The following is a 144,179-nucleotide window of genomic DNA, read 5'->3' on the forward strand; positions in this document are numbered from 1 at the left end:
GTTCCCCCTGCCATGGAGCAGATGAATATGAAAATACTTTTGTAGATCCAGATTACAAGATGGTCCCATCTTATGGTTCTCTTTGTTCTCTAGCTCTATAACCCAAATGAATATTAATACAAACGGATATTGTCATACATAATAGCTGTGATCTGGCTGCGTGTCAGAATAATAATAATTTCCTTCAAATTGTGAAATTACAAAGAAAAAGATCGACAGGTAAGTAAGTCCTGCTAATGTGCAACTATGTCACCAGTTGGAACAAACAGAACTGTAGCATTTAACATACTACACAAGCATTGGTGATGATATATTGTTAACAAAAATGTTAATTCTTCTCCATCTTTTCCATACAAACTCTTGTTCCTGTTGCACCTGCCTCTCACTGTTATAATTTTTGCATCTGGAGTTTACATAGATAGATTTGATTCATTTTCTTTTTTAATATTTATAGTCCTTTTTACTGCAAAACATGGGCATATTATGGTTATGATTCAGCATTATCAAAATCCACTACATCAATTTGGATAATTCATATAGCTTGAAAATTCCACTTTGATTTTATGAGCCAGCACTCTTATCCTTTTCTATAATAAATACAGACAGGAAGTAATTTTTCTGCCTTCTGAGGATTTTCAAGTTTTCCAACATTTTCTTGCTTGTTTCAGAATTAATTTTTTAAAACTTTTCCATTAAAAAAAAAGTGATTGAAAACAGTTTTACATCTCCTGGCTGAAAGTGAGATTCAAAACCTTGTTTAGAACAGGGACTTGTGTTTGACTGTCTCACAGATTCTTTCCTATTTTTCTCCTTTTTGTTTTCTTTAATTCTCAACAAGTTCTATTTCCAAATCAAAAAAGCTAATTTCCTTGCAATGGGTAAACCTCTCAGTTTTTCACAAAAAATTCCCAGCCAGTTGCACAACCACTTTTTAGCATTGTCTTTTATGGTCTTGTCTTTGGAGATAGCAAGGAAATGGTTGGGGTGCGGTAAGCACGGCTGGGGTAGTGAGCAGCCGGTTCAAACCTACTGCAAATTGAATAGAGCTATCTGGAAACACAGCATATTTCTACATCAATATTGAGAATGTCAAAAGGTACATAAGGAACATGATCATTTGTTGAATCACCTAGACAGGATTTTAATCCCCTTACAAGCCTGATAACTTAAAATGAAAAAATCTCAGCTGGCTTTCTGTGGGATGCAGTACTGTTTGCTAGACAGGACTGGTTGCTGGTTGCAAGACAAATAACAGCAAATACTCAAGCTACATATATTTGTAGAAAAATCCAGGTAGAGGTAAGAGATCTGAACATCCAACTAAATCCCAAAGAAGTTACTCCAGAGAAGACAAGGTGCTGGGGGAGGCTGTGCAGCCAGGCAGCTCTAACTTGAGAGCATTGATGGGGGTGGCCACTGTTAACTGTGGAGGCTGCTGCTTCCTCAGATCCCCTAGAAACCAGTTATGGACTGTATTATTACAATTCTGTTTTAATCAGGAGGAAAGTCAAGACAGTAGGAAAAAAATATTTACTAGTAGTGCCAAAAGCAGAATTTGGAATGCATGAATTCTGGACTGCCCAGCTGTCGGAGGCATAAAGCATCCCAAACATGGTATTACATTCCGTGTTGTTCTTATATTCCTTATCCATCGTATGCAATGTAGGAATATCTCTATTTTCAGAAATTTATACTTCTGTCCTTGAGCAGCCACTGCCCATTGTCAGCAGGATTGCATTGCATGTTGCTTAACATACAATTTAAAAAATAAGTGCATATTTGTATTTACTACTGATAAACTGTATAGATTTTCTAAATCTGTTACGACTGTTCGTCAAAGACCAAGTTTAAAACTTCTCAGTTCCACAAACAGAGATCCAGGTCTTCTGATTTTAATCCTGAAACCTGTCAAAAGACAATTTCAGCTTTTCTCAGTTGCAAGATACAGCTTTGAAGAAGTATTCTCACTTTGCACACAACACTTCATAAATAAGTGGAATTTAGTGCTAATTTTAACCTATGTGAAAAAAAGAGCTGCTTCTGGAATACTGTTGAAAGGGCTCAGAAAGGCTCTTTCATTGCTGCATCAGTGGGTGGGGATGGAGGACACACACAAGGAACTTCCCAGAGCTGTTGTTTCCAAACTAGAAGTTTACTTACATTCCACCTGCATTTATTTTCCCTTTAAAATGGGAATCAGCTCCTGCTCTGCTGGAACTCAAAATTAATTTTAATATTAAAAAATGAAAATTAATTTTAACACCAATCCCAAAAGGAATATGAAGTGAGTTCTTATTGTCAAGTCTGCCTTTGCAACCCAGAGGAGCAGAAGCTTTTTTCAGTGAGAACTCTCATGCAAGTAACACTATCCCAAGAGATGGTGAGTGAAGAAGACAAGCAGATTCTTTAAGACTCGCGTTTCTAAATAGCAATTTCCAAAATGTAACACTTTACTCAGAGACAAATAACAGCAGTCTTGTGGTTCCGATGGCAGTACCATGGGAGTTTAATTCAATAATTTATTTAACAAAACAGTTAGGCCACCACAATTTACTGTCTCCAGAGAAAAGTAACTTCTGAAGCAAACTATTGCCTGAAAAATCCTCTCTAGAATGCTATTGTGGTCTTGGCAACATCAGCTCTTAGAAATTTTAGAAATGGAAAGGGTCAGAACCCATGGATTCATTTTTGCAGAGATTTCCTATTCACAGCCCTATTGCTTTCCAATGGAGTAACGCAGATTCTCAGAGAACCATCACAGCTGAAGTGAATTAAAACATTTATCTACTGTATGTACTTGAGTACAGAAAATTGATACAACCCATTATTAAATATGGGATTTGGAGAGCAATTCCAAAGACTTTCAGTCCTGCAGGATCATGTATTTAGCTCTATGCACGTACATAGTGTCACCACAGTGAACACGGTTGCCTACACAAACCTAGAAAAAACCTGCAGGATTTCTGGTATAACCAGGTATAAAATACCACGCTAGAGCAACCCATTCGGCCCTTTGAAGGCAACTGCGAGGCTGATGTGCCCCCTGGTGAAAATTAGTTTGATGCCCCTGCATTAGGTCCTCCAGAATTTGTTGACTTTATAACATGATTTCATTTATAACTGATGATTCTGAAAGCATTCATTGGACATTCATGATATTACAGAATAAAATACTGCAAGCACAAATACCTTCATTCATGTAATGATATTTTTCAAAGTAATTTTCAACAATTCCCAGTAAGCCAGGCCAAAACAACACAGTGGAAGTCTACTGGACCGGCTCCTATTCGTGGGAGAGTTTTTGGTATTATTATGAACTATTAATAACACAAAGATGCTGATATAGTTCATCCAGACAGCTGAGATTTGCTTAAAGCTTTTGTCCCAGTCCTGCTGATACCGAAGTTCCTGGTTCTGTTGTAGTCCATTGATGGTACAATTTCTCTGAATTCCAGTGGGATCAGAATTTCATACCAAATAATTAGTTTTCTGGTGGACTGTCTATGGAGAGTGCCAACCATTAATTTGTATTTTTATTTGTTATTCAAACAGATCAAACTAACTGTCACTGACCGAAAAATACAATTTTTCCAGTACTTCATTGCTGAAAACAAACCAAACCTGCCCAAAAACCTCAAAACCAAAACACGTTTAATTAGCTCTTTCAAGTATTTCACTCAGAAAGGGTTTAAATTACTTCATTCTGATCTCAAATTTTCAAATGTAATTATGAAAAGTGAAAATCAAGCGGATATTTTTTAAAGTGATCAATAATGGCCAGTTTTCAGTCGGGGATTTGATACCTTTCCAAGATAAAACACCACCACTACAACTATCAAGTAGAAACTGAACATTTTGGAGACACTTGTTCTGCTGAAAACTGACAGGGGAGAGTTCTGTGTGATACATTTCATTAGCTTTAGTTGGGGTATAGTTAACATTAAGCAGGTTAACTCATGTTTCTTGGATAAGAATCAGCATTAATATATTTTTTAATTCTTCAATATAGTTTCTGACTTTTTCTTAGAATTGTTTGCTAGGGACACAAATTGCTTTGGTAGAATAAAAGTAGCCCTTTTGTATGAGTTTATTGTGATTAATTGATATTATGAAGTAAAAAAACCCGAACGTTGTCTACTTTATGCAGTACAGATAGTTTTGTGGGTATTATTTTTTTCAGGTAAGTTTTTGTTTTGTCCTTGTTATACACATTTTTGTCAGCTAAGATAGATGTACCAATATTTTGTTAGTCACGTTTTCAAAGACACTATGTAGAGTTAAAAATATGATGGTTCATCTGTTTGTAACAATGAGCAGTATTTGTCTAATCCAAAGAGGAGGATAATCCACAGTGTAGTTTGGAGGAGCCAGGGAGGTTTAAAAATATATTGTACGACTGTGGCTCCATGTAGGTGGCGTATGATTTAATGTAGTCTGTGCAGGACAGTTGTGGAGGTTTTATTGCATATGTACTCCCATTGGATCTCCCTAAAATCTAATTCAGTAAAAAATCATCTCAGAATCGAGGTGAACTGTACAGAACAAACTGTTCCACATAGCTGATATGTGTGTGGCTGTGTGCAGTAGGTCACTGCTGTAGTTTGCATTCAACTAATGTATTTTTTTGCTGTCTCTTTTCTTACGCATGGAGGAAACAGCAGATGGGTGAGGAACTCAGAACTGCAAAGTTTGGGACAAGATGTTCTGTAACAGCAACTTGTCTTGCAACTTCAGCTTGGTGAAGAAAACACAGAGACCTGCTGTCCAATCAATCAAAAATCTTTCAAACTTTACCAGGAAATACTGAGTGAATAACTTCAGCTTGTCTCTCAGTAGGCCTGGTTTATTCAAAATCATTGCTTAAAGCTTTTATTTTTTTGTTTTTACCCAGGGAAATTTTATCTGAGAGAATTTCTTCATTGTATTGAACATCAGTACTCTTCTAAACATTGATCATATCCATAATACTTAACTTTCGATCAATCTCACTTTCTACATGCATATTTATCCATTCCTCATTAATCCTACTTGTCAGGAATGAACTGAATACCCCAGATTCCTTTTGTGGTGTTTGTGCACATTGATACTTTGCAGAATCTCATTGCATGTGGTACATCTGGTCTCAGGGGATAAAAGAAAATCCCTGCATATTTATTGAAAAGGAAACAAGCATAAGAATTCAGTGCATTCATTTTCACATTTTATTTCTTTGCTAGTTTTATTTACAAATACATCAACCATGAGGACATTTTGCAAAGCCTGAACAAAAAGTATCCAATCAGATTTTAATACTCCTGTTTTATTAATTATTGTTACCAAATGTAAGAGGTCAGTATTTTGGAGAGGTTTCTTACTGCATATCAGTTGTCATGAGAAAATGGAAAAAAAAACCCTCTAAAGATGTTGATTTTTCTCCAAATCTTAATGAATATTTTAAATCAGAAGAGGAAAATAGTATTAGAATTGCTGTGTCTGTCCCTCTGCCCTGACATCATCCCACTCCTTTAGTGGCCTAATTTTAGGTTAAAAAGAGTCTTTACCAAATCCTATAATTGCTTTTTTTCCTTTTTTTAATTTTTCTTTTGAGGGTTAAACAGCCATGGCATGAAATACAGATCACAGAATCACAGAATCACAGAATCACAGAATCACAGAATCACAGAATCGACTGGGTTGGAAAAGACCTCAGACATCATCGAGTCCAACCCTTGGTCCAACTCTAGTCTGTTTACTAGATCATGGCACTAAGTGCCATGTCCAACCTCACTTTAAAAACCTCCAGGGACGGCGAGTCCACCACCTCCCTGGGCAGCCATTCCAATACCTGACCACTCTCTCTGTAAAGAATTTCTTTCTAATATCCAGCCTAAATTTCCCCTGGCAGAGTTGAAGCCCATGCCCCCTTGTCCTATTGCTGACTGTCTGGGAGAAGAGACCAATCTCCACCTGGCTATAACTTCCCTTTAGGTAGTTCTAGAGAGTGATGAGGTCACCTCTGAGCCTCCTCTTCTCCAGACTAAACAAGCCCAGCTCCCTCAGCCTCTCCCCATAGGGCTTGTGCTCAAGTCCCTTTACCAGTCGTGTTGCTCTTCTCTGGACCCGCTCCAGCACTTCAATGTCTTTCCTGAACTGAGGGGCCCAGAACTGAACACAATACTCCAGGTGTGGCCTCACCAATGCAGAGTACAGGGGAAGGATCACTTCCCTTGTCCTGCCGACCACGCTATTTTTGATACAGGACAGGATACCATTGGCCTTCTTGGCCACCTGGGCACACTGTTGGCTCATGTTGAGCTTCCCGTCAATTAGTACCCCCAGATCCCTTTCTGCCTGACTGCTCTCCAGCCACTCTGCGCCCAGCCTGGAGCGCTGCAGGGGGTTGTTGTGACCAAAGTGCAGCACCCGGCACTTGGCCTTATTGAACTTCATCCCATTGGAATCAGCCCATTTTTCCAGTCTATCCAGATCCCTCTGCAGAGCCCTCCTGCCTTCCAGCAGGTCGACACTCCCTCCCAACTTGGTGTCATCAGCAAATTTGCTGATGATGGTCTCAATCCCCTCATCTAAATCGTCAATAAAGATGTTAAACAGGACTGGACCCAACACTGACCCCTGGGGAACACCACTAGTGACTGGCCGCCAGCTGGATGCAGCCCCATTCACCAGCACTCTCTGGGCCCGGCCCTCCAGCCAGTTCTTAACCCAGCGTAGAGTACACTCGTCCAAGCCATGGGCTACCAGCTTTTGCAGGAGTATATTATGGGAGACAGTGTCAAAGGCCTTGCTGAAGTCCAGATAGACCACATCCACGGCTTTCCCCTCATCCACCAGGTGGTGGGCCACCAGGTTGCTGGGCGCAGTGGCGTGCACCTGTTGTCCCAGCTGTGCAGGGAGGCAGAGTCTGTCGGATCGCTTGAGCCCAGAGTTCGAGTCTCGCAGAGAGGCGCTGAGACTGCCGGAGCTGTGTTCCGTGTTGAAACCCCGGAGGGGTGGGGCTGGGGGCACCAGTGTAGTAATTGAGATAATAACTCATCTTTGCTATTTGCAAAAGAGGAGTCTGGAAGCAAATATTCCTGTTTAACACATTTCCCAGTTTTGTATATCACCACTTCACAGGACATGGATGCATCTATTACCACAGATTCGTCGAAGTTTTATATGATAACTATTGTATGGGGGCCTAAAAAGTAAGAGATGAATGCTGAACTGCGGAGCAGAATTTATTTTGCTTAACTTTTACACATTTGCACTGTTAAAACTTCTGTGGTAATTATTTAGGCTTCCCTGATGATTGGTGGGGGAAAACTTCTGCCTGCAGTGTCTAATTAGTCTTACCCTAAATGGACAGACAATTACCCATAGAAGAAGTCTAAATAGCTATATGTTCATGTCATAAACATCTAAATGTAAGTGAAAATTACTTCCCACCCACACATTACTCTTAAAAGCCCAAAGATGATGTGTCTCTGCCTCTAAACATACCTTCCTTCTTCTATACCCAGTCAGTATCACGTCATCGATACTCCAGATAGTTTGATAAAGGATCAGGCAGATTAACACTGAAATTAATTTTGTACAGACCATCAGAGGGAAGTTTTCTTTGGAAAATCTGCAGATGTGCCATGATCTGTTTCATATTTTAACTTTACTAGATTGAAACTGATTTTACTTGCTTGATGCTGTGTTGAAGGAATACAGTTTTTGCAGCTTTCCATCAACAACAATAATTTTATATGTGCCCTAAATTTTTTAGTTCTATGCTATAGTGTTATATAAATTCTTCCATACTATCAGAATTTTCACAGAACAAATAATAGCAAATTTTTCAAAGCAAACATCCTCACTACAAACCAGTAGTGATCCAGTCGAAAAGATGTGTCTTGTATCCTGAAGTAGAAATGAAAAGTCTGGGATCTGCCTCATTGGAAATATTGTAGAAGAAAATCCTCAGACCATTGGACTTTACCATTGCTTATAAGATCATAGTTATAACAAAGTTAGAAGTAGCAAGCTTAAATCTATCCATCAGTTGAGCTCATATTAATAATACCAGTGTAGGATACATAACACACTTCAACAGCACAAGGGGCTTCATTGTATCTAATAAATGAGTACGAGTTATTGTAATTTTTTTAACTTAGTGGTCTGGATCAAAGAAATTTCATGAGCTATATAGTCATCATTGTTCCTGCAGTGCCATGGTGTAAAAGCAGTAGGCAAATGTTGCGCATTGTGGTGTAGTCAAACTAGAGGCCTGTATATTTTATGGTACTGTGGTGGCATAGGCAGACACAACAAATAAGCATCTTGCATAAGTATGTCAGTGACGTAAACTTTGCAGGGGATAATAATTTAATATTTCAAGAATGATCATGTTTGACAAGACCAAGTAATCTGTCAAATCCAGGGTTCTGCATTTGACAGTAACAGATGCCTGAAGGCAGTGCAGAAGAAGGCAAACATAAAATATCTCCCTATTTTTTTTTTTTTTTTCATAAGGTTCCAATGGATTTTGTCCCAGAAGCATTTCTGGAGTCAGAGTTAATATCTTTTTGCTTAGTGAAAACTGGTATTAATGCATTTAACTGAAAACTCAGCTGTCAGGATAGCAATGTTCCCTGATCATAAAGGCTGAGCTTTCACCATCTGGTCACCCTGCAGTGCCCATCACCAGCATTTGCGCTGTCTCAGGGATGCCCAGAACAGCAAGGCTGGCGTTGATGGAACAAGGCATTTGAGTTTCCTTCCCAGAGGTGCACTGATTGCTAGATCTGTCATCCCAGGAGCAGAGAAATATTCCAAACAGCCATCATGACTCTAAGCAAACAAAATCTACAGAAACACTGTGTGTTTTCTACCCTGAAGTCAGGGCATTTTTTCCAAAAATCAGTATTGTAACAGTCTGACACTTATGTAGAGACCAGCAGCATTTAGTACATTTTAACATCTCATATTCCAGAGTTAGTATTTATCTGAATTTTAGAAAGCAAGCCTAACACTGGGGCCAGTTCTGTTTAATATCTTTCTCAATGATCTGGATTAGGGGATTGAGTGTAGTGCACACTTAGTAAGTTTGCAATTGACACCAAGTTGTGTTGGAGTGTTGATCTGCTGGAGGGTAGGAAGGCCGTACAGAGGGATCTGGACTGGCTGGATTGTTGGGCTGAGGCCAACTGTATGAGGTTCAACAAGGCCAAGAGCTGGGTCCTGCACTTGTGTCAACAACCCCAGGCAGCGCTACAGGCTCAGGGAAGAGTGGCTGGAAAGTGCCTGGTGGAAAAGGACCAGGGGATGTCGATCAACAGCAGCTGAACATGAGCCAGCAGAGTGCCCAGGTGGCCAAAAAGGCAAATAGCATCTTGGCTTGTACCAAAAATAGTGTGGCCAGCAGGACCAGGACAGTGATTGTCTCACTGTACTCGGCACTGGTGAAGAACCCACCTTGAATCCTGTGTTCAGTTTTGGGCCCCTCACTACAGGAAAGACATTGAGGTGCTGGGGAGAGTTCAGAGGAGGATGATGAAGCTGGTGGGGAACACATGTCTGATGTGGAGCAGCTGAGGGAACTGGGGCTGTTCAGCCTGGAGAAAAGGAGGCTGAGGGAAGACCTTATCTCTACCTACAACTACCTGAAAGAAGGTTGCAGCATGGAGGGTGTTGGTCTCTTCTCCCAAGCAACAAGTGACAGGACAAGAAGAAATGGCCTCAAGTTGTGCCAGGGAATGTTCAGATTGGATATTAGGAAATGTTCATTCACTGATAGGGTTGTCAGGCATTGGAACAGGCTGCCCAGGGATGTGGTTGAGTCACGATCCCTGGAGGTGTTTAAAAGACATATAGATGAGGTTCTTAGGGACACAGTTTAGTGTTAGATTTAGATAATGCTTGGACTTGATGATCTTAAGAGTCTTTTCCAACCAAAATGATTTTATGATCCTATGATTCTAGGAATAAATGAGGGGAATAGGACACTGCCTTCTTTGGCTAATTACTACAGCAACCATGCTATTTCCCAAAAGGGATCATGAGCAGAAATGTTACAGCATAAAACTGAAGGGAAGGAATAATATGAAAATCTTCTGTGCTTCATATCACAGTTGCTAGTTCATACACTGATGCCACATGCAACTTATGTTTCATAAACTAGGGTTAAAATGGAATTAAACACCCAAGTGTCCTGTCCAGTGGCAGGACACAGAGGGACTACTCATTGAGGACTAAAGTAATGATGAGTAGAAGTGATTGTCAAAGTATGTCCTGGCAGATGCCACCACAGCTCAAACTGTTGGATGGAAGATGTATGTAAACAGAATATATTTATACAAGTCTTGATTTTATCCAGAATGGTGGGTAGAGTTTGTGAAATTGTTTGTGACAAACACACTATGGAGCAGTGTCTTACATTTTCTATGTCACTCCTGTATTCTTCTGCAAAACATATATATGGCTATATTATATATACTACATACTATATTTTATACTTTATTTCTCAGAATTCAACAATTAAAGTATGTAAACAAACTCCATCCTGGAAATCTGTTTTTGCGGGATTTTTTCTAAAGTTACGATAAGCAAATAATTATCCAAGTTTTACAATGTTATTTCTTCTTTATGAGTGCATGGTGGAACTTCGAAAAAGGGGAAAATAGTAATAGCAAATAAGGCATAGAAACTGTATTTTCTTGAATGATCTCAGCCACATGCAATCGCTGATGTGTGATTACAGACATGAATTTTGTCTCAAAACAGTTATTCAAACAAACCTTTACTAATCTAGAAATATGTGAATGCCAAATAAAGGAAGTCAGGAATGTAGAGAAACCAGAGAATCACTCAGATGGGGAGGCTGATGGTGCCCCACAACGGAGGAAAGCCCATGGTCCTCTGGTGGAGCTGTTTTGGGTGACATATCGCTTCATGCAACACAACATTCTTTTCCCAGTTCACTTTTCCCTGATTTCCAAACAAAACAGATCAGGCCAATCATGTGCAGCAAGAACACACAGAAGACAGAGTGACAGAACTACACTGCAAACATAAAATAAAGGGCTGACTGCAGGAGCCAGCAGGGAAAGTCTCTCTGATAGCTCGTGGATGTGTAGCATCAAACACATAAAAGCACATGTCTGAGTTCAAAGATGTTCTCACCTTGATGCCAGTTGAGTATCAACTGCATCCTTGTTTTCTCTGGAACACTGATGCTCTCAGAGCTTAGAATTACAGTGAAGCACTGTAGCCTTCTACTCTACTACTGAAGTCACTGAATAAGATGGTGCAGTATCTACTCGTAGGAAAAGAAACAGAAATGCAAAACGAAATGTAATTTCAGACTGGATTATTTTACTTCTTAGAGCATTGCTAACAGGAAGCTTACAGTAGAACACAATGCACATATGTAATCCAGAGAAAACACAAATAAGAGATCATTTGTGGATAACTTAGAAAAGATGTCTTTGACAGGTAAAGTGTTCGGAGTTATTATTTTTAATACAGAAGGATGAAATCATTAGGATATCAACGATTATAAATTCCATCTTGAAGGCAACATTGCAACACTAATATCCATCATGTCAGAATCTCTAAGTGATGAAGTTGACATAGCAGTGAGACATTTTTCAGGAGGTGCTCACTGCAGTTAGTTTGGTTTTAAATCTAAAAAATCTCTTCTGCTGGTCTCCTGTCAACATATTTTTCACATTTTGTGGTTTATCTGTTTCTCAAAGGAGGCAGAAAATTGCCAGCGGTATGCTGGCCAGTTAACTGATAACCACGATACAAGTATCATCAATAAGCATGGGGAAACCCCCTCCCAAAATCATAAAATAATATCCCTGTGCATTATATTTAGCTTGAGAACTAGAGTAACTGCTGGTGTCATCTTTTAACATAACACAGAGACAAACCTCCATGTTAAATCAACAGGGCTTACTCAAGGTTTCTAGTACTCACCAGAAAAAAAAAGACAATTCCTTTCTCATTAGTAGAAGCTTCACACCTTCAGCTTATAAAGATCACTTAAATTAGCATGCGAAGAAAACTAAACGTTGCAACTGTTATGAACCACATCATTCCTATGGCTGCATGTGATCGTGTCAAGCTGAACAACTCATTTCTACAAATACATCTCTTTGCCAGTAAAGGTTAAATGTCAGCAATAGTTATTTAGATTTTTAAGAACCTCTTTTTGCTGAAGATCTACTTTATTTGTCACTATTTATGGTACTTGTTTATCCCTGATACATCGTTAAGTCAAAATATCTTCAAGATCTCATACCACATACTGATCCTGTAAAGTATGTAGCTGAAAGGCTTCAATGTAGCACTTTATTTACTACTTGGATGGAATTAGGGGACAAGTGGAGATGCTTTGAACCACTTGGGCAGGACACAGATGTTACCAGAGTATCCTGAGTGAACACACAACCCCCATTGAAAAGCTGTTGTGTTAGTCATTGGAAGGACAAAGGGTTATTGAAAAAAACAAATCCTTTATGTAATGACAGAGGGTAGACAAAAGAAAAAATGTAATTTTGATTTCACTTATTCTGATTTAATGATGCTATAATTCTATTGATTTCTATCAGGTTACAGTCAGTTTACTTTTCACAATATACATGATTTCTGGTCTAACATCCCTTCACATATACACTCTTTTTGGAAGGTTAATACTTTTCCACTTCCTTGGAAACCAGCAAGATATTTTTCGCTTAATTCTATCTAGTTTTTACTTCAAATATCCTCCTACTCACTTATAATACAGGAGGAGTATCTTACTATCTGTAATGGGAATAGGGGCTTGATGACTAGAAGTGTTCTTTACCTTTGAGCAGCATGCCTCAGACTACTGGGTTAGAAACATATTTATCCAAAAGCCACAAAACTATGTGTAATGAAACTGCAATGGATTTAATGGCAATATTTCAGTTACACTGACTTTCGCAGTGTAGATACAGAATAGGTGGGTGTTACTGCATTTCAAATTTTTAAAACTAATTGACAATAATTAATTATACTATGTAAGCCAAGGCAAATGTAGCATGACATATCTTGTGTGAGAGTGCATAGAGAAGAACTGTGTTTCTGACAGCAAAAAATAGGATAATGGCTGAGTTGGATCGTGTAAGTTGTGTGTGTGTACGCATGTGTATATGATGGAGGTAGGAGCATCCTGGCAGTCCAGCAATAATGATGCTCCTAGAAATCCATCTGCCCAAAATCTAGAGTCCTCAGTAAGACAGGAAGTCATCCTTAAATTCATTCCTTCTCATCCCTGATTCTATTTCTCCTCTCCTCTCCTCTCCTCTCCACTCTTCTCCCCTCCTCTCCTCCAGTGCAAAAGTCCTTCAGTATCTCCTGCCCTGCACACCCTGGGGTCTTCATAGCCAAGACATTGTGGACAGCTTTTGAAAACGTTTCTACTATTTCTGTGATCCAGTCCTCATACTCTCATTTGGGTGTCAATATCCACCAGCCATGTGAGCCCACCTCCTCATTGAGCTCTCCTTGCAGAAAAAAAGCCCAGCTGTAATTTTGGACAGAGATTAAAATTTGCATTTCAGTTTCATAAGTGTATCCAGGCAGAATTCTGTAGGAAGAAAAGGAATACAGGTATGAGAGAAGAATTTGAAGCAATGGGCTGGATCACAGCCAGGCAAGACTAAACTAGGGAACATTTTTAGACACAGGGAAGGTTTCTTTGTGGCACAAGATTCTGTCCTCATTGACATTTAGACAGAGATGAGCTGTGGTTAGAATTACTAGTTGACAATGGTGGTTTTTTTCATTTTTTTTATGGTGTGAACTAACAAAACTACTGAGTAGTAATAGTTTTCCCACTTTCTAAATGCAAGTCTTGAGTCTTGAGTCCTATTATGCAGTAGGAAGAAATTTCACCAGGCAGGTTACACATCTTTCACACCTCCAAGAAATGAGCATTTCTTTGCTGTATTACATAATTCTTTGCTTTCCAAGTGATGCTGACACCCACAGCAGTGACACTGCTGAGCCATGGCACAATTACACTGGCTTGTCCCATTCCTGCTTTACACAGGTGTATCTTTGACAGTATTCCCAGCGCAAAACAGAGAGCTGGGAAGCTGCCTGTGGTGTGTGCTGGAGCACCTTTGTCAACGCCATCAAATCAGCTCACGTAACAAGATTTTGGTTAAACATGAGCAAGTAATATCACTCTATGAATACTTGAAAGTTTCCTGGCTACAAGTACAGGCTGATGTTGCCACTTTCTTTTGTTCCTGAGCATGTTTGGACTAGTCTGCAAGTGAGCAATACAATTGCACCTATATTTTGCCATATATAGATAACCTTTCTGTAAGTTATTCAGTGAGGTTGAATCATGGCACTATGCTGTTCTGCATGGCTTCTTTTGCAGCTTTCATTGCCATGGTACCCAAGTGACTTCTAGTAGGGCATTAAGCAATGTGCCTGTCACCTGTCATGTGAATTCACTTTGTTTCTTATCCTTTCCCCTGTGCAGGGAATGGGAGCTTTCAGTTTCTGTTTTTCATCTTTCTGAGTGAAGTATCTCAGTCGCTATACTTGATTGAGTGAATGATGATGGAAGAGTTTGTAATTCGTTGTCTATAATAAAACCAATTAAGCCATCTCTAAACTAACACTTCAATTTCACACTAAAATACATCAGTGCTTTTTATCTGAGAAGACAGATGTATTTTCAGATTAGGTAATAAGACAGGTGCACATAAGAAAATATTAAGCAGGGAAATATTGCAAGTTTTGTATCATCACTCAGGGTAATGGATTTTTTTTTTTATATTACAGGAACAAAAGGTTAATACGTGCACAAGTCAGATAAAGACTTAGAAGAAAAAAGCTCTTTAGTTCTGTATTCACTCTGATTTAAAATATATATCTATATGGGAAAGACTGCAGTGAAGAACTGATAACTTCTTCTAGAACATGTACAGCGATTTGTCTAATAAAACACTGCATAAATATCAATAATGGGGTAATTAATTAAAAAATAGCGTATGTTGTTTATCTTTGCAAAAGAAACACCAGGCTATTAGCAAAGCCAGAATAATATATAAATTTCATTTCGTTGTTGAAAAGACCTGCAAGAAGTGTAATGAACAGTTAAAGTCATACTCTTTGATCACTTTTTGTCTCTCTCACAACAGCAAAGGACCAATCCTTGCTTTTTCATCCCAGCATCTTGCCAGGCAAAATAATCCTCTGGAACCTCACTAGCTTTCAGTTGGTTACAGAACAGATCATCATCCCTAGATTGTTACTCAAAGAAGGAAACAAATGCAAGTTCACTCCTTCTATATCCTGAACCATCCAGCCATAAATGTTTAAGAGCAACAGGACACATAGGTTGGTCGGGTTTTCCATCATCTTGTGACTCCTGGAACATTCACTGACCTCCAAAGATGTGTACTTATCCAACCTGCAGTGACATTGTGGCCCACTCCCATGGTGCTGCATAATTCCACTCTGTAACCAGTCAACAGAGACTTAGACAATTGTTACAGTACATTGAAAGACAGTCTTCTTATTTTATTATTTTTTTTTAATTTTTAAAAATTTTTATTTTTTTTACAATCAAGTTGTAAAGATCTCTGTCCCTGTACGTTTCCCTCTGAGCTTCCTAATCTCGGCTGAACCTCATGGTCAGCTGAACCCCGCTGGCTCCGGCTCTCGCTGGGCTGGCTCCGATCAGCTGACTGGACATCCATAAATCCGTGGGTGCTGAGGGAGCTGTCTGATGTCATTGCTGGACCGCTCTCCATCATCTTTGCCAAGTCTTGGGAAACGGGAGAGGTGCCCGAGGATTGGAGGAAAGCAAATGTCACTCCAGTCTTCAAAAAGGGCAAGAAGGAGGACCCGGGTAATTATAGACAAGTCAGCCTCACCTCTGTCCCTGGGAAAGTAATGGAACAGCTTATCCTTGGTGCCATCTCAAGGCATATCAAGGATAAGAGGGTTATTAGGGGCAGTCAGCATGGCTTTACCAAGGGTAGGTCATGCTTGACCAACCTCATAGCCTTTTATGAGAATGTAACAAGGTGGATGGATGATGGCAGAGCGGTGGATGTGGTCTACCTTGACTTCAGTAAAGCCTTTGACACAGTCTCCCACAGCATCCTAGTTCCTAAGTTGAGAAGGTGTGGTCTAGACAATAGAGTAGTGAGGTGGGTTACAAACTGGCTTAAGGAGAGAAGCCAGAGAGTGGTAGTCAATGGTGCGGAGTCTAGTTGGAGGCCAGTATCTAGTGGAGTGCCTCAGGGGTCAGTACTGGGGCCAGTATTATTGAATATATTCATTAACGATTTAGACGAGGGAATAGAGTGCACTATCAGCAAGTTTGCTGATGACACCAAGCTGGGAGGAGTGGCTGACACACCAGAAGGCTGTGCTGCCATCCAGAGACCTGGACAGACTGGAGAGCTGGACGGGGAATAACCTAATGAAATTTAACAAGGAAAAGTGTAGAGTCCTCCATCTGGGCAGGAACAACCCCAGGTTCCAGTATAGGTTGGGAAATTACATATTAGAGAGCAGTGTAGGGGAAAGGGACCTGGGGGTCCTGGTGGACAACAGGATGACCATGAGCCAGCACTGTGCTCTTGTGGCCAGGAAGACCAATGGCATCCTGGGGTGTATTACAAGGGGGGTGGTCAGTCGATCGAGAGAGGTTCTCCTTCTCCTCTACTCTGCCCTGGTGAGACCACACTTGGAATATTGTGTCCAGTTCTGGGCTCCTCAGTTCAAGGACAGGGAACTGCTGGAGAGGGTCCAGCGTCGGGCAACAAAGATGATTAAGGGAGTGGAGCATCTCCCTTATGAGGAAAGGCTGAGGGAGCTGGGTCTCTTTAGTTTGGAGAAGAGGAGACTGAGGGGGGACCTTATTAATGTTTATAAATATATAAAGGGTGAGTGCCACGAGGATGGATCCAGGCTCTTCTCAGTGGCAAACAATGATAGGACAAAGGGTAATGGGATCAAGCTGGAACACAAGAGGTTCCACTTAAATTTGAGAAAAAACTTCTTCTCAGTAAGGGTGACAGACACTGGAACAGGCTGCCCAGGGATGTTGTGGAGTCTCCTTCTCTGGAGACATTCAAGACCCACCTGGACATGTTCCTGTGTGATCTCACCTAGGCGTTCCTGCTCCAGCAGGGGGATTGGATTAGATGATCTTTTGAGGTCCCTTCCAATCCCAAACATACTGTGATACTGTGATACTGTGATCCAGAATTTCAGCTCAGCACCTTTTTCTTTTTCAAGGATGATGAATATTTTTTGTTTCTCTGGTTGATCTGATCAATGCTTCCAAAATTGTGATCTATCATAGAATTGTTTAATTTAGCAAGTCCTACCCATTCTTGATGAAGTGAAAGAAAACTGTGCCATACTGAGGTGGTCTGATAGAGGTAATTCATACTTGAAAAGCATGTAGGGATGAAAAATCATAGATATTTATTACTGGAGTGAATATAAAAAGCCAATATAAGTACAAATTTTTCACTCTTCCCAAGATAATAGGTACTTTGTTCTAGAGAACACATATTGTTCACTGCCTATTGCATTGTCTCTGTAAAGATTCCTTTTTATAGTTCATTTTGACAGCAGTGCTATGAAACACAAAGAGCCAAAACAATGAACCTGTATCACAGAACAACCATGACCATCACATGCTGTTAACCTGAAACCATCAAAAAGCTTGTACTGAGATGGCCAAGAACTGGAAGAGTTTGCAATGTTACCATGTTTCTGAGCTATCAAAGACTCAGAAGCAGCTGTTTGTGGTTAACGTTCAGTAAGCAGTCACTAAAAATACTGAATCAGTTTTCCCTGCTGAAGTTGATTGATATTCTCATGGTATATCAGTCCTGCAGTGTGCACAAGTGAAAATACCATAACATTTTATTTCACTTTTCATTAGTGCCATTGGTGCAATGTCATCTGAAAGAAACCACGAGCATCACCACTGCAGCCTTCAGAATTTGTGGAAGATTTGGCATAAGTGAGAAAGTGAGAGTGCCTGGGATGATACCAGAGCTTACAGGGCTATAATGAGAATGAAGGCCAAGGAAGGCTTGGGATCTAGGAAGCAAAGCACTTCAGAAAATGAGAAATGTCACTCGGAAGCTGAGAGAGATGCACAGGTATCGGGGGAAGAATGGAAATAATCCTAGGGGCACTCACAGTAAATAGTGAATTGAAGGAATAAGCAGAAGAAAACAAAGTGGCTGAGCAGGCTCTGAAATCAAAGGATCTGATAACCTATCAGCAAAGCTGGATGGTATTAGTTTTTTAAAAGAAGTAAATATACCAGAGGCTGAGCAAGAACAGAGGGAGAAAAAAAAAATCTAGAAGAGAGGATTTGAGACACCAGTCTAGTATCAAACAGAGCAGTTGAAAAACAATGGAGAAATAAAATATCAGCAAATATATCTTCATAACAGAGTGGGGCAAGTGACATGAAACTGTTACGCAGAAGATCAGTGGAACACATTGAAATTTCCCCGATCACAAAGTTCTCTCTTAATGGCAAACAATTTTCTTACAATAAAAATGTGATGTATTATCAATAGCATATTTCTCAAATGCAAAGTCTGCACATAACTTTATAATATCTGTTTTTATAGTAATATGAAATAATAATTAGCATTATAACTATAAAATACATACGGTAACATTGTTACTAAACCTCCTATTTTCAACAGAAAAAAATGTTTTGCAAAGAAAGGAAGATTTCTAAAACCCATTAGAATCTAATTTTAAGTAATTTGAGAAACTTTGAGGACCTGTGGAATTACCTTTGCCTGTAGGTATTTCTGAACCTCGCCTAAAGACCATGGAAATACTGTTATAACTCCAGTGAGCTGTGTGTTTCTTTCTGTACCATCTTCTCTTGCAAATTGGTGGGTGACACGAGTCCCACTGGCTCAGGCAGTCGTTGACCCCACGGTCTGGCAGATCTGGAGAGAGCAAAGGCAAAACCTCCTGTTCAAACACAAACCGTGGCAATAGTTTCAATATGTGAACATGGCTGGGGATGAGGGAGAAATTCTATTTGGATGCACTTGTTTTGACTGTACATTTACAACATTTAGTTATAAACATTCCCTTGTGAGATAATAAGCCTATTATGTTAAATAATGTTGAAGGTGCCTATACATCAGATGCTATTTCCTCAATACCTTATTTTTTTTTTCCAGAAAAGTTTGGAATTAGTTTAGTATATTTAAGCTATTACAGTCTACATAAGCAAAATATGAATATTATCAGTGCTATCAGTGAAGCACAACAGAGCAATAAAATTGGACTGAGTTTTGTCAGTTATTACCGCAAAACTATTTTTTTTCTAAAAAAGGCTTTATATTGCGCCTGCTCTTCTCTGAAATTGTTAGAGGTGATCAAAACAAGCTCTGCTGTGAAACAGATGTGCAGCGTTTGTCAGAGCGCAGCACACGCTGTATTTCCAAGCTAAAACACAGCAAGAGCTGCTCCCGGCTCCCAGCCGCGGCGTTACCCGCCAGCTGCACACTCTGCACACTCGCGGTCCCGCCGGGTGCCTGGCGGAGTGTCCGGTGCTTGATTGATCTGAGCCCCCCGCGGGCCGGGTTTGTACAAAGCGGTTGCAGGTGAGCCCTGTCCCTGCCGACGCTGTGTTTAGAACATCACCCCTCTCCCCGGGGTGTTTCAGGGCACAGGTGCGCACACGTCTGCTCAGAAGGCTGCGCCGTTGGAGCGGTCGGAGCCGGGGCGGGATCGCCGTGGGGCCAGCGGGACCGGGGGGGCGGGACCGCGAGGGCGGTGCGGCGGGGGCACCGCAGCCCCTCCCGCCGGCCGGGGGCAGCCGCTCCAGCTGACGCGCCGCAAACTTTCCCGCTCCGGTGCCGAGCTGCGCCTGCCCTCCGGCGCGGCGGCCCCGGTTGACATAGTAACCCCTCTCCGGGCCTGCCCTCCCTCCAACGGGGCCCGCGGCGCCGCGCGGAAACAGATCTGCGCGGAGATAGATAGATCTGCAGTGCCGCGCTCCGGGCGGATCCGCGCTGCTTCCGTGGCGCCCCGAGGGAGCCCCTGCGCGTCCGGGCACCTCAGCCGCGGGACAAGATGAGCCAGGCGCAGCCCTACGCCCCGCGGAAGAGCAGCTCCCCGGCGGCCGGCGCCCGGCGGAACGACAGCCAGGACTACCTGCTGCTCGACGCGGAGCCATGCGAGGAGAGCGCCCTGCCGCCCTACGCCTTCTACCCCGTGTGAGTCCCGCCGGCCCGGGGCTCTCCCTGCGCGGAGCGGAAGGGGGGCGCCGGGCTGTGCGCGAACTCTCGCGGGGCGGGGAGGCGGCGGCGGGACAGGGGCTGGCGGGTTTGGGGCGGCCGTGCGGAGCCGCGGCCGGCGGGAGGTGCCGCTGCCGCTCGCTGCGCTCCGGCGGGGCGGGACCCGCAGCGGTACCCGCTCGGGGCAGCCTCGAGGGGGACTCGTCCGTCTTTGCTCGTCGTCCCCGGTGGAGGAGCGGGGTGCTTGCGGCAGGCGGAGGAACAGCAGGAGCACCCCAGTGCGCAGCTGGCAGAGCTGTCCTCCTGGGGCGCGGACTGTGGTACCTGCCCCGCTGTGAGGGAGGCGAAGGGAGGCTCCGGTTTGCTGCGGGTGCGAGAGGCGTCGGGTGTACTTAAAAGTAGCGATATCTAGTGGGTTTAATACAGTCACAGGAATTTTAAGTCCTGCCGTCAGCTGCTCCCACAGAGAGTGCACATTACGGGCGTGTTCACAAAACCATAGTCCTTTCATTACCGCATTTTATCAAAATCGTGTAGCCCTGTGTAATTTGATTTTGCCAAGTTTTGCTAAGTAATTATCCTTTAAAGTAGGGTGTAAGAACATATGCAATAAAAACTAAATGAAACATCAAATATAAAGGTTGCAGGAATCACAGTTGTTAATATCCAGGTCAATTGACATTCAGTGTTGACTGTGTCCCTCTGGTAATGTGTTGTCAGCATGACTTCTATAATTACCACTTGTTAACGCTTCTGAGGAGAAGCTATCCCACAGAGGGGGAAAATGAGTATTAAGCAATACAGGATGAGTCCTACAGTCTCAGGTGATTACCAGAATATGTGTACTTTCTTTTGTACGAATTGTATTTTGTTGCTTAACTGGTAAATTCCAGTTATCAACCTCTCATAGTTTTTGCTGGTTTATCTATGGAGTGCTTACCAGCCACTTGCCAACTGCCTGGATATAGGAGAGGAATAATAGTAAGGAAGCTGGCAACACTCACAGCATTTGATTGTTTATAAACTCAATCAGGAACAACCAGAGTTGTGAGAATTCACTACTGTATTGCAATTCCCAAGTGTCTTTGTAGAGTGCTAATTCAGTATGCTCATTGGCTACCAAAGCGTGCTTTCTTGCACATTGGACCTAAACCCCATCTCAAAACATATAGGAGTGCATCTGTCTAATGAATCTTTTCTGAAGAAAAACTTCATGATGGTTTGTTCAGAGAATGGTTTTGGCTAGTGGACGTCAGCTTTGAACTAATATGGCAAATCTGAAGTTCCTTTGCTGTGTACTCACTCACTTGCATAAGTGATTCAAAGCATCTCTTAAAATCTGCAAGGTCTGTGTGGTCCTGATGTTTTTACTTCAGGAATATAAGCCTGTGCTAGTGGCTCCTTTTCCAGCACACAAGTGTGGAGGTTGCCTGTCATCATCTCACAGTGGCTACAAGGAAAGCCTACATCCTAGTCAAGTTGCTTTATAGAACTAGGGTAGCACTAAATGCAGGAGTTTATCTCCAATTATGTCACATCAAGGCCTTAGATGACTGATTCTGTGATGCAGATAGGTGTAGGACCCTGGAGTCCCTCCCTGATGGCAAGTGTTTTTATCCATCTTTGAGTTTTTAGATGCACATAAGGCATGGAGAAACTGTTGTTTGGGGCTTCTCTGGATGTGGAAAAGAGCCACGTAACAGGCAACCGCTGCAAGGACTTTGTCGGCTGGCAGGGGTGAATGCAGTGAGTATAGGCACCTCCAGGGTATGGTTATTCCTAAGCTCAGGTTTTGAATTTTCTTGCTTAAATTCCACCTACATCATGCTTTAGGTACATTTTGGTGATCTATCTTTTCAGCCAGAAGTCGTTAGTTTTTCTAGTGGTCTTCACACGATAAAGAGCATAGACAAATAGCCCATGTTTGGGATATACTGTTTCTAATATTTGTCATCTACATGCAGTAAGAATGCTTTTCTCTATTTTATTTGAAAATCGTCAAATGGCCATTATTTCCTGATGTTGTTGTGGCAGAGAGTATTATATGAATTTTACCTTTTATCTATATAGTCATAAGGTGTCTGGAGATCCCAAAGATACTGCTGATGAAGGGCATGTATTACCCTGACAGATAAACTACGTGAAATCAGTATTTCATGTGCTATGAATCTACCTAGCCAAAGTGTGCATGCCTTATCAAGTCTATCCGTGGTTTGTCAGTGTTTATTCTTTTGCTAATTCACCAGAAATGTGGTAGCTCAGGGAGCTGGTTGTGCTGCCAGGTGCCATATTTTTCATTGGAATCCTTCTGTGAATCTTTGGTGACCATTTGATTATAAGACTAAACCTTGGGGTCTGTGGGTCTGTCCATTGAGATAGAGCTCCATGTCCCTTGAGATCGAATGGTGTGTCAGCGCTTAAATGTGAACACTAGAAAATAACCCTGCAGATTACAACAGCTGATGTATTAAAATGTTTTAACTAAAGCTACTTATATTTCACTTAAAGTATTATATACAATTGCTAAGGTGTTTTTGTTTGCTTGGTAGCTTTTGTTTGTTTTTTTCCAAACTGACTGGAAAATGATTGGCATCATGTGCACATGCAGAAATGCTCCAGGAACATCTTGTGTGATGGTGATTAATGCAGGACAGTAATGCAGCTGATGTCCAAAAAAACCTGAAGTGTACCGCCTTTTAAACATTACTGGAGAGTAACACACTTACTGGTGTGATATGGCATGTGGCTGTTTCTTGAGAAGCAGTGTGATACCAAGGCATAGTTTTCCTCAAGTCTGATTTAGTGCTAATGGTGATGTTATTGTATGTGTTGTTTGTAGGTCATGATTTCATGTGTTGCTTTCTGACTGCCTTTAAGTGTTGTAGTGGCTGGATAATAATAAGAAAACGAAACACCCCCCTCCCCAGCATTTTAAGATAACTATTTATTTTATTTGTAGCTAAAACCGTAATCTATTAAACTACTACTTTAGTTCAGTAGTGTTACTCCTCAGCCTTGATATATCGTCTCCTTATAATAGCAAATAATTACCTGTTCTCCTCCCCACCCCGAAGATTTTTCAGCTAATTCATTGATTGTAAAATAACATGGTCACATGAAAAATCAGAATAACTGTCAGTGATCAACCCACCTGCCTTGATGTTGTGTCAATGAGTTCAGCAGTGCCAATTGGGTCATTCTGTTATGTTTAGGCTGAGACAGTATAGTGTGCTCCTATATTGAATTACCTATAAATTGGAAAAAGCATTTGTAATACTGACCTGTCAATATTAACCAACTCTGTGAGCAAGCAGCAAGAGACCTGACACTTACTGATAAATTCGAGGCTTTGAGTTTCAGTGCTCTTGCTTAACCATGTGCATCATCTCAGGTGGGTATGAATTCAGCACCCGGCTTTCTGAAGAACAGATTCACTGTGTCCGAGGCAGTGGCTGCATTGGTTGAAAAAGGGACTTCAGCAAAGTACCCTGGGCTCAGCAGCCATGCCGAATGGGGTCACACAGTCTTTTGGCTGTAAGTGAATAGAAGACTCTTGCCTTTTTTTAATGGTGTGGTGCAAACCAAAATTCTAATGGGATTTTGTGCTGAAAAAATCTTGCTTTTCTTTTGAATTTAGAACCTTTGGTAGGAAAAACACACTTCATGCTATCCACAGAATTTGTAATTAAATGATTTCCAAAGGTGAGGCTACTTTTAAAAAATGTAATAATTGTATGTTATAAATTATATTCAAGCATATACTTTCTTTTTAGTAGTCTTCTTCAATCTAGTCATGAAGTCTCACCCATGATGCATCAAAAAGTATATTGCGGCACACATCAGAAGATTGCCTCCTGAAATCATAAAACGGGGATATGTGTGATGTTTGTGGTTTTTGTTTTGTTTTTCCTCTTGTTCAAGTAATTCATCGGCAAAGAGCTAGTTAAAAACAGGATGGAAAGTGCGTTTTACGCTCTAACCCCAAATCTGAGTGCTGGTGTGCAGTGGGATTTGAAAGTGATAGTAGTTGTATGTAAACTTCCATGCTGAAAAAAATGCTATTGAAGAACAGATTGTCAGTGTATGAAGCTATTGAGAATATACTAATTCAGTCAGGCATTTGGTTATATTACTTATTTATACTTTGAAATATTTTGCACTGTGAAAAAAAAAGTATTTTCTTGTACATGTAAGGAAGGATAATTATGCATTAAGATATCAGTTAAAAAGTGAGGCACACAGATTATCAGATGAAAACAGGGGAAAGAAGTGTTGTGATGTGCATAACTGCCTTGAGGCGTAGATTATTCCTCTGTGTTTGTGGTTTCGGATCAAGTGCTTGTCAACATTTTCAACCCCAATACATACATTAATACCCTTTCTTTGTTAAATAATATGTTTAGTAGTTTCTTTTCTGCCTGCAATATAACAGTTTCTGCTATTGACATAACATTTTTATCTCCACCTTCAACTATCTTGCTTGAAATGACCTGTAAAATTATCTTCCAGACTCTTCATTAGACACAATCTCTTCAGGGAGTACCGCGCAGTGTGGCAGCTGTTTCAGATTGCGAGTCTCTTTGCTGTGTCCTCTGAAAATATGTTGCTGTAGTTTTGTTGATAGTAAAAGGTAGAACAGTTAGTAAGGAGGAGGTTCATTTCATTTTATAGCCTAGTAGATGGAACATTTTCCTATGAATTGGGACTGGTGGATCTACTTCCTGCTGGGCACAGGGATAAAAAATCATGTCTGGATCTCTCATGTTTTGGGTGACTGGATTCAATCCACAAAGCCTTGGGTAAAAGAACATCACCATTATTACCAAGCTCCAGAAAATCCAGCTTTTAGTTCCCTCTGCATTTACTACATGTATCTAAAAGACAATGCTGCACTTTGAACTAAAGATTTGCTTAACCTTGAGTTCTTTTTTTTCCCCTATTTTTTTTTTTTTTTTTTTTAACCCAAATGAAGAATAACAAATATTTTGGTTGTAATCAAAAGGAAATAGGTTTATTTTGGTATTTTAGCCTGACAGGTTACTGCCTCGTCAGAAATGAGTGCAAAAGAAACCATAACTGTATTGGTTATTTTTGTTTTTGTTTTTTGGATGAGACATTCAATAAAGGTTCCTTTTAAAAGAGCAGCAGGGCACCGGCTGGGGACAGAGGCTGGTTTGGGGTCTTGCCCGCACTCCACTCTGGCAGGTCCCTGGAGCAGACTCAGCATTCTGCAGATGGAGTTTTCTACCAGGTCATTTTATGCTTTGAAGCCATTTGAAAAAACAGTGAGTTTATGCAGAACCTGGTACACAGCCTGAAAATTGCCTCTCAAAGGTTTTGAACCCTGTTTGTTCATTTTTGGTAAAGACTTGTGGGTTTTGTTGGTTTTAATTGTTGTGCACTCTTGTGTTCACTGCATATGGTCACTAATTTAACAGTGGACTTCCTTTGGTCAGTTTAATTACCTGAGTGGTTTCCTGTGATAATAGTTCATAATCTATTTTGCTTGGCCTATTGCAGGATTTCTATAGGTTTATTTATACCCATTCTTAAGAAAAGGTTATATTTGTGGGTCGCTTTTATGTGCTTACCAAACGAATGAAAGTCACCTCCCAGTGGGACCTAATTTTCTAAAACTGGAAGCTTTCCATGTAAATATGTCACTAAATTTGCAGCAGGGAGGTGGAATAGTGATTAAGAAATGCGTGGGATACGTATGGCACACCTTTCACTGTAAATGTTAATAACAAATGAGTTCTTTGTCAAACACCCCCCCCCAGCAGCGTTTTCCACTGTGGAAGCTGAAGGTTGTGACAAGTGGCTTCTTGGAGGCTTCCAGCCAACCATCAGTGTCCCAAAGGAAGGTGGCTTGGCATGGCGGGTCTGCCTCAGCAAGCTGTGTTTAGGCTTTCCAGCTCTGCAAGCATGAGCAAAAGAAAATTTTGGCAGTTAAACTGTATTCATCAAATTCTTTATGACTTGATTTCATACCTCAAACTGTGATGCAGTCCCAGGCAATGACTTAGCAAAGGGCTTCAATCTTAAAGTGCATAAAATGAGACTTACATTATGTTTGTGCACACATCTGTAAATGTAGACACTCACAGAGTCTGCTCGATGGGAGGCTTAAAGGATTTGGTTGATAAGCAGTATTTAAATGTAAGTTTTGATAATTAATCGTGGACAAAAAGCTTAGCGATAATTAAATTACATGCAGTTTTTCTCTGGAATGGATTAAAATATTTATCTTGTGGTAGAATGGTTATTATTTGTCAAGCAGTGACAAATTAAATGCATAATCAGGTATACAGTTTTTAGCAAAATAGAAGTTATGGAATATAATGTGAAGATGACTAATTAAAGTCTGGGTTTGTTTTCTATATTAATTTCCATACAACTACATTTTTCATACCATTAGTACAATCAATGGACAGCATAGTTTTGTTGTCCTCCTCCAAGCTAATATATCTAAATAAATGTTTGTCAATATTAAAAAAAAAAAAGGCAAGCTTTGGCACTGGGAATTAAACATGAGATTTAGTACAAGAGACCCAAGGAAGTGGAGTGGCAGGGGAACTGCATATCCAGAATTGTCATTTCGGGTGTTCTCAAAGCTATGTGTGAAGTGTGGATAGCTTGTTTTCTGCAAGAGTTGAATGTAATTTCCTTTTTTTTAAAAAAAAAATAAGTTACTGATTTGAACAAAATGGCAGTATTGTGGATGTGGATTTACTGGGTGAAACCTTTGTTGTGGATAGCCACTTTCTTTTAATGTCAAATAGCAGTGATGAAGTAAGAATGACAAATAGTAACAATAGTAGTAATCACCAAGAAGTAGCTGTGACACCCACCTCTTTGCCCAAACATTCCTTCAGTAGTGCCCTTAGTCATACCAGTGTTAATTTGCTCCCTTATACATCATTAATTAAAACCAAAACCGACCTTGGCCACTGCCAGCTCAGGAGAACATATCTAGAGTTCTTTTCTGCCCATAGAAATTGCTTAAATCTCTTAATGAAGAGATTAAAGAATTGAGGGTTTTAAAAAATTATTTAGTATCTGTGAGGCTTTCCCATGCAGGTAGAAAGAAGGACCATGAACCAAAAGGTCACAGCTGATGCAAATTGCATTTAATAATACCCCAGAAAACAGAGTACAGATCACAAGGTCTATATGATGTAGTGCCAGCAATTTTGCAGAACATTCAGAATGGAGAATTTATGTGAAACTTTGCTGCTTTGTTCCATATCTTGAATGAAACAATGCATCTCTTTACAAATGGCTCCTCATATTCTTTTGAGTTAAACTCCTTTCAATAGACCAGGACTTTGCTGGAGAGCCCGGATGTTTAGCAGGTTCATATGACAAATTGACCTGAGTTGTAAGTGACCCACAGCAGCAGCCCTTCCTGACCATGTGTACAAACAGCTGTTCCAACAGACTTACACTTGGCTCAGTTGTGGTACGCACAGGAGACCTCATAGATTTCTGGTGTTGGTTAATTGCTGCTAATAAGGGCAAATGACTATGGAGCCAGTTGAATTGTTGCTTTGAAAAGAGAGGACCTTGATTTCACCATTACACGTAGCGACCCACTGTGTGCAAGCAGGCACTGTCTGAATTGGAGCTGGACAGTAGCCTGAGACCAAGGAGGTCTTGAAAAGACTTTTCAGCCACAGCCATCCTGGTTACTCCTGGAATGTTATTTTTGTGTATCCTGATCAGCTTGATTAGCAAATAGGTATGTGCCCAGCAGACTGAAAGGGTGGACTACAGTGCTGGTTTGTTGCCTCCTGTTTTCTTCTGTCGACAGTGGTGGTAGTTCCAGTGGACACTTCACAGAATCACAGAATGGTCGGGGCTGGAAGGGACCTCTGGAGATCATCTGGTCCAACACACCTGCTAAAGTAGGTTCACCTACAGCAGATTGCACAGGAATGTGTCCAGACGCTCACTTGGTTGTGCTGATTTTCCTCCTGGCCCAGTCCGGGTTTCTCCTGTTGCGCACGTTGACTGAATTTAGGAACAATGACTGATTGCTGTTTAGAAGCCTTTCAAGAGCAAAGATTCCCTCATCTTTGAGGAGTGATTTATGTTTTGTCTTCTGTAAGATTTTTTTCCTGTGGTGTACATTTTAGCTGTTCTAGACACTATTTTTCTCCCCTTTTTTAGAACAAGTAGCCAGGTCAGCCTGCTAAACTTTGTTACTCTTACTCTGTGTATACGTCTTGGGCTGGCCAAGTGGTAATAACCCGATACTCGGCACTTTGTGGGAGGCTTTCGAAGTGCTTTGCAAAGAGGCACGTTGCACGCAGTCCAGCTGTCAGCCTTCCAGACGCTTGGCAGTGGTGTTTTACATCCCGGATTCCATCAGTTAAACACCTCTACAGCACCTGGCACGTCACAGGAGGATGTAACTGCGGTACCACCAGCCTGAAGCCGGGAAATGCTTTTAACTCAGGTGCAGCTTGTGGGAGGATGCTTTGGAAACCAGCATCGCAAAGCTCAGAAGCTCTGTGCCATTGAGACTCGTGCCACCAATGTCACGATTACCATTTCTCTGCTAATCACAGCGGGGGAAAGTGCCCTCCCTTCCTTCCCCACGTGCCCACGCACACACCGAGTCACATGTAGCAGGAGCACGGTCACTAGTGGGGGCTGTGATGGGGACAGGGGCTGGTACATCTGATCACTTAGCAGTAGCTCCCGCATCCGTCCCACATGAGACAACTGAGCTGGAGGGAGATGTGGGTGACTCGCAAGCCCCACCACACAGGGAGCTTAGTGCCTCCAAAGATCCAGATATCAGTAAAAGTGTGGGTTGTAGCTTTTTTTTCATAAGCATTTGCAGTATGTTACAATGTTTATGGCCACATTCTGCAAGTTTCTAAATATGTTCAGTTACTTATGTGAGTTCAGAACCATTATATTGATTTTTTTTGTTTGTTTGTTTAGTTTTGGTGGGTTTTTTTTTTTGGTAATCCTTTCAGAAAACACAGGGAGCCTCTTAGACAATTGTTCCTAAACAAGTATTTTTCATGACTGAAGGCTATAAAACAATTTTCCCTTCTCTTTTGCAATGCAATAGTTGTTTTTCTGTATTAGTTTAGTTCCACTCTGCTAATCTTTATTTTTATGCATTATTTCCTTCAGCTACTTTAAAATTACTTTCAATTTTCAAGGAGTTGTTTTTTTTTTTTTTTTAATTTATTAATGAAGTATCGCATGTACTAGAATTTTCTAGTCTATTATCTGCATTTTCTAAGTTGGTTGGATTATGTATAAGTTGAAGATATATATATATATTTTTTTTTTTCTTGCTGAATTTATTAATTTATAGTTAACTCCAGAAACCTACTATGACTCAAATATATTAAGTAGATAAAGATTTTGAAATAGTAATTTAAAGGCTATGGAAGTCTTATTTGGGGCACATGTGGAAGAGGAGCTCTTTTAGATGCTAATATAGATGTATGTAGTACTAGCGGTGCTTACTCAAAGGGACATCCAGTGCTCTGCGAATGCTCAAGCTTCTCTCGGCTCTGACACAGAGGGCGAATCCATATGCTCATGGATCTTCCTGCACCACATCCGCTACCTGGGTTTTGCTTCCTCTGTCCTGGTGAGAACACATGGACTAGGATGGTTGCTCAGAGGGTTCAAGCTCTATATGAGATCAACATAACCTACTGTACCAGGGAGGTGAAATTAACTGGGGTGCAGTGGGATACTTGAGGCTATTTGCAGTAGAACTTCTAAAATTTCCACTGAGACATTTAAGTCCTGTTCTGACTAAATTATCTTGAAAAAACAGATGCAAGGAGCAGGCTGCTGGATGGCAGCAGTGTCTCTTCCTCTCTTCTACCTCTTCTTCTCCCCTCCCTTTAACAACAAGTTTCCTATTAACTTCTCAAGACAGTTTCTGAAGACAGCTGCTTTTATAGCTTTCTCAAGTGAGTCTTAGAATTTTACTTCTCCCCTTACAATGTACCATTTCATTCTACTGTCCCTCTGTAAGTGCAGAAATCTGAACTCAAAAATGCAACAACCGTTAACAAATTTGGATCAATGTGCAGTAACGCTAAAAACAGTTAATTAACTTCATTGCCGTGTGGTGGGGATGGGATGGAATTTTCCAAGGATACTAGATATTCTGTGTGACCTCACTTCAGTATTCTTTAGGATCTTAAAACCACAAAACATGAAAATCACTGGAAATCTTTGGCTGCATTCAGTGTCGCTGAGTCCTTTGGAGGCTGCGGGTCTGCAGCAGCCCCTTGCTGGCCAGGAAAGGCCGAGGTGTTACAGCAACGTGGCAGATACGGAAAACAAGCAAAAATTAGTGGGAGAGGAACGTAAGTTTCTGAAGGTATGGAGTATATTATTTAAAACACTTTGTAGAGCACTGCTAAGAAAAAAGTCGGTGATAGCAGTATCTCCAAAGGCATGCAGAATGAGCACTGCCTGTGGTACAACGTGGTGGAAGTTAATGTTATCCACTTTTCTTCAAAAAATAATTGTAATGGATTAAGTCAGAAAGCTATTGAATAATTCAGCAATATCTGATGTGAACACTTTGGTAGGTAAACAGCAACTGAAGTGATAGTGAAATTTCAGCACTGCTTTGTATGATAAAATAATAATGATCTTACCTAACAAGCTGATATATAAAATATACTCTGGGATTTCTCACCCCACAGCCACTTCCAGGCTAAAATCAGTATCAGCATTTAATACATATCAAGAAGGGAAACTTAAAAAAGAATCTAGTCAGGGATTCACAGAGACAGCGAGGCTAATGCCTCTAGTCTTACAAAGCTGTCCAAGGATCTTTAGTGACCTGAGGTTTATGTGTTATTGATTTTTACATCAAATCTGAAAACCAGCAGAAATTTCCCTAGTTATCAGTGAGAGCATTGAGAGTGCCTTAAAGGGAAAGAATATTCTTTGTGGATGAACCAGCTTCATTTGCAGGATTTGTGACGTATCCCAATGGATGAAGGAGGAAGGTGCTGGTATGGGGCAGCGGCACCGCTGGGTACCCGTGCACCCTTTCTGACCTCTGGCTGTGACAAGACTGGCTTGCTCCCAGGATGCAAGTGTTGATATCTGCAGAGAGGGATATATATTTAAAAAAATCCTCATTTTCATTAAAAACTTCACTTACAATCTGCAAAAGTATTAAATCTGATTATTTTAAAAATCATAGTGATATATTCCATAAGCATCATCATTTTGCAGGGTTTCAGTTCCTCTCTGCTGATTTTTCAGTTAGTTGATATGGATTAACTAGTGTTGTTGGTGGTGAAGTAACTTTGTCTCAGAATTTCTTACAATTAAGGCTGTTTACAAACATTCTGTGATGTCAGATCACATTCTCCTGTCTTGAGTTACACACATAGCTCACTGACATAACCTTTAACCGTAACCATAAATTTAAGGCTTCTGTGGCTGCATGAAGGCTGGTACAGACTGAAGTTAAGAATGTGCCTCAGTTGTAAACAAGATTTTTCTCTGCAGTTATTTAAAGTTGTAAAACATTAATTGTATGAAATTTGCGTAAAGTCTACCTGGAAAACAGGAACATTTTCTGTTCAAGAATTAATGGAGGTCTTAGTTTTCAATATCTTGATGACTTGAATGGTCATCCAAAATTGTTTTCCTCTATTCACAAATTATTTACATGTAGACGGGTTTTTGGCTGGCAACTGTCTCTGGAGTTTAAGGAGGGATCTTGCCCACTACTAATCATAGGGCAACATGCCATTTTCTCCTCAAGCCTGAAAGACACCAAAGATAAGTCTCATTTAGAGATACGAGAACCATTTTGGAGAACTGAAATTGCAGGAGAGATGCAGCAGCAAAATGTGTCTTCTGAGTGAGAGGTAAATTCTGAACATTTATCACTTTTTCTGGAATAGTTTTAAAAAATATATCAGTATTATATTGGGAGAGGGGTAAATATATCAGCATTGTGGTAGCAGGAAGCAGTCAAGAGTGTTGCAACTTTATCAGCATAATATCCCACCTGTTTATACTAGGTAAGCATATTTTTCTGTGATGCTTCTTGGGCACTTTGCTTTACTTATGGTGTTTGTCTGGAACGTCAGCAAAGGGTTGTTAGTGGAATGTGTTCAGTGATGCCCATGGCAGTATTTGCAGTAATGGGATGATACAGTTCAGCAGCACAGCCAACCAGACTTTGCCCATAAGAATGACTTGAGACCTTCAGTTGTGAACTGTTAGCATCAGTGTAGTGAGCTGTTATCTCATCACTTAACTGTCCAATGGGAGACTGAAAATCAGATCCCATTGAAGTTCTGAACGAGTTAGCATGATCCCATTTGGCACAACCTGGGAATCTCTTTATAGTCTTGGCTGAAGAGTGGGATCAGCTTACCTCTTGTTCTGTTTAGTAACCCCTGAGCTCAAGACTGAGATATAAGGTAGAAGAGAAAAAGAAAGCATCTATTGCTGCTGTATGTACCTGAAATTATCAGTTCTGAGAATGTAAGAGGCAGTAAATACCAAATTATGACTGCTGAATACCTTACAAAAAAAAAAAAAGCGGGGGGGGGGGGGGCAAGGTGCTAAAAATTATGTAACTGGAAGAGATGTTTCAAAGGAACATAGAAAATTAGGGATGTATAAAGTAAGAATGACTGTTTTGCTACCCGTCTCCAATCATCAGTCAATCTTTCTAAAAATTCAAGGTCAGTTCCAGAAAATTGCAAAGCCAACAGAAGCTTCTGTATATTTTCATGCCCTGGAACTGGATGTCCCAGAGTGGGAGAGGACTGTGAAACTATTTTCATGACACTTTTCTTATGGAGCATATAGAGAAATGATAGACTAGTTTTATATCCCAGAGGTTATTTCTGTATGAGAGCATGACTCTCGGTTCCTCACTCTTCTTACTTACTGCTGCTCTAGAGAGTACATAGTATAACACTTACAAGGGGATCATGAGGAAAAAAAGCCTTGTAAGTTAACAAAAATTGTAAGTAAAACTCTGCAAGTGTGTGTTTTTCATTCCTCCCCCCACCTTGTTCTGAGATGTCACCTTGTAGACTTGGCAAAACAGAACAATATCATTTTTCTGATAGAGAATATATATGAACACTGTGTTCCCATTTTCCCAAAGCCATGTAAAAGTGAAAGCTGAGTAAGTTTGGAATTCCTGTTCATGTGAAACATTACTGGGTTTATATCTGTGTTTGTGGTTAAAAAAGTTACTTTTTTTTTTTTTCCCAAAGAAGTCTTGACAACACTCTTCTCAGAAATATTCACCATTCACTTTTTGATCCAAAGTGTTTCAATATGTCTGAAATAAGATTGTTTAACTTTACAGTATCACAGTATGTTTGGGATTGGAAGGGACCTCAAAAGATCATCTAGTCCAATCCCCCTGCTGGAGCAGGGACGCCTAGGTGAGGTCACACAGGAACACGTCCAGGCGGGTTTTGAATGTCTCCAGAGAAGGAGACTCCACAACCCCCCTGGGCAGCCTGTTGCAGTGTCTGTCACCCTCACTGAGAAGAAGTTTTTTCTCAAATTTAAGTGGAACCTCTTGTGTTCCAGCTTGATCCCATTACCCCTTGTCCTATCATTGTTTGCCACCGAGAAGAGCCTGGCTTCATCCTCATGGCACTTACCCTTTATATATTTGTCAACATTAATAAGGTCCCCCCTTAGTCTCCTCTTCTCCAAACTAAAGAGACCCAGCTCCCTCAGCCTTTCTTCATAAGGGAGGTGCTCCACTCCCTTAATCATCTTTGTTGCCGTACGCTGGACCCTCTCCAGCAGTTTCCTGTCCTTCCTGAACTGAGGGACCCAGAACTGGACACAATATTCCAGATGTGGTCTCACCAGGGCAGAGTAGAGGAGAAGGAGAACCTCTCTCGATCTACTAACCACCAGCCTCCTAATACACCCCAGGATGCCATTGGCCTTCCTGGCCACAAGGGCACAGTGCTGGCTCATGGTCATCCTGTTGTCCACCAGGACCCACAGGTCCCTTTCCCCTACAACTTTGGCTTGTTGAAGGCACCCTCAATCATACATTAGTCCATTCAATACTGTCCGGTTTTGTTTTTCCCCTCTTTGCTGAGCTCTGTTTCCCGTGATGCACACGTGCTGGGACTCCCTCGGCAGGCAGCACCATTCCGCCTGTATCCACGTGAGCATGTTCAGCCGATGATGTCCTCTCAGGAGACCAGCCCAGGCAAGGCAGTTGTGACCAAAACTAAAATTCTGTCTCCTTTCATTAGGAAAATGTAGTGAATTGTTCTGTGGAGCTGATGCAAAGTGGTACATTTCAGATGAGTTACAAAGCAGCCATAGGAATGCTTTCTTTTCCTCCACAATAGTAAGGTTTGGATCCAAGGAACCTTCTCCTCTTCATTTTAATGTATTTGGTTAAAATCTGGTAAGTGAAGTTAGAAAAGCAAGAAAAATTGATGCTTGAAAATTGTTGCTTTTCAGAACCTATATTCACCACTGGATAAATGAAAAGGCCACTTTAATTGTAATTTCTCCTGGTTTAGTTTATTTCTCCAGCAGAAGAGTTTCCTTCCATCCCAAAGAACTGATGCTGTATGGGTCTTAACTCTGCTAGCGTACATGTCATTTCACACTGAAAATGCCTGGCATTGTTATTCTGCTTTGATTCACCAAATTCCCTGGTTGTTAGTGTTAAGTGATAAAGGATGATGTTTCTATGTAATTAAAAGTTTTAATTATAGTTCTTCTCTAGAGTACGTTGCAAACCTAGTATAATTTGATAATAAGTAGAACTTAGCAAGAACTGGTTTTCATTGGTATTTACCATTGCACCATAATGTCAATGCACCGAAATCTGCATTTATGTGTCAGTTTGCATAAATACCCCATAGGAAGATTTCTCATTTCTTTGTTTCACCAGAGTGAATTATTTAGTTGCAAGGTACATTTGTGGGGTGTCAAAGACTGAGCTCCAGGACTTGTTTTCACTCGGGCAGAACAGAAATCTCAATCCACAGTTGCTACCTCCCAGAAAAGTGTCACCAAGTTGGAACTGTTCTTCTGTCTGTTGCTTGGATTTCTTCTTGAGAATAAAAGTCCTGAGGTTTTCTCAGCACATTTTGAAACTTTATTTTTCCACTGTGAAAGTGAACCTCTTGATTTCCATTTAGATCTAATAACAGTCTTTGTCAAGTGTCTGTAAAAGCCTCCCTCTGTTATTCTGTTATTATCACCTAACTGGACAGCTACAACAACTAATGATATTGTCAAATATAGTAGCTCAGGCATTTATTCTGTACTGTGAGATCAAAGCCAATACAGCGTTCAGTGGATGCCAGGGCTTTTAACTCTTTTGAGTGCTGTGGAGGAGTGGGGGACAGAAGGTTCTTTAAGTGTTACAAATGTCACAGGAAAATATCCTGCAATTATGAAGTAACAGTAACTGTTAAAGGTCTCATTTTATGTCTTTGATCTATCAAATCAGCTCTTTCACATTGCGACCTGTATTCGAATCATTATTACATCTCAGGTCTGAGAAAGGCAGATGATCTTTTCCTGCTGGACTTGCATGTGTGAATTGCCACTAATTCTGTTTTTACTAAAAGTGTCCCTGAGGTCAGGATAGCAAGTACTTTTTTGTGCATAGCAGGGAACAATAAACATTGTCATTGTTTCTTTATTCTTATAAACTAATTACTTTTTAATAACAGTAATCACACTTATTAGAAGTAAACCAAAGTAATTACATTTTACGTTGTTTTCCTTTTTATGTAAGCACACATTGAAATGCTAAGCAGTTCTGCAGTGGCTCTTTATCCTGAAGTTATACACTGATATTTAGTGGAATTCTCCCTCTCTCTCTCTCTCTCTTTTCCTTTTTTTGGTGCAGAATGCATATTTCTTCAAGCTACTTTGCAGCAGATAGTGGGCAACATCTACTCTGCTCATTTCTTGTTTTCATTGAATTTGGTTTCATGCTTTATATCTGTTTTTAATTTTCTTGTGGGTAACAACACTTAGCTGTTCTTTTTGTTGAATGTGGCTTTGTTTTTAAAGTACTTTCAAGGTAGATTTTATCATATTGCCTTGCTTCTTCCATTTAATTATTGATACATCACATTTACGTAATGAAAATGGCTTCTTCCTAACATAGATGCAAGAAGAGTGTAGATAGGCACACTTCATTATTTTCCCACAAGCAGATGAGGAGAAAAAAAAGCCTCCTGTGCTGGAACTAGAATTATCATGGAAATCTTTATTTAATCCCAGAAGGAAAACTTGAGTTAGATGTATTGTTTTCTCTGAACTTGTTAAAAAACAGAGTTCCTAGTTACTGTTACCATTTCATCATTGGTTGAGTTACTTTGAGCTTTTCCAGGAAATTTTCATTTTATAGAAATACTTGATTAGACCAACATTTGTATTAGCTGATGGACACATTTCGTTGTCTTACAGAGTATAATGAATGAACACATGGATAAACATGTGAAGGTCCTTTATCGGTCAAATATGACTGCTAGAAAATCATACCTGTCATCTTTTTGGAATTTTGTTTGATATACTATTGCATATCCATTTCATAGGAAACAATTATCTCTAGGTTAATTGCTGTCATTAATACAGTTTTATCCTCTTCTGCTTTTTTTGCAAAGCAGAGACAACTTATTGTCTGTTCTTCCTCAGGTGCTGAGCAGAACACATAGGTGCCACTTCTGAAGAAGTGACTCCTATGTCACCAAACCCTTGTCACTTGTCTAATTCCAACAGGTTCTCCTGTTGCTCTTTCCTTTTCAGACATTGAAAAGATCTCTAATGCTTCTCCTCTTACTCTGACTAGTCCTGAGATTGTTGGTTCACATTTTCCTAATCAGTTGTTTACATGGCTTTCATTTCTTATCAGTCCCTTTTATCTGCAGTTGCATCCACTCATAACTTACCATATTAGTCTAGTTCTCTGTCAGTCACGTGAGACGTGTGTTCAGCATGGAGGATCCCTGTTGTTAAAGTCGATATTTTTCTCTTATCCTTGTTTTATTGGCATTTTTCTTCAGTTAAGAGCTCTCACCAAGATTAGTAAGAGATACACAAAGATAATACAAAGATATACAAAGAGACATACAGAGAATGATATCTGGAAAGATATATTTTTAAAAAAGAATAGGACCTGAATTATATTTCAGCATGAAGAACTCTGAATGTATGGTCTATACTTAAAAATTGATGTTATTTGATGACATCTTAGTATTGCTATATTTCGTATCTGCAGTTCTCTGAGAAAATCAGACTCAATCGTCAATGGCAGTGATGAGCGGGCCAGCTTGATGTCAGCCACATTTGATGTTAATAGTCAAATTTTCAAGAAATAGATAGAGACTGAATAGATCTCCTGAGGGTAAAGGAGTTACTCAGTTTTTGGTTACAATCCAGAAGCTGACAAATCTGATTAAAGCACAGTTTATTCCTGTGTTGGAGTGTTAGTTCAGTGCTGACTGGAGGGCACGCTGATCTGCCCTGTCCCGGTTTCAGACTCACCGGTTTGTGTCATACACTATAGATTTTATGGGTAAACCATGCAGGTGTATTTCCCCTCATCCCATTAATAAAGGTTTACAAAAATAAAGTATTATATTTAGACTTCTTACCTTTGGCAGCATTTCCCTGGCCAAGTAGCATGGGAAGCAGCTGTCTGAAATGCCATCTCTTGGAGGCATTTTACATGACTTTTATCATCTTTATCCTAGTCCTCTCCAGCTCTTGTGTTGGAGAGGAGTTTTGTGTTTCTTTGACCTTTTTGCTGATACCATACCCTGTTGCCTCGACCTATAACTCTGTATAGTAAACTGTGCTAAAGGTAATGGTGAAAATTGTGTCTGACTCATGCCAGAAGTAATTTACCCTACTAGGAGAACAGGGAAAAGGAGGAAAAGGAAATGTTGTGAGTTCAGTCTGAATTCTTTGCCAGTGTTTTGCCCTGTGCTTGAATCTTCCCGTGCATTTCCTGGATTGCTGTATTGCAATTGGATTTAGATGCATTCAATGACTGGCATGGGCTCATTAAATTGTACTGTGTGACGCATGTTTGTTTTCTGTCCTTCTACAAATGTATATATAAAATATGCATACTCCCATACAGGTTCCCTTTTTTCCCCTTTTTGAAAACAGATGAGAGTAAATGGAATCAAAGGAAATCGCCCCTTGTCATTAAATGATCAAGGCAGTGAGAGCTCAGCAGAGCTGTTGGCAGCACTGGCACAGGCTCATGTTATCCTGTCAGACGAGCATCATGTTCCTCCTCATCTGCTGAAGAGTTCTGTGAGTAGATGGTGGCTGGACCTTACATGGGCATGAATTCTGTGGAGGCAGTCAGGAGTTTCTTCTCCCTCCCCATCACATGTCACCCCCGAGGGGCATTGCCGCTCCTGAGCTAAGGAACTGTGTGGCATTGCTGCCAAGAGACCTTTGGGGTTACTGAAAGATGCAGAGAGGGGCAGGGAGAAGATATAATCATAGAATCATTTTAGTTGGAAGAGACCCTTAAGATAATCAAGTCCAAGCACTATCTAAATCTAGTACTAAACCATGTCCCTAAGAACATCATCTAAATGCCTTTTAAACACCTCCACGGATGGTGACTCCACCACTTCCCTGGGCAGCCTGTTCCAATGCCTGACAACCCTTCCCAGGAAGAATTTTTTCCTAATATCCAATCTGAACATTCCCTGGTGCAACTTGAGGCCATTTCCTCTCATCCTATCACTTGTTACTTGGGAGAAGAGACCAAAACCCTCCATGCTACAACCTCCTTTCAGGTAGTTGTAGACAGCAATAAGGTCTCCCCTCAGCCTCCTTTTCTCCAGGCTGAACAGCCCCAGCTCCCTCAGCTGCTCCTCATCAGACTTGTGCTCCAGACCCCTCACCAGCTTCATTGCCCTTCTCTCAACTCTCTCCAGCACCTCAATGTCTTTCCTGTAGTGAGGGGCCCAAAACTGAACACATGATTCAAGGTGGGGCCTCACCAGTGCTGAGTACAATATGAATAATCACTTCTGTAGTCCTGCTGGCCACACTGTTCCTGATACAAGCCAGGATGCTGTTGGCCTTTCTGGCCACCTGGGCACACTGGTGGCTCATGTTCAGCTGCTGTCAATCAACATCCCCAGATCCTTTTACCCCAGGCACTTTCCAGCCACTCTTCCCTGAGCCTGTAGCGCTGCCTGGGGTTATTGTGACCCAAGTGTAGGACCTGGCACTTGACCTTGTTAAATCTCGTAGGATCATGTGTCTCTCCTACAGGTACATCAAAGGGGTGGCTGAGGTAGCCAGCCTTGTGGGATGCAGAGTGAGGGATATTTTGTACCTTGCACTTGTTTTATCTGAGTGAGTTTTTGAAATGTGAAGTTAGCTACCACATGCCAGTTCATAACTTTTAAATGCAAATTACCATCATTTAAAGGCTTGGAGTTTGAGTAGGAGTTTAGGGAGCATCAGCTTGGCCTAACATCACACCTTTTAAACAAAAGCCTACAGAAGGTCTGAAGCAGAAAGTCTTTTCAGTGCCTGAGCATCCCCTTGTTATTGCAGTAATAAGGGTAAGTGCCGTGCTCTTGCATTTGGCAAGTGATTGCAAATATAAGCAAAGCAGTTGAGTCAGAGTATGGCATTTTCAAACAAGGCACTATGGAGCTAAAGACACAAATATTTACTGCTTGAGCCTTAATCCATTGTCTGGAAAGGAGAAGACTCTTGGGTTTTCGTGTTGACCAGGCATAAAGCTGGGAAGGGAAAAGCTAGAGTCCTAGCCAGTGTTGTCACAGACGGGTCTTGTTCATAAGCCTGAAATCAGTTTTTTTTCCCCTGTTTGAGTGTGTACTGGCTAATATTTTCATACTTTACTGCAGCTGCCAAACACAAAATGATGTCTGTTCAACTCCCCGGGTTATTGTAGCTGGGAAAAGATAGTGCTCTGTAGAGCTCACCTGCTCCTGGTAGGTTGTGATGACAATAAGGAGAGCAGTTAAATACTGTTTGTTGTTTACTCTGCACTGGTGCGACCTCACCTGGAGCACTGTGTGCGATTCTGGGCACCACAGGATAAAAAGGATATAAAGCTAATGGAGAATGTCCAGAGGAGGGCCACGAAATTGTTGAAGGGTTTGGAGGGGAAGCCATATGAGGAGCAGCTAAATTCACTTGGTTTGTTCAGCCTGAAGGAGACAGAGGGGAGACCTCACGGTGGCTACAGCTTCCTCACAAGGGGTGGAGGAGGGGCAGGTGCTGATCTCTTCTCTGGTGACCAGTGACAGAACCCAAGGGAATGGCAGGAAGATGTGCCAGGGCAGGTTTAGACTGGACATTAGGAAAAGATTCTTCACCCAGAGGGTGGTGAAGCACTGGAACAGGCTCCCCAGGGAGGTGTCACGGCCCCAAGCCTGACAGTGTTCAAGAAGAGACTGGACAACACCCTCAGACACACGGTGTGAATTGTGGGGTTGTCCTATCATAGAATCATTTCAGTTGGAAGATACCCTCAGGATCACTGAGTCCAACCATAACCTAACTCTAGCACTACACCATGTCCCTAAAGAGCCTCGGACTTGATGATTCTTGTGGGTCCCTTCCAACTCAGGACATTATATGATTCTAAATACTGGACAATAAATGTATATTGAAGAGGTTGACAACTGAAGCATGAGAGATGCAGCTTGTGAACTTTTTAAAGAGAAATGTAGCAAATGTAGGACTGCAGTACTTACGATGCAATGCAGCAGAATGCCAGAGTCCAGATTGACAAAAGCAACTGTAGCTTTATAGTGCAAATGTTAAAATGGAGGGTGCCACAGTAGTCCATCTGGTTTGCATGGTTTCTGTCTTGTTCTTAATCACAGATGCCAGCCAGAGAGATTTTACTTTTTGGGGAGACACAAAAATTTAAGTTTCAGTATTTAACGTTGGTGAACAGTGTTCATGTAAGTTAGATGGATAGCTAAGCAAAGAGGTGTTATACATGTATTGAACCAACTGTTTCCGTGTGTGGGTTTTACAAAGCTTTAAAAGGGACTATATGAAGGCTTTAAAGAACTTGCCAGTTTTGCAAATTTAAAAGTGGATAAAACACTTATGAGTTAGTTTGCCTCGACAGAGATTGATTGATGGATGATTTGGCATAGATGAGCAATAGGACTTTATCTGCTAAGAGGTTCTATCAACTGTAAGATATTAAAATGAGAATTAATTTACCAGGGATGCTTTTTGGTTTTGTTACTCGAGACTATTTAAACATGGCAGCACTGAGTTGTGGTGTTAACTGACAGCAGAGTCAGTAGAAACAATCACAACATTCCATCCCTGGTTGAAGAACAAGAATTTGAAAATCAGGAATGCTGAGTACAGGGAAAAATCGACCACTCATTTAATTTAGAAGAGCAAATGAGAATACTTAAGCACTAAAAAGCAAACCTAAATATATCTGAGGAAGTGTTTGAAAATGTAGAGTGCATCTTGGCTGCAGTCAAGTTGTTGAATTATCTACTGCCAGAAGTTCAGCTTTTCTTACAGAAGACAGTAAAGATGGGAGCAACAGTGCTGTAGTTTAATGGCTCTCCTGAAGTAGCTCTGAAATTTGTGTTTTATGTTACACAGAAGTAAGTTACAGCTTGATTTAGCCATCTAGCATCTGTCCAGTTTAGTTATTGCAGGTGAAATGGATTTGACCAAGTATTCCTGTACTTATGTAAGACCTCCTTTACTGGTGATAAAACATGTGATATGTTTTCTGCACTACTCCAGATGTTTACCAGTGGTTGCTGTGTACTCTGAAAGTCTGAGTAGGTTCCTGTTTACCTGCATGACTTTCATTCTTACTGATTCATCTGCCCTGTGTGTGTATGCATTGTGGGAAGTGTTTTGTTTTGATTTGAGAACCTTAAGAATTTGCATTTTTAGCAATTAAGTATGACTGTATGATTTGTAACTTGCAAAACTGCAAAAAATAACTGTACTGTGATCCACTTTATTTGATGACAGTTCAGACATCTTCATGGTTATCTCTACAGTTCCTATCAATTTACAGAAACAATTCCTGAGGATAATGGTACAGGCAATGTCATAAGTGCAAGTCAATGAGACACAGATAAATATTGTGGTGATAATGAGAGCTTTATGTATGTCAGCATAACCAGAGAATGATCAGTGGTTTTCTAACTGCTTACAGCACACGGGGATTGCCCTTATTTTTGACATTGATTAAGGGAAGGTAGCAGTGTTTGAAAAAAATTTATATGGATGGACAAGACTAAAAAAATTGTATTTGAAGAACAAATTATTAAGAACGTAAAGCCATTTTTTCTTATATATAAAGCCTCTCAAATAGTATGCTTGTTTTAGAATTACAAAGATTAGTCTTTCTGATTATGTATGTTCATTTCATAACATCGCTTTAGAAGGAGAAACGTATTGACAGTTCTAACTGCTGTGAAAATAAATGCCATTGATTATTTCTATCTGATATAATTGGATTTATGACATTTCCAATTTTGAGAGTTACAGATGAATTTGCTAAAGTGAGCCTCAAGGTTTGATGACATTGCATGTGTCTGATCACAGCAGTATTTTTTATATGCATTCTGTCAAAATTTATACTAAATCTGAAAATTATACATACTGATGTGTCAGGACCTCACTAGTCAGCTGTATTTTTTCAGTTACAAGTGTAATACCTTCAAGGAAATTTAATGGTGAACTTCAAGTGTGGGCTGAAACTTTATTTTGAAGTTACATCTCAAGATGTATATTACACTTACAAGCTGTGAGCTTTCATTAAGTATTTCTATACTGTGAGTTCATCTAATTTTGATTTTCAGGGTTTCTGAAACAGGTAAATAACATTTTCTTCATTTCAAGAATAAATGAAGTTTTTCAATTTGGGGCAAATTGTTACTCTTGACATCTTTATCCTCAGGTGAATTTAGTCAGACAGATATTATCTATGCTTTCTTTATTCTAAAATGTACATTTCACTATGACCAAAGTTCTTGTTTAGGCTCTGAGGGTGTAATCTCAGTTAATGAAATAATTAGAAATGGAACAGTTAATTACATGCTGTGTGGAAGTATCTTTCCACATAGGGCATTTGTTTAAAGTCTGCGGTATTTACTGCACATTGCAGAGAAACTGAGGCAACTTTCAATTTAAATGGATCCTACTTTTCACTCACTAGACTGATTCTAATGCTGGTATTTCCATTGGGAAGACCCAGACCCAACATACAGCTCTACTCAGTGTAATACTTGGGGAAAAGTTTTGATCATTCCCCACTTAGGATGTCAGGTACAGTATTTCTAATTGAGCTTCTTGGAAAGCATCAGAAATACAATTGACATTTCAGGGACTTTGGGTTCAGAAGAGACAGAGACCTGACAGAATTCTGAGGTTGGTGGCCCCATTGGCCATTGCCTGAGAGAACCCTGAGAATGGAGTCAGGGCGGGAATGTCATCGGGGCATGAAACTTGACAGATCTGTGACAGTTGTCAGATAACTTGAGTATGCGCAAAGGTGATAGAGAGTTAAGTGGATATGACCATATTAATTATATCATTTTGGAACTACTCAAAGATGCTGTAGTGCCACATTGAGGAGTCCTCACAAAATTCTTAAAAGAGTGACACATATTCAGACTGAAAATACCAGAGAGTGATAGTGGTTTAAATGGCAATATGTTAATAATTAGCAGAGCTAAATTGTTGTAAAACCAATCATGGGTGTCTTCAAAGTGCAGTTCTCTGATTTGAGCTTTCATCATCACTAGGCATGACCTTTGTCATCACTTTCCTTAGAAACAGCAGCTTGCAATGTGTTGTATGTAATATACTTGGTCATTGATATAATTAATTTGACCACTGGAGTTAATCACTAGAGAGAAAGTAATTTTTAGTGCACAGTTTTCATCAATGTAAATGTAAAACTCTAAGATCTCTAAACCAGTGCAGAGCTGTGCCCCGGGGGGTTTCTGGTTCTCTCTGTAAGTTCCACTGGGAGCGTGTGCTCTGGCTCAGGTGCCCCCTTCCATGTGGTGCTTACTATGTCTATGTTATTTAGGTAAATATAGAGATGCAAAGCACAGCATATGTCAGTGGTGGTGTAACACTTAAATATATATGTTATTTGTGTTTAAATTAATCTTTCAGGCAAATTAACTTCCATGCATTCCATGCATTTATTCCTACTTCACAATAGAAAGTCTCTGGAATGCATTTTCATATTGAAATGTCAAAGGGTCATGTAGAGCACCCAGCTAGGGAGCCCATTAAAATTAGAAGCTCTTTCATCTTGGAACAAGCTTGAACATCTTATGTATGTTCAACAAGTAGAACAAGTCCTGTGAGAGTGTCTGCTCTGCCATTTTTTCCCGCATTGTGTCAGTTAAATTGGACATACAGAGCAGTGTCAGTTCCAAAATAAACCTTTTATTTTTTATATACTTTTATTTTTTATATACTTTTATTTTTTATATAATTCTGTTTTCATTGTTAATCTTTGCTGACTAAAATATTCTTTTTTTTTTTTATACTATGGATTGTGTCTTGGTTTCTTGCTTTCTGTCAATATGCTTTTGCAATGATCTCTGGAATATCCTACTCTTCAAGCCTTTCCTATATCCTATCACCTTCAAGCCTTTCATTTTTCCCCCATGCTTTCTGCTTCTGTTTTCTCTTTCTGTGTTTGTCTTTTCTTAGCAAACTATCACTTCCATTTCTACTACTTTCCTCTCACGTATCCAGAAATGCCTGTGGTTTGGTTAAGATGATCTCTTAACCTTTTTATCTTCCATGATAGAAAATTGTATATTTGTCCCCATAATATTTATTTTTTTTAAAAAAAGAATGTCCTAATTCTCATTAACTCCTTTGCCTTTTAGATATTTTTTGCAAGATCTTATTTACTGCTTACTGAAATGTATCATGCCATAATCCACTATTTTGATTTTGCCATTGTATTTCCTTCTTGTATTATAACCATTTCCCTTATTGACAAGGCTTTCACTTTCCCAGCTAGGCAATTTGATCTAAAATACATAAAGTTAATTTCCTGTTGCTCTGCAACTGTTTTGTAAGCAAAAAACTAGATAGGTGACTGAAATCAATCCCTGAAATATGATCGATAAAAAATAAGCTACATTTCAGTTAGATACAAGCTCAGAAGAAGAGTTACAAGGCTGTCACTTAAAAGGAAATTTCATGTTGGTAGAGTTGATTCAAAACATGTTATGAAAGGAATAGGGAAAATATTACAATCATTTTTTCCAAGGCTAACTGAAGCTTTCAGTTTCTAAAGGCAATCTTTCCGTTGCCATTTTTGGTTTTGATAGCTCTATCAAATAAAGGTAGTATTTCATGACTGCTGAATGGTAGATGTACTAACCCTGTTCTAAGAACAGTACACCAAGTTTTAGAAAAAATATTGAAGGAAAGAAAAATTAGACAAAATTAAATAAAATACATTGTAGGCTAATACAAGATTAATTATATATCAATAGGAAGGACAATAGAGCGAATTTTCAAGAACTCAATAAAGCATTTGATATAATACTGCGTAGGACATTTTTTCTTAAGTGTAAAAAGATATTTGTAGTTGAAGGAATTGGTTGAATGGAAGGCAATAGGGTGTTGATTTGTGGTTTCTGAATGCCTCATTTTTACAGTTTTTCTTGATATAACTCCTGCCTAGTCCAAGGGAATACTTATTCCTTTCCTCTTTCTAGTATTACCAATCTGAAAAGTTTTTTATATTGTGAAATTCTTTCCTGATTGAGAATAAACAATCTAGTTCCTTCTATCTTTTCTCGAGCTCTTTTTCTGACCTCTGATAATTTATTACCACACATTTGCCTGTGATGGTTGAGTCCTTATTCATTCATTTGCAAAAGAAGTTGCCTTTCAGAAACAGTTCCTGTTTATGTTTTTGCTTCCAAAATATGGTTATTTATTAATTTTCTCAGTAGAAAGAGAAGCTACCTCTATAATGATAAATGAAATGGCTTTTGGAAATGTTCCTGGGTGGTGGAATGAAGTCATCTGTACTATAACATTGTTCATGCTCCCCAAATCATAGAAGAGTGTACGTTGAAAGGAACCTGTGCAGGTAATTTAGACCAAATGCTCGGAGAAGGTCCAACTATATCATGCTGCACTTGGCATTGTTCAGCTGGATTTGAACAGTTTTGGTTTTCAGCAGTGGAGATTCCACAAATCATCTGGCCAACCTGTGCCACAGGGAAGAACTCTTTTTGTACACCAAATCCGAATTCCCTGTGTTGCAATTTCTGCCTGTTGCATCTTGTCCTTTCACTGTGCACTTCTGAAATTAGTCTGGCTCAGTTATATTTATATCCTTCTGGTAGGTATTTGTAGACAGCAGAAAGATCTGTATCTCAGCTTTCTCATTTTCAGGCTGACCAAGCCCAGTTTCTCAACCTTTGCTTTCATTTCTTGTTCTGGAGCACCCTTGAGTATTTGCTGGACTCATCACAGTATGTCTATGTCTTTTTTTGTCCTGGGGAGTCCAGAACTGGACACAGCATTCCAGATGTGCCCGACAGAACCTCACCAGTGCCCAGTAAAGGGGAAGGATCCCTTGACCTGCTGGTAGCACTCCTGCTGTCACAGCGCAGGGGACATTTGATTGCCTTTGCCACAAGGGCACACTGCTGAGTTCTCTTCATCTTGAAGACCTTCAGATCCTTCCTGGAAAGTTGCTCTCTATCCAGTTGTCCTCCAGCTTGTTGTATTGGGTCAATCCATCCCAGATGTAAGACTTCACAATTGCCTTTGTTGAAGTTTCTGGTGGTGTACTTGGCTGATTTCTCTAGCTTTATCCTCCAGTTTGTTAAACACTCCCACCATCTTATTAAGGCATGCTCTGTCTCATCATCAATGTCATACTTTAAACACTGTTGGCACTGTTATAATTCCTGGAGGGATGCAGTGGTAACCAGCTGCAGTTGGACTTCATAGTGCTCATCACCACCCTTTAAGCCCAAATGCCCCATCTGATGTTATGTTCCCCTCCAAACCATATTCTGACAGTTTTTGTCTGTCCTGTTGTGGGATCATGTTGAAGACCTTGCTAAAGTCGAGGTAAGTGACAGCCATTGCTCAACCTCAGTGCAGTGAGCCCATCTTATTGTCAAAGAAGGCAATCAAATTGATCAGGTATGATTTGCCCTTTAGTAAATTGATACTAGTCTCCTTGTTATCCTTCATGTCTTGGCAATGTCTTCTAGGAGAATTTGCCACATAGCTTTCCTGAGGAACTGAGGTTGGGCTAATTCACCTACAGCTCTGCATATCCCACCTCTGGGGAAGCCCTGCTTTGAAAATGGATGTGACATTTGCCTTTTTCTAGTCATCAAGAATCAGGAGCTTTTCCCAATTACCAAAACCTTTCAGAGATAAGTAGAGGGTAACTTTGCAATGGCATTGGTGAGCTCCCTCAGTGACTTTGGATGTGACTGATGTGGTCCATTGGACTTATGTATACCCGACTGGCCCAACTTAATCTTCTTGTAATATAGATAATGCTCTGTTCCCCCAGACTCTGATAGTTGTCTCATGGATCTGAAAGACTTGATGACCAAAGTTGCTGGTAAAGACCGGGGCAAAGAGAACAGTGAGTACTTTGACTTATTCATGCCACTAGGTTCACTGCCCCTTTGAGTGACAGATCCACATTTTCTTTAGCCTTCCTTTTTCACCATTGTATGTGTAAAAGCCTTTCTAGTTGCTTTTCACATCCTTTGCAAATTTTAACTTTACCTGAACTTTGTTTTACCCAAATCCATCATGGTGTGGTCAGTCAGTATCTTTGTGTTTCACTCAAGTAGCTTGCTCCTTCTTCCACTATTCCTGTGCTTCTGTTTTGCACCTGTGGTCAGTCAGGGCTCTGTTCTTCTGTACTTGCCTTCTACAGTGCTTGTTTGCTTTTGATACATCACAAAGAACTGTTCTCCTGCTTTTGAGGAGGGTATCCTGAAGATCAGATTCTCCTTGGTTTATTTGCCCTCCTACAAGATGCTGCCAAGCAGGTCTCTGAATGAGGCCATGTTTGCTCTCCTTGAGTCCAAGACTCTAATTCTGCTGTTTGTCTTGCTGCCTTCTCTCAGGGTTTTGAACTGCACAACCTCACAGTCCCTGCAGACAAGGCTGTCATTGACTTTTATCGTTAACCAATTCTTTGTGAGTAACAAGTTGGAAAGTTCCCTAGCGTGCTTTTTGCCTAAGACATCTACAGTCTCCCAAACAATTCCCTTCACAGTTTGGGAATTAAGAGTGTTTCTGGACCTGTTCCCAGTTGTTGGTTTTCATGTAGCCACTCTTCTTCCAACAGTGAAACAGTTTACTGGAACAGTGGTTCTAGTTGTGGGCTGCTGGATGCCAACTGGCATTAGTGACCCAAAACATTCATGGGAATTTTTTCTAGTGTAGATATAGCTGAGGATTAGTCCCTCAGGCCTGCCATGCAAACAGTTGACTAAAATCATTAAATACACTGTACCAGATAGTGCCAATGAAAAGAATACACTTCTTTGTTCTGCAGAAGCCGACTTTCTTTAGCTCTAAAAAGGGGAAAGATACGGAACAAATGATAGACAAATTTAGTTGTGTGCATGTGTTCTCCCAAGGACTCAGCGAATCCTGACCTGGGAAAGTTACAAATAGAGAGTTTGTGGCTGGTAAGAGACAAGCAGTCTGTCTGATCCCCCAGCACTTCTGTTGCTTTACTGCTTTTTCTTCCTCCAAAGGTTTTCCATTGGACTTAAGTTTCCTTCATGCTGATTCTAGAAAGGGAGCCTGAAGAAGTAGCTGGTACTCTTTTACTCTGTCTAAATTGGTCTGTGCAGACTTCCAAAGCCCTGTGTCTGAAACTTGTCTGGGATGTCTCCAGGGCCATGGTGTCCTTGTTCCCACCTCCACCTTTCCCACACCCCTCCTTTCTCCATTTGTTTTTTTAGGAAAAAAACTCTCATGCAGGTTGGGAGAGAGCCATAACTTTCTGGAATTTACTCAATGCTGAGTTTTGACCTAGTCTTAATAAATAAATAGCCTATAATGGTTTAATTTAGCTGCATATTATAGCCACAATATAAATATTAAAAAAACCCCTCTGATACACCAAAAGGGAATGTATTTATAATTGGATGACAGAAGTGTAAATGTGTTCTTGAATCCTTCTAATAAAATTAAAATACGTTGTGGTAATAAAAATGAGAAATTGGCTTGAGGAACATTTGTGAATTTATTGTATGATAGTGTTACATTGACAAGTTATTCACAGTGTACTAGGTATAATTTATATGTATATGTAACCATTTGCAGTATTTCCAGTTGATGTTTCACTTCCATTAGCTCCTCTATACAGTACTTCTTGAACAGTACCTCTCTATATGGTATGCTTTATGTAAGTTTATTGATAATATTTATGAAGTTTTGGCATTTGTAGAGACAAGGTTTAAACCTGTGTCTTGATGTAGTTCTGCAGTGATGGGCATCTCATTCTGGGTGGAGGTATCATGCTCTGCTGTGGCTTGGACTGAGGTGAGTGTGTGAGCCAGGACAGATCAACACTGGCTCCTGCAGAACCATCTCACTGCCAGGCAGTTGTGCTGGAGAGATGTAGTAGCTGGATGTTTGTGATATGTATCTACTGGTCCATGTTTGCTCCATTGCTAAAGCCAGTCACTTCTCATAGATCCCAGAGTACTGGAACACTGGAGTCCTCTGGACCCAAAAACTTTGGTTTCTTGCCAGCGTGACATGCTGGGTCCTGAAGGGAATTATAGTCTTCAAGTGCCTGCAATACAAATAATTTCTCCAGAAGATATAGATTCCTCCCTTATAATGCAGGAAACATGAACTGAACTAACTGTTTTATGCTCAGAATGGGACACATCATGTAAGGCTATAGAAAAAACAGAATGACAGGTGCTTTCTGCTGTGTGCTTCATCGTCCTGGTCCTGTCACTGTGCAGACTGAGGACCTGCCTGGTGCGTGCTATGGTTGCCTTCCAGGCAGCAGCCCAGTTTTCTTTCTTTGGAAACCTCAAGATGTGGGAGACAAATCTGAAAAAAATGATGAGTTCTTTGGTCTTGTTCTGATGTGGAACTAGACTATCAGTGGAATACACATACGGGAACAGGGAAAAACTCTAAGACTGTATCTGTGCTAAAAAGTGAAGTGTGCTGGGACCCACTAAGTGAAATGGCACTGAACAGCCCATGACCCTTTATTAAACTCTGTGAGTTGCTGAAAGAAGCATTCAGACAACCAAAAGGAAGTTTTCTATGGCCTGGGTTAACTCCTGAGCAGTGCGTGGGAATATTTGGGAGTACTTGTTGGCTCAAAAACATACCAGGGACCATGCTAACAATTTAGCTGTACGTATGATGGAGTTCTGCTGCCCAGGAACATTCCCTGGCACTCATTCATTTATTAGTACAGACATAGCCTAAGGACTCTAGTCACTGAGCAGAAACCCTTTGTGTGAAGTGCTGTCCAGAGACATAAGAAAACATAGCAACTTTGTGATCAATAGGTTTATGAGGGAGGCAAAATTATAAGTTTTGTTTTGATTCCCAGTACCTACTGATTCTGTTTGCAGGTGTTTTGTGAAACTCCTGGGTACTCACAAGAAGCTGAAAAAAGGCACATCGGGTCCTGAAAGAAAAATGCGCAGAGAGCATATGCCCCAAGAATAACTCTAATAAAGCTCCTGAGTTTCCAAAACAAATAATAAACCTCGCATATCCCAGGAAACCTGGCTAGCTGAGTGACAAGATTTCTCCCCTGCCTTATATTTCCAAAGACAAGTGATAGAATGAAACAAAGATGAAGAAAGAATGCTGTGCTGTTATTGATGGATTTGAAAGGAGAAGGAGACAGAAAAGCCTGAGACCTCACAGCCGTTACAGATATATATAATACTCCTAAACCAAAAAACGTCCTTTCTACTAAAAGTAGAAGCAGCTTTTTATTCCAGTCTTCTTTAATACCTTGTTAATTAATTCAGATTTATACATATTATAAAAAATTGCCATCAATTTTTCTGCACATATTGTTTGCAATATAAAAATGTAAATACTATTTTTACAATTAAAAGATAGTTTGTAACCTAACAAAATAAGGGAGGAATCTGCAGTAGTGTATGTGTGAAACTTGTAGATTCTGTAAACAGGAGGGACTTTGAAGAATGGAAAATTAAAACAATTGAAAGAAATTGAAACTTTAACCAACAATGGTATCTCTAAGACTACAATTGTTAAATGATACGTTAAGATATTTTCTAGAAAATGAAAAAGAAAGTGAGGAAAAGTCACCCAAAAAGGACAGCACAGCAGTTTCATTCCAACTAATGGCCAAGTCAAGATCCTCTGGGCCTTTTTATTCCTCCTATGCAGGTAATTTGCAATCTTTAACCTGTTTGTGAAAGTAAGCACTGGCTTAGTGGAAAAATAGAACAGTAAGAAGAAATAAAGGCTTTGAAAATGTTCTTAAATGTGAAAAGATGTTATTGGTAAGTGACAGTTCGGTGCCTTGATTATAGTTAAAGTAATGGCAGAAGAAGAGTAGATGATAAATCTTTAATTACTGGAGATTCTTCTTTTTCCTCATGTAGTAGAAACCACCACATTGAAGTTCCTGGGCAGAAACGTTAATGGACATAAATACTGACACTCTGGCTTCTATGTAATCTTTGCCTGCAGGCGAGTGTTCGTTCTGCTGACTTCTGAAGCTGGCCTGATGTGAACCTCCAACAACCGCAGAGCTGAGTAACCACAGCTAACCCAAAAGTTCATTCTGAGCTATCTGCCTTCCAGCTGAGCTCGTAACCCAAATGCTGCAACACACCAATGGCATTTATGAGCTAAGAGCAAGTTCAGGCCAAGCTGGCATCTGCGTGTGAAGGACTGTGTATACGTACCCATGCAGAGGTTCTCTGTGGGAACAACAAGCCATCTACACTGTGCATCCAAAATACCTGATTTTGCAGACAGCCACAAACATTAAGTGCTAAGAGTACTTGTGGAATTAAAAATGAGAATGCCAAGTAATTTCTTATGAATACAGAACAAGAGGCTACTAATAATTGTGAAGCTGGATTCTTGAAGTTCCATGAAACATGACATTTTTAGCTAGGCAAGGATCTTTTCCACATTTTTAGCATAGGGTGGATCTGAATTGATTATACAGAAGTATAAATCCTTGTATCTCATCACCACAGAATCTGACTGGTCCTACGTAATTCTTGGGGAACGGTTTTGGGGAAGGTTCAAGAAACCTGCCTTCACTTTTCAGGTGTCAATTTACTGGAGGAGGAAAAGTTTCTTAACTTCCTCATTGCCTCAGTCTCGTACTTTGTGGCAGTACTGCTTGTTCTTAGGTTACCATGAAACTTCAGACATACTCATTCAAACCTAGTTTTATATAATAGAAGTTATTTATGTGAAAAGATGAATCTTGAACAACTTTCTGATTGAAGTTCTTTGTACATATCTGCTGAAACCAGAGTCCTAAGATAGTCAACCACAAATTCCTGTGAAAATTGTAAACTAAAAAACCTACTTTTTAAATCTGTGGTTTGAAATTAAGGAAAATGTTTAAAATGGTATCAGATTTACAGCATTGGTTGATAAGGGAAGAGCAACTGATGTCATCTGCCTGGACTCATGCAAAGCATTTGACACTGTCCCACATTACATCCTTGCAGCAAAATTGGAGAGGCGTGCATTTGATGGATGGACCACTCAGCGGATAAAGAATTGGCTGGATGGTCACACTCAGGGAGATGTGGTCAATGGCTCGATCTCTGTTGTGCTGGTGGTGTTGTTGGCTTTGTTGTTTGGGCTTTTTTTTTTGATTGTTTTGTTTTATTTTTTAACATTGATGTTTTAATGCAGTGTGGTAACTAAAGTAAGATGGCTGCTTATTTTAATAGTGATTCATCTCTTCCAAACAGATAGCATTACTTCATCTCATCACAGGACTTTTCAGACCCTTTTTGACCATTAAAGGTCCAGACCAGTTCCCACGCAAGTCAGTAACACTTGGATTAGATCCAAAGAGATGTTTGGCTTTATCTTACTTATGCTGACATGGTACAAATGCAACTGCCTGGAGAATTTTCACAGCATTATTTGACCTTTTGCAAAAGCTTAGATAGAAAACTATGTTTTTTAAGGGGGCATTGGTTCTCATGTAAACCAGCAGAATCCATGCTTTCAGTCTAACTTCTTGTGCAACTTGAAGAATAATTCTATGTGTTCTACCTTATAGATAGAGGCACAGTTTGAAAAACTAGTATCCTTCAGGTTCCAGAGGCAGTGTTGTAGTCAGAATGATTTAAGGATGTTGACAAGGTAAGGTCTGTGGAGAGAGGTGATACCTTTCTTGGAGCAGCTAGTATAGACTTGAGTCAGAACATGGAAAAGTCTTAATCTTCTCAGATAACTTTAGTGAAGTATACGTAGGTATCTACATCTCAACTAGGCATGCTTAGCTCATTTTATAATCAATGGAGATAAATAGGCACTTCTAATGTGCAATTCAGTTCAGACACTTAGGGCGAAGCATCATGCTGTGGAAAGGCTTATTTCTGCCCATCAGCTGTGGTGGAGGTTTGGGGTGCGTAGCTCAGTTGCAGATGTCTGCATTGTCTACATCTATATTTAGTCAAATCAATCCCATCTGATTGTGTCACACATAATGGGTATGATTAGACATTATCTCATTTTCCAAGTCGGTTCTGGTCTCAACATGAGTATACTCCATTAAAATCCGTCAGATTATTTTCTGCTGTACTGAATGACTAATGTTTAAATTTTTTGAAGAAAACTGCACCATGCTGACATACAGTCTATTTCTTACTAGTGGATTTTTTTTTTGTGCAGCTTAAGTCAGAAAGATCTAGTGTAGTAGTGTAGATTGTACAGAACAGGAGAGAACATGGTTGACAAAAGAGCTCCCTCCGGGTCTCATTAGCAGTAGAAACATGAATGAGTCCTGAGTCCTTTCAGTGAGTATTTGAAAATACCTGAGGCATTCTGCTCCAATGTGTTAAAATCTTCTCAGTAACAGCATGAGGAGCAAAGGCTAATTTGGTTCTTCTAGGCAGAGTTCCTGGTAGCCAAACAGTCCTTCAAATATTCTATAGCCATTCAAAAGAAAGTGATTAAATATTAGTTTGATAAGTTCTATTAAGAATATTTAACAAATAAGATCAAAAGAAGAGGTAGTTAGTAAATTGTTGTTCTTTGAGTTGTAATTAAAAAATAAAGCATTAAATTAGAAATACAATTTGTAACATTATAGACTTAATCATGTTAAGCTCTGCTAAATCTGTGATTTGAATTTGGTTATATATTTAGATATTTCTCCCAAGTAACTGCCCTGTATCTGGACTTCAGCACTGGGAACAACTTCAGCACTTGTTCCCCAGACACCAGTTTTCGCATCCCGACTCCTGCACTCCTTGTTAACCCACAAATACATACACATCCCTTCTTTGTGCATTTCCCATATCTAAAAGTGAAAAGGTTTAAATGTAGGTGTTACAGGAATTAAATGGTGAACAGAACACTGGTGAACAGAAATTTCCTGTGGTCTAAAATGTGCATATATGGTAGTTCTAACCAGGACCCAAAAGAAGAGTGACGAGGTATTTAGAGACTTTCAAGCAGGGAGATGCTTGTGGGGTTGCTCAGTGTTGCGTTGGCAGGTGTTCACACATGGATGCACTTACACAGCCGGACTCTGAAGTCAGGTGATACTGAGGACACCTCCAAGATAATGAAAGTAGAAGTTTCAGGTCTGGGTCATCTTTGGACACCACAGGTGGATGGCTGCCCAAGGAGATCTTGACAAGGCCATTCATCCCACCAGGGCTCAGCAGGGGGTCAGGCATAGAGCAGACGCTTTGAATTTGGTCCTTTGTGAGCTGAGCCACAGTGTGACCTGCTTACTTTGGAAACTGAGATGATAAAAGGTTATCATGGGAGAACGTTCTGTAAAATGTCTCAAAATGAAACCCATAGGGAGGCAAGGTAATTAATGATTGTACAAGGCCTGTATTGGGCAAATGGTGATTGTAAAGGTTATATAGATAAGGTTCCTCTCTTAAGTTCCCTTGAGGCTTCCTGGTTGCCTGTGGAGCAGCCAGCAAAGTAAGAATTAGGAGGTTTCAGATACTACATTAGTAAATAATCATAGGGGCAAAAACCTTTCTAATAAAACGAGTGAAATTTATTTAGTTATGCGTAGTATTTTCAAATAACTTCTGTCACATCGTTGATTTCAGTGCACATGAAGTGGATGTGAGTGTTTATCCTGGCGCAGTGTCAAAAGGGGTTTCAGTGTTCACAGGCATAGCCAGACATGGGTTCCTCATGCAAAGAGCTGTGGCTGCCCATCACAAAAGCAATTTCAGAAGCTTGGGAAATAGAACACAAAAAAAGGTGTTTCACAAAACACAGGACTTTTATTAGTTCTTTATCAAGGACAGCATTTAGGAAATGTTTATTTAATCCTAGCAAAACAGGTGATTTAGGAACATGATTTAGCTTCTGACAGTGTTCAACAAAAGCCACCCTAGACATAGCAACGCCAACTGCGTCATAGATGTAAGAGGCTGCATTTTACTCCAAATTTATTTTACGTTATTTATTATTCAGTACCTAAGTTTTGCTTTTGTAAAACCTGAGGAAAAGCACACAGTTGCTCAGGGATCTGGTGACGCAATGAGATTGTTTCCAGAAGCGAGAGAAGACAGAAATTGATTATTCCATCTCAGGGCCACTAACACCAACTCTGAGATGCTAACGTAAGTCTGGTTTTTCCTTTTAAGGTATAAACCCAGCAATTTGGCAACTACTTTGTGACCTTGAAGATCAGTACTAAAATGTGTCCTTTTGATGCTGAACAAAGCATTTAAGACTTTTTTAAACTTTGCACTGATGGGCCAAGTTAATATTTAGGTTTTGTTCCATGCCTGCAATCACTGAAACCTTTCATTTCCTCACTAATGAACTTCAGGACAAAAAAAGAATTTCCACTAGAAAATAAGCTGCTTCATCCATTAAGTTCCTTTAGTCTTTCCTGAATGTATTAACATCAATGGGAATTTTTTCCTTTATTGTCTGTGTGTTTTGGATTTGAGTTGTTGCTGTTTTGAGGGAAGCAGAATCAGCTTAAATTGTTACTTTTTTTTGAGAGAGAGAAACAGAACCAGCCAACAGATGTAAAGCCAAATGGATTATGGGTCTCCAGGTCAGTTTCAAGTTCCTGGTGGTGACATCTGCAAGTTTCTTTCTTGTAATTTATTTACTTTTTCTTTTTTTTTTTTTTCTGTTTTGTTTTGGTTGTGTTTGTTTTTGTTTTTTATCTTCTCTCCCCCTGGAGCCCAGGAGGACTAACTGAGCTGGGACATTAGCTTGCAGGTTTTCAGTATTTTTGTGGAAGTGGTGATAGGTGTAAGAAGCCTTTCCCAGGTACAGGGTAGTGTGAATTTTGGCTAAGAAAACATGTTCAGACTGTATGCTTAGACATCATTGATGTTACCCGTGATTTTATGTGAAAACAATAACCGAAATGCTTCACCACCTGTGATTTCTTTGATGTTTTTGTGCTGCACACAGGGATCCTGAATGTAGCAGTAGAGCTGTGAGCAGAACCAGCGTAATCCTGTTACGCCAGAGAGCGACTGAAGCTTCAACCAGGAGCTGTATATTCATTCCTTTTCTTGCAGTCCATTTTCCACAAGGATTCCTGCATAGGAGCCAGTGCAGTACAGCTATTGGGGAGCAGCATTTCAAAGATGTGTATCCACAGATCTGTAAATCTTTCACTAGTCTGGAGAAGCACATTTAGACCACCTTGCTAGTCTCTGTACTTCCAGGAATGGAGGAAAAAAAAAAAAAAGCCTATTTTATTTTACTTTGTACCTCTGTAGCTGTTTGGTGGTATAGCACGAGAATTCCCTGCTTTCTGAATATGCAGATGCGATGAATTTGGGCAGGGTACTTTCACTGGCATTGATATCTAGTGGGATGGTTTGTAGGGCATAAGAATTTTGTAAATAAAACAAGAAACATGGAGTTTGAACAGACCAGTCTTTCCTTCCCTCCTTCCTTCCCTCCTTCCTTCCCTCCTTCCTTCCCTCCTTCCTTCCTTCCTTCCTTCCTTCCCTCCTTCCTTCCCTCCTTCCTTCCCTCCTTCCTTCCCTCCTTCCTTCCCTCCTTCCTTCCCTCCTTCCTTGTTGATTTAGTGATGCAAAATGAGATGGGGGGACATGCGGCCAGAATGGACCTGACAGTTCACTCTCCTGAAGTGTATATGATCCAAATTCAGGCAGACTCTGACACCCATGGATTTTAGTTTTGCAGAGGAACATCCAAGATCATGTGCTGCTTCAGGAAACTGAGTTTGTATTCTTGAGTAACTTCCTGACCTGAGGTCCTGGTTGTTAACTTTTCCCTGAATTTTCTCATGCTCTCCCCTATTTAAAGAACATTATTCCCCTTTGGATCAACAGGCTGCCATCTTCTCATTTTTTATATGCTTTAAATAACCCAGGTGCCAGCATGCGAAGTATATTTATAAGTCAAATTTCTTACATGGTTTTCCTTCTTGTCAGCAGTGCTTCCTGATACAGTTGTGGAATGATAACACAGCCTTTTAGGTCATTCTACCATTTTTTATAGGCCAGTCCAGCAAGTCCTACTCAGAAAACTCTCAGACTTCATTCAGTTTTTTTTTTCCTCTAAGAAAAAGATCTTCAGTGAAGATTGATATTGTTGGTGTTGTTTCAGTGATACTGTTTCATATTTGATATTATTTATTTATTTCCGATTTTAACTAATTTAAAAGTATCTTTCCCTTCCCTGCTTTATTGTAATGTTTGTTTCTCTTTTTCTTTTAATTGAAATGAGTCAAAAACTTGAAAAATTATACCTCAGAGACAGCAAGAGTGAAAAGAAATATGTGGTGTCTGTCTTGGGCTTGTTTTTCTTCTCTAATCAGCTTGCAGTAAGTTTAGCATCCTTTCAAAAAGTTCATTATTGCAGTTGTAAACCTGTTGTGATTGCTCTAGCAGTTACAGTAAGCAACAGTTTTATCAGAGGTACAGTATACATGAAAAGATATGCAAAGTCTAACACTGAAGAGTTAGACTTTGATAGATAGACTGTTATGGTTGATGATGCAGCGAAAGGGAATGTAACATATTAAACTTGTTTTTCCCTACTATAGAAATGAAAACACCTTGATTTTATTGGAAAATATGAGGTCGACACAACATATAAGCATACTTTTTGCTGTTACTGACCTGTCTGTAGAATGGAATAAACTCAAAGGAAATACAACAAATTCAATTAAAATCTCTGGCCTGACTTTCAGAAGGTTTGTAGGACATGTGGTTAGAGACCAATGTAGAAAGAGATGAACAGAGAGCAGGAACAAGTTGTACAACATGTGCATAAAGGCCTGGAAACAAGGTCCCAACATTTTGTGTTTGTGAGTAATTCTGGGGCACTGTGCCGTTCTCCATACAAAACACATTAGTCGTAAGAAAGGTAAAGTTAAATGAGTCTTTATAAGGAACATTGAGTACTAATCTCCTTGTGTGTATTATTTCTGCTGTTTCTACTTCATTTAATATTTTCCTTTTATTCAGACTTGAAGTTACGTTTAATTTGCTCTTAACTCTTTAACTGTGCAAATTTTCTTGTAATGGATAGTAGAAGTCTATTTTCTTTTGCATTTTTCTTCTCTGACTCTCTCGTTATGCCTGTCCTTTTTCCCCAGTAGTCTTTTCCATTATTGATTTATATTTTGAGAAATAGAAAACATAATATCCCGAAGCGTGCATGGAATCATAGAATCATAGAATGCTAGGGGTTGGAAGGGACCTCAAAAGATCATCCAGTCCAATCCCCCTGCCGGAGCAGGAACGCCCAGATGAGGTGACACAGGAAGGTGTCCAGGCGGGTTTTGAATGTCTCCAGAGTAGGAGACTCCACAACCTCCCTGGGCAGCCTGTTCCAGTGTCTGTCACCCTCACTGAGAAGAAGTTTTTTCTCAAGTTTAAGTGGAACCTCTTATGTTCCAGTTTAAACCCATTACTCCTTGTCCTACCATTGGCTGTCACCGAGAAGAGCCTGGCTCCATCCTCGTGACACTCACCCTTTGTATATTTATAAACATTAATAAGGTCACCCCTCAGTCTCCTCTTCTCCAAACTAAAGAGACCCATGTCCCTCAGCCTTTCCTCATAAGGGAGATGCTCCACTCCCTTCATCATCTTCATGGCTCTGTGCTGGACTCTCTCCAGCAGTTCCCTGTCCTTCTTGAACCGAGGGGCCCAGAACTGGACATGATATTCCAGATGTGGTCTCACCAGGGCAGAGTAGAGGGGAAGGAGAACCTCTCTCAGTCTACTAACCACTCCCCTTCTAATACACCCCAGGATGCCATTGGCCTTCCTGGCCACAAGGGCACAATGCTGGCTCATGGTCATCCTGCTGTCCACCAGGACCCCCAGGTCCCTCTCCCTTACACTGCTCTCTAATGGATCATTCCCCAACTTATACTGGAACCTGGACCTGAAAAAGAGCAAACTGAGTTGATCCATCTTATTTTTAACTTCTCTTAGTACCAGGAGTTACACAGTGCTAAGGGGACACAAAAACTGTATAAATTCATCCACTATGAAACTAAAGGCAGCATTAAATGAACCTATTAACTTTTTGGGATAGCTGAACTAGTTTTCGTACAGTGAACTTATCCCAGATGCTTCATATCACTATTACTTATTTATATGTAAAATGTAAAGTATTTTTAGAAAAAAGAAAAGGCTCATTCTTTGCTTACAAGAGTTCTTTATTTAGGTCACATAAAAAGAAGGAAGTGGGTAGTTTTATACAATATACATGAAATGTCAATGAGGAAATGTAGTTCTGCTTGTCTTTCCAAAGATACGACTCAAGATTCAAGCTGCAATGAGATTTGTAGCAAGGTGAGGAGAGGGTAACACACCAAACACCAGCTTCTTTCAGCTAAATTCAGCAAAGCTCTAGGTGATCTGATTTACTTCTTCTGCTTCCACAAATGAGATAATTTGATTCTTTTAATCCATTAAGGATTAAGTACTGGAATGCTTTCCCTTTGGTTTTCTGAATGCAGATCATTTTCTGTTGTGGTTGGTTGTTTGTTTGTTTGTTTGTTTTGTATATGGAGATATCAGGTGTCTCTACAGAAGTATATAATAAATTAAAGCATAATAACTAAAATTTAGACTTTGGGATAGTTGTTTCCTCTGCTTACTGCTAGAAAAAGCAATTCAGTGTGAGCCTGGACTGTCGAACAGCTTGATTAATGTTGGATAAGATGGGCAGTTGAATAGGTTGGTACTTTCTAAAATTGTGCAATACGTTTGCTTACTATTTTTTTATCAGTGTGGAATTGAAGCATCGCACAAACTCCTTGAGTAAAATGTCAGGATTTTTTTTCTCATTCTCTCCTGGTTGATATTCCACTTTGTTATTTCTCTATCAGGCTATCTTGCATCCACTGATTTTTCTTTGTACAGAAACCAACGCACCATTGAAAGTCACAGCTCAGCAGGGACTTGGAGTGGCCATTCCACTGGATTCTGCTGCAGCAGATTCTTCTGAGTGGAGTTGCCTGCACCTGTGGTGCTCTTCTCCTTAACAGAAGGTCTCTAAATATTTGAAACCCTGTTTGATGCCATCTTTTGTGGACATAATTACCTTGCTTCATCCCAGTCTGTTGTTTGTTTATTTTTTTTTAAGTTGTGGATTATTTTTCACCAAAACTGACCAAAGCATAAATGCACTTTTTTATTTATTCCTGGAAGATCAAGACTCACATGGATGTGTTAGGTAGATTGTTTGTATTATGAGACAGATTTTTAGTATAATACAGAGAAGAATCTCTTACTTAAGCAGAACAGAGCTGGAGATAGACAGCAGTGGTTTAGTTGTTCTCAAGTACAGTTTAACCTTGCACAGCCTGAAGCACTTCGGAGTGCTTCTTACTTTAACAGGCAACGTTGAACTGATTCTTTTCAGTCTCCATGTATCTACTTCATCTCTATGTCAATTACAGTTGCATGCTTATGAACAGTGCTCCTGATGATGGTTGGTAAAATCAGGAATTTGCATTTGAGATCTAGCTAGGGACCTGCTGTGTTCTATTCCTCTGCATCACTAGTAATCTGTGAAAACTCAGTCAGAAAAGAAAATGTTTTAAAAGGAATAGGGAGTAGATGTATTTTTATAAGCTAAATGAAACAGTATTTGGAACTAATTGTTTGAGGTGCTTAATAAATCTAATGAAGAATAATGGTTGTGGTTCTTTTTTCCCCCTTTATACTCTGTAGAGAAAGAAATGTTTGTCTAGGCTCAGTGTAATACCCATTATGTTTCTTAAAGAATGATCAATAGCACTAGAAGATGACCTGCTCTTTGTACAGGTTTAGCACTTATTGCTCTAAAATGTGTGAATGGAAGTTTGGCATTCTTGGAGATGAAAAGTGAATCCAAGCTCTATATGGCAAGTCCATCTAGACAAAGAGCTTGTTGTTCCTCCCATGTTATTTCCAGTTCTTGTACTTCAATGGCCATCTCTCATTCTGTGGCTGGATTGTTCAAAGGGAAAGCAGCTGTTCATGGAAAAGCAACTGTATGCTCTGTATAACTATAATATTTTAGTTTGATAAATTGTTTATTATATGAACACTCTGAAGTTTCTATGGTTTGAAGAATCAGAGAATCCCTAGAAACACATGATTTATCTGTCAATAGCCAGGAGAGTCTGAAAACAAGAGAGCATGCCTTGTTGAGCTTATGAAGTCCCTTTAAGTACCATAAAAATGTTGCATAAGATAAGTGATATTTCTTGGAGATAGGATATTTATGTTTTCTAAAATCACTTGACAAGATTCCTCACTGGAGATTACGAGCTGTGGTAAAATAGTGTTGAGTGAAAGATGAACTAGGATATTGGCTAAAACCCAGGAACCAAGGAACAGCCATAGATGGATCTTTTCATAATGGAAAGGAGCTAAGAATGGAATAATCCAGCAGCCTATTTTTGTCAGAAGGGGGATTTTATTACACCACTGGGCTTCTCCTTATCTCAGTGGTGAAAAGCAACTGAAAGGTGGTAAAATCACAGAGAGGAGAAACAAGCGCCATCCTGCATCCTGAAAAAATCCTACCACGTGCTCTGGGAAAGTAAACATACTCTCCGTATTCCAAAGAATCAGAAATTGAAATGGGCTTTTATTTTCTGAAAATGTAATCTGGTTGGAGTTGTTGGATATTAGGGAGTAAAAAACCCCATTTATTTCTTACAACTACAAGGGAAGAGCTTTTGATCCCAGATTACCTGGGTAGATACTTGTCTGTCTGCTGGACTCTGCTGCATCTGCATGTACAGTTTGTGTAACAGTTCCCCTGTCTGTATTCCCTGGGGGCTTTCAAAGTAGGATAAAGTAGGTGACAATATTGTCTTTAGTGAGTGTTGGTTTAAAAATAAATGGAGGAGTAAAGAAGGTGCTTGGGGAGAAGTGTTTCACAAATGAGGTTAATTATCACATATGTCAGGAAGCAGAGTTTGGTTTATGAAAAAACAACACAGCAAAATGAACAAGGACTTCGGTTAAATGTGGAAAGGTACAATTAAAATAAACTGAAGAGGAACAATAATAGCAAGAGTGTGAAGATTTCCACTTTTAAAATGTCTTCCCAAATGTGGCAGCTTTACAAGCTGAAGTGAAATTAATCTTTAAACAGGCAGCTCCACTGCTATCGGAAGACTAATGCCTCAGAACCATAATAGGGCATCTCTTCATATCTGATACAGAACTTAAATATATCTTTCCCCAGCATTGCTTGAGTTTTCTTTCTCCTTTCTTTTTTTTTTCTTTTTCTTTTTTTTTTTTTTGTCAATAAGATTTAACCAGCACTTTGTCTCGTCCCTCTCTGCAGTCTCCTACAGATCTGCCTGTTCTAGCAGGCAAAACAGAATCCTCTGTGAGATGCTGTTACTAAAGGCTGCTAAGTTAGGTTTACTTATCATTTCACAGATTTAGGCAGTTTTTATATAGAATCTTCAAATCATAGGATCATTTTGGTTGGAAAAAACCCTAAAAACCCTTGAGATCATCAAGTCCAATCATAACATAACTCTAGCACTGAACCATGTCCCTAAGAAACTCATCTATATATCTTTTAAACACCTCCAGGGATCGTGACTCCACCACTTCCCTGGGCAGCCCGTTCAATGCCTGACAACCCTTTCCGTGAATAAATGTTTCCCAATATCCAATCTGAACCTTCCCTGGCACAACATGAGCCCATTGCCTCTTATCCTGTTGCTTGTCACTTGGGAGAAGAGACCAACACCGTCCATGCTACAACCTCCTTTCAGGTAGTTGCAGACAGCGATAAGGTCTCCCCTCAGCCTCCTTTTCTCCAGGCTAAACAGCCCCAGTTCCTTCAGCTGCTCCTCATCAGAGTTGTGTTCCAGACCCCTCACCAGCTTTGTTGCCCTTCTCTGAACTCTCTCCAGCACCTCAATGTCTTTCTTATTATGAGGGTCCCAAAACTGAACCCAGGATTCGAGGTGCAGTCTCACCAGTGCCAAGTACAGGAGGACAGTCACTGCCCTGGTCCTGCTGGCCACACTACTCTTGATGTACACCAGGATACATGCTGCACCCACCTACGGTGTTCAGCCATGGCCAGTTGGAGTCACAGTCACAGAGCTGGGATTTTGCTGGAGCTTATAAATGCAGAAATGTACTCGACAGTTCTGCCTTTTCAGCCCTTGCTCTTTGCTTTGGGGCTCTGAGCTAGCGACTGTGGATGATGTCACATCCCTGACCACAGACAGCCTGAAACTGTAGCACCATGAAATATGAACAGCCCAGTTATTCCCAATTAGATATCTGAGGTTTCCCGCCTTTATTTCAAGGTCACCTGGTCCCAGCAGTGTTGAATCTGAACTACTTATAAGTAGTAAAGCATGATTAAACATGATTAAATGTAGCTTGTTGAAACCCCATGTGGTTGCATCTTGGGTTTTTTGTTGTTGTTTGTTTGTTGTTGTTGTTTTGGTGGTGGTGGGTTTTTTGTTGTTTTGTTTTTTTTTTCTCTAAAGGTCAAGATATGCTATGCAAAATACGTTTCATACATTAGTGTGTGTATTCTTCAGGAGAGGGTAACTACTTTTAGAAAAAGGTTCTGACCTGCACTGTCAGATACTTCAAAGGACTTGAATTTCAAACAAGGGCTGGAGAACACAGGGGAAAATTTTCCTCGGCTGTATTTTTTACAGTTAATTACTCTTGTAGGTAGAAGTTCTCCATCAGAATCATGTAAGCGTCATGGCTTACATCAGTGTTCTTCTCCAGCTGTGAGCCGTAGCTGTATAAGGTTTTGCGAAGGCAAGAAGGGTTGGATGTAGATGATGATAGATGAGGGTACAGTAAATCAGTGGTGCTGCAGAATTTATAGGCTGTTGCTGCAGCATCAAGAGCTCATGCCATTGAACTTGACATTTCAGCTCTGGAATGTGCTGATGAAGAATGGACTGCTCCAGAGCTAATCAATTAATAGTTGATCTCCCTGTCTTTCTGAGGCATTGTACTCAGATGTTACTGTCTTTTAAAGCTTTTGTTTAATTTCAGGCATTGATATTTAGTAGAAAGGAACCTAAATCAAGATCAGCTGTCTGAACACTTGAATTCTTAAAATTCTAAAGAAAAACTGTAACTCAGGCCAGTTTCTAATCCTTGCACTTATTTGCACTGATCTCTTCAGTGTATTTTTCTTTTAGGCGAGAAGTGATTTTATAAACATGATTCCATTGACTGTAAATTACCGCTATACTAAATCCGATTTCAAGTCTCTGTGATAGATTGTGGCTTTAGTCAGAGGAGCAATGCAAATGTATTTTTGTCTCTAGTATATAGACATAGTTTCCTGTTGCCTAATTTAATAATCTTTATCCATACTCAAGTTTTTGTAACAAAATGCTCATGCAGAAATGAATTTTTATTAAGATATGTTGTTACAGCATGCACACATCTGTATGTTGCTTACTTATAAATATTACAATTATTAACCAAAATTTGAAGCCATTCTAAGCCCTGGTCAGAGCATGAGAAAAGAAACAGCCCTTTGAAGAGGTTCCTGTGCTTTTCTTGTTTATGAGACACCCAAGGGAAAGCTGTTTGCCTCTCAGGGTAAGCTGGACAGCCTCAAAACCCTAGAGAACATGCCACTGCAATGTGCTTTTTACTGCCATTGGGATCAAAACAGATTATAACAGAAGCTGTTGGAATCTGCCGTGAGCGATGCAAACAGCTACAGATACGGGAGAACCTTTACTGAGTCTTTCTGCCCAGTGTAAAGGATTCAAAAGACAAATTAGTACGTCTCCTTGGTTCTACCTGTGGTTGAAGAAAACCTTTTGAGTCTGGTACCTACATACAATTATATACATGATTAGGTATATATATGATTTTATATATAAAATATATATATAAATGGGTAAATTACAGACCTCACAGTATCCTGTCTCCAGCAGGGGCCAAAATCAAAGTCTAAGAAAGACTATGAGACTAGTGAAGACAAGAAGCCATACTTTCCTAGATTTCTCCACTTCACTACTCAGAGACTTCAGGAAGTTTATGTTTAATATCAGCAGTGGATTTCTGTTTGCTGAATTTACCTAGTTGCCCCTTGAACCTGTTGTTAACTTTTAGCACCTGTAGCATTGTGTGGCAGGTTCCACATGCTGACTGCACAGTATAAAGGAGCACCTGCTTTTGCGTGTTTTGGACCAGTTACCTGCTAATTTACTTACTGCTCTATTTTCTTCAATTTCCTTTGTAGGGAAGAGTTGCAAGCTCTGCTTGGAAAAAAAAAAAAAAAAGGAGAACAGGCAGTATAAGTCATCATCTCTCCTTCCAAGTGCTATTTAAAAACATGCCTATGTGTGGTGAAAAAATCAACGAAGAGATGACAGAAGGAAAACACACGCTATAGAAGCACAACGTTGCATTGCCAGATAGTTTTAACTATGATGTTCTGTCAGTTCACTGGTGTATGCTCACTAGAGGGAAGGGGGATGTGTGTATTTGTGTAAAAGGGGCTTTGCTCTTTCTAGGCTCACAACCCGTCTCTTGGATTCTCTGTAGCACAAGTTCACTAGTTACTGAGAGGTTTGAGCTGTGCATGAGCTGTCCTGAGCAAGGAATTACATCAGGGGACTGACTGCAAGCACCCCATTTGTGAACTGTAGAGAGTGAGTGGATAGTAAAGCATTAAATACTGAGAAAAGAACCTGCCCCTTCTGGACTCATAGGTTTCAACCTGTTTTCTATTTAGTGTTCACTAAAACTAGAGATGTAGTTGCTTTTAAGGTTTAATGCAGATCAGCTGAAGGACCACTATTACTGATTTATATAAGAATAATATGCCCAGGTTGTGTTTGTGCAGTTGTGACATTGGCAACCATAACACAGAGCTTGATAGAGAAAGTCTGCGTGAGATTACATCGTTTATTCTGCTGTTCACTTGTCTTCTGGATGATATCTGTTCACTTGAAGAGTCAATACAAAATGTTGATTAAAAAAACAACAACACTGTTTTTTGCATCATAGCCTGTTGTTCTGACTAACAGAGATCACAATGTGAATATAATACGAAACAAAAGAGACTGGTGCAATGGACAGAGGGAGAGCACGAAGAAACAATGAAGTCATACGAAGGAACATGACAGACAGTCGTCTTTGTGGCACAGACCAGCGTAACTGTAGATATTTGTTAAGTAGCGTTAGTCTGTAGATTTCCATACACTTTGGGGTGACTTTAACAACCAGTGTCACCACAAGAATCAGATCTCTCTCTCTCTCCTCACTCCCCACCACTGATTCCTGTCCTCATACTACCTCTTATCATGTGCCAGCACAGGTGTTTGCATCTGTGCGAGAAACTGCTCTAGGGAGCTGAGCTTAGAGTAAGCTGTTGTTTTTTCTTTTTTTTTCATTTAGATAAGCTGCTTGTTTGGGGTCAGCCTGGAGATGCCCCAATACTTTTGTCGGAATAACAAATGGCATGATGTGGGAGTAGCAATGAGCAGCCAAAGCAGAGCAGAGAGTTGGGGAGTGTTTCTGCAAGAGTGCGCATGAAACAACACCCTGACCTAATTTACTAAATGGTTAGCAAAACTATTCCACCATATAAATTATGACAGCATAAGAATTAACCTGTTTAGTGGAATAGAAACCAATTTTAATCCTTTTGAAGCTTAAAAAAAAAAAAAGTATATTTATCCCTTAGTCTGTATGGCATCAACATTTTGTGTAACCAGATTTTATTTGGAGAGATGAAACACTGAACCTTGTCTGTAATTTACAGTTTGAAATACAGTTTCACTTTAAGAATCTTAGTGTTTCCAGCAGGAGAGTACCAAGATCAAGTTGCTTGTATATAATAAAAGTTTGCTTTGTTTGTATCCAGTTTTAGCATTGGTACAAGTATCCACGCTCTATTTTAAGTACTTTTATTTATAACCAATGGGACACAACAGTAATGCACATACTGCACGGTAGCATTACATTCCATAGATCTATATGAGAAGTGGGTTTTGCTTTTATTTGAACTTCTTGTCGCTTTGTTCCTAAGGATCTCTAAATAACAAGGGTTGTCTTGTTGACGTCTGCTACTTCATTACTAATGTAATGATGTTCTGTTTATAGAGGCCTGTTTGTCATAGCCAGCCAGCTGTGTTTGTGTTACAGCCTTTGTATTGACTGTCATCCTCCTAACTGGACAATGTTTTAGCTGTGTTTTAAAAAACATGGCCTGTTAGCTTTAGTCATGTAGTCTACAAATCATTGCGAATAGTCTTGTGCTGGTAATAATAAAAATATAGCAATAGAAAGAAGTGATATTAGGAGAGTTACGAAAGCTTCAGTGGTGGATCTAATATGAACTAGATGGACCTTTTCAATGAGCTCATACCTAAGTAAACAAATGGATCCTAAATTGCCATCTCTGATAAAGTCAGACCTTGAATTTTTAGATTGCTAACTGCAGTAGCTTCTTAACACAGAAACCCCAGTGATAATTAATGGAAGGAAGCAGCTTGTTTGAGGCAGCCAGTCACCTAGCAAGTGTTATCTACAGTTGTTTTCATGATAGCAGCTTCTGATAGTCACCTCATAATGGGATGGGCAATGAAAGCAGGGAACTCACTGGACCTTGTGAGCACAGCAGGCTGCTTGCACAGCACATATGCTGTACAGTGTTCATAGCTCTGTAAAAGACGTGGCTTGAACTGGACAGCAAACACTTGGCCACAAGACTGAATTTCTGAAAGGGGAAATAGTTTTCAGAACCAACACAAGGAGCCTCAAAAAGAACCATCAACTTCAGTGACAAAGTTAAACACTGCCTGGTGACTAAGGAGGGAACAAAACACAGGACATTTAATTTTGCAAAACATGCAAACTCAGATATATACAAATTGTTTAAGCTCCAACTCCAAAGGCATATAGGTACCTCTAGAATACCAGAATTATTGATTTTGTCTCAAAATGGCTATGTGTAAGACTGTAGGAATAGATACAGAATTCAGAATATCCCTTGGAATACGCTGGAAGTGGGATATCTCTATAAACCCATGGCAATGAAGGCTGTGATGTACTTTAGGTATTCCATATGAGAAACACAAATCAGTTAGCAAAGTAACCAGCTGTTAAATTTATGCTGAAGTCATACTTTGTATTTCATTTGCTGCTACCTATGTTTCCACTCTTGTAGTTTAAATGCTAGCTTTAATTTGAATTATTTAGACTTTTTGATCTTTGTTTTACTGTTGTGGAAACCAATAAACTTTGGGTGGTCTGTCCCCAGAGCGGTAGAGGATGTGACAAAACTCTGCAGTTGGCACCAAAAGGTACTTCCTGGAAACGTGTAAAACATGTGGAGCTATAATGTTCTTATTGAGAAGCTGGAGTAGAGGGGAACAGTGGTGTTATCAAGTGCCAGGCTTAGTAAGGAGTTCCCTCTGGTGGGCACACATCAGTATTCTCTGCCAGCTTCTGCAAGAAACAGACACTTTCTGGCTTTAAACAACCTCAGAGTAGCACATACCAAATAATTTGTGAAACTAGGCAATTGCACTTAGATGAAAGTGTGTTTTAAAGGGTGAATGCATTCAGCGCTTTTTTACTGTTGAGGAAAAATGTTTGAGCAGGTATGTGTTATATTAGATATAAAGGTCCTAGTTTTGCAGACATAGCTGGACACCATTCTGAGCAAGATCTAGTACTGGGAATAGCAATTCTGTTTTTCAGTAACGACCGTAAAATTAGACTCCAAAGTTAATATTTAAGACTTATTGTCAAAAGCTTCCAGCAGCCAGTGTGAAATTATGCATGTGCTTAGATACTACAGGATCTTCAGATCTACACACCCAGTTCCATAGTAGTCTTCTAAAATTTAAAATTACACTGATCCCCAAAGAAAAGGGTGATAAAAATAACAAGGTATCTTTTGACTAAGCAATCTCAATCCATGTCTTATTGTCATCTGTCCTGCCTTTTACCATCCTATGCTGTTTAATCTGCTTTATTTTCTTTGCCTTGCAAGTATGGTATATAACAGGTTCTGGGCTGCTAAAGTACTCTCTTATCTCCATTTTTTTTTATTCTTAGGAAAGAATTTAAATCCGATTTCTTGGTTTAGAAGACCCAAGCAATCAGAGTTCTCTACCTTTTTATTCGGTGTTTCTGATAAATCTCCTTTAGCCAGACTCAGTTACAGTTTTCCAGGTTGTCCTTCCACCTTGGACCATTTTTCTCCAGATGCAATTTTCTTAATAATTTCCCTAAACATTTCTATTTACTTCTTATTCCCATTTCAGTGTTGGGCAGCTGCTTCATCAATAGGAAGCCACTAATTTTATTGCTGGGGTGAGAGAGCAGAGCAAAAAGTAGGGAGAGCGCTGAATGAAATGAAGAGCCTGTCAAATGGTTGTTTGCCCTATGTCGTGTGCTTTCTCACCATCAACCGTCAAATAACTACTGAACTACTTTCCAGGGGAGAGAGAAAATTCTTTTGCTATTCCCTGAAGAAAATGTTTGTCGGACCACTACCCTTCCAGGTTCACATCGACAAATGTGAACTTTTCACTAAGCTGTGGATGAGGAAATACTCTCTAAAATTAAGTTGTTTTTATCTGCTTCCATACAAAAGCATTTGCACAACACAATAAATCAGCTTGGAGAAAACACTTCTTGGCAGATGTAAACAAAAAGCTATGACAGTCCAGGTCTCAGAAGTGCCTCCAGGGCAGTCCCAGAAGACACATCAGTTTCAACCATAATTTCTAATAACAGTCTGAAAAATGACATATTTCATACTTAGTGTGAGATGTGCAGCTTCTAATTGAAAAACAAAACCAACAACAACAAAATCCCACCACATGAGTAAAAATGCTCTTATTTGTACCTTTCAAGTGCTGCAAAATGAAATACTTAAGGGATGTTCATTACAGGCTTTTCTCACTTCTAATGCAGTCACTGTTATTGCTTATTTGGAAATTTTATTGTAAATGTCTACAGCTGGTTTTATCTTGTTATTTACAGAGTGCTTCGGCTCTACCCCACTTATATTTTATTACCAGCTTCTTTTTTATTACCAACTTCTAAGGGTTATAGGGGAAATATGGATCCACGTACCAAAGTGGGTGTAATTAAGAGGCCTTTCCCATTATTGTGAAATAGATCAAGGAATGATCGAAAATCAGCCCAGTTAGAAAACGCCAGGAAAAGAAGCCGTCTTGCTGCCTGTGAGAGATGAACATCTCTGATGGTCTATGGATGGTGGCCCCACGAGCTCTCCCAGCCACTCTGTGCTGAGCTCAGACCTGGGGACAGCAAGAACCAGCCCCGACTCAGGGTTCAGGCCTGTGGAACGAGGCTTTATCAATACTCTGCACTTTGTATACTGAGGTTTGTATGAGCTCTAACTTGGATGATCAGATACAAGGCAGGGAGTTGTCCTGGTCTGGAGTTTGTTACGGATTTCTTGAGAGACGTATCTTGTGAGAGCTGTTGGACGTGCTTTGTAGCAGTAAAGGATGTGGGACCGTCATTGGCTGTATGACTGGCTGAGGATGGACAACTGCAGAAGAAGCAGGAGTACCGAATAACATGGTCTGAGTGGGTTGTCTTCCCTCATAAGACAGATATGTCCTTGTTAATGATTTGCAGAAGCAAATCATAGACAATAGGGCTGGGAGAGGCGTGAACGTCTTCAATAGTTGCTCTTCACCAAGTAAGGTCAGCTGTCCGTAGCTATTCCTACCCCTTGTTTATCTCAGATCTCTGGCAATGGAAAATCCAGGTTTTTTTCAGATATTTGCTTACAGCACTTCACTGTCTTACATATAGAATTTTAACCTAATCTTCTTTTCTACAGCGCATCACTTTTGTCTGTGTAGCATGGCATCACATAGAGGTTCAGACCATGTGCCTGTCTAAGCTCATATCATATCTCTGATTGGACTAAGTAGATATTATTTGATTTTGTACACAGTTTTAAATATTTTATATGTATCAATATATAATGTTATGAAATGTCTTGCAAATTAAGTATCATTATGTTATATGCAACATATATATGTATTTTAAATATATACAATAACAAAGAGTAGCAGAATTAAACATCTAAATGATCCTTTCTTCTAAAGTATTTTGTCATAGTCAAGTTTTAGGGACTTTGGAGCTACGGGTTGTCTACTAATCCCAGACCTGAATAGAGACAAGTTCCCTCCCTTTTACACCATTGCTTTCTATACTCTCTAACTTCCTTCAGTCTTCTCTAGTTTAACTAAAACCTGCTTCTACTTTATTTCATGTCCTCCAGACCTTCTACAGTTCGTCTGTATTGTTTGCGAGGTGTAGGGCCTGTGTCACCACATTTGTGTAATACCATATTATTTCATACCTACCCCTTCCAAACTAACCTGGGCCAGTCCCATCTTTTAACGTGTGCTTGATTATTCTGACTTAGGTGCAAAACTTTTTATTTGTTTTCAAATTGCATGGCATTTATTTCAGATCACTTCCTGTCAGGCCCATCCAAAATTCTAGCTTTGTTTTCCTCCTGTTTTTGATTCTTCACAGACTAAATTCCTATGCAAATGTAAAACATGGAGTTCCTATTCCATCATCAATCACATTTAATGCATATATGAAATAATACCAGATCAAAGTCAGATTTTCTGAGCAAATTGTATAACCTTGATTGATAACTAGTTGTCCAACCAACTGTGAACTTTCTTCATCATTTCATTCAGCCTCTTTCTGTGTTTTTTTTTTTTGTTAGAATATAATGTGTGACAGTAGCAGAAGCCTTACTGAAGATGTGTGATGCATATGTGGGTCCTGCTTGGTTCACCTGGCTTCTAATTCTATTACAGAAGTAAATCAGATTGTTTCGAGATAATTTTTCTAGGATGTTTGGTGTTAATAGTCTTATTCGGTATTACTTCTTTTCTTATCTGTCCAGAAGAGGGCTATAAAGTCAGTGAAGGGTTTAGAGGGGAAGCCGTATGAGGAGCAGCTGAACTCACTTGATTTGTTCATCCTGGAGAAGAGGAGACTGAGGGGAGACCTCATGACAGCTACAGCTTCCCCACAAGGGGAGGAGGAGGGGCAAGCGCCAAACTCCTCTCTTTAGTGACAGAAGCCAAGGCAATGGCAGGAAGATGTGCCAGGGAAGGTTTAAGTTGGACATTAGGAAAAGGTTCTTCCCCCAGAGGGTGCTGGACACTGGAACAGGCTCCCCAGGGAGGTGTCACGGCCCCAAGCCTGACAGTGTTCAAGAAGAGACTGGACAACACCCTCAGACACACGGTGTGAACTGTGGGGTTGTCCTGTGCAGGGACAGGAGTTGGACTCAATGATCCTTGTGGGCCCCTTCCAACTCAGGACACTCTATGATTCTGTGATTCTACGATTTCCCAGCTAGTTACTAATAATCAACAGTTTACTAACAGCATGTTAGAATTAAATTTGAAAATGATTAAGTTTACACTGGCTTTTTATTTTTTTTTCTTTTTAAAAAAGGTCCGTGGCCTTCAGAGTTTTTTGGAATCTCACCCACAGAGGTGATTCAGAGGTGATTATTACTGCTTTTAACATTGTTTGAGCCAGTTAACTTGAGTTTTAACAAGCAGTGGATACTGTTGTCATACTCAGTAATTGGCCAGTTTTCAAAAATGTTGAACCTCAGGAGATTGACAAGTTTGTGATTAAGCCAGTGTGGCAACGTAACTCTACTTTCTCTATTTTGCTCTGAAAGTATTTATCTCTATGATTTAATATTTTTATTCAGCATGCTGCCAGCAGTCTCAGCTCCCTTTTTTCCTTGCCATGCTTCCAGCCTGCAGATTTGCATTGCTGGCAGTCTACATGAGTACACATTTGTTTTCTCTTCATGACAACCACAGGCATTATGTCTGGCTTTGCATTAACGCATGCAAGTAAGGGACTTCAGTGTGGTGTCTCTTACTAAAGCATTGTCACGAAGACAAAAGCGTAATTGGATTTTGTGAGTTTATATGTTCTGATTTCCTAAGAAGTTGTATAGTCTTCTTCCTGAGGTTATAAATTTTTGAAGGTAAGCCAAACCTCAAGTTTAAATGGGTTAACAGAGTACTCTTACACAGTAAGTTTAGAGTATAGTAAACCCTTTTACGTGAGTAAAGGAAAAAAAGGAAGAGGCTGCCCTGTCACTGTGCAAGCTTGTTCAGCCTCTAGCAGACTCTCCTAAAAGCTTTTTACTTTGGATTATGTTGTGTATGCTCACAATTGTTCCCCACACCTGAATTTCCTAACTCCACAGTTCTTCATAATAGAAGTCTGTGTCCTCAGAGGGACTTGAGGGTCAAAATCGGATCTTTCAGCCCAGTTCTTTAAGTTCATAAATCAGAGACTCACTGTCTGACACCTGATTAAGGAAAGTCAGCAAGGGCAGAAGACTTATCTCTGGCTCACAGAGGAATCCATAATGCGCAAAAGATTTCTTGGATGTCAGTGCACGAAGAGAGAGCTCTCAGAGAGAGCCAAAATGTACATTTTAACACAAAATGGTTGCTAATCACTACTGCAAACACTGACACGCGGGTTTACTGTATAGTTCAGGAAGGTGTCCTCAAGTGGATTTTTGTTCTGTGGTGGATTTAACTGCATGGACACAGCAGGAAATGAGATGAGCTTGATTTAGCTGAGCAACATGAAGGTTGAGAGGGGACATGATGCAATGTGTTTGTTTGTTGCAGGTAACCATTGTCAGGGAAAAGTGCTACTTAATTTGAAATACAATTCTGTTTCCTAAACAAAAACAAATAGGTATAAATTGGCCATTATTAAATTTAAGCTGAAAATTAGATGAAAGTTTCTAACTGCTAGAGCAATCAAATTCTGGATTAGTCTTTCAGTGGGATTAGTGAAAGAAAATAAAATTCCAGCAAGACAGCAATTTCCTTTAAGACAGAGCCTGATCTTTTAATGGGAATCATTTGAGGTGGTATCTGTATTTGTAAGGGACTGACTTAATCATCCTTCTGTGATCTGTGCTTCCACTAAATTATATGCATTAAAGGAGGCTTTTATCTCACCTAATCAGCTAGGATTCTTTTTTTAACAGTGAAAAAATGTAGGTACTGCACATGAAAATTTATGCTATCCTAAAATAAATATTACACATAGATAGGAGAATTGTCTCTATCTACAGAGTAGATCAAGATAACTAATTTATACTGAAATCCTGCTGTTCCTATTGTTAGAAGTGAGGTGAGTGGAATACCACCCTATATAGTTCATAAAATAAACCTTATTGTGCTTAAAGTAGAAAATACAGTAGAGACTGGGTGAGCCCTGCTGCTCTCTCGCATTTGATTTCTTATTTTGTAGAACCCTTTCCTGTAATATGGTATCCAAAATGATGATGATATTCCAGACTTGGTCATGCTGACTTTTCAGTAATAAGTAGCAATAAGTACAGTCATTTAGACCACATTTCCCCCAAAGTGCATTAATAATCTGCAGCAACCAAAGGTTATTCAGTAGTTTGAGAAGGCTGAGGTTTCAAGTGACTTTAAGACTTACGTGGTCAGAATCTGTGACAATGGGTGCTAACACGGGCATCTTTTTGATAAAAAATGGACTGAAAAAGACCTTAATAATCATAAAATAAATGTAAGAACATTGTAACTAACAGGACTGAACGTACACTTCTGGATCATCAAATTCCTTTTCTGCTCTTGGAGGCGATCGAGTATCTTATACCCTTCTTAACAAACTTCTGAATTAATATTTACTATGTGTATCTAATGAAGTGTAAATAATAAAGTAGAATGATTTACTTTCTTTGTTACAATTAAACGTATTTATAATCTTGTGCTGCAAGAACCATTTTTAATTACAGACCCTTAACTTTAATTAACTGTAATTGCAAATGAGCAAACCAGGAAATTTCTTTCATACATATAAAATATTAGTGCAGGGGAAATGAATTACACTGAGATTCTAGAACTGTGCATCAGATATGTGCTACAGTCAAGCAAACAATGCAAAAAACTTCTTTTTCATTCTGTGATAAGTTCTATTCCAGAAGATGAGCTACTGTCTAGGGAATGTACATATTTAATTTCCCATTTAAGCAATTATTTCCTTCTAAATACAGGCAAGGAAAGAGGAAATGCTACTGGACACACAAGCTAATTCAAAGTATTCTTCACTAGCAATGATTACTTTTTGTTTTGATGAATCATACTGAATGTATTGCTGGAATAGAAATATAATTGGTTTCTATTATTTGAAAATGAAAGAGGAAGTGTTTGATGAACTGCAGATTTTGGCTGGTTGAGTGTAGTTGTCAGCATCTCAGGAAAAAATAATGACCGTGATCCTGTTGCAGGGTTTATTTCCTTTCTCTTTATAAGGATCCAACTACTAACATATCCCTTGGAATATGCTGGAAGAAAGTGTTAAAAGCAGTACAGTCAGAGTTTTTGTATCCATTTTTAATAAATTTGATCTTTTAGAGAAAAATCTAACTTTTTTATCAGTTAAACTCTAAAGCCATACTGCGTTTAATTAAATTTGGTAGAAGCCTACATGTACAAGATCTGTAACTACACTATGTATTGTTTGTTTTTATTTTAGCTCTAGTACATTTCACTACAAAAATGTATATTTTTCCAAGCATTGCACAATTTGGATATTCAAAAGCAATAGTGAATGAAAATCAGTTCCGATCGGTTGATTAGAATCAACTAGACATTTTTTCTCTACATGTTATCATTATTACACTGAGCCTTTTTTTTTTTTTTTTTCCCAGGAAGCTATAAAGCTCAAGAAACAGCCTGATTAAAACTCTTGACTGTAGGACTAACTTAATTGGGGTATTTAAGTCCTTTATTTTTTGAGAACTAACCTTGTTGTGGAAGTTAGGGAGCTTGTCTCCCTATGATCTTGCCATAGGCACTTTTAAGAGTTATTCAGTGCATAAATCCTAAAACTGACCAAGTTTTAAAATTTCCCCTTACATTCTTTCTATTTCCCCCCCCTCATCTTGAATTTAACTTCCTACGAGGTTCCACTTAAATTTGAGAAGCAACTTCTTCTCAGTAAGGGTGACAGACACTGGAACAGGCTGCCCAGGGGGGTTGTGGAGTCTCCTACTTTGGAGACATTCAAAACCCGCCTGGACGCCTTCCTGTGTAACCTCATCTGGGTGTTCCTGCTCTGACAGGGGGATTGGACCAGATGATCTTTTGAGGTTCCTTCCAATCCCTGACATTCTGTGAGTCTGTGATTCTTTCCTGTCTCACAAATGATTTTCAGCCTACCAATGCACTCTAGTATTCCATCTTTGAAGAAACTTTTCAGAATGACATTAGCAGTCCTCTAAGGTATAACTTTCAAAACTGGGGAGTCTGGTGTCTGCTTCCTCTGCCATGATCTCTTCTTTCTGCCGTTTCATTCCTGTTCCAGTTTAGCACACATTTCCAGTTAAACACTCGTAGATATATCAAAAGACTGGCTGCCATTTAGTGAACTTATTTTTTGGCACCAATATTGTCACCAGTGCCAGAAACATTTTCATTCTTTCAGATTTCATAGTTTTTATGAAACCATTCCAAAGGGAATCTTTTCAACAAATATAAATATCTTTTTTTCTTTCAAAATATATGGAAATATGCATGGAAAAATTCCAACCAGCCATATTCACGTGTAAGATACTAGCTTATATCCATGCTCTGTCATGTGCTTTGAACCCACAGTAACTGAGAAAGCCTTTGTGGAGATTTTGAGGAGTAGAAGAGGATGGAATCTAACTTTATTCCATATCATGAAATTACATTGTCCTAATTAAGGCTGTAAACTTGCCATCGTAGCACAATATTAGTGTTGTCTGTATATTGAATGATACTCTAGTTGTCAGTTTTGGTATATCCTGCATTCCATATTTGTGATTATTTTGAAAAAAAAAAAGTCCTTTTAGATTTAACACTTGGGCACTTTGAAGCATTTCCCGGCTGCAGAGGACTGTATCTCTGGAACTGAGGGGGCATGAGGCAAAAAAGGAAATTTATACTAAAGTTAAATATAAACAATCTAGAAGAAATAATATCTTGTAATGTTACTTTTTTTGTAAAGCTGTTTTGTAAAGATGTTTTGAACCAATTGTTCTTTACTGTCATTTAAATACTTAAATTCATGTTCATTAGTAAGAGTTAAATGAATAAAATATTGCTTGTGGTTATTATTTTGTGGGAAATACTGATAATAGTGAAGAGTATTTAAGCGTATGTGTGTGAAGAATCATTAAGCTACCATTCAAAAATAAAAAAAGATGAACTTGTAGTGGATATTATGGAGTTTAGCAGACTAATTCTGGGAGAGAAAATGATTTGCAATTGAACTTCTATTGAGGATTAGGATCTTAGTTGACTGAAATGATAGGAATCATGAATTAGATTTTCTTCTTGTTAAAGAGAATGTAGCGTATTTTGTAGCATGCCTCATCAAACATAGCTTTGATATGGTTCACATTATGTTTTAATAATTAAATCATTATTAAGTAATGAGTTAATACAAGAGGCAAGGAATGAGTGAGGGCTTCAGTAGCAGAAATGCACAACATTTCAGAGCTGTCATGAAGTAAGAATTAGCAGGATTTGTTGGCAAGCCACTGAGTGGAGGAATAAATAGGATACCAAGGTTATGAACTGTAATAATGAAAATGATGGTGGAGATGGGAAGTAACAGATGTCATACAATGTAGTCAACAGGCTTTTATCTTGTACAGTTTCAATGTAGGTCTGAGCATTCAATTACAGATGTCAGAAAAACATCAGCAGGGTGAAAAGGAGAAACCAGACCTAAAATGTAAGTTAGATAGTTGCCAAAATAGCGATGGGAGTAAGAATAGTAAGAGCCGTGAAGTCAACCTGCTGCTTTTCTGAAGCAGAAGAGGGGAATTTGGAGAGTTTCTGTGCTGTGTGCCCTGTGTGATCCCTCGTCCCTCACCCTGTGGCTGCTGAGCCCCTTCGCACCATCACTTGCCTTCACTCTGAGTGGTGACCGAGCACCAAAGTAGACCAAGTAAAGAGTTTTGGGTGAATGTTCTCCAAAGGGGGTGATGGCTTTCAGAAGGGCCACCACAAGACACCTGGGCTCACATAGTGTCCCTGGGACACCTCTTCCCAGCTGAGCAGATGTGGGCTCTTCTCACCACCACAGACTGTTGATACTGGCTGTCTCTGGACTGTGGCAGTCATTGCATTTATCAGGATTCTCCAGGTCATCTTTGTACTTAAACTATATATTTAAACAATGAACCTGAGATCTGCTGTTCTGTTTTTGTGATACCCGGTTGTTCCAGTGAACTCCTTCAAAATATCTGCTAGATCTAGCCAAAGTGCCAGAAAGTAGTACATTGATTCAGAGAAAACGTAGTGTTCTTCTTGCTACGATTCTCAGACTTTTGCTGAATGTTTTCTGTTGAAAATATTCTTGTAACCAGAAAGTGAAATCTTAGCATGCAAAAATGTTATAATAGTTTCTTCTTTTCTACAGGGTGTTTCAAAAAAATGTGCTCAATTTCAAAACAGTATGTTACATGATGGCAATTTGTTAGTTAAACACACATACAAAAAAGGCATCTAGCAGTAATCATTTGAAACTCACGCTTTCAAGGGGTAAGAGTTTCATTCATGCATGGTTCATGGTTGCAGAAACATATTGATTTCAAATCTTCTTGAAATACACTGTAGATTAAAATAGGAAGCACTTTTTTTCATGAAGCGACTGTACATAGCAGAGGGATGTGTGGGATACCAAGTGATGATGGTTTGGATAGAAGAATGCTGGAAAAACAGAAGTTTCTGTGTAAACTTGAGAAAGAACCTTAACTTTAACATTGTTATTCTACATGAAGCACAATCCAGCTTCACTAAAATTATGCAAAAACTGTGGAGAATGAAATAGAGAAAAATGTGTAGTCTTAAATGATGATTGACTAGGGCGTTTTCTTCTTGTTGAAATAAAATGTAGCTGGCTACTGATTCCAGGGCTGTGTAGCAACAGAGGTTATGAAGTGCATCAAAGTCAGGATTTCTCGTCTCCCTGCAACATTAAAAATATGTAGCAGATAAATGATTAAATATTTTTATTCATTATTATTTAAAATGGATATCCCCTTGCATACAACAGAACTAATAATTTCTCTATTTCCACACAGCCGAGGCAACGAGAATAGACTAGCGCTACGGCGACAGACCATCCTCCGGGAGAAGGGGAGGAGACAGGCCAGCCGAGGGCCAGCCTATATGTTCAATGACCACTCAACAAGTCTTTCTCTTGAGGAAGAGCGCTTTCTGGATGCAGCAGAATATGGAAATATTCCAGTGATTCGCAAAATGCTGGAAGAATGTCCCTCGCTCAATGTGAACTGTGTGGACTATATGGGGCAGAACGCCTTGCAGCTGGCGGTTGCCAATGAGCACCTGGAGATCACAGAACTTCTGCTGAAGAAGGAGAACCTGGCCCGGGTTGGGGATGCCTTGCTTTTGGCTATTAGCAAAGGTTACGTCCGGATAGTGGAAGCCATCCTAAACCATCCCGCGTTTGCCGAGGGCAAGAGGCTTGCCTTGAGTCCAAGCCAGTCGGAGCTCCAGCATGATGACTTCTATGCATACGATGAAGATGGCACACGGTTTTCCCATGACGTTACACCCATCATCCTGGCCGCTCACTGCCATGAGTATGAGATTGTCCACACTCTGCTGAGGAAAGGAGCTCGGATCGATAGGCCACATGACTATTTCTGCAAGTGCAGTGAATGCAATCAGAAACAAAAGCATGACTCTTTCAGCCATTCTAGGTCTAGAATCAATGCCTACAAAGGTCTGGCCAGCCCTGCTTATCTGTCTTTGTCCAGTGAAGACCCTGTAATGACTGCCTTAGAGCTCAGCAATGAGTTGGCTGTGCTTGCCAACATTGAGAAAGAGTTTAAGGTGAGTAGAGGGTTACCAATCCTGACAGACACAGGATTGCAAACCTCAATCAAAGGTCTTTCTCCCTTTCTTTGAACAGTAAGAGGTCAGCATCATCTTCACAAATCAGCAGGCTAACGTGGGAAAATGTGTAATTGTTTAATGAATGGAGGATTTAAATATTTGGGAATATCTTGTTGCTCTGTGCTGATGGTAATTCATGATGCTTATGTAGAAGATGCCAGTGAAATAATTTTCCAGTTCCTACCAGGAAGGATAGTAAAGGAGTCCTTTCAAACCCATGGGTGAAGCTGGCTTAGGACAGGGGAAAGAGGAGACTGAAGTGGGACAGATTGGTCACGTATGCAAGCCAAATTGCTGGGTGCTGCTAAACCCTCATAAATTCTCATTGTTTTCTTGGAATTGGACTGAAAATTTCTCACTTCTCACAATGTTTTAGAGTTATTACTAAAATAACTCTGAATAATGTCCTTCTTGTCCTTTTTTAATGTGTTGCTTTTCTCTGGTGTTTGTACTAGCCTCTTCCTCTTTTTTATTTATTTGTACCTATTTGTATGTGAACTCCCTGAACTTAAAGACTTTTTCAGTGTTATATAGAATTTTTAATGTTACAAAAATTTCTGACTTTTTAAAAAAATAAATAGTTGAGACGCAAGGATTCAAGGCCCCTTAGATCCTTGAAGCATATGGTTTTTTTTAAAAAAAATATGTAGATAAAATGGTAGACAACCTACAAAAATATTTACTACAGTTTATGTGTGTTAAGACAGTAAGAATGTAAGCTTTTTGCTCTCAGTAAATGCAAAGTCAGGCCTTGTGCAAACAGTGTTAATTATGACTTAGGTTGGGTAAAATCACTTGGACTGCGTTACGTGACTTATGTGACTGCTTTGAAAGCAGATGGTAGTACATGATACTGCTGTGACACAGCAAGATATCTAGACTTCACCAGCAGGAGATCAAACCACTTCCAAAGCAAGAAGAGTTTCATTTCCAGCATTCCATTAGGAAGAATCTGAAGTTGCCATAGTCAATGTTAATCTTCTCAGCAGTAGCACAGTTCTGAAGGCCATGAACCCACCTCTGTGCAGCCAACCTGAGCTGAGATGCTGCAATTCTGAATTAATTACTCCCGACTAGTTCTTGTAGGTGTAGCTTTGTGGTACCAACCTGTTGTAAGAAGCTGAAATATTTCTTGGAGGGGGAATGTACAAGAGGTTCTTAAAAACAGCAACTGAACAGCTGGAATAGGAACAGAGTATAATTTTTATTTTATTTCAGTAACCCCAATTTTTGGCAAGGTTCTTTCAGCTTAAAGCAGAGGATGAAAGTCTGTCCCATGGAGCTCCTAGTAGAAATCCTTAGGACATCAGTGGACTGAGATTTCATCCAGTGCTTTCATGTACAGTTCAGAGAAGAGTATTTAAACGACATACTCTTGTTTCTTTCTCTTCAGCAGCTGCTGAAGATGTGAACAAAAGAACTTGATTAACTTAAAGGCGAGTAAATTTAGAACAGATCAGAAGAACATTTTTCATACACCATAAATGCAGCCTGTTAAGTTCATGGCTATGTTGAGATAAATAACATATCTGACTTGTAGAGACTTTATCGCCACGTTTACCACAGTTGGAGCGACACAGTCTAAGATTATTATAAAGGTAAATAAAATCATCAACTGGAATTGTCAGCGAGAAGTGTCCTTCAAATGTATTCTGCAGGACGCAACTGGTGAGATGGACTGGGAGAGCAGTATTTGTCCCTGGTGCCACCAGGGCAGGGAGCGGAGCACATGGGTGAGGAAAGCTGGTTCAGGAAGTGCGGCTCTGCGGCCTGTCCTGAAGTGCCGTCAGGAGCTCCTTCCTCAGCTTGACCTGCCTCATCCCTGAGTGACTCTTGGCTTTTTAGTTCCTCTTTTGCCTCAGTTTTCTTCTCTAAAGTTAAAGCTCTCCTTCCAGGGTAGCGTTGTATAAATAATTGCAAGAGATTTTGAGGTCCTGTCCCTCAGCAGAAATGGGAGGCTGGAGAAGAGACAGAGCAGGTCTATGTTGCCAGATGTTAGTCAGCCAAGCTCTGCTGAGTACGTACATACTCCTTGGAGTAGAGTGAAGGGGAACAGGAGCAATGAGGAGCAGGGGCACAAGGCAACGCGGAAATTTAATGCTCCCTTAATTTAAGGTTTCACCAGGAGCAGGAGACTGGTAACACAAGGTCTTTTGGGAACATTTTTATAGACTCTAAAATCACATGGTGGTTCTGGATAAATATTAAAGACAAAGGAGTACTTTTATATGTGCACTGATGAGAATTAACATCTACGCTATTAATAAATGATAACAGAAATACGTGGTTTAGAGTCAATGCAGGTGGTACAACAGTTGTGTATAGAAGCTGCAGGGAATGGATGCTGTTGTCTTTACTGAGTCTGGGCTTGGTTGTGCTCCTACAAGTTCATATCCCCACTTGCAGCAACTTACCTAAAAGTTGTTGCCCTTTATTTCAGGAGTTTGCTACAATTATCCGGATAACGTACTTCCTATGTAAAAATGTAGTTTTCATAAAAATATGTTACACGTGTTAGTGTAATCAAAACAAGTATATTTTAGAGCATAGGTTATCTGGACATGGCAAATCTTTAGCTCCACCTAGGGTTTGCCTGAGTTATTTAAATTATTTAAAATATTGCCTAAATGCAAATTGAACTTTCTGGTAAAAGTCACCTGTTTTATAGTGCTGATGGAATATTGTTGCAGGGGAGCTTCATAGTGAGTGCCTGCAGCAACCAGCGACACAGACAACTCCCAGGTCTCTGGCAGAGACAATGGAAGGTTTGATGCTGAATTGTGATGCCAGTTGCTTCATGACTATCATAAAAGTTACTTCTCTCTCTTGTCTTACACCGTCTTTTAAGGTTAGAGGTAACACTGGCTGTGAAACTGTGATTCACACAAAATAGGAGATGCCATAATCAGTGGAAACTGCTCTGTAGCTGTATTATCGAGCATTACCTGCCTGTTGCATGTGGTTTTTACAAGTGTTTTGGAGGATAATTTTTTTTAGGAGTAACATCAGAAGAAAGTAGAAGATGATTTCTGAAGGAAGATTAACTGGACAGGTGTGCCAGGCACGTGTAGGAATATTTCTGCACCAAGCAAACAGCTAATTCAGGCTTCCTCAGTAATTCTGAGATCCTTAGGATTTTTTGAATGCCACTTAATGTAGCTTTTTATGACATGGCTAAGTGTGCAGTTTTTCAAGGTTTGGTATCAGATAGAATTTCTTTTTAATTTTGGGGGATTGTACTTGTATTTTCTGTTGTCTAAATTGTTTGATCATCCTAGAGCTAATATTTCTATTACATCTGTAAGGATGTAGATGATATCTGACATGTCCTGCAGAGATGTGACCTGCAGTTCTGAGAGAGACAGCTGTGGCCCAGCACTGTTCAAAATGCATAAGATTTGCATTTAGTACAAAGTCCTCTGCAGCTACAATGGCAAAAGACTGTTTTATTGTTTAATGGAATGGAATGGAAAAGTGCATTTTTAAAAGAAATCTAGATATGTTACTGTTTGCTGTAATTTAATACCCTAATAAGGTAATCTGAGATTGCTTTTCTGATGAGAAGCGAAATGATGAGATTGCTTTTCTGATGAGAAGCCTCTTTCTTTTTGGAGAAATGGCTGTGGTGATGCTCTCCTGCTCTCCTGGCCATACTGTCCTGCTTTCATGGTCAGAGGTAAGGCAAGTCATGGTCAACTGAGGTTTTCAGAGTGACCATGGCCTGCTCGCTGCCTTACTTGGGACTCCAGGACAGTCTGCAGCTGCTGCTACTGTGAAGAGCAGGTGACCCCCCTCAGCAACAGCCACTGTCAACCTCCCCCCACTCCTGTAGTTCCTCTGCCACTAGCATCTTGTTCCCCTGGTTCCTCATCCCCCACAGCTCCCACGCCAAATCATCACCTTCCTTTTGCAGTGTGGGAGCAGCCAGCGCTGCCCTCTCATCCTTGCTTTGGCAAAATTTGGCAAAACTAGGCTTTTCTTAAACTGCTGAGGAGCCCTGGACCAACATTTTCACGTGCGTAAAATAAAGCACACACATGCTTTATTGCAGAATTAAGGGTTGGTTCTTTTTAGAGCCTCCAACTGTAATTTAATTGCTAACTACCTTATCAAGTCTCCCAGGACTGCTTTTTTTATTCATTAAATTTACAATTTGCAGTAAAGGAGAACTTGTGGAATGGCCTTTGGCCATTTTCAGTAATAACTTAAGCCAAACAAATTACCATGTTCCCTTGACTCACTTTAATGGTAAGACACACATGAGACCCTGGGAGAGGGGGAAGTTTCCGTGTGTGTGTGACAGAGAAAGACACTGAGATGGTGAGAAAAGTGCATTAACCATTTTTGGTGTCACTACACATTTAAATGGACCAAGGAGACAAGGGGCAAAAGGGGGCCAGTGCAGTAGTCTCTGCAGGTTAACACACTTGGTTTCTCAGAAACAAAGTTGCCTGGCTAGAGCCACCTTCCTTCCCTGTGCTCAGACCCCAACAAGTCTTCCTGTAGCAATTTAAGACATTATCATCCCATTTGTGCTCCTTCACCTTCCCTAAGAGGCTAAACTCTTCATAAGGGAATGTGTCTCCAAACAGAGAACATAGAATAGTTTGAGTTGGAAGGGATCTTCAAAGGTCATCTAGTCCTATCTCCTGCCATGAGCAGGGACATCTTCAACCAGATCAGGTTGCTCAGAGCCCCGTCCAGCCTGGCCTGGGATGTCTCCAGGGATGGGGCATCCACCACCATTCTGGGAAACCTGTGCTGGTGTTTTACCACCCTCAGCGTAAAAAATTTCTTCCTCTTGTTTAACCTGAATCTCCCCTCTTCTAGTTTAAAACCATTGTCCCTTGTCCTGTCATAACAGGCCCTGCTAAAAAGTCTGTCCCCATCTTCCTTATAGGGACTCCTTTTAAGTACTGCAAAGCTGGTCCCTGCTTCTTTCCCCACAGATCCTGTGCTCTAACCTGATGGCCAAGGAATATTCAGCTACCCCTGATCACAGCTGGGCAGTATTGCACAAGAGGGGAAGCTGGTTCACTGCATTTGCAAGTGAGAAAATAAAGTGATGGAGCTGATGGAAGAATTGACTGGGTGCTAATGCATACTGTGATACTATACCTAAACTCAGAAGAGATAATTTTGCAAAGTGTAAATGGAGCTATTTTTAAAAATGCCCATTCAGTGTTCATTTTGATAAATACAACTACACTCAGAAAAATCCTATTCTTAATTAGAATAAATTATCATATATGATTTTTGTTTTGAGACTAGCCAAAAGCATTGGACTTCAGCCTGAAGTAACGGTCTCCTCACATATCCATGTCGTGTCTTAGTCACCATAGCTGGAAAATGCTGCTGAAGAGTGCGAGTGTGCATGTATTAATATATATGTATCTCCTACCAGAAAATATGCACATACCAATAAACTATGAATATGTTACAATATTTTGTAATGGTTATTTCTGAAGGCCAAATTATTTTGTTCCTAAATTTATTGAAATTTTTTCCTTTTTTCATTTGATGTTCAAGGGTCAGATATCAGTTTGGAACAGTTTATGGTACCTACTCATACCAGGGTACATAGGTTGACTCTTTGTTATTTGTTTTGTCTGTGAACCTCAAATGGCTACTTTTCCTTTCATTTTGAAGAGGACATTTATGTATCGAAATGATTGAATACTGAATCTTGTCTTAGCTGCTGCTACAGAAATGAAAACCAAAAAGAAGGTGATAAATTACTCTCCAAAAATGTCTTTCTGTAGTGCCAAGGAGTCAGGATTTTTGTTAATCTCTATGGTTATTCTTCTGAAGAGAGGAAAAAATAAATAATACAATAATATAATATACAGCATGTCATGAAATGGTTTGTTTTAGTAGGTGGCTTCTGTTGTCTTTGTGGAGAAATTATATTGAAGTTCCTTTCTCTTTTATGACAGATCTGAGCAATCTTGCTTACATTACATTATTAAAAAAAGTAAATCATGAGCAGTTTTATGTAGACATACAATTGTGTCTATAACTGTTTGTATATGAATGTCTGTATCGATCTAAGCAAAGCAAAATGTAAGACTTCGATGCAGTCGTTTAATATATCCAAGTAATAAACTGGTATCGTGGTATTGTGGGTAATAAAACATAAACATGCATTAAGTACACCCTTGGCAAATAAATGAGGGTATTCTGTATACTCAAAAGAATGCTTTCTCTTCCAGGATGTGCATTAGATGGCAGTTAGTATGAAGGAAGTAATTAAAAAGAAGGGAGACTGGGAGTGAGAGAAGGGGGAACACTATGAAGAATAGACCAGAAGAGGGGGGAAATGTGTCACTGTAGTAGAAGCATGCATAGCAAGTTACTTTGAGCATGAAACAGAGACAACATGAGCAGTCTTGTATGGTGTGGGGTGGTTGGTTTTTTTTTTTAGTCTTTTGTTTGGGAAAAATTCTACAGTAATTTAATCTTTTTAAGACATTAGAATTAGCAGAGATCACAAACATGTCAGAAGTTGTCAGCACATGTAGAAGTCTCTTGTAAGATTTAGGCCAGAAGAAATGTATCTGTATACATCTTTTAGTTTTACATATACATCTATGTCTGTAGCCATCTTATTCTCTACTTGTCTAGCTATATTCATCTTTTATGGTGCAAACACAGCGGCAAGTAAGGAGTGGTTAACAAACTGTGGATTGCAATGATCAAAATATCTTTTTTTTGTATTGACTTACACGTTTGGAGAACAGTGACTGAGAACAATATTTGTTAAAGCAATAAGCAACTGAACCTGCAGGTGCAGAGCAATGCTTTGGCTCACACAATGAAGTCTGTCATGAGATATTTGAGCTAGAGTGTTGAGTTGAAGTTAGAGATGTGGTGTCACCATGCTTTCTGCAGCACTGCGGACACTGTTGCTGGAAAACAGCAACCAAATCATGTGTGTGCAAGCTAAAAGAAGTGTTGGAACATGAGGAAGATAAGAATAATTCAAGGCTAAAGAAAATTCAATGTATTTATGTGATTCTCAAGAAGGTTCAGAATTTGGTTCGACATGTTCTCCATAGGATGGTCATCTTGTCCCCTTGAGATCTCTAAACATAACTGCCTACATCTGAGCTAGTTGTCTAGAGTTGTGTGAGAGCCGGCAAATAGAAAAAAAATACCTTTTGCTGTTCATCTCAACTTGAAACAGTCATTCAAATATGTCATACAATATTCTGAAAGCTTGTTTTTTACTTTGAATTGGCTCTAAAGCAAGTCTAGAGAAGCAACTCAGGTGTAAAAATGGACAATTTAGATGTCCAAATTGAGATGAATCCTATCTTTGAACATTCAAGGGAAAGAGATGGCTTATAACAAAATGCTGTTACTCTACCAGAAAAAAGCATAACAAGATGCGAACAAACTGTTGATGCTCACAGATGTGTAGCTGGGATGTTAGAACTATTTCTCTTATGTGAGGTCTAAACAGCAAGTTATATTCTTTCTTCTTATCTTTTATTTTCTAGAATGATTACAAGAAATTGTCTATGCAATGCAAGGATTTTGTAGTTGGACTCCTTGATTTGTGCCGAAATACAGAAGAAGTGGAAGCTATTTTGAACGGTGATGTAGAGATGAGCCATAATAATGGAGAACGTGGTCGCCCCAGCCTTAGCCGCTTAAAACTTGCCATTAAGTATGAAGTTAAAAAAGTAAGCAATTATGTTGATCAGACACATCATGATAGCGGTACTAAATTGTACTGTTATTGTTTATGTTTTAGTAGCCTCTGACACTTAAATGAGCATTTGGGCCCTTCTGCACAGTGTATTTTACAAACAAAAAAATCCTTGCCCCAAATAGCTTGCAATATAAACAGGAAGCAGATATTAATGGTGGATACTAGTCACAGTGAGTATGAGAACAAATGTCTCTAGAAAATACATAGGTATATGAAAATTTGTAGATCTTCACTAGGTTTTACTTTTAATCTATTTTTTAAAAATATGGAAGAAATTCACACTACTTCTGCAGCCTAGAAAAGTGTAAGATTTAATAAAAAACAGAGGATAGCACAGCAGTTCTGTGCGCTGCATGATAACAAATATTGATACACACTTTTGTCAAGCTGTTGTGTCTCACACAGAAAGTTGAGAAAACTTAGTGAAATTGTGTGTCTCAGAGAAATGTATATTTGTCTAGAGAGAGGATCAGAGACACAATCTAGGTGTAATAGCACTGTGGCTCTCACCACTGAAGATCAGCGGGCTGTGGGCAATTTGGAATACAGGAGTTACCATCCCTTCCTTGGCTCACTTTCGTTTCTACTGGCAGTTTAATACTCTGGTCTACATCCAAAATATTCTCAGTGAAACCAGCTGGGTTAGTAGCTTTACCAAGACCCTTGAATTACTCAGAAAGCTTCTCTTGGATAATATAGGCTATAAAGTTCTAGGTGACATGTGTGAACCAGGGAGAAATGATTTGTCCAATGAAGTTTGTACAACCGAAGATCAAGAGAATACAGCTCAGGAAAGCAGGTTACCCTAAAGTAGAGAGATCTCCTGACAGAGCAGCAAGACCTTTGATAAAACTTTTCCTACATAATGAAATGGATCAGATCAGCACTATGAAAATAAACAATAACTTATTTCAACAAACTAAAAAAAAAAAGAGTAATCAAAACTCTTAAAAATCCAGTATGGGCTGAATATACAGATCTAATTTATCAGCGAAGAGTTGCAGATTTCTTACAGAAATGGAGTTTACAGCTCTTAGGGACACCTAAAACATTTATATGTGAGGAGTATTTACAGGTTCATGAAGGGAAGAAAAGAAGGAAACCATTTTGACTGAAGAGCACCTACTGGCATATGAACACAAACCTGCAAAACAGTTGGCAAACTGGGGTCACTGAAGAGAGCTGAAACAACTTTTGAAGAGAAAATATCACATTGACCTAGTCCTTCATAGAATTTGAGTCTTAATCCTTCCTTGAACATGAAATTTATTTTAACACTTTCACTTGCCTGAAAAACACATTTCTTGCACCTTCAGCCAGTCAGCCTTTAAATATAGAAAATTAGTCTAGAAAAAAATACTAGATTCAGTTAAATATTTAATTGCATTTCCAGGCCCAGACTTAAAAAATTATGGTGCACAAGAATCCATTGTTTGAATATTAATATCTACCTTTGTAAGATGCTTCTTATACCATTCAGAGGTTATAGAGGGTTATAGGCTAAACTTGTGAGTTTTTTTAGTTTGTCCGAAAGTTTCCAGAACCAAGTTATAAATAGTCCCTAGCTGATTTCCTGCAAAAGTGACAGCTGTTTTCCTATGCCAGGGGAAAAGCTTTTTTCCATGTTAGCATGTGAAAATACGGCATATTCTTTCATAGCTAGAGACTCTATAACATCCTTTGCAGAACAGAAAAGCTTAAAGTTTTGGAATTTCTGAAGTAGTAACATGAAAATTACGTATGTCAGAAACAAGTAGAGTTTGCCTAGATAAAGTTTATGTTTAATTACCCTTAAAGGGAAATTAATACTTTGTGATGGAACATGATGTCAATAAAATAATCATATTTTGAATTAAAGGATTTATTGTTGCTGATGGCAACATACCTGCATGCTGGGAGATTATGTTCTTCAAAAAAATGTTTTCTCTATACCCTCATTGATGCTCTTTTGAATATAAGGTGAGTTGTGCTATTCCAACATTCTTAGTGCAATTCACATAGTTGTTCCTTTAATAAAATATGTTCTGATAGCAAAATTATTTTTGTGCTCCTTTTCTTTGTTGCAGTTTGTAGCACATCCAAACTGCCAGCAACAACTTCTCTCCATCTGGTATGAGAATTTGTCAGGTTTACGGCAGCAGACCATGGCAGTGAAGTTCCTGGTGGTTCTTGCTGTCGCGGTGGGACTGCCGTTCCTCTCAATGGCTTACTGGATTGCTCCATGCAGTAAGGTCAGTCTGTGCAATCTTGTAATGACCTTTTATTAACTCCTGTAGCATCTGTATGTAGATTCCTGTCTGGCAAAGATGGAGCATGAGTGTTACTTACTGACATGCTTAAGTAATACTTCAGAAATGTGTTATTTTAAAGCCGAGTTAGAATGGAATGGCTGCAAGATTGCATGTTCTGGCAATTGTAATTAAGACAGGAAACTGTGTTGTATTAAATGCAGTGTATATTAAATTAAATTACAATGGTTCAGCAAGAGTTGCCTTGTAGAAATTGTACTTCAGAAACAATGATTCAAACTATTCTTCATTTTGTTGTTGCCTTAGTAGGCAGATGCAGAGGATCCTCATTTCCCATTGATTCAGAGATACACTAAATTCAAGCTGTGGGTTGATTCCAGTTACCTCAAAGGCAATTTTATTTTTGATGATTGAAAATTAATAGATCAAAGTCACTGAAGCATGAATGCCAGAAATTAAAACAATCGTCATCAGTTTTCTAGAAGTCAAAGTGAACTGTATTGTCTTGTCAAGACAGTGTGCTAATACTTATTATATTCCATGAGGTTTTTAAAGCAGTCATGTAACATCCCCTACATTCACTTAAAATGCATACCTGGATTCGGATGCTACCACTGTATGTGATTTGAATGATAAATAGTATAGAAAGCCTTTCCACTGAAGATGGATTACAGTCTTTGACCTCTCTGAACTTTGTTTTGAATATCTTTTTTAGTTGATCACTATCCATTTTAAATGGACACCAATGGAAAATTTCCCTTGAGAGTATGTTAGAGGGAACAAATTGGATTATATATGGATTATTCAAGAGGTTACAGTACAACATCCATTATTTTAGCAGGTCAAATCACATACAGTGATTCCAGGGGAAGAGGAAAGTTGAAAGGACTGAGGTCTCTGCAGGTTTTTTTAATGCTCTCTGAGAGGAGAAATGTGGTCCTTTTTTTGTTTTGCCATATTTTTCATTTCTTACAATCCGGACAATAAAAATCAGTTCTATCATTTTCAGTTTTCTATATAGTGACTATGATTTTTATGAATACTTTTTTCTAAAAACACACCTTGAGATTCAACATACTTCAGTAATTGGTTTCCAACCATAGCAGTGATTTATCTATTTGTCATTTTCCTTTTTCAAAGATTTATTGGATCTTAAAGTGATTTTGAACCATTGTACATTCTGGAAAAGCTATTTCACAGTAGGTTTTTAAAGTCGAGGTTCAAGGGACAACATCCTTTAAGGTTCCACTTCTGTTGCTATTTAGTCATCTCACCATGTGATTTATATGTTGAATGCTTTTTGTTTCATTATATTCTGCAAATGTGAAGTCTAATCCACCTTTTTCACCAGTTGCCATTTCTTATGTTGTGCTTCTCTCGTACTTCAAAATTTGATTCTTCTGTTTTTTGAAGACAGAAATGTTCACTATTTAATTTCAGGATAGGATGGCTCTAACGCAGAACATGATCTGTACCAACAGACTCCACCTGTGTATGAATTGATGGAATTTTCTAAATCTCTTCTCCTCCTACTGAGATAAAGTACGCATTCTTTTTCCAGGTTTGGCACTACAGGGACAGAAGTGAGAGAAAATACACACAGGATTTGTGATGAAAATAATAGCTTGCAGTGAAGTTATTTTGGCACATTTCTTTATATTCTCATGCCATGGCTCTGAGAGAGGCAAAAATGTCTTCATCACATTTGCAACGTCACAGTTAGTTACCTGTATAGCTGACCAGTTTCCTCTTTAGGAAAACATTTATTTGATCTTGGACCACAGATACTGAATTGAGAGTTTCAGATCTGGAAGAAAGTTCATAAAATACATGGACAAAGCCCTGTTGATTTAGCAGGAATTGACTAGTGTCAGATGCTGAAAGGAATTGAGATTGCCTCTTATTTGAGTTACAGGCAGCAATCCACATGGAAGCACTTCAAAGTTTTGTGAACTGTTTGCTCTTAATTTCTAATTCTGTGTAAATACTGACATAATTAACCCAAAACTTCTAGAATGCTATTTTATTACATGACATTATATTTTGAAAGAGTAAAAACTCTTTTCAGTTATCTCCAAGAATTTCTAATGTCTATGCTATTCAGTTCTAATTAATATCAGAATTTAGATTTTTAGCTTTATGAGTTCATAAATAATTCAGTCAGCTCCTGGCGAAGATGAGGGATCTGAATTTGAAATTGGTTCTTCTTTCACTGTTCCCAGCCACTGCGGGTTGGCATTTCTGAAGAAGTAAATTGTTAAGTCCCTACATGCTTTCTCAAAGCATGTTCTGAGGGTTAAGTGCATTCCTCTTTCTCACTGTGGTAGAGGAAAAGAAATTGAACATTGTATCCAGTATATGATGAGCTAGGAAACTGTTCTTCCTTAAAAAGTATATGCATTATCTCTTTTTTGTTGTCAGGCCTTTTCTCCGGACAAATACACATCAAAGTATCCACCATAAAACTATTGTATATCTTGTCCTAATCCAAAGCAACCTCTTCATATAAAACTCTCTCCAGAACTCTATAGCAAGCCAAAGACCATAGCACAGATGATAAGAAACCAGGAAAACAAACCAACCAAAAAACATTTAAATTACAGAAAGATATTAAGAGCATTTAGAATATCATGTCCTAGGTCTGCTCAGTAGGAAGGAATTTATTATGTCAAAATACGTAGTGACATCGTATTACAGAAGGACTCCAGCTTATAGAAGAGTCCAAACTGGCAAGACTATGGCCTTGTCTTTACGTGTTGCTCTTTCTTTCCCTGATTCACATTTTCTGACTTATATGTTCTCCATAAAAAAAAATTTGGAATTTTGGAAGTGACATTTCAGGATTTTATTGGATCTCTATTGAATGGCAATGTCATAATACCTTCCAGCATTTCTGTAATCACTTCAACTGTAGTCAGTTCTGCTTCCAGGGAGATTTTACTGTACAGGGTGTTTCAAAAAAATGGACCTAATTTGAAATCACTGTATCTCTGCAACCACAAACTATCAATTGTTGTCTTAATGTTGTCCCTACAGCAGGTGGAGAGAACATAAAGCATTTATAGGAAGGTTACTAAAACTTGGTAACTCATTAAACCATTTGTAAATGTTTGTGTAATTGTAAAATATTGGATCCATCTTTTTGAAGCACTCTATATAAGTGTAAAAAATACTTTTCCATCTCTTTTGAAGGGGCAGGAGGGGGTTCTCTGGGAATTCAGTCTTTTAAATTTTATACTTTTTCGTCAAGGCACATATTAACATTACCTCCTTCAGTATTTTTTCTTCTTTTCTGGCTCTTTCTTTCTGGCATCTATCTCCCAATCCATCTTTGTGAGCACAAGAATAATTCATTTAAAAGGACACTGTCAAGGTACTTTATCATCTTCCAGCTCTGCTTTATTTTGTGTTGTTTATGATCGTTCCTTCCTAGCTTGAAATAAAATCTTTTCCCATGATGCTTACCTGTTCTCTTTGTAGTTCACGCAAAATAATTGGTTGTTTAAGTCTTTTCTCATGAGGCTGGTGGAATATTTTATTTAATAAAAGACAAAGTCATTTTATTGAGTGAGAAACATAATGAATGCCATGGATTTGCAAAATAATATAAAATAGAAAGAAGATCCAATTTTGTGCCTGCTATCCTTGACAGAGTTCCTTTAACAGTATCTTCTTTTTACATTTGTCTAGTTCTCTCCGTGTTAGTTGTGTTTGAGACCTTACCATCACATCCCCAGCTGCATCCTCTTATTCTTTGTTTCTGTAAAAGTTGACGGTAAAGACAGCAAAATTTTCACTTTGATAGTGAAACAAGTGTAGCAAAAATATGAATACCGATAACTTACCTTTCTGCTTTCCTTTCCCTTTTCCAGAACACAGATTGTTATGTTTCAGCTGCGATCTGTGACACTTTCAATGATTTCCAAGCAAATTTTGTTAGATACAGATACTGGTTTTGTGTAAAATTGGAAGTGTTTTTCTGCAGCTGCCAACTAAGTGAACAACCTAAGACTTTTACTATTAATACAGACACTCTCAAAAATATAGTAAATAATTGCTATAAGTTCAGCCTTATGTGAGTTTGTATGGAACTTCTAGGTTTTTTAAGTGTTGCACTAAGCCATTTTAAAGTTTTCATGGCAAAGTTGGTGGCATTTCCATTAAAGGAATTAGGAAGGAAATTAAGATACTACAGATCTATAAACATTACCTTTTAATGCCTCGTGAAGTTTTTAAAAAAGAAAATTCACTCCTGGTGATAATTTAATGCTTTTAGTAAGTGTCAAAATATTTTCTTTGTTGCTTCAGAAAAATGGCTAGCATGTAAGAAATTCAACTATTATAATAAAAATTCATATTGATTACCTATAATAGACATAGATTCCTCAAAGTAATTACAGAACTATTTCAAACTGCTGAGTTAAAAATACATATATGGTGAAACTCATAAATTATTCCTCTGAGAACAACAAATAAGTTGGAACTTTTAAAGTTGACTATCAGCCTGGCACCATGGTATACAACTTTTTCCAAATATTATTTCCTGTGTGTTATTGAAATATATATTTCTCTGTGTTACTGGTTTTTTTGCACATTTTTATTTTGGAAAAAGTCAATGCAATACCCTTGTGTTTCATAACCTCTGTTGCAGCTGGGGAGGATAATGCGTGGACCATTTATGAAGTTTGTAGCACATGCAGCCTCTTTCACCATTTTTCTTGGTCTACTTGTCATGAATGCAGCCGACAGATTTGATGGCACCAAACTCCGACCTAATGAAACAACAGGCAATGTAAAACAGCTATTTAGGATGAAAACATCCTGTTTCTCATGGATGGAGATGCTCATTATTTCTTGGGTAATAGGTAAAGTTTAATTTTTGCTTAAATTTGTCTTACTATGATTTCAGGGGAGCTGGACCAAATATAATCTGTTGCTATTAATGTTATGTGTAAAAATTGCAACAAGGGGAATTTATTCAACTGACTGCATTCCCACATTGGCCTTGTGTTTCTCAGTGGGTATCAGCAGGAGTCCCATGTGCCTAGTTAATCACAAACATTCTGGTTAAGGACTTGGGTGAAATCTGCATCATCTGAAGATGAATGAATTCAATATTACGAATATCAAAGCAAAGTGTCTACCAGTTTTCTGGGAGCTTTTTCTTGGTTTTGGTTTGTTTGTGTGGGGTTTTTTGGTTGTTTGTTTTTTTGGGGGCTGGTTTTTTTTTGGTTGGTTGGTTGGTTTTTTGGGTTTTATTTTTTTGAGTCAGGCTGTGTCAGCTCCCAAGGGGAAGGTTTTCCACCTCATGGGCCCAGTGTTCTTTTGTGTCCAGTTATCTCTTTCTGCTAAGGTTCTCTTATTTTGCAAGTATGCTGCAGAATTGATAGCGTACAGCTGAATGTGTTATTCACAAAAGAGAATCAGAATACAGACCCCTGAACATTCAGTGATAGATTTTTCCATCCCAAAGTAAGGATGAGATGAATATGAATATCGCTCTGAGCTGAGCCATTCAATTTGGTGGTGCAATACTATTCAGCATAAGAACTTGAGCACAGACCCTCAAAAGCACTTTAGGTGTCCGATTGTTATTTACAAGTCTAATACCATTTATTACAGTAGGACTTAGATACCCAAATATATAAAAGACCTGGGTTCTGGTTGTTAGTTAAGTCAGTGATATGGAAGAGTTCAATTCCAGCTAAGTAAAATCTGTTTCCATTCAAGAGCTTATGCATTTAAAATATTTTGCTGTTGTGAGCTCTTTGTGGTTGAAGTGGGAGCCATTTGAACAGCAACTGATTCTTATAGCTTTAAAAGACATTGACAATCTTTAGTTATTTCATGACAGAATTGTATATAAATTTATTTAATTATGTATTATGGGAATAACATGTCACTGAGATTTCCAAATATTCTATAAACATCAGTGTTTTTGTCTGATAGTAAATAAGTAAATAATAATTTTCCAATTTAAAGTTTGCAAATTAATCTATTTTTATTTATTTCAGTGTCATGTATTAGATGGTTTATGAAAAACTGATTCAGTGCATACAGTTGTAGAATTCAGTTACTGTAATTAACATTATAATTGTCATGGGAAAACGATGAAAAGTTCCCGCAGACAATTCGATAAGTGCAAAAATAGTGACATTATTACAATTCAGTTTTTAATTAACTCTATTTAGAATCCTAGAAGTGTATTTCATTATTAAATAAATTTTATCTTGAAAGGAGAATTATTTGCTTAATAAAATAATGCCATAAACTTATACTGTGATCTTTTATTTTGTTATTAGGGATAATAATTAGGAATCAAACAGATACATTTGTTTTGTTGAAGAAGCTTTAGGTCTAATTCTTACTTTCATGATTATTTGTCACATATATTTGCAATTTCAGTAGGACAGACTGTACCTAGGATACTGTGAAAATAAGAAAATGTGAGATCTGCTATTAGTTCTACCACTATATGATCATGCCAGAGCATTTCTGTTCTTTCGGTCTCTCTAACAGATGATAGTACTCACATCCCATTCTTTTCTTTGAAAGCTTTTGTAGTTGTACAGGAAAAAGCAGTATGAAAGATTGAGGGTTGGACTCGATGATCTCTGAGGTCTTTTCCAACCCAGTCGATTCTGTGTGATTCTGTGTGATTGTTATTATTACTCACATGAGAAAGAAGTACTGGAATGTATATGAATTGGCAGCTTCAAGGATTTTAGCTTGTGTCCAAACTCCCACTAACTAAAGTAGTTTTGAGTTTGAATGCAACCAAGAACATTACTTGTACATAATAAAATATCGAATGAAATAGACGTGAAAGTAAAAGAACACACTGTTTTCCCTGTTCTGTCTTATACAGGCATGATATGGTCTGAATGTAAAGAAATTTGGTCTCAAGGTCCAAAAGAATACCTTTTTGAGTTATGGAATATGCTTGATTTTGGTATGTTAGCAATCTTTGCAGCATCATTCATAGCAAGGTTTATGGCATTTTGGCATGCGTCCAGAGCCCAGAACTTCGTTGATGCAAATATGAAAGATCTGACAAGTCCAACACTGGAGCCCAACATAAAATACTACACCTATGGTGAGTTGATTGCACATGCTTAAGACTTGCTTCTTGGGCCAAAATGAATTGATTTGCTGTTTTTGTTTACTCCGATACTTTAGTTCCACAATGTACTGCTCAAGAAATTCCCGTCCCTTCTTCTCTTTCTTATCCCTGCTATTTATCACAGTTCCCTTGGCTGTGCTCATGCGTCCCTTTGGGGACTTGTAGACATCAGACACTGAAATGATGAAAGATCAAAATAACCACACTGTCACCCCACCCTTTTTCAAGATTATTTTAATCCAGGTCACATCATCTGTTCAGTTACTCAGTGCTATCCCACAAACACTTGTGTTGATGCAACTGTGAACCTGATGTACTGTAGTGCAGGGGCAGGACTAAGCAATAGGTGCAGGAACTTCTTAAACCTGCTTTGCCAACATAACCAGTGTATCTTTTATATATATTTTGTTCAGAGACTTTTATATTAATATTTCTCAATCCCTCTCTTTACCAGCAAGAGAGAAAAATATTAATAAACTTGCTTCACATACATGAGAAGTGACTAGAAGCTATTTTGCCCAAATGAGAAAAAATTAAGCTCTGTTTACTTGTATTCACTCTCAATACCTCCACATCTCTCTTCCATTTATTAGATATTTTTCTCTAGATACTGAATTACATCAGTTTCTATTCTATGCCTCAAATACTATTTCTGATAAGATCACATTTCTTCATTATCCAGGCTGTAGAAAAAGCAGAGCAATTAATGTATATATTCTGAAACCCATTAAATTGTAGTCTTATAAATTTTACTGGAAAATTACAGATCTCATACAAGTTTTAAAAGCAGCTTATTAAATATTAGTTTAGTTTTCAGTAACACCCACTTGAAGAATTTGCTGTTGTTTATGTTCACAGTTTCTGGGTATGACAAGCACAAGTCTTGTAACTTATTTACGCTATAAAATACTGCATCATCCAGCAAGGCAGTTTGTGTTCACATCAACCATGGGTTGTGACTCTGTTATGCACTTAAGCAGAGTTGAGCCATTTTTTTTAGTGTTTGCATGTACACTGAAGTTTGCTTGGAGAACATCTATGCATGATCATACTAACATGGATAATATTAATAGTGAATATTCAATGCCATAGGTTTTATCATAGGGTAGCAAATATACCTTGGTGGACACCAGGTTGAACATGAGCCAGGAATGGGCCCTTAGCACAAAGAAGGCTGCACTAGACAAAGCATTGCCGGTAGTCAAGGAAGGTGATCTTTCTGCTCCACTCAACGCTGACGAGCCCACGTCTGGAAGACTGTGTCTAATTCTGGGCTCCTCAGTACAAGAGAGACACGGACAAACTGGAGAGAGTCCAGCAAAGTGCCACAAAGATGACGAAGGGACTGGACCATCTCTCCTGTGAGGAAAGGCTGAGAGAGTTGGGACTGTTCAGCCTGGAGAAGGCTCAGAGGGGATCTCATCAATGTATATAAAGACCTGAAGGGACGGTCAAAAGAGAATGGAGCCAGGTTCTTCACAGTAGTGCCCAGTGAAAGGACCAGAGGCAATGGGCTCAATCAGAAACAGAGGAGGTTCCATCTGAACATCAGGCAACACTTTTTCACTGTAAGGGTGACTGACCACTGGCACAGGTTGCTCAGGGTGGTGATGGTGTCTCCATCCTCTGTACTTGGCAACTGGCTCTGGGTGACCCTTCTGTAGCAGGGGGGTTGGATCAGATGACCTCCACAGGTCCCTTCCCACCTCAAACTTTCTGTGGCAATACAGCTCATCTGGGAACCTGAAAGACATATGGCTATGAGCCCATAGTGAAACATCTGCCATCTTTGATTTTAGTTATCCATGAAATCTGAGGTAAAGCTAACATAGGTATGTCTGGTTATGCGAAGATGCACAGTGTTTTGCCATACAGACATTTTCTCATTTGAATATAGTGTGTAGTAGCCTTTACAGTGAGGAGCTCAATAGACAAAAGAATATACATATACCTACAAGAAAAACACAACACCCAACAAGGCAATGAATGTGTGATAACTGAGCCTCACTATGCCTAAACGCAGAGGAATTAGATACTTTGTCATGATACTTGGATAATGTCATGACAGTAAATTCCTTGAAAAATATAATTTTCTGCTCTATGTATGGACATTTTGAATAATGCTCAGCACTACTGGGTATGCGTATATTATAAAACTGTGCAAATAACTGATTTTTTATTGAATGGTTATTTGTTAGTTAACAGCTCAAATGAGTGCTTTCCAAATGCTAGTGATTTTTCATTGCAGTATAAATTCGTTCATTTTCTGGCATTTACAGTAAACACAGATGACAACACTCTCCTGGGATATGGTAAACCCTTCCCAAGTTAACCTCTTCTCCTTACCTGAAGCACAACAGTGAACTGAATTTAAGCCTCCCACCTCATGGGAGAATGCCTTAATCTCCAGCTAGGAAGTGTTTGGAATGGTATTGCTTTGGATTTCTCCTTCTGACACTTTTCTGTAAATATTTCTTTCAGTATAGGTTTGAACCTGAATATTCCCCTCTTCAGCTGATGGTGTTCCCTATTCAACAGCAGTATCACCTTCTCAGATGATCCAAAGATGTTTGAGTAATTAACACAAGTGGATTAGATTCAATAGAAAAGACTGATAGAAATGATGATAGAGAAGGTGATAGAAATGAGTGTTTGATGTATGCCAGGAAAGGACCATTAGCATTCCACTATGAGTAAAAAGATGGAGTAAATAGAAAGAGTAGACAAACATTATTGTTCCCACAGTTTTGGAGTTGTGGGTGGCATTTAATGATCCCAAGTGCCCACAAAGAAACAGTTCATTTCAGATTGCTCAAACAAATCACATTTCTAATTTATTCCATTTTCGTCACCTGACCCTGTAAGTGGAATTTTTTATAAATTCTCTAATAGGTTGGGATTCAGGTCCCCAAAAGCTCCAAATTTGTTTAGCACCATTGCATTCACTTCTCAGTTACACTGAATGGTTTACTGTTACCAAGAGAGTACTTCGGTGAATAGCCCAAGGTAGACTTTGAAATACTGACCAAAATTCTCATCTTTTGTTTCTAGCCAGAATGAACTGGGACCCGTCTGATCCTCAGATCATATCTGAAGGCCTGTACGCAATTGCGGTAGTATTAAGTTTCTCCAGAATAGCCTACATCTTGCCAGCAAATGAAAGCTTTGGACCACTGCAGATATCACTTGGCAGAACTGTGAAGGACATCTTCAAGTTCATGGTGATATTTATCATGGTGTTTGTGGCTTTCATGATAGGCATGTTTAATCTCTATTCCTACTATCTGGGGGCAAAACAAAATGAAGCATTCACAACGTAAGTAAAACTGATTAAACTGTTATGATTGTGGGCTATTTTTACAGGAAGATGTTTGCTTGCATTTTATGTATTGTTTACTAGTTGTTTTATTAGGTAGGCATCTCTTAAAAATTCCTTTATCCTGAGTTAAGTAGTGATTTTCTCTCTTGCTCTGGTGCTTAAAGGGTATATTTGAAATCAAAGGATGAACTCTTGATCTGAACAATGCTAAGATAAACAGGAAAGGTAGGCTTGGAAGGGGAGATGTAGTTGCCCTTTACATGAGAGTGCAGCAAGACTGCCTGTTCCTTTGCCTAGGGCTAGACGATGAGCTAGTGAGACATTATATGCCAGGATTAGAGGGCAGACCAACATAAATGACGTTGTAGTGGATGTCTGCTATGGAATGCCTGATCAAGAAGACAAAGTAGATGAGACCTTCTTCAGACAACTGGAAGAAGCTTCACACTTGCATGCCTTGATCCTCATGGAGATTTTTAACCACCCTGGTATCTCCTGGAGGGACAAGACAGCATGGCACAAGCAGTCCAAGAAGTTTCAAGGAGAGCATTGACAATAACTTCCTGACAGAGGTGGTCGAGAAGCTGATGCGGAGGGGAGCTTTGTGACACATGGCTTTTGCAAACAAGGAAGAACTTGTTTGGTGTGTGAAGGTTGGAAACAGCCTTGGCTGAAGCATGAGATGATGGAATTCAGGTTCCTGAGAAGAGAGAACAAAACAAAGAGCGGAACTACAACCACGTACTTCAGGAGACCAGACTTGGGGCTGTTCGGGGAAGAATCTTGTGGGATAAGGCCCTGAAGAGAAGGGCAGTCCAGGGATGCTGGTTGGTTTTCAAGAACTGACATTTCAGCGCTCAAGGCTGCTCCGTCTCAGTGGGCAGGAAATCAAACGAAGGCGTCATGAGGCCAGTGTGGATGAGCAAGAGTGACTGATAGGCCAGCTGCTTGTGATGCCACTCAGAAGGACCTTGACAGGCTGGAAAAATGGGCTCACAGAGACCTCGTGAAGTTCAACAGAGTGAAATGCCGTGTCCTGCCCCTGGGGAGGAATAACCTCTGGCACGAGGACAGGCTGGGGCTGACCGGCTGGAAAGCAGTTTGGCAGAAAAGGACCCAGGAGTCCTGGTGGACACCAAGTTGACCATGATCCAGCAATGCACCCTTGTGTCAAAGCAGCCCAACAGCCTCCTGGGCTGGGGAGGCTTATAAAAAACCAGAAGTACATCAGACCCCTTGCACAGCACTGTGCATACATCAGATGGCCTGGCAGTGCAATCTGTAATAGCCCTCCATGCTCAGGGCTTGTTCTTGGGGTTGTTCAGTGATCTGGGGACACAGGCTGGGTCAGACCCGGGCTGGCAGGGCAGCAAACTCCCTGTGAGGATGGTCAGCACTAACACAGCAGAGCACAGCATGGCAGCTCCCTGCAGCACGTGGGAGCAAGGCTGGTTCCTCCATCCAGTGCTACTGTCACCTGTAACTGAAGCAAGGTAATCACTACAGTGATTACCATGGTAATCTAATCTAATCCCTCTTTCAAAATCTGCCTCTCCATAGTTTCCAGTGGCAATAACCTAAATACATTCCTTTTTTCTTTTTTTTGAATCTGCCTGTCAAGAGTTTTTTGATATACATTTGTCATGCCCCTTATTTCTGGTTGCGATTTTAAGATAGATCACTTGAGTGGAAACTCATTCCTTTCCATGCTCTGCAGCCCTTGCCCACTTAATTTGTGGCTGTCACAATGTTCAGACTGTAGGTGTTATGAAGTGTACTCAGACAGGAAGCAAACTTGGCCACAAGGGAAAAAAAATCACTATTTTTTTATTATTATTAGTTAACACAATAGATAAAGTACCTAAAACTGCATCTCACAGATGGAATACTACTAAAATATTATATGCAGAGAATTCACAACTAAAAATTACGAGTTTCTTAACTTTTTTTTCTTAACAATAAAATCCAAAATGTGTTTTGCGATGCTACTGTGTTTTTGGACATGGGGAACTGAGAACTCTTCACCCAGGCAAGAGAAAATACATCTTCAAAAAGGTGGAGATACTTAGGAAAAGATAACTCAGAGGTTTGGATTTATATATATAAACTGATTAAGAGGAAATACGTTTTATTTATATGAACTAACCTGAAAAAAAAAATGAAATCAGTATCCCTGTACCATCTCTTATTACCTTTACCCTGGATTTGTGGAATTGCGAAAACGCAACTTGGAGGATTACAGTCTGTGAGCCTCATTTTGTGAAAAATCCTGACTTGCAGTCAGATATCCTGTCTTGTTCACAGTTTTGGAATATTTCTCATCCTAATGGTGAAATAATTAATACTAAATGAACTAATGGTGCAATTAAAATGAAGTATTTACAGGTTAATTATTTTTGTTATTTATATTCACATTACCAGCAAGCATGTAGCATGTAGATTAAAGTAGTTAACAGCTGAATCATTGTCATATATCTCCTAAACTCAATCAGATGGTTTTATTGTCAGTCCTAAATATTAGCAATCTTATATTATGCAACAGCCTGTACCTATTAAATCAGATAGTCTATTTGTTCTGCATAATCGCATTATGGTAAAGTTCTATGTAATGATAATGGAAAAATGTGTGTACTGTGTAAAAATGGTAACTGGCACTTTATACAATAAGATTATCTAGCTTTTCTTCAGTAACATATGCATGTGTTCAATTTCTCCTTTCAGTATTGAAGAAAGTTTCAAGACATTGTTCTGGGCTATATTTGGACTCTCAGAAGTTAAATCCGTTGTCATCAATTATAACCACAAATTTATTGAAAATATTGGTTATGTCCTTTATGGAGTCTACAATGTTACCATGGTCATTGTCTTACTGAACATGCTTATCGCAATGATCAACAGTTCATTCCAGGAAATCGAGGTAAAAATTCCATTCGTGATGAAATATCACCACATTTACTGTTACAGATAATTGCCTAAATCTCCTTGAAAATTTTCTTGTTGACATCTTATTTAAGAAAAAGAACACATAGGCTTTTGGAATATATTAGGAAAAAATATTAATTTAGCTATTAATTTATTATAAAATACCTGGAAATTACCCAGCTGTGTGTGTTTGCAGGAGTAAGAAATGCTCTGGACTAAGAAACTGCTGTTGAACTGTGTTATGCTCCTGAAAAGGACGGGCTACGTTGTGTGACTTTATGAATCTTTCATTTGCCTCAGTTGTAGTTATTATTTCAGTAGTGTCCCTCTTACTGCAAAGATGCTCTAGTTCCTTTGCCTTGACCTTGCAAGCAAGTCTATAACATGCTATTTTCTTCTTTTGTTCAAACGGTTGCTCTGGTCCTCTGCAGTGAACAAAACTTGACAAAGTAATCAGCAGGGCTACTGAAAATCAGCACAAACTTTTGCATGCCATGGAAAATAAGGGGCTAAATCATTATTACTGTTTAGGAAAAAAAGGAAACAGATCTCCAAGAGTTAGGGCATCCCAATCTTTCCCCTTGCCGCAAAGCAGCAGGCTCGGGTTGTTTGACATCGCTCAGGTTTGGGGCTCTGATTTGGGGCTGTAGCTTTGTCCAGCTTGAGCAGGAGCAACACACATTCTCTATGGAGGTTCAGATTCTTCTGACTCAGGAGGCCACAGAACAAACTGTGAGGTTCAGAGCAATAAAAAACCAGGCTGTTATGAAAAAAATATGTTGACTGGACACAAACAGCTTCTAAAAACAGCTACAGTAATATTGAGTCATGTCCTTGAACATGATGTCAGTCCTTTCTTCAGAAAACCCTCTTGAAATTTACAGGGAGGAATAAAGTCAGTGTTTTGGTTATTGTAAATGCTAAATGTAAACCATGGTGATGATAGCATACCTGATTTAATGATATATTCCAGCAAGCGGAAGGAATTCAGTAAGAATCACCTCTTTTTTTAATGTCATGTTTAAATGTGATGAGTAGAATTTTCACTTAAAATTCTGATACTATGTCTTCTTCACAAAAAAAAAAGATAATACACTAATTGCTGCAGAAGAGACCAGTAAGATAAGAAATCAGAGGTGTAGTCTCATTTGAGAGATTTGCATTTTTATTATGTTAACAGGGGATTTTTCCATTTTATTTACTGAGCATGGCAGTATTCCAAGGAAGCGACTACTCAGTCAGGCCCTGGCTGATGAGTTTGAGTGTTGCCTTGAAGCTTTAACTTGGGCATTGTATCATATGCTTTTAAGTCAGAGCTTGCTTTCTTACCAAAGTGTTTACAAAGAGCACCAAAGAATGAGATCTGTCTTTGTGATCCTGTGTTGCGGAATATTAGCACTCATTCTTGAGTAACCAATGTTTAAATCAAATCCACTTTGCTCTTCTGTAATTGCATAATTTTAAATGGATTAATAAGAACTGTTCCACTCATTGCAATTCAGTTTTCACAGATTATAAACAAGTTCTTGATCTGTTTGAGATTAACTTCAGCCAATTACATCTGAGTCACACATGAAGTTTAGCTAGAGCATCTCCAAGGTGGTATTAACAGTGTATTAACAGCCCTGTTTCTGCTTTACAGGATGATGCTGATGTAGAATGGAAATTTGCAAGGGCTAAACTTTGGTTTTCTTACTTTGAAGAAGGCAGAACTCTTCCAGTACCCTTCAACTTAGTGCCAAGCCCAAAATCTTTGCTGTATCTCCTACTCAGAATCAAAAAATTGATTTCTAAACCATTTCTGTGCCAAAAGAAAAGCTTTCAGGAAGATGCAGAGATGAACAAGGTAATTGCATGGTGTGTATACTGACGGCTGATTTTAAAAGATAAATCCAGTTTTAACTTTATTTTTCTTGTTGGCCTGTTTTTTCTGATGAATTTCCCTACATACTTGGTCTATACTGAAGTCAGTCATTATATATAGGCTGAAATTCTTACTTTATTTTTTAAATATAAATATCTGTCTACACCCCTGTTAGGTGTGCCCGAAGCCATCTCTGCTTCAGGCTGAACAAGCTCAAATTCCCAGTGTTTCTTTGCAGGGCAGATGCTCCAGCCCCAAACATCTTGGTGATGCTCTGAGCTGAGCTTGCTGCAGTGTTTTAATATCTTTCTCACCAACCCCCAAGTCTTCCAGGTCCTTTTCTGCAGAGCTGCTCCCCAGCCAGCCAGGCCCCAGCCTGTGTTGTTGAAAGAGTTGTTTCTTCCCATTTGTCCTTATTTGAATTCATAGGTTTCCTGAGAGCCTCATCCTCCTGGATGGCATCCCTGCCCCCAAGTCAGTCAGCTGTTGCCCACCAAATTTGGCTTTGTCTGCAGACTTGACAGGAGTGCACTTCAACACCTCTGACATCTGATTGTTGATAAAGATGTTTAAAAGGGCAAGTCCCAGGACAAGACCCCTGTCCAACCCTCTAAGCCCAGCCATCCAGCCAGGATTTTGCCTGTCTAGTTGTCCACCCATCCAGACAGTAACATTCTAATTTGAGTACAAGAATACTCTAGGATACAGTGTCAAAACCCTTGCTAAAGTCAATGTAGGTGTCATCTCCAGCTCTCCCCTCACCTGCAAATCCAGTAATTTTATCTCAGAAGCCAATCTGGATGGTCAGACAGGTTTTAGTCTTCATAAACCCACACTTACTGTTCCCAGTCACCATCTGCTCTTCCACGTGCTCAGAAATGTGCTCCAAGAGGACTCAGTCCATTATTTCACCAGTTACCAAAGTGATCTTGAGTGGCCTGTAGTTGCCCAGATCATTATTTTTGGCCTTTTTTGAAGATGCGTTTGGCATTTGTCTTTCACCAGCTTTTGGGGACCTTACCCAATCTCCATGATCTATTAAAAAATGATAGTGTATTTGCAAGGACTTCATCTGCTCTGTCGGCACCCATGGATGCAGCCTGTTAGGCCCAGTGAACTTGCCTGGGTCGAGTCCTCTCAAGTATCAACTGGCTTGACCCTCTTCCATGGCTGGTTGTTCACCTCCTCCTCAAACCCCTTCACTAAGCACATAGGTCTTGCAAACTGTTGGTGAAGCACAAGGCAGAGAAGACATCAAGTCTCTCAGCCTCACCCAACTCTGCTGTCACTAAATTCCCTGCCCCACAGGCCCACATTTCCCTTCTTCATCCTTTTACTGCTATTGTAGGAGTCAAAGCTCTTCTTACTGCCCTTGCAAATGTCAGCTTAAGGTGAGCTTTGGCTTTTCTTCCACCACCCTCACATGCCTGAGCACAGTTTCTAAATTCCCCCTTTGTAGCCTGTCTCTGCTTGCACTGAGAATGCAGCTTGCTTTTATTTTAAAGTGGTCTGTTCTCTCTTATTTACATGACAAGTACAGTAAAAAGCACTTGAGTTGATTCTTTGCTGTATCTCATGGACTTATTTAGAGAGTTTGTAGTCAGTCTGTTTTTCCTGCAGTGTCTTGGTATAAATTAAATTAATTGCTTTAGGAGAACAGGGGGCATAGCACATGGTGTAAGATGGTATTGGAAGTGTAAAGACTAGCCTGAGTGTAACGCCTTAGAGAAGAAAAGCTTTGCAAGACAACTGATGAGATGTAGTGAATAGAAAGGTGAGCATATGGTAACATTCACATAAAAAAAGAAATGACAGATTTGTCATGGTGACAGAATCAAATATGTCATTTATGGAACTTTATAATTTGGAAGGATCTTTGTTAAAATACGCAGTAGTCTGAGCAGAGACCTTCAAGGTTTGAAGTTCTTGAGTCTATAGTCAAGAAACAGTAGACTGAGGGTCAGTAGAGAAATTACATGCATCTGTCAGCTCTCTGTCACCAATGTGACAAGCACTTTTTCCATCACAGGTGTCAGTTGAGGGGTAAAAAAGAAAAGAAAGTGGTTGCAATCCTAGAAGGAAAAGATGGAGCTGAAGGGGAAAATTTGCCTCTGACAAGCCTCTGCCTCTGGTTAAGTTCATAATAGTCTATAAAAACAAAGATAGATATTACAAACAGTCACTGAAGTCAAGATTGTTATTAACTTGAGATATCTCTTGTGCTACCAGTAATTTTTCTAGCTTTTCACAGATCTCAATTTTATTTGGGAAATCTAATCCTAATGTATTTAAGACCCAACAGAGGTGACGCCACATTTGCTCAAGTTTTTGATTACTCTGATATTTGCAAAACTTTTCATCAAGCTGCTTGATACAAACTGATTTCATTACTTCCAAAAATGATAAAGTCATCACTGAAAAATCATGACTTCAAGGATATGCATATAAACTTTAAATTGAGCGATGGTGAAAAACAAATAATAAAAGGATTTTTTTTTTTCCTAATTCACTTAATTTTTGACTTTGAGAAGCACATAAGTAAGTTAGAAGCTTATTTTTAATGACTTTTTAAAATGAAATTCTTGTTCCCATAAAAAAAAAAAAACACCCATTCTTGCACCCGAAAGAGCGAAGCTGGATTCTTATCATTCCTTTCCAAAATTATATTCAAACTTAGCAATTCATATGGCTAGAAAGGTGCAAAGTGTAATAATTACCAATTCTAGGTAAAACAGTTACAGTTATGTCTGTTTTTACAGCCGTCCCTCTGAAAGAGAGCTGTGAGGATGCAGCCATGGTTTATCAGAATTTTTTCCTAGCCCTAGTCTTCAAATATTAATGCTTTCCACTTGATGCAGATTGTAGTATAATTAATGCTAAATGAGATGCACTTACTCCCCAGCCAAAGAAGCTATAAAACTGCAAATCAAATTACAAAAAAAAAGAAAAATTTAAAAAATCTTTTATGTTGAAAAACATAGAGCAGCTGAGCCATATCTATTAATTCTTCAGTTTTGCAGCAGAGCGGCTGGTATTGCCAGATGATTACATTTTTACTTACCTTTTGGACCACCACATACTGTGGAGCTGACTTTATCCGAATCTTAGAATAAACAGCATTACTTAGAAAGTCCTGAGTTGGAAGGGATCCACAAGGATCATCGAGTCCAAGTCCTGTCCCCGCACATGACAACCCCACAGTTCACACCGTGTGTCTGAGGGCGATGTCCAGTCTCTTCTTGAACACTGTCAGGCTTGGGGCCGTGACACCTCCCTGGGGAGCCTGTTCCAGTGTCCACCACCCTCTGCGTGAAGAACCTTTTCTTAATGACCAATCTAATCCTCCCCTGGCACATCTTCCTGCCATTCCCTTGGGTTCTGTCATTGGTCACCAAAGAGATCAGTGCCTGCCCCTCCTCCTCCCCTTGTGAGGAAGCTGTAGCCGCCATGACATTTCCCCTCAGTCTCCTCTTCTCCAGGCTGAACAAACCAAGTGATTTCAGCTGTTCCTCATACAGCTTCCACTCCAATCCCTTCACTGACTTTATAGTCCTCTTCTGGACACTCTCCAGTAGCTTTAGATCTTTTTTTATCCTATGACGCCCAGACCTGCACACCTTGCTCCAGGTGAGGCCACACCAGTGCAGAGCAGAGCGGGACAATCACCTCCCTCAGCTGCAATAAGAAAAAGATTAAAGATTTGTTAAGACGAGACCCAGGACTTGGTGGCAGTGTCTGTGCTAGTAAATTAAAGGTGACAGGGAGCTTAGCCAGTTCAGGAATGGCTTGCCCCTATTCATGTAGTAGCATTGCTGGTAACCTATTACCCCCAGACCTTTCCAGTTGCCAAACGGTGCCTCAGGAGAGAACCAGGTGCTCTGGTGCAAGTCCTACTGGGGAGGACACTAAAAGTTCACTGGTAAAAGACATTGCAGGGCAGTACCCAGAAACGTTAACACACTCTTGAGTTTACTGATTCAACCCCAGACCATGGTTCTTTCTCCTGCAGAACCTGCATCTTCAGTGCAAAAGCAGCAGCAGCACCAGGGTGAGTGTGAAGATGGGAATTAAGGCGGGAAGCGGGAAGCAGCCAGCTCTGCTCTGATTGCTGTTGGCAGAAAACAAAAACCCAGGCGCTGCCCATGCTGAATGACGAGTGATTTATGTAGCTGTGTTCAAAATGTAGTTTGCCAGAAGCTAATTTCTTGAGACATACCTACATATAATAACAAAAGCTCTGAAGGTGTTTTCTTTCAACCTGTTGATTACAACCTGCAGATTTATTCTATTGCAGGCTAGAATTGGTGTTTTAAACATCAAGTGAACAAGAAACTCAAACTAAAAAAAAAGGGGAGAAATAAATGAAGAAAAAGGAGAGTTTTAAAGAAACCTACTTTGAGTTTTATTCTAAATTGAAAAATTGCTTTGTGAATGAGAAATTTTATAGTTTAAGTCAGAGAACTTGTTCATCTTCCTGAGCTGAAAGTGAATTTTGGAAGATGACATATTTAAGCCTTTTTCTTAAAACATGGCCCTTCAGAAGAGAAATAAGGAACAACTAATTATTGAAATAGTTTTAAACCCTCACTCAAATAATAATAAAAAGGTAACTTTTACTTTCCTAGTATAAAACAACATTTCTGAAATTTTCAAATTTTCACACGTGAGCACAAACCAAGTTGTTTTCTGGGAACCCACAATTCTGGTTCAAGCATGCACAATTTACTGGCATTCCAAGTTATCAGCTGCTTCTTAAAACTGGATTTTAACATGTTTAAAAAGTGCTACACAAAACAGCTAGACTGATTACATTACTGTTCTAATTTCATTGAATTTTAAATAATACTAGAAAACGAGAGAATGAGAAGCCAGTTTATAGAGGAAGGTGTTTTCTAATAGCAACTCCAGGTATCCTGCATTTCTTCCTTTACACAACACTCCTGGAGGAGATGTTTTTGTTTGTTTGGATTTATATCATTGTTTTATTTAAATTACATTTATTTTCCCCTCCAGTTACTCATGTGCAGATGTTCAATATATATTAACTTAAAATATGAATTGTAGTTCGGTCATTAATATGACAGGCTGAGTTTACTATAGTGGTAATTCTTGGGAGAGGAAGAAGCCATTGGTGTGAAGATTAAAGGGAGTTTAAAAATTTTGTGTAAAAATGAAGTTATAATGAAATCTTGGCCATCTCTGCCACCAAGTGGTCGTTCAGCAATGTACAATACATGTTCTCTCCTTTTACTGTCTCGTAGGCATATTTAATGAAGTTACACACTTCTGATTTACCTGCCGACTTTCAAGGTGCAGTCTGTAGTAAAGTAAAAGTACATTATTCTGTTCAAAAAAAGCAGAGGGCTACTACATTATTTCCAAAGAAAAAGTGCAGTAGGAAACCAGGAGCTGAAAAAGCAGGGAGATTGGATTTCTCTTTTAATCTAGTAGTAGAGGTGAGGGCCAAGAGAGTATTATTAGTTCTAAAATCCTGGAAGACATAGTATTTAAACTGTTGTGTAAACACGGATGCATAGTTTAAGACATTTAGATAAACTTCTGTTTTCTAAAACATATTCAAAACATTTAAGGTAGCTTTATTCAAGCAAGAAAAAAGCAACACTAACTTGCCCTTTTTATACATCTTTAATGCCATTTCCATCCAAATTCAGCTTAACATGTTAGAGATAAATATTTATTATTTATAAATCTATTTATATATTGCTTTATATCTCCTGTCATTGTTTTCACTTGGTCAAAGAAACATAGTCCGAATAGATATATAATGTTTTTAAAAGTATGTGTATATAGACCCACATATCTTTCTAAAGAAAACTCTGAATTCCAAATTCAGTGTCAATCTTATATTAATTTCAAACACGATCCCATGGGATCCAAGACACTGCCTGTGGTTTAAAACAGTAAAAATTTTACTGGACTATGTGTAATTACAGAGGACTGACGTTTTAGTGACAGTCTCACTTATTCCTCATCCAGATCAACCATTTTTTATTTTTAATTTTTTAATTTTTCTTGTACTACTACTCATTGATCTGGCCCCATGATCAATCTAATGTAAAATCATTTATTCTGGTTTGGTAGTTGCTCTTCATTCTTACTGCAGTCCAGTCACTCAGCTTGACTCTCAGTTCACCATTTTGTGATGCTTTAGTCCTTCTCAAAGATGTAAATCAGTAATGAAGCCTGCAAATTGCGTGCTTGGTGTGATGCCCTTTCCTTTCGGCATGTGTAGTAAAGAAGGTGCTACTCAGAAATGCCAGCTGATAATATTGTGGTCCCTGGCACGAACTGCATAACCAGTTACCATCAGCCATAAGTGCGAGTGAGGGGAGGAGCAAACTCCTCCTCTATTTTGTGGTAGTGAAGGTCACATTAGTTACAGACAAATGCTATGAAAGAAAGGGGCAATGGAGTCACCTCTCCTTCCTTGGCTTCTCCTACACCCTGCCCTGACTCTCCCTCCTCCATTGCCTACCAAGCTGCCTTCTCCTGAGGTGGAACCCCCTCCCGGGCACCCGAGGAGCAAGGGAAGGTCTGCAGGCATGTGGCTGCTCTGCTCTGGTCCCCTGGGCCTGTGAGGAGCAGGTGAGATGCAGAGTAAAGGGAGGAAACCTCCCAGTTCTTGCTTTCCAGCATCACAATCTGAAAGGGTTTGCTCCATCTCTTGTGATGAAATTCTGCACAGGTACGAGGACTTTACCACCGTAATTTAATACTCCCCAAATTGAGCTTAACAGTTAATGTTTGTCATATGATATATGCATGAGCTAGTTAAACCATATTGTTCTTCTGTTTAATTTGTACTATAAATAACATTTCCATTCCAGCTTGGACAAAGGAAGCAATCAAGTATAAGAAGCTCAGATGAAATTCACTTAAACAGTTTAAACAATCCTCCAAGGCAATACCAGGTAAAAACCAGTTTATTTTCAAACTGAATTAGTAGAACTGGCAGACTGACAGCATAAGGACAGTTTTGAATTTATATTAAACAATATGAATCAAGAATAAATCCACAGATCTTGTATGTATCAGAAACAAATGCAGTGATTTAGATATTTGCAGTAGAATCAAAGGGTGTTTTTTACTCTCCTCTTTGTTTCTTTAATGCTACTCTTATAGTGCAATATTTTAAAGTGCTAGAAAAGTATTTTTAATTTTAGAGACAGGTTGAATCCTCAACTGCTCAGTGCAAATTAAGAAAACTAAAAAGAAACACAAAATTTTCCCGTTCCTTCTGCTGAAGCAGCTCAGCTTATTGTGCCACACCTCTATATTTTAATATCCCAAACGCTGCAAATATCTTTCAGCCTTTATGCTATCGATACAGTCTGTTTGTTCTTTTACTCTAAACAACTGCAGTGTATCTTTGTGTAGTTTAGTATAAAGAGACCCAGCACAGTCCACATAGAGCTCAGCTATTCTGGTCCAGAGGGTCCTCCTTTCCTCCCTGTAATACTACAGAGCAGGTGGGAAGGAACAGACAAGAGCTGCCTGGACAATAAAACAAGATCATCTGAGTGCAAAAGCAGAAAGAAAACAAATAAGCCTTTTTAACCATAAGACAGGCTAGCTCTGCTTCACTCTTATACAGTGTCTGCACAAATGTACTCCAAAGCCTTCCTTTTCCACAGACAATTTCATTATGGCTCAGTGATCGATATTAAGATTACAAATTTATCCCTTAAACATGAGGATGTGTGGCTTTGTATTTGAAACATTCTTGGATTATTAGAATAAACAGTACAGCTGCTGATCTCGCAAGCTGTAACAATGGTCTGGAACCACTAATCTGGGACGTTTCACAACCACCTCTAGTCAGGTCTGTTACTGTGGAGACAAAAGCAGACACATAAACCTTTTTTCTACCTTGTAGTGAAACAGAAGCATTATTGTGTTGTCATGGGTTACATCATATGAAAAGATTAAACTGCAAGATAGGAAAATAGGTCCTCAAAGGTAATTAGATATCTTGTTCTAATTCAAGTAATTTGAACTAATGGGAGAATCACGAGCAGAATTCATTTTTCCTGGAAAGGTAAAATTTACATCTAAATTTACTGGCCTAGGTTCCTCTTGTTATAGGCAGAGAGGGCAGTCATTCTAATGGTGTGATTTATTTGATCAGTTTGAACTGTTCGAGATGAACTGTGCTCTCAGCTTTGCTTTTACTATCCCTAAAGGGAATTAAAGGTAACTACCACAGATAGGCATATATACATAAGAAAATATCTGCATTTGATTACATAAGTCTTAGCTGAGATGCTTAAATGGCTCAGAATTATGGGTCCCATTTTCTCTAAGTCTGACATTGGGAGAAGATAACTAATCAAATATAATATAAAAATAGATTAAAATTAACTGATGGCAAAAGGGTTTAGCAATTAAAACCACTAGTCAGGGTCATTATATCTGGTAGCAATAAAGGCTAGGGGGTTTCGCCAACATGGAGATCAAAGCAGCAACTGTATTAGTCATTTTCATAGACTCCAGTAGTAGGTTAAGCTTCATGAATTATAACTTTCATAAGGTGTGTTAAGTTTTCTAACTTTCATGTACATATATGTGCAAAATCATGAAGTTTAAGTATCTACTGTAGATGAAAGCAGAGATTTTTGCAATATTTTCATTTAACCATGCGAGCCCTACACTGAAATGTCTGAATGCAACAGAAGGTAACAGAGCTCATATTTTGAACTGTCACAGCAGTACTAGAAAGTCCAACTAAGGAAACATTTTTTTCTTTTTTCTCTGCAGAAAATAATGAAGCGTCTCATTAAAAGATATGTACTGAAAGCTCAGATAGATAAGGAAAGTGATGAAGTCAATGAAGGTGAGTATGTTGATGAATGGTATGTTTATCTCTAATCAGAGAATCAAAACAAACTAATTAAAGTGGTTACTTATGCCACTTGAAAAAAAAACGTTTCCAAAATACTTAATCCACTTGGCATGTTTACAAGTGCAAGATGTAAAATTAACATGAAATTGAAGTTAAGGAATGGATATGACGTTCTGTCTCTGCTGTGCCGTCAGAAACTATCACTGATCTTATGACTTCTTGTGGAAATTGTTGCTATATTTCTAGTAATGCTCATGCATTTCCCATGGTGAGGCTTCATTTAATGGAAGCAGCTGGTTTGGGGCACTCCCAAATGAATTCTCCCATGAGTGGGTATGTGGTCTTATTGGAGATTCATATATGGAGATACACATGCTTCAGCTTTTTTGGTGTGTGATTTATTAGCTGGAAACAGCTAGTGAATGTACTTCACATAAATGTTCTCACCTGTTTGCACTCCTCTGATGCTGGAAAGACACTAAGTGCAGCAGGAAAAGAAGAGGACTGCTCTCTTTTGGACAGTGAGAGGCTCTGTTGCTGGCCAGAAGGACTCAGGACCCACTGATTTGCATTATCTGCAGAAAAGGATCTGGGGGTGTTGGTCGACAGCCGGCTGAACGTGACCCAGCAGTGTGCCCAGGTGGCCAAAAAGGCCAACAGCATCCTGGCTTGTATCAGGAATAGTGTGGCCAACAGGACCAGGGAACTGATCATCGCACTGTACTCAGCACTAGTGAGGCCCCACCTTTAATCCTGTGTTCAGTTTTGGGCCACTCGCTACAGGAAAGACATTGAGGTGCTGGAGAGAGTTCAGAGAAGGGCAACAAAGTTGATGAGGAGCCTGGAGCACAAGTCTGATGAGGAGCAGCTGAGGGAACTGGGGCTGTTCAGCCTGGAGAAAAGGAGGCTGAGGGGAGACCTTATCACTGTCTATAACTGCCTGAAAGGAGGTTGTAGCATGGAGGAGGTTGGTCTCTTCTCCCAAGTAGCAAGTGATAGGACAAGAGGAAATGGATTCAGTTGCACCACGGAAGGTTCAGATTGGATATTAGGAAAAAAATTCTTCACAGAAAGGATTGTGAAGCACTGGAACAAGCTGCCTACAGAAGTGGTGGAATCACCATCCCTGGAGGTGTTTAGAAGACATGTAGATGTGATGCTTAGGGACTTGGTTTAGTGGTGGACTTGGCAGTGCTAGATTAATGGCTGGACTTTTTCCCAACCTAAATGATACTATTATTGTATGACCTCTCTTGCAGCAGAACAGCAGCTTCCATCTAACAGATCATTTGAGTTTTGTGAACTTATACGATCTCTCATACTTTTTTTCTCATGCACATTTTCTATTTCAACAAAGAAATACAGAGAGAATGGGTGATAACTGTGAGATATTTGATATGCTGGGTTTTTTTTTTCCCTTTGTTTCTTAATAGTGTGATCTTCTAATATCTGTTACAGGTGAACTGAAGGAAATTAAACAAGACATCTCAAGTCTCCGGTATGAACTCCTAGAGGAAAAATCTCAAAATTCTGAAGATCTGGCAGAACTTATAAGGAAACTTGGGGAAAAACTGTCAATTAACTCTAAGGAAGACGAAAGCAAGAGATAACCTGAATGTTTAAGAAATGCAACAGAACATTAACGATTCACTTAAAGCCATATTTCTGTTTTTCTCAAGTCTAACATTTCTACAACAGATTCAGATATTAGATTATTCCAGTTCTTTATTGAAAAACACAGCAGCAAATCCTCTCAGTCTGCAATAGGGAGGAGATACCACTTGAGTAAAGACATTTGTCTTTACCCGCTGAAGAAGAGTTAATTTGAGACTATTTTAATATTCAATTTATTTCCTTTAAAATTCCAATGGAATCTTGATAAGCCCAGTCATGAAAGATTAAAAGCATAAATCTAAACTTTTCCTACATTAACTGGTTATTTTTGCAAATTTCCTTTTGTAGACATTCTTACATATATTTTAGTGAAGCAAAGAGGAAAATTCCAGGCTTTTACATATTTATATCAAAAGCTATTTAATTTTTCAAGCATTCCCAACTGGCAAAAAAAAAAAAAAAAGTTAGCTGCCTTTCTTAAAAATGTGCAGGATATTAAAGTAATTTATTTGAACATTTCCTTCAAGATGTAGATATCAGAATATTCAAAGCACTGTGTTATACTTTTCCCAACTTATCTCTGTCACTACTGGACTATCCTGAAAGATACCTCAGTTCCAACGAGAGTTAGTGCATTAAGAAAGAAATATTTTTCACCAAGTTTATTGCAAAGCTATTGGTGAGGCCTGAAGAAAACTTCTTTAATCCAAAATAATTAATGCCTGAAGTTCTAATCTGTTGCAGCATTCCCAAGCTCTCCAGCTTCTATGTCTTGAACTAAAAGTAGCAAACTGCAGGGTAGGGATCTGAATGTAAAGCTGGTAACATGTTTATTTAAGATGGAAGATACTAAAATGTTAGGTGCAACACTATTGAATTCTGGGAATGTCATGCATCGGTGACCATGTTTCTCCACAGTTAAACTTGTTTAAATCATTGAATTTTGTTCTGATCTATCCATAGCAAACAAAAACATGTTGTTCCAAAAGGTCATGAAATTTCATCTTCTTTGGATTTGCATCCCTTCTTTTTTTCCACTGGAGAAAGCTCAGCTCCTGTGCTGTATTCCTCCATGTCATCAGCAGAAGCCTCCAACACTTCCCCTTGCCCACTGCAATGCTTGTTCTATGTCTTCTGTTTAACTGGAGAAGAGGTGGCCCATGCCATGTCTCTCTGATACTTGTGTGACTGGCCAGCTAATGTGTCTATGCAGGACAGTCAGCTGGTTTCAGGCTAAATTCCATTTAATTTTTCCCTCTGTTAATACAGTAATTTTGGTTTCTTTCTTGTGACAGTGACCGATTCTGGGACTGGTAGAAGTATGTATGACATTGGCGATCTCTGCTCTTTATCAAGCTTGGTTGAAATTAGTGAAAGGGCTGTAAAAAAATTCTGACAGGAACATCAAGATGTATAATGCACCTGTAGAAGCCTTGTATGTTTAGGAAACAAGGCTGAAAATGGATGGTCAGTAATTAATTTTAAATTACCTTTGTAAAACTAATTTATTGTGGAATGTATCAGAATGTTTCTGCCTCTCCCGTTTAGACTGAAGGTTTTTTCTTATTTGGTTTAGACTAGTTTCTAGGTGAATTTACTGATAGTCATGTTTAAAAAAGTGTAGGTGAAGTCACTGTATATTTTCAGGGAAAAATTAAATAGTATTAGAGCAGGTTTTGAAATCACATGAAGACAGGTGGAGGCGAGGGGCTGCGTCCTGCCTGGAGAGCAGTGGAAGCTCTGGAGGTCGGCCTGCCCAGGGAGGTTTGTTGTGATTTGGGGGAACTGCTCAGCCTCCTGCTTGGCCCATTAATCCAGCCAAACATGGAGCGTGTGGGACAATCTCTGTCCTGTGGGCCTCGGGTATAATGAACTCAGGGTTTAGAAATTTTAAAGCTTCTTCCTCTGGGGGAGGAGAAATAAAGTGAAATTTTGAAAGATAGTAGAGCAGTGTATGTTAAAACCACAGTGTGCTGGCCTGAAAAAACAATTAGCTGATTCCATAACTCACCTTTGATGGTGAGAAAGCATTACCTCACAACCTGCAGTGTTTCCTGCGGAGATCAACAGGACGTGCTGCGGGCTCTGAGGTGACCCAGCTGGCTGCTCTTTGCAGAAACACTCCGGTTTCTGTGGCAGTCATTGCGTGGAAAACAAAGGCAGTTGTGGTGGCCTCGGGCTGGAAGGCACCGTGACACTAACTTCACTGCCTTTTGGCTCCTGCATGGTTTCTGCCCATCTCCCCTGGCCAGGACTGGCCACTCACCGATTCTGAGTTCCCAACTGAGTAATTTGTGCCTGTTTTTCTGAAGCGGTGAGCACTTACTGCAGCTCCGTTGGGTGACCACGTTAGAGGCCATACTGCTCAAAGCAGATCTTCTGTTGGTCGGAACTTGAGGTAATAAGGGCAGTCAAAGTTCACTTTCAGTAATCAAAAGTCTTTATTTCTGGTCATTGTAATGGACAATTTCAATCTGCAGTCTAGTGCTAGATGATGGTAAAACCTTCAATCTCCATAAACCAAATGTGAGGAAACACATAAACACAGTTTAAGATCCAGGCACTTTTAAAGTGAGGATTTTTATTACAGGGGTAAAATGGACACTGTGAATTTGTTTAAGCCCAAATTTTGACTTATCTTAAAACTATAAGATCATAATGTATATATTGTATTTCATGAAGAAAATACATATGGATTTTTTTAATTCAATGAAGATATTTTATATGTAGTTATTACTCATGGAACAATTTGTTAAATATATTTGAAAAGGTCTATTGCTAAATGTAGTGTGACAAGCAATGTAGTATTTAAAATGAGCACAAAACCAAATATATTATTCTGATTAAAAAAATTAAAAGCACCAGACTCAAAATACCTTTGTGGTACATTGTATGAACACGTTGGTTCTTCACTGGAAATGTTTGGCTGCTCTAATTTGGAAGACAGCAGCAAGACAAATAACAGTAAAATACTTTAATTTGCTAGTAAGACTAGTACAAAAACAAAGTTTCACAGAGGGAGCAAAGGTCTTTTCATACTTGATTAGACTCAAGGACAAGTATTTTGTCTGCTGTGACTGTGACTGATACTAGATGTTTCAGAACATCATTGGTAGGCAACAGATAACTTGTATCCTACATAGTTCTCCTTCTGGTTTCTGATAAGAAAAGATTGACATAACTTTAAGGAAGCATCTCCAGATTTTTTTGTGAATTATTAGAAAAACAAGATAGTCTTGCTTAGTTATTTCTTTAAAACTTATTAATTTTTGGAGCTCAGCAATTCACAGTTGCCACAGCAGCAGTTTTCACATCTAAACCAGACCTACTATGAAGAAATATTGGCTTTTAATTTTTTTTTTCCCTGAATATTTCTTAAGCTTGAGTTATGAGACATGGTGAGTATAATCTTTCATCTCTTAGGCATTTTCCTTTCTGTTAATACAAACATATTACACTAAAAAAATATAGAAGGACTTAAAAAATTTGGAACAGAAGAAAATGCAGCAAGAAAATCCCCAAATCAACAAAGCTTTGCCCAAATGTTTCTCTCACTATTCTTGATGAAACTAAATCATGCTTGGCTACTGGGAAGCAGCTTTATGCATCGTGGAGGACTGCAGATATTGGAGAGTAATACTGCAATGCAAGCTTCAGGTATTCAAGATTTACTGTAACAGGTCCAAGTAAGAGCTACAGGGTTTCAAATACAGATTTGGATATTCCAGCTTAAAACCTGCTGTCCTGCACCTTACTTGAGAGCATTGCCAAGCCAAGCCAATGAATCCTATTGTGTTTAGAAGTAAAATCTACAAGTTCATTCAGTTTTAGATGCGAGCCATGAAGATGTCTGCATCTGAACTCATCTAAACTTTCTTCATATTCAGTGGGTAGAAACAAAGACCTGTCTTAAGGTTGACAAGTGTCCCAGGTGAGCTGTGTAGTAGAAGTAACCATTTCTCTTCAATTACTTTGAAGCAGCCACTGTAGCTGTTACCAATGTTTATAATGAAGTGTGAAGAGTCCCACCTTGCAGAAATGAGAGCTGCAGTGCCATAAGCCATCAGAAATTCTCATCTGCTTGGAAGCATTTGAACCAATGAGGCCAGTCATTGAGAGGGGCAGGATCTGACCAGTCTCCAGAATAATCCAGCCCATCCACCAGAGATGATGAATGATCCATCACTGAGATGGATCATGGACTGGCTGGATGGCAGAGCTCAGAGGGTGCAAAGTTCGTTTGGAGGCCTGCAGTTAGTGGGAGTTCCAGAGGGTCCAGTGTTAGGTCCAGTCCTGTTCAACCTGTTCCTCAGTGACCTGGATGAAGAGACTGAGTGCACCCTCAGCAAGTTTGCTGATGATACCAAACTGGGAGGAAGGGCTGACACACCAGATGACTGTGCTGTCATTCAGCGAGATTTGGACAGGCTGGAGGACTGGGCAGAGAAGAACCTGATGAAATTCAACAAGGGCAAGTGTAGGGTCCTGGACCTGGGAAGAAATAACATCAGGAACCAGTACAGGTCAGGGGATGACCTGCTGGAAAGCAGTGTTGTGGAGAAGGACCTGGTAGTTCTTTTTGACCACAGCACGGCCATTATTCAGCAATGTGCCCCCGTGGCCAAGAGGGCCAATGGAACTTTTAGTACCTTAAGAAAAGTGACCAGCACGTTGAGGGAGATAATCCTGCCCCTCTACTCTGCCCTGGTGAGACCACATCTGGAATAGTATGTTCAGTTCTGGGCTCCTCAGTTTAAGAAGGACAAGGAATTACTGGAGGGAGTCCTGCAGAGACCTACAAAGATGATTAGGGGCCTCGAGCATCTTTCTTATGAGGAGAGACTGAGAGGGCTGGGTCTGTTCAGCGTGGAGAAGAGAAGCTGAGAAGGGATCTTATTTACACTTATAAATATCTAAAGGGTGGGCATCAAGAGGATGAGACCAGACTTTCTTCTTTGGTGCCTAATGAGAGGTTGAGGAGCAAGAGGCACAAACCGGGGCAGAGGGAGGTTCCATCTGAGTGTGAGCAGAAACTGCTTTGAGGGTGCCCGAGCACTGGAACGGGCTGCCCAGAGAGGCTGTGGAGTCCCCCCTGGACACATTCAAAACCAGCCTGGGTGCATTCCTGTGCGATCTGCTCTGGTGATCCTGCTGTAGCAGGTGGGTTGGACTAGATGATCTCCAGAGGTCCTTTCCAACCATAACCACTCCGTGATTCTGTGATCACTGTTACCCCACAAAAAATGCAGAAGTATGGTGAATCAGACAGTAGAGAACAGAGCAGGCAAAAAGGGAGAGTTGAGTGTGGTGACATTGGAAGAAATAAAGAAAAATGAGAGAGAATAGGAGAGATTCTTGTAAATATCCCAAAGAAATCTATTAGACATTATTCATACTGGAGTTTGCTTCATTGAAGAGAGTATTTGCAACATGGTGATTAGGTATAAGTATTTTCTGACCGAATTTCACTTTGCCAGAACCTGAGAAAGGGAATGGAATGGGGGAAGTTAGAGACCATTAACACCAAGCTGCTACATTTCAGAGGAGGCAAGGGTCCAAGAGGACAGGGCAAAGATCAGAGCAGCTTCTGCTGTCGGAAAGACAAATATTGTTCATTGAGAGAATGGCAGATGACACTGTGCTCTGGAGGAAAGTAGTAAACACTATCAGTGGAAGGAAAGGCTGGAGGCTTTCCAGGTGGCACCACAGCTGGAGCGGAACATAGTAACTCCTCTGGGAGAAAACATAAACAACAGTGGACCACTGTGACACCTCGGGGGACTGCATCCAAGATCTGTGCATTAAAATAAAGCCACACTACAAGCCCAGAAGTGGCAAGCAAATGGCTAAAAATGTGCAAAGTCTCCTAATGCTGCAGAGGAGTGAGGAAAGCATCAAGATCATGGAGCTGATCTCTGAGACCACCTTTCCTTTTCCTCACTCAGCATCTGCAGCACATGAGACAAGCTCTCAGACACAGGTGAGGTTCTTACAGCAAATCCCTGTCCCAGCCTTGGGGCCGTCTCTCTCCTGTGCACTTAGAGAGGGTGTCCCCTCTCTGGAGCACCCTACAGCAGCCAGAAGGAAGGGGTGTTGAGGTGGAGAGGAGGAGGACTGAAGTATTTCTGCTTCTGCCTTCTCTTTGACTGGTGGTCAAAGCTTGAAACCTTATCCCTGATTTGTGTGCCTTAATTGTCTTCTGAATAGTGGACAACTAGTTCGTACTTGGTTTACTGAATGACAGATTCTTTTTCCAGGGTGGACAAAGTGATTGGAGAGCTCCAGAAAGTAGGCTGCACTCTCCAGTGTACTGAGGGATCCAGCTCACATTTTCCACTAGGTGCATGATTAAGTTTGATGATGTAGCCAAAAGGAACATTTCAGATTTCATTAAAGCTCCTGTTTCAGCTTGAACACAGTTACCCAAGAGATTTCTCCTGCTTTAAATGTCTGCTGTGTATGTCAGCGGTAAGGACAATGACTGTGGTTCTCCAGTTGAGGCTGGTGTAGCTGTGTGCCTGGAAAAGGAGGTGAGGAAGCTGATGAGGCTTTCTACAGACAGCTGGAAGCAGCCTCACAATCACATGTCCTGGTTCTCACGGCAAACTTCAGTGACCCTGACATCTGCTGGGTGGGCAACACATCTGAGCACGTGCAGTCCAGGAGGTTTCTACAGATCATTGATGACAACTCCTTGACACAGGTGGTGGAGGAGCTGACGAGGAGAGGTGTGCTGCTGGACCTTGTCCTAACAAACCAAGATGAAGTGGTTGGAGATGTGAAGGCTGGAGGCAGCCTCAGCTGCAGCAACTGTGAGGTGGTGGATTCAGGATCCTGCGTGAAGGAGGCAAAGCAATAAGTAGGACCGAAACCGGGGAGTTCAGCAGGGTGAACTCTGGCCTCTTCAAGGTCCTGCTTGGAAGAATCCCTTGGGATAGGGCTCTAGAAGGCAGCAGGGTCCAAGAGAGCTGGTTAATATTCAGGCAGCACGTCCTCCAAGCTCAAGATCAATGCATCCCTGTGCGCAAGAAATCAAGTAAAGGGAGTAGGAGGCCAGTATGGAAGAGTAAGGACCTCCTGTCCTGATATCCTTCATCGATAAGGTCTCCTGCCTAGTGGATGATGGGAAAGCATGATGGAATGTGGTTGTTCTGCATTTCAGTATGGCTGTTGATGCTGTCCCTCACAGTAGCCTTCTGGACAAGTTGTCCAACTGAGATCAGCAGGTACTGGCCAGTCAGCAGTGGTGTTCCTCGTGGCTCAATTCTAGGGCCAGTTTGGCTCAATATTTTTATCAAGGATCTGGGTGCAGGAGTTGAATGCACCATTAGCAAGTTGTCTGATGATACTAAACTGGGTGGTGCTGTTGACTCTCTCGAGGGACAAGAGAAATCACAGAGGGATCAGGAATGCTCCAGAGTTGATATTAGGAAATATTTCTTTACTGAGAGAGCAGTCAAACATTGGAACAGGCTTCTTAAAGAGCTGGTCGATGCCTCATGCCTATCAGTGTTTAAGAGGCTTTAGGAAAATGCTCTTAATAATGTGCTTCAACTCTTGGTCAAAAGCTGCTGGCAAGCACTGTGGCACAAAAGGTCCTGGGGTCCTGGTGGACACCCATTTGAGCAGGAGGCAGCAAGGTGCCCCAAGGCGGCGGCGAGTGGTGCCCTGGGCTGCACGGGGCAAAGCGTTGGCAGCAGCTGGAGGGAGGTGACCCTTCCCTCTGCTCAGCGCTGCTGAGGCCAGGCCTGCAGTGCTGTGCCCAGCTCTGGGCTCCCCAGGACGAGAGAGATGTGGGCAAAGTGGGGAGAGCCCCCAGTGCCCCTCCCCCACCATGGCGGTTAGAACGCGACGCTGTGTTGACCCGGCGCTGGCCCGGCAACGGTTCTGTGCCAACACGGAGCGGCAGGGGCGAGAGCGCAGCTCTCGTCCAGCAGCGCTACTGGCACTGGGACGTGCTCTGGGAGCTTGTCTCCAGCCTCCTGGGAGGTGTCTTGAGCCCCGTCAGTGTGTCCCACGGACAGCTACTCTTGTTCTCGCCAGGATGGGCCAGGTGAACTGCTGCCGCGGCTCCAGGTAGGTTCCCCCCAGAGCTCGGGGATACCCCGGCACAACCAGAGCCTGCAGCAGCCGCTTTTCTCATGCCCGACACCGTCTGCTCTGCAGGGACGACCCTGAGCCCGTGCAGCAGTGCGTGCCCGTCCCGGCGTCTCGCGAGCCACTGCTCCGGCAGCGCGTGCGGGTGACCCAGGGCCGGGTGACGAGGAAGAGGGACCTCCTCCTCTTCAGCGACACCTTGGTCATCGCCAAGCCCCAGTAAGACTCGCAGAGCCCACCTGCCTTTCCTCCCAAGCCCTGGCCCTGGCACCAGAGCATGGACACCCCAGGAGCAGCCTCAAGCCCCCAGCACCCTGGTGCTGGATGCACCCACGGCTGTGCCCATGGCAGGGGGACACCAGAGGGGAGCCATGGGGCTCGGCCACCTCCAGGTCACTCCCTGCCGCTCCTCTCTGCAGACGTGGCAGCGCCCCACGCCCGCAGCTCTGCCTGTCCCTGGGCCAGCTGCGGGTGCTGAGCAGCGGGACGAGGGCAGCCGGCGATGGCGCAGAGGAGGAGGACGGCAAGCACACCACCTCGCTTGTCCTCGTCTGGCCCTGCGGCTCCTGTGTCATCGCTTTCCGGTGAGTCTTGGTGCCACGTCCCACGGCAGGGCTGGGCAGCACCTCTGTCCTGCCCCACGGGGCTTCGTCCTGACCCTGTGGCCATCCCCACGGGGCAGGGCTGTGCCGGCACCCACCTCTGCCCACAGACTGGGGAGCAGCGGCACTCAGGCAGTTTCTCCTCTCTTTCTGCAGCTGCCGGGCAGTGAAGGAGCTGTGGGTCAGCGCGCTCCTTGGGTAAGCCCAGCTGTGCCCAGCCAGCACCTGCCCAGCCCCGTCTTCAGCACCGCCGCTGCTCTCCGCTCCACTGCTGGGTAGTACCCGGCTGCTCTGGGGCAGCTTGGAAGTGCTCCAAGTGCTGGTAGGGAGGGAAAAGGTATCATGGGTGTCACACAGCTCTTCTCTTTCCTCTTCCCCATGCACAGACCAGCAGAAGGAGTGGAGGGAGCCCGGGTTACCCAAATGCCCTCCTTCAAGCAGCTGCTGAAGGAGCTGAGGGGCCGCAATGCTGTGAGTGTCCCTCCTGGCTCTGCTCTGTCCCCAGAGGCTGCTCCAGCCCAGCACCAGGTGGATTTCTTCTCACCTTCTGCTCTTCTCCTCTTGCCCAGGCCATGGCACTGCACGCCAGCAGCCTGGAGAGGCTGGTGGAGAGCCAGGCAAAGGTGAGGATCGCTGGGGTGCAGTCTCGGTGGTAGTGAGAACAGCAGTTTGGTGAACACAGAGCATTTCTTGCAGGCTGGTGCAGAGGAGCGGCCACCACCTGTTGTCCCATCTGGCAGCGAAGGTGGAACTGGCCACTCGGCTGGTGAGTTTGGGGAAGATGGGGACAGGACGGCTCTTCTGTCCTTGTCTGCCAAACGGGCACTGGTGCTGCACTGGGGCTGCTGCTGCCCTTCCTGCAGGGCACGTCTGTCTCCATTGCTCAGTGGCAGGAGAGACCTAAGTCCCTGAGTTGTTTTTCTCCCAAATGATGCTTTTCCCCTGCGTGCAGTGGTGGGAGGACAGCACTGAGATGGTCAAGGAGAGCTCGCCTGGCACATCTCCTCAATGGCTTTTTGCTCTCTTCTCCTTGGCAGCAGGTGGGACATCTGGGTGGAGGAGGTGGCTGCCCTGGCCCTTTGGGCAGCGAGGGACCCCATCTGCTGCAGAGGCTGCCGAGCCATCAGGCTCTGGCCACAGGGGGCTTCTGTTCGGCCAGCCCCTGGCAGCTCTCTGCAGCCAGGACGGCACGCTGCCCCAGCCCATCCAGGTAAGCAAGCCTGGCCAGGGGCTCCCCATCCCACTGGCTCCTCTGGAAGTGCGCTGTCCTGATCACAGAGAACCCAGATGGGTCTAGGGGACAAAGCTGGCTCCAGCCCAGCAATGTCCTCCTCTGTCCCGCAGGACCTGCTGGCTCTCCTGCAGGAGCACGGCCCGTCCACGGAGGGGATCTTCCGGCTGGCGGCCGGCGAGCGCGCCTCCCGGGAGCTGCGGGAGGCCCTGGACAGCGGAGCTCCGGTCCAGCTGGAAAGCCAGCCGGTGCACCTCCTGGCCGCCATCCTGAAGGTGAACCCTGCTGACATGGAGCTCGGCAGCTCCCGGCTCTGCCAGCAAATCCAGGAGCTGCTGCTCAGCCCGAGCACTGGGCTGGGGATGCTGCCTGTGCTGCCGGCGGCAGTGGGCACAGCCTGACCCGCAGCCCTTGCCATTGCAGGAGTTCCTGCGCAAGATCCCCTCCAAGCTCCTCCAGAACGAGCTCTATGAGGACTGGATGAGCGCCCTGCAGAAGACCAGCAGGCAGGAGAGGCTGGGGGGGCTGAAGGAGTAAGTGTGGCCAGCAGTGTGGCTGCTGCACAGGCACTGCCAGAGCCCCAAACTTGCCTGCAAAGCCACAGGCTGCCTGAAAGAGCCGTGTTTCTGCCAGACACCTCTTGAGGCTGTGGGGTCAGGTTTTAGGGGAAAGTGGCACAGAGGAGCATTTCTCTCCTTGGGGCAATGCCTGCAGACATTGGGAGTTGCTCCACAAAGGGACTGTGGTGAGAAGGGCAGGCAGGGAGAGAGGTGGCCGTACCTCATACAAGGCAGTCCCTCTGCTGTGGACCAGGCATGGCCGGGGAGCCTTCCCTCGGGCGGGCTAGGCTGGGATCAGCTTGGGAAACCTATGGTGACAACGTCTCTTTTATTAGTGTTGTGTTCCTGTTCCCGCAGGGTGGCCAGCAGGCTCCCCACAGCCAACCTCCTCCTCCTCAAGCGGCTGCTCACCCTGCTGCGCACCATCAGCAGCAACACCTGCACCAGCAGGATGACCGCTGCCAACCTGGCCATCTGTGTGGGGCCGAACCTCCTCAGCCCACCCGAGGAGGACTCGCTGCCCCTGGACGTCCTGGTGCAGGTGACAGGGAAGGTACGCTGTGTTTGAAGGCCAGTTACAGCCTGCCGGGCCCCCGGAGCTGCAGCTTTGCAGTGAAGTGAGGGTCAGGAGTGGGAAGGGCTGTCTGACCCATTTTCAGCCACCGGGCTGGAAACCAATGGTTTGCTGCTGCGTGCAGGTGACGCAGCTGGTGCAGTTCCTCATTGAACACCAGGAGGAACTGTTTGAGGAGGAGGAGGAGGATGGGCTTGCCCGTGCTTCAGCAGAGGAGTTGCCAGCAGCGGGGGCAGAAGCAGAATCCCCAGAGGTATGCCAGGGCCACAAACAGTGTGACAGAAAAGCCTCCCCCCTCAGAAGGTGGGACTGCTGCCACAGGGACAAGCAAGGTCATCCACCAGCCTGCAGCTCTGCAGAAGTGCAGAGTAAGGCTGATGCAGGTTGGCCATTGCACTTTGTGTGGTGATCCCACCAGAACTGGCACCGCTGACCTGAGCAAACCCTTCCAAGAGCTGTGCCTTTCAGAGCTGAGGTGGATATTGGGCAGGTAGTTCCCTGCTGCCTCTTCACTTCTACATTTCCATTTCAGGAGCCTCCAGTCACTCTGGAAAGCAAACACCCAATGAGCTCCTCTGGGGAGAGCAGGTAACGTGAGCTAGCTTTGATGAAGAGCAGAATGGATTCATGTTGCTAATGGCTTTACCTGTCTAACAATACTATTGGATGGAAAGGTTGCCAGGCTCTTCACAAGAAGGCCGAAAGAGAAAAGCAGCATGTGAAGAGCAGCATGATGGGCAACCAGAGCGCAAGAGAAGAAAGCTGGCAACAGAGCTCTGAGGGTGGGCATCTAAGGAAATCCAAGCAGGCAAGAAGAACAAGGAGCCCAGGTGTGTAGCAGACTCTGCTGACCATCTTTCAAACCTCTGCCAAAGATGAAGCAGGGAGTTGTTGCAAGTAGCTGTAGACACTGAAATACTTCTTAGAAGGCTTGGTTTTCCCCTGAAATAATTGAGGGAAGTGAAAAACAATCAGACAATAAAAAAGCAGTGTGATTTCCTTCAGACCTGGGTTTCTAGAAGGGGACAGTGAGGGATGCTGCTACTCGGGTTTTGGAAAGGACATCCCAGCTCCCCAGGGGCTCCCTGCCGAGCCTCACTGCCTGGCCAAGGGGCGCTGCACATCTCTGACAACTTGCTGTGTCCCGAGGGTATCACATGTGCTGAGAAGGGGTGAAAACACCCCCGAAGTCACTGACCTCGTTTTCATTGGACTTCCCAAAGCGTGGGGGATAAAGTCACGACTGTTCCTGCCTCCGTGGTTTGATCAGCACTTTCTCTCACTGTCCTTGTAGGTGGAGATCTATTTCAGCCGCTTGGATTTCCTGGATGAGCTCTGACACCTGGGCTTCGAGGGCCATGATCCAGCGCCAGCACCACCTCGGCGCAGGCGAGGACAGAGACACCGTGCCCTCCTGCTCTGGCCGGCACATTCCACCCGTGCACCGCTAACCAGAGCAGCCCCGCATGGCCCCCAGACCCATCCCCTCGCAGGAGGCCCTGCTGGCTCACCCATCAGCTCCGTGAGCAAACGCCCAGCAGCTGTCACCTGTCCCCAAGGGCAGAGCTGGCGTGTGAACTTTGGGTTACACAGAGCATGTTAGCATGGCGGTGCATATCACCTGCGAGGGACATGAGGGATGTGCTGGATGGTGTGTTCCATCACATAAAACCTTCGGGTTTTATCTCCAGCTCCTCATTCTTGGCAGACTGATGCTGAACCAACTTGCTCCATCCAAGAAGGGAGCACCCATTGCTGCTCTGTGGCCAGTGCAAGTTCTTGTCTGCAGCACACAGCGGAATGCTCTTTCTTAGCATTGTTGCTCACACATGACTGGCTTGCAGTTTCCACCAGGTGAATAACTCCAGGTCAGCTACATAAAACATCCCTTTCTTGCTTCTTCGGCAGATCAGCCCGCTCTGGACTGAAGCAAACACCCTCCTTTCTGTCATTCATCACCAGGGTATTGAAAGCAGCTTTTCCAAAATCTGCAAATGCTTAAATAGTCTCTGTTGTTTTGATCCTTGAGCCCTGTGTGATGTCTAATGGGGTCGAGCTCCTTTCAGAAGAAAAAATACAAGTGCCAGCCACAACAGTGGCAAGAATGGCAGGGCTGATCTGCAGGTCTTGCAATGATGTTGCAGGAATCAGCAAAGCATGGAAATTCAGGTGCAGCTCGCGCAGCTGGCATTTGAAGTCTTTCAGATGCAGTGTCATCTGTTCTTCATGGGCAAAGCCTCACTTGATACCCTCAACAATTTCTGCCCTAAGTAATTACACTCCTAACTGCTGTGAGCTCTGCACTGTGGCAAAACCAAGGGGATTTGGGGAAAAAAAAGAAAAGATGAAAAAATAAACCCCAAATACCTTTTGAAAACAAACAAGAAATCCCTATGCACTCAAAAGGGAGAAAGCCAGATCTCTAGACCTTAGTGTGGTCTTTCTTACCATTTACCTGCCCTCCATTTACCTGCCTCTGTGGTTAACTGAGAACTGCAGATGAACATTTTGTCTGGAGTTACTAATGGGAGTCAATGGTGCAATTGTACACACAGTTGTATATTTGCTAAGGCTTCATACAGACTTAGAGCCTCTGCTGAAACACTGGAATACAAAGTTGTACATACCACAGATGTCCCAATGTATGTTGGGGCACTTTAGAAATGAAGGATGATTTAAATGTCGCTAGGACATGACTGCAGGCATCCCAGCCATCTGCAAAGAAAGCCGTCTCAAACCTGAGTAGACAGAGTGATTTGTTTGTGATCGGACTGAATGACCGATCCGCGCCACCTCCCCTTGCCTTTGCTGGGATACGTTGTATGGACTGGTTGCACTTTTGAACGTTCCTTCATATGTATGTCCTTCTAAAATTTCTTACTGTTTGTTTACAGAAATAAAGTGTCAAATATATACCTGTCCAGTCTTAGTATTTGGATGAGTCCTTTGCCTTCCCTTTCTATTTCTTGCTCCTTCAAATGTCACCCCGATATTTGCTCTGAACTGCCCTAGCCACAAAAACCTGTGTGGAGAATGCTCCCACTGGGGCTCAGCTATGGGGATACAGCACACAGACCTCCTTGGCAGAAGAGGAACTAAAACTCATGTGGGATTTGGCTCACTCTGTCTTTGGTGTCTGTGTTTGGACTCAGTGTCCACACAGCCATTACAGTGAGTGGATCTCAAGGGCTTGATGCACATTCCTGTGCGATCTGCTCTAGTTGAAGCTGCTGTAGCAGGTGAGTTGGACTTGATGATCTCCAGAGGTCCTTTCCAAGCGTAACCGTTCTGTGATTCTGTGATCATCATTACCCCACAAAAAATCCAGAAGTATGGTGAATCAGACAGTATGTGGATATCAAGGGCTTGCTGCAGTAGCCTACCCCTGGGCATCATTTGGGAATGATGTGAGATTCTACAGGTAGGTGCTCTGGTTTCTGGCTGTCCCCTCACAATGGAAATACTATCTGTAGGTTCTCTTTCACATTAGGAGACCAAAATGTACGAGTAGGGAGTTTCTTTCAAAACTCAGATGGAAGAAGGACGTTTTTGTCATGTGGGAAGTTACTGAATGGAATTACTGAGGAATGCCGCCTTTGCTTCTGTCTTTACAGTTAAGACTGGCCCTTAGTAATTATCAGGGCAACAAGGAGGACCCAGGAAACTACAGGCCAGTTAGCCTCACCTCCAACCCTGGAAAAGTGATCAGACAACTCATTCTGGACAACCTCTCCAAGCATGTGCAGGAAAAGAAGGTGATCAGGAGCAGTCAGCATGGATGCACCAAGGAGAAATCATATTTGATCAACCCAATAGCTTTCTGTAGTGGTATGATGGGTTAGACCCTCAGTGAGTTGACAGGGTCATCAAAAAACGAGGCACTCAGAGAAGTTGAGAAGCTTCTGGACTATACGACAATGCCCACAGCCAGATCTGACCAGGCTAGAAAACCGGGTCCCTGCCAAAGACCCCCTTGGAGTGGTCTTCTCAGAGCAGAGGGTCTGTGAACTGGAGCCCTCTCCTTAGACTCACATGCCATCTAAGGAGACTTCCTTGGATTAGGAGTGCCTCAGTTCCTTCTGTGGATAGTGTTTTTTTCTCCCTACTGGATATATCCCTGAATGAGTCCTTGCCTAACTCAGGCAAGTGTGAGCCCTCACCCAACCCAGGGAAATGTTTATTTCTTCTGGGAAACCATGAGTGAGAGACCATTAGTTTTTTTTCTTGTGAGTGGATCCTCATTATCCTTATATTGTTGTACCCCAATAATCTACTAAAATGATACCCAAACTTGTATTTTATGTTGTTGGAGCAATAAATAATTGTATAAACCCTGTTTCTAGTTGGTTTATTGGCTACACTTTTCCACTTAGAATAAAGTCTGTTTTGGAACTTGCTTTCCACCTAAATTTGACTTTTGGGGTGCCTCTGGGACAAAGGGAGAGCAGTGGATGTTGTCTAACTTGACTTCATCAAGGCTTTTGACATTTCTCCTCACAACATCTTTGTAGGTAAGCTCAGGAGTGTAGGCTGGATCAGTGCGCAGTGAGGTGGGTCGAGAACTCACTGGATGGCAGAGCTCAGAGGGTTGTGATCAATGGTGCAGATTCTGGCTGGAGGCCTGTAGTTAGAGGGGTTCCCCAAGGGCCAGTGCTAGGGGTTCAGTCTTGTTCATTGTGTTCATCAGTGATCTGGAAGAAGAGACTGAGTGTATTCTGAGCAAGTTTAGTGATCACAGCAAACTGGGAGGAAGGGTTGATACACTGTAAGGCTGTGCTGGCATTCAGTGAGACCTGGACAGGCTGGAAGACTGGACAGAGAAGAACATAATGAAATTCAACAAGGGCAAGTGAAGGGTCCTGCACCTGGACAGGAATAAAGCCGGGCATCAGTACAGGTCAGGGATTGACCTGCTGAAAAGCAGCACTGCAAAGAAAGATGTGGGAGTTCTGGTGGACAACAGCAAGTTTCCTGATGATACCAGATGGTGTGGAAGGATTGATACACCACAAGGCTGTGCTGCCATTCAGGCCCATTAGTATCCTGGGGTGTGTTAGGAAAAGTGTGTCCAGGAGGTTGAGGGAGCTTATTCTTCCCCTCTACTCTGCTCTGGTGAAGTTGCAGCTGGATAAGTGTGTCCAGGTCAGGGTCCCCCAGTTTAAAAAGGACAAAGAATTACTGGAGGGAGTCCAACAGTGGGTTATGAAGACAGTTAGGGGCCTACAGCACATTTCTTATGAGGAAAGACTGAGAGAGCTGGGTCTATTCAGCTTGGAGAAGAGAAGCTGAGAGGGGATATCATCAATGTTTATAAATACCTCAAGGGTGGATGTCTAGAGGATGGACCAGACTCTTTTCAGTGGTGCCCAATGATAGGATGAGGGGCAATGGGCACTGTCTGAAGCACAGGAGGTTCCATCTGAATATGAGGAGAAGCTTCTTTACCTTGAGGGTGCCAGAGCCCTGGAACAGGCTGCCCAGAGAGGCTGTGGAGTCTCCTCCTCCAGAGACATTCAAACCTGCCTGGACACATTCCTGTGAAATCTGCTCTGGTGAATCTGCTTTAGCATGTGGGTTGGACTGGATGACCTCCAGAGGTCCATTCCAACCCAAACCATTCTGTGATTATATGATTCTGTATGATTCTTCTTTACTCTGTGGAAATATTACATTTTTTCCTTCTTCATTAGTGTACCTGTGGGTAGGCATAAATGAAAATGCCCATTAACCATTAACCGCATCTACCCCAGACATGGGAAAAACTAACTTACTGTGCATATGGCAACTAAATTCTTGATGATGAACCAGGAGCTTTATCATAAAGATAAATCCATATCCCATGTTTTAGTACATTGTAGTGAGCATGTAATTTCAATATTAATTCTTTAAAGTTTACAATATACAGTTTGATCTGGGCAACACTTCAGCTACAGCAGCTGTATCATGTAATTTACTAAGAACATGTTCTCCTGACTGCAGTGTTCCAAAATGCAGTTTGATCCAATGAAATCTTGGATTTGCCTCTCAGAGATTTCCCTCAAGCTTGAAATTTGTAGCTGAACATTATAATTAATACATTATAGACCACATAATGTGCAACTGTACTCATTTGCAGAACAGTAGAAATTGTCCTTATGTTGAAAATTGCTAATTTTTCATGTAAATATTTAATGCTTTTTTTAATTCATTAGAAAATGCCTGGTGTGAATAGTATTTCTTATTTCTAAGTGCTTATGTTCCTGCTTAAATTTTAATTTGGCCTGTGGAAAAGAGAACTAGTAAATTTAAAAGTCTCTGTTTGAAAGAATACTTGTACTTCAGGAGCGCCTATCAAAAGAGAAGTGAGATGAGGCTGTGGAGTGTACCTTAAACTCCATGTGCTTAGAAGGCCAGGGAATCCCATATGACACACTGCTCTTCCCTGGTCCATATGACCTTGAGTAACTCAAAATATTTCACTTGTTCTCTTGTTTCTGTTGCTGCACACCCCAAGTCTCCTGTTCCTCTTTCTGTTCTTGTCATCATCCTTAATGTGACAGTGCAGAAGGGATCACAAAATATAATCCTTCAGTGCCTTCTGTGTCCAACAACTGCATTTTAGTAGCAACTGGTTTTATTCTAACCTTTTCAATATTTTGTTATTCAGCTCCTTGATGTTTACTCTTCGCTTGTTTATTTGATGGACCTCAAATTACAGTAGTTGAAAAAGATCAGATCATATAGTATGCAAAGTACAGTTCACCAGATTAATAATTATAAATATTAATAGCACTATTTTAATGCACTTTTATCTATAAACACTTTTATATCACCTGGATATTTTGTTGTGCTTTATAAACAACAAGGCATATATTCTGGTAGGTTTGCACTGTCTGTCAAAAAGGGTATAAATAAAATGACAACCCATCCAAAAATATTTTGCTTGTAGGCAAAAACTACTCACTCTCAGCTACTGAATGGATTTCTACAAATAAATGTGTTTTCCCACAACCTTTTGTTAAGCCAGTTCAACTCTCTGTTTCTCATCTTCTTCATTTACTCCAGTTAAGAATGTCACTAATATAAACATGCTCGAGAGAAAACTTCAATTATTTCTCAAAGGGAGTATTTCCTTGATTCCAGAAAATAACTTCATTAACCATACCAGGAATCCAACGGTATAATCCACTTCAATAGAGAAAGAACATGGGATTTCATGAGATTAATGTCTTCACAGCAAAAGGCATTGCTATGGGATTGTTAATGAGAACTGCAGTTCTAAAAATTCTGGTTAAGACACTCACGGAGCCTGTCCTATTTGTAGCCCAGTTCCTCAGTCCCCATCTCCTCTTGGTAAACTGGAGTTCTACAGCTGACTCGTAACATACTCCCTTTTGAATTGAGAAAAATCACTAACACAGTAAATGGTTTTAAAAAACATACATCATGAACAAATCTTTTTGGTGAACATAAAATAAGGTACAATATCAGGTTTCTATTAGAACATGTTGGTAGTGCAAGATTCAAGACTACTTTGGCTGGCTGTGCTAGAGAATATATGATCTCTCCTGAGATGGTGGTTCTATATTTCAGAAGAAAATGTTTCTTCTAGAAATGGCCTTGTGCTTGAATTCATCATCACCATTTAAGAATACTGTGGGTTTCTTCCCTCCAGAGTGGATCTTAAACTTTGCTTTGCACTTTATTTTGGGAAATTGCCTTGTACAGCCACATCCCTTCAGCAGAGACTTCTCTCTGATGCTGCAGGAGGCCATTGACTGTAGTACAGTCAAGACTGTTAAAGCCAAGCCTTGGTTGGATCAAGAAAGACTTGTTATAACAGAGTGGGAGGAAATAAATAGAAAATCACTCCTGAAGAGCCTATGGTTCTTCTACTGTCTGAAGTTTACCTGTAACCACCTATGAATATTCCATGTCTGGTGATTTTGTCTCTTCTGGTTTAGATATTCACAACACAGATAACTCAGTAAGTCATCTAGGCTCCTCTTCCAGTCTCTGAAAACACACAGAAAATCCTAGGGCACATTTTTAGATGTCTAAAATATGCCAGAAAAGCATGCTTTCAAAATACTTTTTTCTCTGCATTGGTCAGGTAAGTCCCATCTATTGGCCCACAACCCTAGTTGTGAATGTCTGTGTGAAAGCAAGTGCTGGTCACCAGCACCTTCTGCTTTAGGACATTCACTCAACACAGAGTTTTATTGCCTGAATGGTGCTTCAGAGGTAAATCTTGGCTTAGAGTGAAGACATAGCCTTGGCCCAATCTATTTGTAGTTCAATATCTTGAGAAAATGGGAAACCCTTATTGGGACACCAGTGAGGTCTGTGTGGAAATAGTGAGCTAACAAGAAGTGCTGGTAGTTGGACATAAAAATGTGCTGAGTGCTCTTCTCTGCAGATGGTTTCACATCTTCAAACAATCTACTTCAGTAAGATTCAGATTTTAGGTGAATTATTTGTATCTGTTACAAATGAATCCCCATTAAACCTGGGTTTACACTACAAAATCTAGCAGTTGCAGTAGATCTAGTAGCTGATCATTCAACCTCAAATTATTCAATTGTTGCATTAAGCAAGCACCAAGAGGTGTTTATTTCAAGTCACCAGCCAAAAATTAATGTGAAGGAGATTGTGATGTGGATAGGATGTGTGTCGGTGATCCCAGTGAAGTATTCCCACCTCCCTGCCCCACCAGAAAGGTGATGGCATGTTATGGTCTTTATGAGTTTGCTCAGAAGCTCGATAGGGGAGAATACAGTCACACATAATTTAAAATAATAAGAACTGTTTCTAACAGATGGTCCTGTTGTCAGGCTTGCTTGAAATTACTTCAAATATATGTATTTATCTTGGTTTATTTTACACAGAGAACAGTACGTGAGCCAAAGGACTGCCGTTAGTGTAGTTCAGTAACTCTGGAACAAATAATCCCAGCTCTTCCCTTACTTTATTAAACAAAAGACTTGAAAACTTTGGAAGAAGTCTTGGACACTGCAAAGTTGACATATACATGCCTCTCCAGTAAACTGTTCCTGCTAAACTTACCCCTTCAGTTATTATAACACTTCTCTTGAAAAGTAAATTATTAAGGTTACCCATTTATTTTTAGGTTTATTGGTTTACATACTTGGTTTAGGCAGGAGTTCAACTCTGACTGAAATAAATATATTTCCAGTCATCATATTCAATGCCTATAAATTGTAAAGTGTTGTCATAGCATAGTCAGGAGCAGCTAGCCAAGTTTGTCATACTAAGCTTCTCCCATGCACCATAAATAACATCAATTCATGCAATGGTAAGTAAAGCTCTGTGTACCCACAGACCATACGATGCATGCCAGAGAAGAGAGATGGTGGTAGATGTCCATCTTATTTAACAGGCTACAGCAAAGACAGCCTGGACTTTCCGGCAGGCAAATTATGTTTGGATTCACACACACCACAGGGCACATCACAGAAGATCTTCTACTTCTGACTTTGTAGCCCTAAGACTAACTAGTCTATCCCAGTGACTTCAAGGGCAATATGCAAAGAGTGAATTTGCTTTCCTGTGTACCCAGGCAGTTTAAATTAACTTTATAATGGAAGTGAAATTTATCTATATGCATGCTATTCTGTGCAATACAAACTTGTAGTTGTCCTACCAAGGTAAATTCAGTCTAATAGCAACATCCTGGAGAAAACAGTCTTCAAATGCAATCTCAAGTGTTTCTCAGTTCAGGTGACTTGGTGGTTAAGAGGGAACTAGAGGGAAATATTACAATAGGGGTTGAGGTACAATGAAGTCCCTGCAGGGATGTGGGTGGGCTCCCACAGCCCAGCAAGATGATTCTGGAATCTCCAATGATAGTTCAGTAAGAGTTGTAAATTTCTAGTCCTAAAAATTGCAAAGCAAAACCTAAGGATAGTTCCAATATAACTGAAGTAGTAGTGACTGACTGACTGACTGACTGACTGACTGACAGCCTCTAGCATCCTCTGGGGTGTGTGGTCCACCAGACATTTCAGAATAGTTAGACGCATAATTCCTTCTTTGCCAAAAAGGTGGCTGGTGGGTGTCCACATGTGGACAACAGGCAAAGAAACCACTGACAACTCATCATCAACTTAGGTGAGTTGCAACAACACTTTATTTTCTAGTGCTATCCAAAATAAATATAATTGCTGTCTGGATTGAAGCAAGGATTTGACAGCCTGAGGCATATCACAGTTTTTCCAGTTTACATTCCCTCTTGTTAAGCTAACATTGTCTATGTGAGTCCCACTAAATCATATCTTCTGCTAAATCCATCCCTGTAAATCTCTTCACTGGCTGTGTAAATATATGAAGTATTCTCTTTCCAATAAAGCAAATATTTTAACAATTTTATTTCCCAACTGTATATCCGTGTTGTTCATCAACTCTTTTCCTAAGTAACAATGACCTTGAAAACAATAATTTCACACAGCAGTGCCGCAGCCCTGCCAACATAAACCCATTATACTGTGGTCAGAGGTTTGAATTAACAAGTATAGTTAGGAAACAGATGTATTGATTCAGTAACTATTATCAAATAACCTACTTACCTTTGTGCAGTACATTGATCAAGGTCATGGCTAATTGCATTAAGTGCATCACCTTTCTAAAAATCTTGCTATAAAAATCTTGCTATAAATCTTGCTATCTTGCACCTGGAATATTGTGTCCAGTTCTGGGCCCCTCAGTTCCAGAAGGACAGAGAACTGCTGAAGAGAGTCCAGCACAGGGCAACAAAGATGATTAAGGGAGTGGTACATCTCTCATATGAGGAAAGGCCAAGGGAGCTGGGTCTCTTTAGCTTGGAGAAGAGGGGACTGAGGGGTGACCTCATTAATGCTTACAAATATACAAAGGGTGAGTGTCACGAGGATGGAGCCAGGCTCTTCTCGGTGGCAAACAATGATAGGACAAGGGGTAATGGGTACAAACTGGAACACAAAAGGTTCCACTTAAATTTGAGAAGAAATTTCTTCTCAGTAAGGGTAACAGAGCACTGGAACAGGCTGCCCAGGGAGGTTGTGGAGTCTCCTACTCTGGAGACATTCAAACCCGCCTGGACACCTTCCTGTGTAACCTCATCTGGATGTTCCTGCTCCGTCAGGGGGATTGGACTGGATGATCTTTCGAGGTCCCTTCCAATCCCTGACATTTTGAAAAAAAAAAAAAAAAAGGAGGCGGGGGAAGGGCAGGAGACCAAACAAAAAATCCCACTTGTCTGGGCAAACTCAATTCTGGAAATCAGAACTACTGTCCTCATTCTCATTTCTTCTTATTTATAGCGTAAAAGGATTTGAGTATTACAAATAGGCCCTTAAAAGCCCAGTTTCTGCTGCAAGAGGTTATCCTATAAAATTCAAACCTTATAGCCTGGTTCATATTTCCCCTGCACCCTCAGGCTGTAGCAAGAGTGAATGCAATGGATGTCCTGGCTGGGCATCAGTGTAAATAAAACACACCAGCATCTGAAAGGCGGCTGGTTCTTGCTCTGTTCCTACATTCACGAGCTCTGTTTTCCTGGGAGTGTGCATGTAACCTGCCTGAACGCAAGCCCTAATGCAAGTTAAAACCTGCCTCCCATTTAGGTTCTTTGGATAAAGGTGTTAAAAAAAGCCAGGCATGGAGGCTGAGCCCACATATAGCTTCACAGTAGGTTCAAGAGTATTCCCAGTGAAAGTGTGACTGGACCTGACACAGGAATATGTTTGCAGTATATTTGTGTGTGTGCGGCTTGTTAAACTAGAAGCAAAGTATGGTGCTGTTGGAGCTGCCTAATCAAAAAGCAACCCTATTATCTGTAGTTCAGGCAAACTGAAGTACCAAGTAAAACAAGGCTCTTTTTGAGAGGCAAAGCTTTAAGAACGAAAGTGAGGAAAAGTTCAATGAACTCAAGACTGGCTGTTTTAAAGGCACATGCAAGAGCATCATCCACCACACTGGGGCAGTAATTCCCTGTTTTTGTTTAAAAAGCAGGTGATGGACTGACTGTGCAGAGTCCCACCGAGCCCTGCCATCTCCTCCCCCTGAGCAGTGCTGGGGAAACATCCTCACACTGACACACACACCGCAGTATGCACTTTGCTTTATACATAGACATATGTATATAAACATTTACACGTTACATACATATACATACATATGTATATGCTATACATATGTATATATTATACATACACACACATACATTCACTAAACTTTCTCGTTTGATTTTGATGGTGCCTTGGGTGTTCTCATACATCTTTTCCTATAAAGCTGACCGTCAAGTGAAACCTCAGCTGCAGTGAATCCACTCAAAGGCTACAGCAAACGCTGTGGAAAATGTTTCAGACTTAACAATGATGCATCTCAGTCACATGAGGAGAATAAGGGGCAATGGACAGAAGTTGCAAGAGGCTAAATCCAGGTTAGATATTAGGAAATTTATTTTCCCGCTGGGTGTGCTCCAAGACTGGCACAGGCTGCTCACAGAAGTTGTGCAGTCTTAATCTCGGAGATCCTCACAAATTGACTGGACGAAGCCTGGAGCCACCTTATCAGGGCTTGGTCTACTTTGACCAAGAAGCCGGTCCGAGTGATCTATTGAACTTACTTCAAAACTAAGTTATTCTATAATTCTATGGCTCTCTGATTATATTAGGGATACCTTTATACATGTTTACAAGCTCCAGTGTCTGCAAGTGTTATCTGTATTTATCCAGAGCAACTCTTTGGGATCCTGGACCAACCATGTTCATAAAACCTCTTATTTGTGTTCTAGTAATTGAAAGGATGCAAGAAATCTTCTGAGATTTCAACATTTCACTTTTCTTTTGGTGAGTTTGGGAAATTTATTAATTTTTATGTATGACTTCTAGACTGATGACTAATCACCTCCCTCTCATCTAAACACAGCAGTTTTCCAGTTTTGTTTCTTTTATTTTCCCAGCCAAGGAAAATAATCAAGGAACAAGCAGCCAAGCAAAAGCCCTGAGCAGACAAACCAATACAAGGAAACAAACATGGACCCATCCCTACTTGGGAAGGCTGGAGACTGCAGAATGTAATATTTTTATTTAGCAGAAAAAATTATTATCCTAACCTGGCTCAGCAGAGTTAAAAAGTTGTCTAGAAAATTATTTATCAATTCTTTAGAAAGGTGTTATATCCATTTTCTATAGGAGCACTAAAACAAAGCTCTGTAAAAGCAGTATGTCAAGTATAAGTTAATATAAATGTTATAAATGCTTGAACATGGAAAATTTTAACTCCTAAAATATGCCTGCTGTTACTCCTAAAGCTAACACTCCAAGCAAGAAATGGTTTGTGCTCAGTCCACTCACCTATTTTCATATTATTTTCTTTGTAGCAACATCACTCTAAATTCTTTTTCTCTTGTTTCCCATCCTACACCACATTTTTTTAATTTTTTTTTTCCAGTAACTCTTCATTCATCAATGTTTGATGTGGATTTCGGAATAGCTTGGTGAAGGTGGGAGCCTGACAGAGCTCGTTCAGGGTGAGAAAAGCCGAGAGAGTGGCAAGCAGAGAACCTGCTCTGGGTTTACAGAAGGTCACATGAGTTGGATTTATTTTGTATTTTAATTGCCATGGATCAGTTTTAGAAGGTTAGAGGTAAATGTGAGTAATGTGTTGATTTCTTCTTTCCTTTATTCCTGAAGTTGAACTAGATTTATTCAGATTCTGTAAAAAAATTTTAAAAAAATAAATAAAAAGGCAATCTCTGTTTTTGTTCATTATTTTTTCATTGATGTAAATATTTCCCAGTTCCAACAAACATCCAGTGTTGTAGCTTTGCACAACACTGTATTGTATTTTCCTCACTCAAAAAGGATAGGAGCCAGAGGTTTCTGAGTTTGGAAAATAGAGAAGGGAATTTGACACGGCAGTCCAGGAGTTCAAAGACAGCTCAGGGGACTCAGGGGACAGCAGGCAGCCCTGGGCTCTGCCCCATGCAGGCAGCAAATCTCTGCTGCCCAGATGGGAGAGGATGGACCGCAGGACCGGCTCCTTCCAGCTCTGCACACACATGGTGACTGTTCCTCTTCACCCCAATTCTCAGCTGCTCTGGCTTTACAGTGATTGACCTGCACAGATGTGTGAGAACATAACCCTCACATCCTCTTTTTCAGTTCTCCCATAGAATCATAGAGTGTCCTGAGTTGGAAGGACCCACAAGAATTGAGTCCAACTCCTGTCCCTGCATATGACAACCCCATAGTTTGCACCATGTGTCTGAGGGTGTTGTCCAGTCTCTTCTTGAACACTGGTAAGCATGTATATTCTGCATAAATTCTTGCATAAATTCTTACTGGCTAGCGTGTATTTGTACAAGCAGGAACATGGTGACCTAGTGAAAGATAATCTATAAAATAATTTGATAATTTTACTCTAATTTGTTCATCCAACAAAACCAGAGAAATTCTAAAAAGCCTTTAAAAAGGGTAAATTTCTAGATGAACAGTAATTTTATGGGTGCATTCACCTTAACTGAGGAGTCACTGCTCTATGTATGTTAATTTTCTCACGTGTCTGAGAAATTGAGATGTTAGGATGTGGCCTTCATCACACTCAATATAAGCAAGTGCAAATGCTTCTTTTCTGTAGTAGAATGAGTATTCAGAATTTCTTCTCTCGTGCTAATGTAGTTTGCAACCGTCCAGATTCAATATTGAGTCTTTGAGCACCATTGCCAATCAGTATTTTAATAAATCAAAAACAAGTGTCAGCCTGTACGTCTGTACCATACTCTGAATGAGAGTCCACAAACTCTTCACACAGAAGTGTAAATCACTCTGGTCCTGCTCCACGTTGTTACCAGAATGATAGAATGTCCTGAGTTGGAAGGGACCCAAGGCTCATCAAGTCCAACTCCTGTCCCTGCACATGACAACCCAACAGTTCACACCATGTGTCTGAGGGTGTTGTCCAGTCTCTTCTTGAACACTGTCAGGCTTGGGGCTGTGACACCTCCCTGGGGAGCCTGTTCCAGTGTCCACCACCCTCTGGGGGAAGAACCTTTTCCTAATGTCCAACCTAAACCTCTCCTGGCACATCTTCCTGCCGTTCCCTTGGGTTCTGTCACTAAAGAGAGGAGTTTGGTGCTTGCCCCTCCCCGTCCTGAGGAAGCTGTAGCTGCCATGAAGTGTCCCCTCAGTCTCCTCTTCTCCAGGCTGAACAAACCAAGTGATTTCAGCGGCTCCTCATACGGCTTCCTCTCCAAATCCTTTGCCAACTTCATGGCCCCCTCTGGACATTCTCTAGTAGCTCTATATTCTTTTTATACTGTGCTGCCCATGTTTGATCTGTTTGCTGCCTCCCAAATGGCTCTCATTTCAGAACTATCTAAAGGCTGTCTTGTTTTTACTCACGAAAAAGAAAACATTCCCGCCACCTCTTGAACCATGTTGAGGCATCACAGAAAGTACAGCAGTGGCACACCTCGAGCAGGCTGCAGGGTTTTGGGCTGGATATGTTTCCTTGGGTCTTGCTGCAATACTGAACACTGAAAAATGCAGCTCTGACAGGCTGTATTTTTGTAATTCTTGTGCATACAATTCCACATCTGCTAATTGACTGCCCGTTGCCTTGTTTATAACTACAAAATCTCCTTTTAATGTTCACTGTCCTTGTGACTAACATTTATTGGTTTGATGTCTGGTTTCTTCTTCTGGGGCTGGCACAACTCCAGTCCTCACAGGGTCATGAGAGTTGAATTACTTCAGTTGCTGGGTTTTATTCTGCAGAGAAGTGATTAGGTGACACAACCTTGTGCCTGTTCACTTCCTTCCCCTGCTCTTGAGCCTTGACAGGCTGAGGAGTGATGTGAGTAGATTGACCATGAGTTTTCTATGCCTTCTAGAAGCTAAGCTGAAACTGCAGGTTACCTGGGAAAACCACATAATTTTATTGCTGTACCATATTTTAATACTTTCATTTTCACAAAGAATTTTCACTAAAGCCAGTGCTGCCATACGCACACCGTGGCTCAGAAAGGAACAGTGACTTTTCAGAGTTTAAATGATAATCCTTCAACCAAGCAGGAGGCCTTTTGACAAACTTTGTGAGTTATCATTTCCACAAATTTTGTTTCTAGCAGCAGATAAGAAGGTTTGTAAAATTGCCTGGGGTCAAAGAAGGACTTGGAAAAACAGAGTAAATACATTTCGGTATTTATGGCTGGGAAATTTTCTCGGTTTTACTGGGTTTCTGTGGAGGACAGGTAGGCAATAAAGTTGTCTGAAAGGTCTTACCAGCTGCTTTCCAAGTCCTAAGGGAAGTGTGTTGTATGGAACAAATATACGATAAAGGACATGTCCTCCCACCAAAAAAATGACCAAACCAGTTTACCTGATTTGTTTTTAGCAAAAAACCTGCTGTAATCTTTATCAAGTAGCTCAAGGCATAAATGTCTCAT

The 144,179-nt window shown here is 40.5% G+C and overlaps 1 protein-coding gene across 1 annotated transcript; it reads left to right on the top strand.

The window, feature by feature from the left end:
* Positions 1 to 20,106: 20,106 nt before the first annotated feature.
* On the top strand, positions 20,107 to 116,682 carry TRPC6 (transient receptor potential cation channel subfamily C member 6; the record flags this gene model as incomplete). The annotated part of the gene is made up of 12 exons (XM_080364061.1): positions 20,107 to 20,249; positions 80,178 to 80,952; positions 88,518 to 88,703; positions 90,799 to 90,963; positions 95,633 to 95,846; positions 97,850 to 98,077; positions 101,156 to 101,420; positions 104,145 to 104,340; positions 105,988 to 106,191; positions 113,058 to 113,141; positions 114,988 to 115,063; positions 116,531 to 116,682. The coding sequence occupies 12 exons, from the start codon at positions 20,107 to 20,109 to the stop codon at positions 116,680 to 116,682; spliced, it is 2,688 nt and encodes an 895-aa protein (XP_080220187.1).
* Between the last annotated feature and the right edge of the window lie 27,497 nt (positions 116,683 to 144,179).

The sequence above is a fragment of the Nesoenas mayeri genome, assembly GCF_963082525.1.
Source record: "Nesoenas mayeri genome assembly, chromosome: 1".
NCBI lineage: Eukaryota > Metazoa > Chordata > Aves > Columbiformes > Columbidae > Nesoenas > Nesoenas mayeri.